At 35.8% G+C, this 144,179-nt stretch overlaps 4 protein-coding genes across 4 annotated transcripts in view; all 4 read left to right on the top strand.

The window, feature by feature from the left end:
- The window catches only part of boss (bride of sevenless), a 127,868-nt gene extending 100,885 nt beyond the window's left edge, over positions 1–26,983 (top strand). The window contains exons 5-8 of the mRNA XM_069823233.1: positions 17,118–17,216; positions 20,693–20,945; positions 23,256–23,434; positions 23,745–26,983. Of these exons, the coding sequence (XP_069679334.1) occupies positions 17,118–17,216; positions 20,693–20,945; positions 23,256–23,434; positions 23,745–25,462 (2,249 nt within the window). The 3' untranslated portion in view covers positions 25,463–26,983. The remainder of the gene's footprint in view (positions 1–17,117; positions 17,217–20,692; positions 20,946–23,255; positions 23,435–23,744) is intronic.
- Positions 26,984–29,786: 2,803 nt separating this feature from the next.
- Positions 29,787–42,310, top strand: LOC138697745 (uncharacterized). Its single transcript, XM_069823232.1, has 3 exons — positions 29,787–29,937; positions 36,317–36,490; positions 42,003–42,310. Exons 1-3 carry the CDS (start codon positions 29,913–29,915, stop codon positions 42,122–42,124), a joined length of 321 nt encoding a protein of 106 aa, XP_069679333.1. The 5' UTR covers positions 29,787–29,912; the 3' UTR covers positions 42,125–42,310.
- A 3,908-nt stretch (positions 42,311–46,218) lies between these two features.
- Positions 46,219–63,565, top strand: LOC138697744 (uncharacterized). The gene is made up of 3 exons (XM_069823231.1): positions 46,219–46,366; positions 54,391–54,564; positions 63,219–63,565. Exons 1-3 carry the CDS (start codon positions 46,342–46,344, stop codon positions 63,341–63,343), a joined length of 324 nt encoding a protein of 107 aa, XP_069679332.1. The 5' UTR covers positions 46,219–46,341; the 3' UTR covers positions 63,344–63,565.
- Positions 63,566–65,495: 1,930 nt separating this feature from the next.
- LOC138697743 (odorant receptor coreceptor-like) lies at positions 65,496–83,196 on the top strand. Its single transcript, XM_069823230.1, has 6 exons — positions 65,496–67,889; positions 71,766–71,940; positions 72,017–72,116; positions 78,751–78,852; positions 80,705–80,860; positions 83,098–83,196. The coding sequence occupies exons 1-6, from the start codon at positions 67,067–67,069 to the stop codon at positions 83,152–83,154; spliced, it is 1,413 nt and encodes a 470-aa protein (XP_069679331.1). The 5' UTR covers positions 65,496–67,066; the 3' UTR covers positions 83,155–83,196.
- The last annotated feature ends 60,983 nt before the right edge of the window (positions 83,197–144,179 follow it).

The following is a 144,179-nucleotide window of genomic DNA, read 5'->3' as shown; positions in this document are numbered from 1 at the left end:
TTTGTAGAAAAGAATTCCATCAGAATTTTTCGTAACTGAAGCCACACTGCTGAGGAAATTAAAAATGCTTTATTCTGAGAGTTTTGTTCCTAGAGAAATAAGCGGAGTGGAAGTGGAATTCATCAACGAGCGGAAATTCTTAAAATTCTTCAACTGAATTCTCTTCACAATAAAAGGTGACTTGTTACATTTCAATATAAAATTCGCCCAGTCATTGCATGTGAATATAGACATACCTGAAAGTCTCTTCTTTGACCTTCCAATCATACTGTGGTCTCCATCGACCTCCATGTGAGTATGACCTCCCATGAGAAATTTATGGTTAATTTCTTTTTGACTACTATTCTTGTTAAGGAGCCACATTTACATCATTACCATCATTAAATTTCTGTTTTGCCCTGCACAATTATCGGTCCAAACAGTTAAGACTTCTGTTTCATTATCTTTTATGCTTCCATTTGCCCAGACTAAGAAACAAGACCCATTTCATTTCCACCTCGCCCTCCAGTCACTTCATCCCATAGCATACACTAAGACTTACCTGAAATTGGGCCATGCACTGTGTAGTTTAGTGTCCATAGTTTTCTGAGGTAAAAACTTTGTGAATTTGTGAGGTATGGAGTGAGCAAGCACTTTTGCAGATCAGCCATTATAACTATGTGTTTGTCATTGTTTTTTGCAGTTTCCTTATCCACCTTTTTCAAGCAGTACCTCATATTTCCCTCTTCCATATGCATATCTTGTTTTTTCTTTTATGGATTTAATCTCTTCTTCTGTTGAAGCATCATGTAACTGTATACAGTAACGATTGCATGTATCAAATGTATCAACATCTGGTTGGTGGAAATCTAAATTGAAATCTTCATTAAAGATACGCCTAAATAGCCATTACTTCGCTTCTTTAACTCCTGAAGCTTTACATTCATCAAGTAAAGTGCATACATTTTAGATAACTTATGTTAAGATGACTGCCCAAATATTTTTTCTTTGTTCGTTCTCGACTATAATGGATTTCATAAGAGAGATATATTCTGATGTGGGCTTTTATTTGCTCAATAATGCAATCAGGGGTTTTACTAAATGAAGAGTGTCTGCCACGTTTATCAGGTTTCACCATTCTAACTTCCGAAGTTTTCACCAATGGTACTTTCATAAAGGATTCTGAGATGGCTAATGTATTCAGAAAGAATGTCTTACATACTGATTCTTTTGCAGTTTCTATTGTATCAAAATGGTACTTTCATAAAGGATTCTGAGATGGCTAATGTATTCAGAAAGAATGTCTTACATACTGATTCTTTTGCAGTTTCTATTGTAAAAGAATACACATTACTTTGTGTCCTCACATTTGCCCTTGGTGAGTCCCTTGGTCTGCTCCGTTGTACTGGTTTACTCGTGACATATGATGATATAAATTGATGTTTTGAATCCCAGGACCTGTTTTCACTCCAATATTCCTTATAAATTTGATTTCGCATAGTTTCAGTTATGCGTTATGTACATTTTACCCAAAATCTAAGAGCTAAAATAGCTTATGTGGATTTACATTTGCTCCCTATAAAAATTATTAGAGCTAAATAGTAGTAAGTGGACTTACTTCAATTTGGTTCTAAAGTGAGTTGGACTTGCATCATTGTAATCTTGTTTATTTCGTTTATTACTATTATTAGAGACTTGTTGTTTTGTGGCACTCATGCATCGCAATAAGAGCACTTCAAATGCGTAATAATATCATTTTCAAAAAAAGTGGACTTACGCCACTCTGGCTCTCAGGTACAGAAATTATAAATTGTTGTTTTCTAATGCCAGGCGTTTGACAATAAAGTCATTTGACCTCTTGCACTCCAATATTTTTCAAAGATGTTATCATGGCCAGCAACTGAAGCACAGATTTTGTGGTGTTCCGAATCCATTTCTTGGTTCGAGTTGCATAATTGGCAGTTAGGGGACTGATATATTCCAATTCTATGCAGGTGTTTGGCCAAACAATCATGGCCTGCTGCCAGTCTAAATGCAGCTACAGACGATTTGCGTGGTAAATCGGGAATTAACTGTGGATTATGATGCAGACAGTTCCATTTTTTCCCTTGGGATTGTGTTATCAAATTTTGTTTGTTGAAGTCTAAGTATGTAGATTTAATAAATATTTTCACAGAGTAATACGTAGATTTAGTAACAGGTCTGTAAGTAGCAGTGCTGCCCTTCTTTGCTAAAGCATCCGCATTCTCGTTTCCCAGGATTCCCCAATGGGATGGTATCCATTGGGATACAGTTCTTTTATTGAGTGATAATTGAGACAGCATTTTAGTTATTTCTGCTGTTTGGGATGAAGGTGTGTGTTTAGAGACTATTGATAGAATAGCTGCTTTGGAGTCTGACAATATAACTGCATTCTTAAATTTATTGATGTGGAATTATTAATTGTTTTCCATGACAACCAACACATTAGCAACCATGAAATCCATACATTCATTTATATCTTCTTCACAAGCAACACATTACAAGGAAAAAGCGTACAGTTTAAAATTAATTTATATACCAATAATGGATAAAATATTATATAGCACATGAGAGTAAACAGATTTTATGCGCTTGTGGAAATTATCAGCCTCAGTTTCGCCTCAAGCGCTGAACTTTCTACTCGAGCATAAAATGTTTTATCAAAAGGTAGGATTTTAAGTATATTACACATATAAAATATTTTATCAAAGATAACATTGGCCAAGTGTTACATCCACCCTTTTTCCACGGAGGTATACTACTCAATTGTACATGAAAATTTCGTAGTCAGTCCTAAGTCTGAAAAGTGAGAAGGAAATCTTGGTTATTTATGTGTGGGAAAGCTAACATTATCGAGATTGAGATTCCAGGTGGAGCTGACACTGTCTTTAATAAGTTATTAGTATAACCGTGGCGGGTGTTGTGTGTGGTTTTGAAAGACAACCGGCTTAGCTTAGATTAGCAAACAGAGGCTGCTCTCTTGCGTGGGTTAAATACCTGATCACACACACATATACTGTATATATGTATATATATATATATATATGCTGTGTGTACATATATATATATCATATTGGCCATTCTCATGTTATGAAATGGAAACATAAAAAGAGAATAACCACCAGAGCCTCCACTAATATAAAGTCATCTTTGGTAACGACCGATAGATGGAAGTACAGTTGCTCCATGCAATTCTATAAGGGTTATTTTACAGTCGCTAGATGGCAGCATAGTGAAATTGATAAAAGTTATTGTCTTGAAAGTCCATCAAGCTGATCAATCTGTTATATATGATTAAATTCCGCTAGGGTTTACTACCTGTTTGTGTTATTTCCGAGGTATTCCCTAAATATAAGTCAGCTAACCTCATAGCGAATTCTCAAATTCTTCTCGCCATATAACATCCATTTTGGTATCAATTTCACCGATGCCGTATTTTGTCACACTTAATACAGCATCATTAAATAACTATGAAGCCTTGGTTTTCCAGAACCGACGCATGCGAAGTGCGAGGCCTCTCGCTCCTTGCAGCTATAGAAACCACTCACTGTTTATCGTGTAGTTCGGATTTGTGCGAGGCGCATCTCGCACCTCGCATGCCTCGGTTCAGAAAAACCTAGGCAAATTTAGCACGTATGGGTGAATCTAGAAAATGCATATAGAGTGTTAGTTGGGTGACCTGAGGAAAAAATACCTTTGAGGAGGTGGAGACGTAGATAGAAGAATAATATTAAAATGGATTTGAGGGAGGTGGGATATGATGGTAGGGACTGGATTAATCTTGTTGAAGATAGGGAGCGATGGCGGCCTTATGTGAGGGCGGCACTGAACTTTCGGATTCTCTAAAAGCCATTTGTAAAGTAAGTAAGTAAGTAAGATGATTATAAGCAGAGACCGGAAGTTTAGGTATTATGAATCATTAAAATAGACAGGCAAAAAAGGCATCATAAATAGCTAAAATAGGCAGGAAAAAAGGCATTATAAATAGCTAAAATACGCAATAAAGGACAATTACAAAAATCTTGCACTAGATCCACAACCTTGCTCTTTCCACAAAGGGATTTCGGCAGGAAGAAAAGCTTTACATAATGTAAGTCGAATGCAAATTGAGATTTTCGACTCGATGTTGCAGTTACTGTTGGAAGCAAAGAAATCTTCCCAGTAGCTTTGGAAAGTGCATTTTTATGTTCGGTTGTACTGATATGTTGCGATATGAAATATTTAGCTATTTTTATAAACATCTCAATGAAAAATGAAAGAAAAATAACATTAGACCCGCACTCATTGTTGCCTTGTCAAAGAAACGCAAGCGATAATTAAAACGCTTACTGTTATACATTTTTGCACGGCAGTACTCATTGTTGCAAACAGAATATGAACTGACTGAAAGACAATAATATACATTCGGTGAAGTCACTTTCATTGTAGCGGTTATAGAAAAAAATTAAAATATATCTGTAGAATAAGAAAATAAGGTGCTTAGGAAAATATTTGGAGCTAAGAGGGATGAAGTTACAGGAGAATGGAGAAAGTTACACAACACAGAACTGCACGCATTGTATTCTTCACCTGACATAATTAGGAACATTAAATCCAGACGTTTGAAATGGGCAGGGCATGTAGCACGTATGGGGGAATCCAGAAATGCATATAGAGTGTTAGTTGGAAGGCCGGAGGGAAAAAGACCTTTAGGGAGGCCGGGACGGAGATGGGAAGATAATATTAAAATGGATTTGAGGGAGGTGGGATATGATGATAGAGAATGGATTAATCTTGCTCAGGATAGGGATCAATGGCGGGCTTATATGAGGGCGGCAATGAACCTCCAGGTTCCTTAAAAGCCAGTAAGTAAGTATACCTGTAGGCAATTTTTAATAATAAATCAATAAATAATAGATAAATAATCGAATAAAGGCAAAAAAGCATTAATTTAGTAAATTAGGCATTTATATTAAAAAAGACAGAAAAGGGCAACATAAAACTGTGACGTTTCAATCACAAAGATATAATTCGTACAGATTTACTTTCAAAATGAAGATAATTTAACACATAAAAAGGCATTCTGCCAAAGTTCCGGTCTCTGATGATAAGATACTACACAAAATCCGTTCCCTACTCATAACAGATAGCGACGACCACACTAGCGATGTTCAGTATTTCAAATCTCGTCTTAAATCGGGAATCCGTAGCGGATACATAATCTGAATTTTAAGCGTCGTTGAAGCGGCATGTCGTTACATGGCAAAATGAGTTCATATTGATCGCAGTCTGTGTGTTAGCAATTTTCAGGTCAAGAGCTGTAGTGACGCAGCCCGACTTCTCCGTCCAATGCAACAAGATCCCTCTTCATTGTAAAAGTTTTTATTTTTCTTCATAATTAGCTCATAGCAGCGCACCATGAGATGTCGCGGCTGTTTCGCTTGGCACGCTACACGCCAATTAAGCGGTGAAATCGTGTTATCGATTAGTGAAATACGTACTGTAGATGGATAGACGCTTGTAACCAGTGGCGGCTCGTGATAAAATATTATGTGTGTTCACAATTTTGTGGTTCAAAAATCGAAAAGAATTTGAAATTGTACGTTTAGTCTAATATGAAATGTCATGATTCCAATGTTTCACTATCGAAAAAAACCGTATATAAATTCAAAACGACATATAATAATAATAATAATAATAATAATAATAATAATAATAATAATAATAATAATAGTAATAATAATGAAACTCGGTCTTTCTATTTCCAATTTTTCCTGGTAAGCCAGTTTACCCAGTTGTTTACTTTTCCAAATTTCATTGAACAGAGTTCATTGTTTACGTGTGTTAATAATGAATACATATACCACAGTCCCGTTATTTACAAACGCGTGTGTTCAGTAATATATTTTGATTCACAACACACTGACACACTATAGCCTATACCAGTTCTGTAATCCCATTCGCATAGATTGATTACTGTAAATACATGCCAGTAAATATTATTCTTAAATATTATACACTACCATACAGATACTTAAATTCATACCACCACCACAGTCAGCCAGCACGTGTTTGAAAGCCAAACTATGCTATTATGCCGACACTGAAGTATAGTAATTCACAAACTACACTCTCGTAGCAGCACTGTACACACACATCTACGTAAAGTAAACGTTCCTACAGTCAGATGCTGACATCTACAGGCTTTTAAATTTCCTCCTCGAGATATAGCACGTGAACGATAGGCACCGATGCACCTGACATCTGTAGGATAGATACTCATCATGTTCACTTAACGCTTTGTGCTCTTGACGAGTCATAAGCGGCCAGCTAAAAACAATTTTCTTCCGCGCATGCGTGATATTCCTGTAACCATCTCGAAAAGAGCACGGCTTGTACGTGAACGAATGTTGCCAAGTTTACATAAGAAGTTTACGCAAGATGCGGGAAGTTTAAAATACTCGATTCTGATATTATACATCCCCACTACGTCAATACGGTATCAAATAATAAAACTAGTCGTTCATTAATGGAAACAAGGTGTTCACGTGCTCTTATTGACGCACCGCCACTGCTTGTAACCACTGCAAGTCTTTATGCACTACGGCGCGGATCATTCAGGGAAAACACAAACAGAAACCGCTTTGTTATTAGCCACATCCCACGACTATAGAACATTAATTTGAGAGTTTTTCTTGCCAATAAGTTACCGGTAATCCTATAACAATGTAAGCAACGTTGTAACACTTTCTAAGTTTGTTTAAAAGTATTTATTGATATTCATCGTTTTACAATATTTTTGTGCCAGAAAATCACATCATTGTACTATGAAACTATTGTAAACGTATGAAACACTATAGTGAATTCCAGCTTAAGAAAAAAGCATGGTCTTATGTGCCATGCCTAGCACACGGAGGATTGTAATGACAACGAAAGCTTTTAAAGAAAAGGGATATCTGTTGGCTTTTAAAAAAAAGAACTAAGGAAAATACTAGTCGCGACGCTGTTATTCCCGGCGTGACTCCTCCTCTTTGCTTACGTCTTAGGAAGTGAAGGCTCTATAAAATCTAGGTAGGTAGTATCGTTCGCCATTTTTGTTCTTTCGTTGCCGAGCTACCATACGAGGAATCTATTTGTCGCACCGTTAAACATTATCATGTTGTAGCTCCTATGATAATAAATCAAACGCACTGTAATTCAGCAAATAATTGAGCGGCAAATAACGTCTTCGTGTGCTTTCTGCGAACGCCAACGAAAGAGCCAAAATGGCGGGCGATTATATTAAGTATTTATCGAGCCTTAAGAAATGAATAACGTCTCAGCGAATCACAAGACGCAGACGTTTAAATGTAGCCGACCTGCAACGCGATTGGCTGCCGGAAATTAGAGCGATGGGATTTATTGTGTAGAGTGTGATATTATACAGGGCAGAAGACGACGACGTGAAAAGAAACGAATGGAAGCATTTGAAGTCTGGATATGAAGAAGAATGGAGCTTGTGAAATGAACAGACAAAATTAGAAATGAAGCCGTGTTAGATTGAGTGAAGAAAGAATAAAGCTGAAACTGATCAGGAAGAGAAAAATAAATTGGCTGGATCACTAGCTAAGAAGAAACTGCCTACTGTAGGATGCACTGGTGAACGAGAGAAAAATTCGGGACAGAATGAAAGTCATACCAGAGCTAGGAACTTCGTACCGATCGCTATCGCCCTATGCAGGTACGATCAAGCAGGTGCGACGGCATCAACACATCAAAACATAGGTAGGCCTACTCATAGAAATGGGAATATTGGTTTGACGAGTTTTTTTTTTTTTTTCCTTTCCACTGTACCTTCCTGTTTCCGGAAAATAAACACCTATGGGACATTCGTAAATGCACAGCTAGTTACATAATTATGTTTATGTACAACAATACAAATTGTTACATACATATAGATCGACATTGATACAATATTGCTCTTTACATATTTACATGAGAACATAATGCAAGAACTTCAAATAGAACCCATTATGCAGTTCATCAGCAAATATCAATTTCAGTGGAAGGGTCATCTCGAACGAATGGATCGATGCAGAATTCCAAAAGCACTGTTTCATTACCATCCGCATGGCAAAAAATCTCTAGGTCGTCCGAAGAAGAGATGGATTGAAAATTCTAGTTTGAGACCGTAACAGGCCACTCGGCCTAATACTTGTGAGGAAGACGACAACGACATATTTACATCATTTACACCTATAAAATATAACACAGGGTGTAACATTTACTGAAATGATGCAAAACAATAGGTTAATAATATAATAATACTTACTTACTTACTGGCTTTTAAGGAACCCAGAGGTTCATTGCCGCCCTCACATAAGCCCGCCATTGGTCCCTATCCAGAGCAAGATTAATCCACCTCCCTCAAATCCATTTTAATATTATCTTCCCATCTATGTCTCGGCCTCCCTAAAGATCTTTTTCCCTCCGGCCTCCCAAATAACACTCTATATGCATTTCTGGATTCGTCCAATAAAATAATACATTTCGTAAATATCTTGAAACGTTTACTAAGTAAAAACCGAAGAATGAAATAAACTGTACGTACGTACATACATACATACATACATACATACATACATACATACATACATACATACATACATACATACATACATACATACAGTCCACACCTGTGCAGTAACGGTCAGCGCGTCTGGCCGCGAAACCAGCTGGCCCGGGTTCGAATCCCGGTCGGTCCTAGTTACCTGGTTGAGGTTTTTTTCGGGGTTTTCCCTCAACCCAATACGAGCAAATGCTGGGCAACTTTCGGTGCTGGACCCCGGACTCATTTCACCGGCATTATCACCTTCATTTCATTCAGACGCTAAATAACCTAGATGTTGATACAGCGTCGTAAAATAACCCAATAAAATAAAAAATAATACATACATACATACTATATATACAGTGCTAGGAAATTTATTGTGTTTGTACGGGGAATGAATCTCGCTCACATTTGCAGTAGAACAGTATGTTGTTACTCAAACGTCTTCCATACTGCCGATGTGGCCCTGTTGCATGCAGTAAGGGTGTAAGGGTTGTTAACATGAACATGATGCATGCCAAGGCGGCCGTTGGTCGCAGAAATCGCCCGTTTTGTATGCCCAATTCCTGGCTGCTCGCACCCTGAATAACGAGATAGGTACGAAGTTCCTAGCTCTGGTCATGATAGACATTAAGATGTATGGATGTATGCGGAGACGAAAAGGAAGATGGTAAAAAGGAAACATTGGACAATGCTGGGTTTGCAGTGAATGACTAAATCTTGGACATAAAACTATGCACGAATAAATTAATGTATCTACTTCAAAGATTTATTTTTGAGAGGATATTGAACAAAAAGTAAACTAGCCCCAAGTATTAGGAGGTATATTTCGTGTTGTCAGCATGGCCCAGGATAATGTGCGACAAGTGACACACTTAGTTTCTACATATAGAGTAGGTCATGCATTTCTCCTTCGGAAATCGGAAGGAGCCGCTTGGTTTGTAATCGATAACGATATTATTTGATATACAGCGAATGACAGATTACGAATTAATCTACTAAATTGTAAATGGTTGTAACACAAAAGCTGACTAAAGCTAATTAACCCATTATTATTTGCGATTTATATGCCAGTGACTGACAGTCATTCTGAAGTCGCTCTTGTATTTGAAGCGGAATAAGTCTATTGGCCACCTGTGGCTCTATTCACACGTGCAAAGCTTTAACGAGATAATCAATTTGCAGAAAGTGGTGTTGAATGTACGCTTATCGTTAAAATAGCTGTCAAAGTACACGCGTTAAAGGCCGATAAAAATGTTAATAACTGCATACTGCAGGCTTATTCGTTCGAACACGAATACGGATTGTTCAGTATAAAAGTTAGGACTCTGAGTGACCCAAGGATCCTCACTCCATGCACAGTACAGTACATGAAGATTACAGCAATACAATTGCACTGCAATTAAGTTCGTAAGCACCCTACATGTATGAGTAATTACGCCTTCCGTCGATAATCAGATAATGACACTTAATAGTGGAATTGCCTATATTGACAATGTTAAATGATGTCTTACAAAAATAAATTTTTCTGAAACACTGTTGAAGCTAGACAGCTAATTTTTTCACAGCTCATGAACACATAACGTGACTTCATGCTGAAAAAGCAGTTTTTCTTTAATTTATTTACTCACTGAGAAATAATTTTTCCCCATTCGTATATTTTGCCAACGATTTTCGGTACATTATCCCATTGTGACATTTCCAAAAGTTAATAAATCTCAAAAATATTGTTTCAGAAGGCCTACACATAAAACATCTAAATAATTCCTAAAAAAAATAGCTTTCTAGAATAAATAGAAGTTGAGAAAAGATTCGATGTGTATGAAACAACTAAAATTACGGAAAATAGCGTTAAAATAAGGCTACTATATAGTCTACATATAATTTACTAAGTCCACTCCTCACAAAAACGAAAAGTTAACATTGATGTAATTTTAGCATAGTAATATGTGACATGTCATTTTTGAAGGGAAGAAACCAAAGATTAAATTGAAGAAATAAGAATATAAAATTTTACGCCCAAAACCCGTAAATTTATGAAGAATGAGGGTTAAACTTAAAAATTGTATACTCCTTCCCAAGAAATCGAAAAATGAATGGGATAAAAATTGAGTAGGCCTATTGTCATACATGATACATAATTTTAAATAGAGAAAATCAAATAACATACATGGAAAAATAGAGAATTAAATTACAATTTTCACCCAAAATCCAATTCCGTTGCCCCTTAATGTAGCCTAACTTATTTAGGCACTAGTTATTTCAAAGGAATGTTAAAAGAACGCATTAGGTTTAGAAGACGGAGAAAATTGTCTAAAGGCACTTTCTTTTTTCATGCCAATGCCTGTCCGCACTGCGTAAACATCGCAAAAGCTAAGGCTACCGGCGTAGCTCGGTCGGTTGAGGCGCTTGCTTGTCGATCTGGAGTTGCGTTCGGGTATGGGTTCGATTACCGCTTGGGATGAATTATCTGGTACTGTTTCTTCCGAGACTTTACCCAGTCGTAAGGTGAATATCAGGTAATCCAAGGCGAATCATCAATCTCATCTTGCCAAATATCATCGCGGTATCACCAATCCCATCGACGCTAAATAACCGTGTAGTTGATACAGCGTCGTTAAATAAACAAATAAAAAAATAATCACAAGAGCTAGGTCTACTCTGCTAGTAAGTTAAGCCACATTCTTCATATAGACCGGATTTATTCCCATCCAACTGTCACCTGGTTGAACCGCTGAAGAAAAGCTTAAGAGGCAGAAGATTTGCGGAAATCGCTACACTACCAACCAAAGGGGTTCTTTGAAGAAAGAAAGATCGATCCCTGGTCGCTGGCAGAATTGTATCGGTAAAGCTGGGTGACTGCTTTGAAAAATAATCAAGGTTTGAATTTGTGTTTTATGTAATGTTAAGAAATAAATTAGGTCTGAATCAAAATTGAATTAGGCCTACATATTTGTAACTACTATTTAAGTAAGAATAAGGTGCTAAGGAAAATATTTGGGGCTAAGCGGGATGAAGTTACAGGAGAATGGAGAAAGTTACACAACACAGAACTGCACGCATTGTATTCTTCACCTGACATAATTAGGAACATAAAATCGAGACGTTTGAGATGGGCAGGGCATGTAGCACGTATGGGCGAATCCAGAAATGCATATAGAGTGTTAGTTGGGAGACCGGAGGGAAAAAGACCTTTAGGGAGGCCGAGACGTAGATGGGAGGATAATATTAAAATGGATTTGAGGGAGGTGGGGTATGATGATAGAGACTGGATTAATCTTGCACAGGATAGGGACCACTGGCGGGCTTATGTGAGGGCGGCAATGAACCTTCGGGTTCCTTAAAAGCCATTTGTAAGTAAGTAAGTACTATTTAAGTAAGATTATTTTCGAATCCCTGACCTCCCTTATTTTTACCCCAAAATATTTAGCAACCCTAGGTTGGGTTTCCTATAGATTAGACACAGTGTCCAAGAATCTTTACCCTAATTACAGATAGCTATTACTTCTTTATTTTTGTATTTCTGTGTGGGTACCTCCTGTTAGGGAGTTAATTAACTCTGGAATTTTTCTATTTGAATTATTTCAGGTCTGAATCCATCACTAAGAACGCCACAATATCAACTGTCAATGCTAATGTGTACTGTACCTTGATATGTTCATAAATTATGATATACCCCAATTACAGGACATGCAGCCAATAATTTTTCAACAGGACACAGCACCACCACATTGGGCATGGGACGTGCGAGAGCAACTGGAACAAGATTTTCAGAACCGATGGATCGGGAGGGATGGTCCTATTAAATGACCTCCGAGATCACCAGACATAACTCCATTAGATTTCTTTATAAAGAACTTATATGCTACCCTATTCCAGATTTGCAGACATTGCATCAAAGCATGGCTCAAGCAATTGAATGAATAACACGTAAAATGCTGACAAATATATGGAATGAGTTAGAATGCCGTTTAGACATTTTGCGTGTGATTGCGGTGCCCACATTTAGTGCTTGAAATGGAAGGACCAGACAATGACTAAAAACGTCATAAGTTAGTGTATCTTTGTATTACATACTGTACCCATATCTATTTCCATTAAAGAACTATAAACATTTCTAATCTGGATAAACATTCTGGGACACTATATTTTCCTATTGATTTTTTTGTGATTTGTCTCACTTCCCACATTTTACGTCTATTAGCTTCCCAGCCTTTCGACATTCAATATCACCCTATAACCCGTTAACGAATGTTAACTGACTACTGTAGTTGATATCCAGCATTAAATGAAATCCAGAACGTAATATAAAATACGAGTAGAACCTCTCAGTGTTTCACTGTTTCCTCCTATCTCACTTTAAAATGGCACACCGAGTGTTGAATGTTGCTGATGTTGATTATGGACCAGATTTTCCAGTCGGCAGGCGCACAGCAGACGAAATGCTAAACACCAATCATCCGGCAGGAACAGGGTGATTGAACGTGAGGCAGAGTTCTACCTCGGCGCTTCGGCGTAATGCAGCGCTAACTGTGTCAGCCCGGTGAAGCTCAGCGTGGATTAGTGAACATGTCGCCGGCTCAATCGCATTACAGAGTTCATTTGTAGCGACATGCAAAGGGTCGTTAACCTGTGCTAATTTCCAATCAGCTTCATTTGCTGCGTTTGTTCCAAAACACAAACTACTTTACATCAGATATTTAATAGGCCTTCCATTTCATTTATGTAACAGAACTAATTACGTTTTTGTGAGTGAAATATATTGTAGAAATTAAGTTAAAAAACGAAGTTCATTTGTTCATTAATTTTTAATTTCTTTGTTAAATCATTCACTTGTTCATTTAGTCAATCTTTATTTCGTTCATTCACTGCTTCACTCATTTGTCCACTCAGTATTCGTTTTATTAATTTAATATTTTGTTTATTCATTCGATTATGCGTTAATTCCTTAATTTATTAATTTATTTACTCAGTAACTCATTAGTTAGTTAACTCATTCATTTGCTGGTTCATCAGTTCATTACATCTTTCTTCATTCACTCGTTCACTAATTCGTTCGATCATTAATTAGTCCGTTCATTCATTCATTCATTCATTCATTCATTCATTCATTCATTCATTCATTCATTCACTACTTTCTCCATTAATCCCTTCACTCTTTCACTCATTAGCTCTTTTATTGATTCGTTAGTCCATTCGTTCATTCTTTATTTAGTCCTTTAATTAATTAGTTCATGCGCTCGTTCACTCTTTTGTAGACTCTTTAACTTGCTTGTTCAACATTTCATTACTTCTTTTATTCACTAATTCACTAATTCGTTCATTCGTGCATTAGTTCAATTGAATCGCACTTTTTAGAAAGGAACTAAGTCAAAATTTGCTACTTTTCAGGAGAGCATAAAAACATTTTTTCATGTACATATAGCAGAATAAAATATTTAAGACTTTCATTATATAAAGGTAACATAGGATTTAATTTAATGATAACAGACTTTTGAAGAAAATTTTTTGCTTTTGTGATTACATGTATTTTTAAATTTGAGACTTAGTTCCTTTCTTCATTGGAAATCGTTTTTGAAAGAACAAAATAAATAGACTAAGTTAACAATATTTAGTCAACACAGATCTACATATATTTTGATTAAATTGACATATTAGAAATATTAAGATAATATTATGAATCAAAAAATTAATTCAAAATGGACGTGTTTCGTAAAAAATTAACACATGTGAAATGACGTAGCTCTCATTCATGGTGCACCAGGACCGGTAGTAGTAGAATATGAAAATATTTCTTCATCACTGACGTACTTCATTAGTTTCTTAAAGCATTCAATCTTTTGGGCATTGATGGAACCTTTTCCTTCTGGATATGCCTTTGTTAGTTGTAGTGTCAAACTCCATAAATTCCCCTTCCCAAGGTGAAACTTATTGCTTACATAACTCTCGATGTATGAGCGAGCTTCTACAACGCCAGGACTGTCTGAGCTGTATGTGAATTCCTTATATATATATATAGAGGCTATGAAATGAACCTTTCTCTCAGGAGGATTCTTTGAAGTTTCTTCCGATATGGTATCCTTTTTTAAAAATTTAGGCCACAACATATCAAAGTTACAGATCAGTTTTTTCAGAGTCCACAAGTTTAAACATTGTATTTTGCTTGCTTTATACGATTATTTCTATATATTATTTTATTGTATACACCTTATCAGCCCTTGTTATTCCTTTACAAAAACCCCAAAACCCCTATCACAAGGGAGAAAGGAGTGGCCTCGCTCAGGGCAGTTCTCCCTGAACTATTCACATGTTCATTTCCAGAAACTCTTACTTGCTTTGTACTGTAATATTATGCTGATAACGTTCATCATGTCTTTGTCTTTTAGGGGTCATTTTAGTGAAATTACTGGCTCATGCATTGACGCACACAACGTTCTGTTATGAAAATACTTTAAGAATAAAATAATAATTGTGTAAACAACTTATTACTTTATTATTACCTATACATTCATTGTTGTTTATATAAACACATGTTTCGTAAGCAAGTATAACACTATACCAAAAATTAATGTTCCATAGCAGAGTTATAAACGATATATTGTCATGTTTTCGATACCAAAACAGTGAAGAAACGCGCTAACATCTGACTTAGTTCGTTTCTTTACCGTAGTATAAACATCACGGTGATGTTAGAGACACATGGAAAGATCAGACGAAGTTCCTTTCTTCGCCAATCAATGCGTCTTGGAAGTAGTAATCATTTGGCTAATAAAAACAAAAATGGCAAATTTTGACTTAGTTCCTTTCTAAAAAGTGCGATTCAATTGTATATTCACTCATTCCTTAATTCCTTCCTTCATTTGTTAATTCCTTTATTAATTTGTCCATTCATTTACTCATTACTTAATTATCGAATTTATTACTTCTTTCAGTCATTTGTTCATTCATTATTTAATTTTATTATTCAATCGTTAATTCATAAATCTTTCCTCTCACTCATTGCTTTATTTGTCCATTCATTTGCTCATTATTTCATCCATTCTTCTATTCATCAGCTCATTAATTAATTCATTCATTCATTCGTTCATTCCTTTATTAATTTGTTAATTCCTTCATTCGCCCATTCACTCATTGGTTCATTCAATAGTTAATTCGTCCATTTATTACCTTTTTAGTTCTTTCGTGCATTCGCCATTCCATTGTTCATTCGTCCGTTCATTCACTCATTGGTTCATTCTTCCATTTACACGCTCTTTACTTCGTCCATTTACTCGTTAATTCCTTCATTCATTCTTCCATTCACTCCTTAATTCCCTTATGCATTCGTTAATTAATTCGTTCATTTGTTGGTTCATTTATTTGTTCATTCGCTCAGTCATTCACTCTTGAGTTCGTTCTTTATTCGTTAATTCGTTGATTCATTCGTCCAATCTTCCATTCATTCGCTCATTAGTTAATTCGTTCATTGGATCATTCAATCGTCCAGTCATTCCCTCTTCAGTTTGTTCTTTTACTCGTTAACTCGTTGATACATTTCCTTATTCTCTCATTTATTCGCACATTAGTTCGTTCATGTATTCCTTAATTCGTTTATTCATTTGTTCATTCTTCCATTCATTCGTTATTTTTTCATTCATTTGTTCATTTATCCATTCATTTGTTAAAGTCTTCATTATTTAGTTATATTTTTCATTCATTCATTAATTCGTTCGATCAGTCTTTTATTTATTTTTGTTCATTCGTTAGTCTATTCTTCCATTCATTCACTCACTCACTCACTCACTCACTCACTCACTCACTCACTCACTCTTTTGATTATTCCCATAAAATCACGAGTGAAAAAACTGATGTACAATATCCATTGCAATACACTTTGAATTCTATCTAAGATGTTATTACTTTTGTAAAATATCCATTTAAATATAACCTACTTACCCAAGCGAAAATTTACACTTATCAGTGCATTAAAATTGAAATTATCATAACCCTAAGCTTTATTTACGTAAGTAATTCATGGGTTTGACCCATACCTACCTCACGAAGTCTATGTGCATACAAAATAGTAGTAACTGAAGATATTTCAGTAATGTAAACTTAGTTCTGGAAAGCTCTTAGTGACAAATTAATTTCGATAGAAAATAGATATAAGTATCTATACAGGACAATTAAAAAATCAGAAAAATTATTAAATTTCTATAGCCCTGTTAAAATTAAAGCAGCACGTATTTTAATCCCCAAAAGAATGGGGTTTAAAGTCATTATACCCTTTTATACCCTATACGAGACTGGACCATAAAAAAGACCATTACAAATTCCTTGTATAACCGAAAAAATTCAACAATATCAGCAACAGTGGAAGAACAATGTACAAAGAAAGGAAAGGGAGAGACTTCCAAGATCAGCCTTGGTATATATAAAATAAAAAAAAAATCCCTAGTTCACTACCCCTTTGAGAATTGAAAGCGGGTAGACCTAAATGGGATATGAACTGAATCGCATCAAATAATTCCACGGATTTACAATAAGACTTAACTTTTATTTGTTTCAGGGTTATGGCTCTACGACTTCTGCTCCGTGTCACTTCCAGCTCAAAGGACGTTGGTGAAGACGCTGACGGAGAGAGAGTGTCACAAAACTTATTTTTCAGGTCAGCTTTTTGAATAAACCTTTTTTTTTTAATTTTCTTAATTACATACATTTTCTGAAGATGGATCTGACTAAGCTAGACCATTACCAGCTACTGCATTCTTCGCGTAATAGATCCTATTTATAAAAACACTGAGCGACAATAGGCCTATAGCAACACTATTAAGCTTCAACATGAATATAGTATAAATAATATTTTTTTTATATATTTTCATAATTAAGAGACAATAAAAATTACAAATATTCTATACAGTCCATATTTAATTAAACGAATCTCTTAGATGAGAATCTGTTGTGATTTAACTTACGAATTTTTTAGACGTTTCGTTGAATGTGACCCAATTATAACGATCAAATGATTGTATAAAGTTTTCGATTAATCGTTTAGAATAACCGTAACAATAATATTATAGTTAAATAGGTAATTAAAGGTAACAAAATATAACTGCGTACAAACGTTTAGGTAACATTAACTTCTGAAATTCATCTATAATAACGCTATTATAGGCTCCTATTATTATTATTATTATTATTATTATTATTATTATTATTATTATTATTATTATTATTATTACAATAACAACAATCCAGGTTGCCAGACGACGATAGAAAACAAAAGATGTAAGGAGAAATTAATGAGATGTATAAACAACTGAATACTATTTAAAATTTAATTAGTAATGGTTTTAAACTTTCCCCTCAATATGTAATTGACGTGTCTTTTGTGGAAATTAAATTCATTATTATTATTATTATTATTATTATTATTATTATTATTATTATTATTATTATTATTATTTGCATAAAGAACTGCGGCGCACATCGCATTGCAATTTTATTTGAAATGTAAAAATCATTGATTTCTTCGAGTAGGTAAAGCGTATAGGAATCGAACACATTAGACTCTTTGATGTACTCTAGAATTGACTAACCGAGCCACCAAAACTTACTAACGCTATTGCTTTTCCTCTTATAACATGTGAATCTATTTGAAAAAACCAAAATCAGCTTCGAGAAGTGTTTTTCAAATTAAGCGTTTGTATTGCAGCCCAAACGTTATCTAGGAGTTTCAAAAGCAATCACATAATAGTACAATCATGTCTAGTTAGTTTAAACAATCAGGAGGACGCATGGAAAGTATAATTTTATAACGAAACGGAACTAACAAATTTTAGGTACCAACTAAACCTCAAACCCATACATTTGACCATCAGAATCAGTAATTTTCTTTTTGGAAGTATACGTATGATAGAAGTCTCACGATACGAGAGAAACACAAGTCCAGTTTCCATACTGAAGACAAATGTACGCCGTATGTAAGTTACGAATCCGGTTAAAATGGTTGGCCGATCAATCAATGCAACCGTAACATTTGTAAAAAGCAGGAGTTTGATGAGGATAATTAAGTAACCGACATTTCCATTAACAGGTGATACGATGCAGACAGACCCTGGCGTGTTGTCTCCCTCGCCGCCGTCGAGTTCACTCGCTTGACAGATTGCACTTAATTTCCTGTCGTCGAAGCGCAGACACAATCGATTAGTGCCCTCAGTGATCTGTAACGACCTATCACAATGAGTCTGCAGGCACGGGACCTGGTGTATGTAAAGTCATCGGGTGATACTGATATGACATTTTCAGCGGAAACAATTGATAGGAGCAGGCGGGTGAATAGGGTATATAGGGAAGGTACAGTCACTGACGTTTTCCGTGACATCGTTAAACTGTGTGAGATTAGAAGAGGTATGAGTTAGATTTTTTCGACATGGGACTACGTCCTTCCCCGAGTTTGAGTCAGGGAGTAGGGATGGAGTTTTTCATATCCCAAAAGTGCAAAATTTGAAACATTTATTGCACGGAAACTACAAGAACTACTTCAATTATTTATTTACTGCATCTATTTCGCTTCTTAACAATAAGTACTATTTAACTTACGACGCTCTTTCTCTAGAGTTATCTTGTAGTGACAGGAGCTTTTTACATTGTGAGGCTCTGGGCAGTTAGTGCAGCATTTACATTTGACCAACGAACAAACATCTTGTTGCACTGAAAGTCTATATGAGCGTAAGTCAAGCTGACTTGTTTGTGACTCCCATTTTAATTCATAATCTCTTTGAAATTGTTCTGTCTAGTTTTTCAGTCCTTGATGTTAATCCATGACGAATTTTTTTTTTTAATATATGGCTGGTATAAGTTGGGTTTTAATGTTTATGCCTAATAATTAAAGTTTTGTAGCAGAGGGTTTGGATGATTTTTCAATGTATGTATAAATTTTTGCTTTAAATTTTCCAAAAACTCTTCAATAGAAGCTGTGTCCAAAAGTTCATGTAAAAACTTATTGAATGTTGTGTAATCAGCTTCAGCAATTTTGCGCAGAACTGTTCTCTGTACACCATGCAGTCTTCTCAGTAGAGACCAAGAGGAGTAGAATTTCTACTCCTCTTGGTAGAGACCCATTGAGATGATCAAGCTGGATATGCAAACAGGAAGCTAGCCCTGATTACAGTTATATAGAAAGTTTTCTTAGTCCACAAACTCAGTGATGGCGACTTGAATAAAGGATACAAATGTTGAAACATAGCATATCCTTTGGCAGCAATTTTACACGTATTTATGTGAGGCTTAAAAGGAAAACATTGAGATATATGGATCATATGCAGAGACTAAGAGGAAGGAAGAAATAGGAAAGATTTGAGAAGGATGGATTTGCAGTGAAAGACCTGCCCTTGGCCAGAACACTTATGTATATATGTATGTATGTATGTATGTATGTATGTAAAAGAAAGTGTATAGTCCAAAAGTATTCCCAAATAAGTTGTTTCTTTTTTACTTGGAATTACTAACTTAAAAAGTTTAAGTTCAAATGGTTCTTGCGGTCTTCTTTTAGTGAAAATTACTACAGCATATTAAGCGAAACGACAGTTTTTGTGGCGAGGGAAATCCGCTTTATAGATGCGATACGTATTAAACAGTGTAGGTGATAAAACTGCACTTTGAGGAACACCTGCATTTATTGCTTTTTGGAAGAGAATGTGTTATTGATTTTCACTTTGAAGGCTTTTTCTTACATTTAACAGCATGACACTAAGTAGGCCTACTCCCTCCATCTTACATTGACTGTATTAATTATTACGAATTTTTCTGACACTTGGAACCACATTTACGTTATAGTTCATCATTGAGCAAAAATATACATTTTTATTTTTTCGGCTCTTAGTACCCTTTTGTACTGCAAGTTTTTCAACTCTTTCTTGTTCTGAACAGAATATTAATATCTATTGAAATCACGTCATACAACGGGTGCCGATAGAAACAGAGTCACGTTGATTATCTGAGTAACTTATCTGTAATTTATTTCATATAAGAAATAAGAGCTCAGAATAGAGAAAACAATTCCAAGACATTATGTTCGAATTGCACATGACAACTCTTCCCAGGGTTGCTGATGTTAACTGATCACGTACTATTTATTTGCAGGTATGGTGACAACGCCTAACATAGCAGCTCATTTACAAGAGCAGACGACAGCGCCAGTTGTGGCACAGTCCGAGCATAGACACCCCTCGGTGGTTGCTAATCTCACCGCCACCCTGCTAGCTACCCTCAACTGGACCATTGTATCCGTGGTTCTCGCCCCTTCAAGTCAAATTCTTTCAATATTCGGTAAAGCGGCGGCTCAGAAGAATATCTGCATCCGCCAACAGATTTCTTACTCTCATTCAGAAAACAGGTACTTATGAAATTGCACAATATAACACGAAAATCTTGAATAAACGAACTCAAGCATTAAACAGCTGAAATAAAATAGGACAAAGGACAAGATTTGGTCAGCTAACATAATAAAAATGTAGGATCGGAGAATGGGAAAGAGAAGAGAGAGCAGACCGAAATTTCGCTAGTTAGACTTCTTCTAGGGAACAGCGATCATGAGCAACAAACAACAGGAGAACGTGGAAGCAAATGGAACACCTTCAACCCGATATGAAGTGTTGATAACGGGTGTGCGAATTAGGAGGAAATTTTCTGCCGATTTAGTCACGGTCTTGGTGGTGGAAAGCGTTGTACAGTTCCACGGTTAAGCAATTTCCGGTTCTGAGGACACAAAAATCTGCATCACTTATCTAAAATTAAAATAGTCCCCAAATTCTGTGCTAAGCTGCATGCCTCACATCGTTTTAAATTGTTGGTAGCAACACAGCGAATTTTTTGTTCTGTCACGTTGTTAATTTCTATACGAATTGTCTTCCATTTCATCTAACGTATCTGGATTATTGATATACACTCTCTCTCTCTCGGACTATCTCCTAAACAGGTACCTATCCCATTCAATTTGCATTTAGTTTTTTTTCTATTTAGAAGATAAACAAAGTTTTATACCAATCATAGACTATTAGATCTCTGGAAATTTGAAAATCTCTACGAAAGTGTCTTTGACATCTGGTAGAGGGGAAGAGAGGGCTTGTTGGCCTTATCTCTACTAGGTTAAATAAATAAAATAATACTAAATGCTAAATCTTCTCCTATTTTAAAGTTTAGCAAAAACATCATTATATAAATACACGCTGTTTAACCGAATGCATGTTATTACAACAGAGTCAGTGATGCTACTGAGCTACTGAGCGAGCACAAGTTGAGTTGTCAGCAGAATGAGAACTTGTTTGTATGCTTGAGTCATGGGACTCATGGGTTATAACTGCGCACTACCACACTTTCCCTTCACCCAGCTCCTTGTATGTCTGACTTCATTATAAACAAAAGCAAAAACTCATTTTTAATATGTAATCCCAGAGTTTTGAAACACCTAAAGCTTTATTCGTATCTTATGCAGTCTTACCCTTAGAAAGTACGCTATGCTTCTTTTGTATGAGACTTAGTCGACACAGGAACTGTTCTGGAATGCTATATACAAGTTCACAATAAATAGATAAGAGAGTATCTGCAAACTGTAAATTGTAACATGCTTTGTAAATATAGTCAGAAGCAATCCATTCTATTCCCCAGGTAGAAGAATGTACCCCCTTCATGTGTTTTTCCTATAGATCATTGTCTGACGAAATAGCCTCACTCTCCCTCGAACTCAAAATATTCATGATCGTAAGCATTATAACATATTACCTAATATTTACGCAATAGTGGAACAATAAAATTCTTTATAACAAAAATCTATATTTAATAGTTTAAGAGTCAATCGCTGTGGAGCAACGGCTAGCATGCCTGACCGTGAAATAAGAGTACCCGGGTTCAAATCCTGGTTGGGACTAGTTACCTGGTTGAGGCTCTTTCCGGGGTTTTCCCTCAACCCATTAAGAGCAAATGCTGGATAACTTTCGATGCTGACCACGGACTCATTTCGCTGGCATACTCACCTTCATTTCATTCAGAAGCTATATAACCATAGCAGTTGATAAAACGTCGTAAAATAGCTAATTAAAAATAGTTTATGAGCTTGTTCCGGAAATAAATGAAAAATAAAGCTTTCAGACGCTTCGTATAGGCCTAATTGGAAATAAGTCTCCCAACATCAACTTAATTCAGTTATTCAAGATAAATTTAAAAAAGACTTCTTCTATATACAATGAAAGACACTGCTTAAAATATATTGGAAAATAAACGTTCTACCCTATACTTTTGTATATACTGATTACATTTCTAAGCTGCCTATTCTATTCTCTTTATATTATTCCATGCAATATTTTCCATTTTAAAGTATTTCCTCCTCTACTCCATGACACTACAGCCATACAAGAAGACAGGACGATTCCTTTGAAAATAATATCGTGTATAGCCGGGAATCGAACACTGGATCTCTTGATCCTTAGTCAGTCAAGTTAGCCACGACACCAAGGACCTATTTCTCATTCCTAACAAATACACGCAATGAAACCTTGTTAGTTATTAAAAGTTTAGGCTGTACTTCAGAGTAATAGCCGTGATGCATGCTGTGAATCAATGTAGGTTATGAAAATATAACTTTATAATTTCGTATATTTCGACAGTAGTAAGAACGTATGTGTAAAATCTGCATTATTTCTGTTCCTAGGAGCTGGACTTCACTTTTTGAGACTTCTGAACTTTTGGAAGCCGGTCATATTACTGTGGTCTTCGGAACTACAGATCAGATCAAACACATCGTACAGTCGGCCCATCACGACAACATAAATTCTACTTTTCAGTGGCTGCTTGTGCCACTGGATATGCCGCAAGACTTTATATCATTCGGTATGTATACTTGACATTCATTTCAGACGAGAATTTTCATGATGTGAACTATGATAAAAAAGTAACAATATTTCTTTGACTCATATCATTAACTTCAATTCGAAAACATAATCGCCAAAATCGGTAATTCCAAGAGCGTGTTCTTCTCTTGTTAGCTTAAATTTATGAAATTAAAGCAAACAATGCTTTGCACAAAGTTTTTGTAGTTCAGTTTGCAGAAATAAAAAGAATTTAGAAAATCCAATACATTATTCGTTAACAGGTGATTAAGTTACAATTAATTAATGTATTATGTTAATTTTGTTCGTAGGAAGCCTTCCAACCGACTCCCTTGTAGTGACTCCACGAAAAGACGTCTTGAAAGAAATTGAGGAAAACAAGAAGAATTTAATAGATAGGAGCCGATCCAATAATGCTACGAAACACATGTTAAGACCGGCCATAACCAGCAGTCCTATTTTTCTTGAAGTGGCTCTACCGATCATAACCTTCTTTCAAAGATTGAAAGATGCCTTACCAAGATACTGTAATACAAAAAGCAAAAGCAATAATTCAGCTTTATGTCAGGATTTTCCACCATTCAGTGAGATACCGCCGTCAAATATTTACAATTTCAAAATTGCTCATGAGGTACTTGAAGCCGCCAACATCTGGAAAAATATAAGCTTCTACTCCGTTCAGCGTGTGAGAATAACTCCAAAGTATCTAGTAGAAGAAATAGGTATGTTTACAATGTTTGACAATGATACATCCACGTTCAACTTTTTAGATCACATTAACAAATCGAAGTTGAATCTTGAAGAATCTGCTGAAAGCCATCATTGCAAAAGTGATGATATGAACTCTTCTTGCAAGGACGTATGTATCAATATGGCAAAAGACGAAGTAAAAGAAGACAGAGATAATCCACAACATAAAACAGGTTTATCCAAAATCGAGCACATGTTTCTGTCCCCATTGTCTTTAAGGCAAGAGTTGTGGGTGGCGGCAGTTGCGTCAATATCCGCAGTTGGGGTTCTGTGTTCACTAGCAGTATCTGTCTTCATACTCGTCCGCGTCTGTAAAGGCGATGTTCTGGAGGGTAACCCCAGCTTCTCTTTTCTCCTGCTCATCGCCATTAACTGTACTTATTTCTCAATTCTTCCTTTTACCTTGAGCGCTGATGACGCATACCACAGAGGCCTCATCTGCGGATTGCGTATATTTGGCACAAGTGTCAGCTATGCTCTGCTCTTCTCCATTATGTTGTCTCGGAGCTTTATGTTAGCGTCGTGTGATCAAGACGGAGGCTTCATGAGCCATGTGAACGGATATCTTCAGACAGTTCTCTGCTTCTTCATCGCTGGAGTACAGCTGGCACTAAGCGTTCAATTCTGGGCGATCAACTCCACGCTGCTGGGATCCCAACAATGTTCTTCCATATACGAAGGCCACTTATTCCTGTTTCTCCTCAGTTACGACATGTTCTTACTACTACTTTTAGTCTGCACTAGCCCATTCATCGCACGTTCCAAACGGAATTACCGAGAAGGCATGTTCTTCACCGTCGCTTCAATTCTGTGCCTTCTCATCACAATTGGTTGGTCAGCTGCGTATTTGTTAGCTCCAAGTAAATGGCAAGACGCGGCAATAACAGGTGGGCTAACAGCCACAGCAACTGCTATCCTAGTCTCTATCTTCATTCCTAGAACTTATTTGATGATGACGGCGATAGTAAGGGATCACCTCGCAAGTGCATTGCCCTCTTTGGCGTACACAAGTACCACGAGCGTCCAGGACATCAACTACCGCTCAACACAAGTTCTCTACGACACTGTCGCACCACAACCACCGATCCATCCCCCCGACAGTACAGGACAAGTTAATCCAAATTTTTACTCTGACCAACCGCAGTCACCTGTTGACTCTGGTCCGGAAACGTCAGCAGCAAAACCAAGGGGATTTGGTGAGAGGAGAAATATTTCTCCGGAAAATACGTACGAGAGGTATGACACGCCTCCTTCCCCACACAAGGTGACAAGATTCTAGCGTGTGTTTCTTCGGAAGACAGCAATAAGAATAAACATTATCAAAAAGTAAATAGCACATCAATGCAAGAATAGGTTTCATTGACATTTTTATAATAATTCTTCTCATATCTAGTCATGTAGCTGTTAGAAGGTTTGTAAACTAATAACATTTGAGACTACAATATTGTGACCATTAATGTGTTCCTAATATGCCTTAATTGATGGATTATGCATAATTCCATCCCCTATATTGTGTAAGAAAGGTGTTCAAAATCGTTCATATTCCATTCCTATTAGAAAATTATTGCTCATAAAACTTACGCAATTAAAATTATATTGAGTAAAAGAGTAAAGAAAATGTTTTTAATTTAAATTGCACACATATATGACATATATTCCTTGTGAAACGAGCATTTTGTAGTAGCAAAACGTACGAGTGTTGTGTGTGCCTAAATAGGCCTATTTATAATTATAGTGATTTTGATAAGTAGACGTGTACTCACTAATATATCTCCTTTTTGGGAATGTATAGAATATTTCAAAAGTAAGATGCGTCAGCCTAATTTAAAGTGCTTACATCTTCGCTAACTTCATGTTATCTTGAGAAACCGGATACTGTCTCTGTACAGAAGAAATTGAAGAAATTATTACAAAAACAGCCCTAGTCATTTTTAATGAAATTGAGTTAAGGACACATTTTCTACTATTTCAAATGTTTATAGACTCCAAAAATGACACATGTCAGGTGCAATAGCCACAAGTATAACAACAGTTGTACAGAAACAGCTGACGTGTTGTTCTATTTATGTTTATTGTTCTCTTGAAAAATAACAATTTTTACAAGGGTTGTTTTTGTAATAATGTCTTCAATTATTTTCAATGAAAGAATACAGCTGCCATAGTAACGAACTGTATAAAACCACTTGGGTTCAGTGTCAATCTACTACTGGTAAAACGGTGTTTATCTGTTTCTTATTGTTAAAAAAAATCATTTTCTCAATATTGCATAAAATGAGCCAAGGTGTGAGCAATTTAAATTGCTCTATATACCTATTTAATTTTTAATGTGTGATTCCAAATAAATTATATTTTGTTGTATGTGAATTTGTGCCAGTATGATTTTACAATAAACTGTTAATAAGATATAAAATAATAATAATTTTAAATCTGTAATTCGACAAATAAATCTCGGCTGTTGTAAAAGTGTGCAATATAAAAAATATAACTTACCAATTTTGTCAAAGAAACTGTAATGCGGTATTGTTGCTTGATTTTCCAGTCATGTGATGTTAGTATCCTTGTGCTTGTGTTGTGTTGTGTAGAATTTCGAAATCAATTGAAAGATTTAGTGGCAGAGGGAGCTACTATATATTAACATGAAAAATTGTGATGTACTGCCGACTTCAGCTCGTCCTAACATCTCTTGTGTGCCAACGTGTATCACAACAATGTGTTAGCTTCTCAGCCGAATAATAACAGTCATTTCCCACATTTATTCTGCGTTTAATTTCCTCCCAAGTGTCATTTATATTTGTTATTGTTGCGCCAAGATATTAGAATTTTTCCAGCTCTTCAATGGATAAATTTCTAATTTGTATATTTCCATTTAGTACCATGTTCTGGCCACGAGACAATCATATGCTTTGTTTTTCCGGGATTTATTTACAAAATATCTCATTACTCGGTTCAAGTAAAATTCCTGTGTTTTCCCTAATAGTTTGTGGGCTTTTGCCTAACATATTCACGTCATCCGCATAAACAAGAAGCTGATGTAACTCGTTCAAAGTTAAAAAGTAAAGGTGATGGTGCATCTCCTAATATTTAGAGGACATTGCGGCTAAATGAATAACAGACACGTAAACAGATCAGGTAGCAGGGGGGAATGTATTGCCAGTGATTTTCAGTTTAGTGTTTAACCATTGCATTCATATGCATAATATGTTAATCCAAAAGTATGTGTATTGTGGTTAAGCATTTGATTTGAACAGAAAAATCACTGCGCGCTATAGCCAACCTTTGGAGAGTAATACGAAAAATACTACTACTACTACTACTACTACTACTACTACTACTACTACTACTACTACTACTACTACTACTACTACTACTACTACTACTAATAATAATAATAACAATAATAATAATCCATGTTGAATCTTTCGTACACTACTTTTAACACTTGAATATAAATAATTGATTAAATGGCGATCTTATTCGTGTTAATTGTGTAAGCATGTGTGGCTTACAACTGTTTCGGTGCTTCTTCACACCATCCTCAGAGCCTACTAGATCTCGGCGTCATCTCAAACTTCGCTGGTTGTATTTATTTGTTTGTGTTGTTTGTGTATTGAGATGTCTTTGTAGTTTGTTTTCTGTTCTGTATGCTATGTTATATTTCTGTTTTCTGAATACAATCACACAGGCGTACACAAACTCACATGCAATAATTGCGACAGTTTCTACATTGGACAGACAGGCAGATCATTCCAAACTCGATACAAAGAACACATTAAAGCAATAACCAGAGGACACAATACATCTACATATGCCGAACACATAACTATGCTAACCACACATACAATAACATAAATAAAGACATGGAAATCCTACACATACAACCCAAAAATCAAAAAACTCAACATACTAGAACAATATGTAATATACAGACACACTAAAACACACCCTGATCAAATTCTCAACACACAGATCAATTTCAGAACACACACACTATTTGACACCACATTTCAACACTTTTCAACAATCGAACGCACCCACACAACAGGCAGCGAAGTTCGAGATGACGCCGAGATCTAGGAGGCTCTGAGGATGGTGTGAAGAAGCACTGAAACAGCTGTAAGCCACACATGCTTACACAATTAACACGAGTAAGATCGCCATTTAATCAATTAATAATAATAATAATAATAATAATAATAATAATAATGCCTGGATAATGGATACCTGTAATTTAACAATCGGGCTGTGTAAAATGACATTTATTTCATTTTGCCACTTCTATTTTCAATAGTCTCTCGATTGTATATAGTGAGTTGGAGGTCTTCTAATGTATTTGTGTATAATAGGAATTTTTAGTAGTAATAATAATAGTAGCACTATTTTATCTAACGACGTTCTCAATTGCAGATACAGTAGAACCCCTATTATCCGTGGTAATGAAGGGGGTGAAGTGAACGGTTAATCGAAAAAATCGGATAATCCGTAGTATAAAACGGTTCATAAACTAAGTGGACAACACAGTTTCTTCATTTCCCCGTGATCTTTTCATTTAACACGCTAGGTAGGGATCATAAGTTCACACTATTTAAGCCTAGTTTTCACTGACGTGTTTTTAATGACCAAGCAAACTCCTTATGACAGCTGTCTGTGGAAAGATAGGAACAGGAGAGGTCTCATGTTGTAGATTTACGAATTTGATGCACTTTATGTTTTGTTTTTCATTAAATCGCGCACAGTTGTAATTCCTATCTCGTATTGTGATGAGACAGTTTTTCATTTCCCAAACCACTCAATTACTTGCGCTTTTTTATAGCAAACACACGTTTTCTTTTGACACCTGTGGAAGACATTTTGCATAGAAGTTAGACAGTATGACCACTCGAAGAGTAGATCATACTGCGTAAGGGTAAAGGTTTGTAAAAAATACTCTGTAGAAGAAAAATTCGTACTAATATTCCTTATGTACAGTACTCATATTTTTTCTGCAAAACGAAAGGAGCGAGAGAGAAAGACAGTCGGATAATCCACAAATCGGTTAATACGGTGACGGATAATAGGGGTTTTACTGTAGCTTATTATTTAGCATCACATAATTATACAATATGGCACACTTCGTCAGAGACAGGGCGTTTGATGTGCTATAAGCTTACACATGTAACATGGACCTTCCTGTTTCATTTCCCTTCCGGAAAAAGTCATGTTAAGAATATCTTAACTCTCTTAAAATGTTATCTTTGTTAACCCGGTTTGAATCTGCGAACCTCGAACCCAATGACAGGCATGGTAAGCGAATAATATTACTACGAAGCGTGTACACATCACTGATAATATTACAGGGTTGACGTGAAGTTCAATTTGTCTGCAGCTAAACTTAATAAAGGTTGATAACCTTGAATGCAAACACCAATGGAAGAGCGACGTATCCCCCACCAATGTGATTTTATGCAGAAGCATGGCGTCAAATAATTTGCGTCTATAAACAAAGATCTGGACCGGAGAGAAATTTCAAGGCAAATATATTTACACACATTGTTCCACGCCTTGAAGGAATACAGTGTTGCATGTCCTTCGCTGTCACTTACCCTCTCTCATTTTCATATGAAGCCAACCAAGTAACCGGATCTTTCCAATTTACGAATTGTAAATGAGACGGCATATAAATACACGTTAATAGATGCCGGTGTAAATACATTCGTTTCATTCCTTGAAACTTCGACGACACATCGACCACAATGAAGATCGCGTTTGCGCTGATGTGTAAGTAAAGTTGTTGTTTTGTATAATGACCCTAAACTTGAAATGTGTCTCTTTTTTTCTATTGCAAAACATTGCGCTCCATAATCCTTATGTAATGCAAGACATCATATCCGGATGACATATGTTTGCTTCTCTATATTATAGGCTAATTATATTTTAAGATAACAGTATCTCTGATTGAAGTTCTGGCTGATTTACAGTGTGTTCGTAGCTCGACCGGACCACTAAAACATTCAAATTTGAAAATTGTACTTTCAATAATTGTTCCTTTTAAAATTATTCATGTTTATTTTTTATTTCATCATCCTTAATTAAAAGTTTTCTTGTTTATTTCATCATCCCTAATTAAAACTTTTCTAACACTTGTTTATATTATTTAGGTTATGTTATAACGGTACGGCCGAGCTACGAACGCACTGTAACTTTGACACAGAAATTGGTCGCTCTCATTTAGCGTGAATTTGCGTAAAGTGTCGTTCGGGTTCACGCGAGATTCACATGAGAAAATATTAAGCATCGCGGTCCGAGGATGAAATCAAGTCGTAGCAGTGACGAATCTGTATGTCATGAAACGACATATTTCCTAGGAAGCTTTTATGGCTTACAAGCAAACATTCACAAGGGGCAGATAAAAAAAGTTATTTTTTTCTTCCATCATGTTAATGTCAAAACAAGTGCTTGTACAAATTTTGGCCACTTTTTCGTAATTACGAGGACCGTAAAAAATAAGTTTCCCTGGGGCCGTTTAATGAAAGAAAACACAATTTCTTTGGAAAATTTTATTGGAACAGATACAGCAATTGTTGAGTTATTTACATATTTCCCACTGAAATTGAGACATTTGTCATATTACGGGTTCGATTGAGGTGCAAACGGCTGTTACACACTGGTTCCGATCCCAGGCGGCAGACTTCGACGACACAGGGATACAAAAATTGATCCCACGGTAAGACATATGTCTAAATTCCCGTGGGGAATGTTGAAAAATAGCTCAACAATTGCTGTATCTGTTCCAATAAATTTTCCATGAAATTGTGTTTCATAACGGTCACAGGGAAACTTATTTTTTACGGCCCTCGTAATTGCACTCGAATGGCCAAAATTTGTATAAGCACTTTTTTTTTACATTACTAATATGGTGAAAAAAAACCTTTCTATCTGCCCCCAAGAGAATGTTTGTTTGTTGGCGATAGAGCTCTTTCTTCTCGTTACAAAGACCGGGCTTCGAATCCTATGAAAATCGCACGCGTGTAAACACGGCGCACACGAAGTATCCCGAGCTATTCCGAGGTAAGGCTTAGTCTTTGCACAGCGACCAATTTCCGTGTCAAAGAGTGTACAGTACATCTAATATTAGGCAGTACATCTCACTTGACGATATGTCAGAGGAAGAACAATAATTGTTTGTATACATCTCAAGTCTGATTAATGTAATATGTTACTAGTCAGCGATATATCCAATGAAGGGGGAAAGGAACTGACCACCCTACCCCATTATCTTCTGGCCTAGTTCCCTCGTGAGTGATGCCTTGTTGGTGTCCCTTATGAGGTTCAAACCTGTCTTCGGACAACACCAATATACTAACCGAAACAAATTTTTCTTCTTGCATGGCAGTACAGTACAGTCCATGATGGGTCTTTGCCTCGTCTATGGCTCTTCTCCATTCACTCCTTAAGGGGGGTGATGGGTGAAATTTCTATTTTATACATTTTTCAAGCTACGTCCTAGATTTTTTGTACATATAATCACGATATGATAGATAATAATGTGGTCAAATTTCATTTCTATGAGTCAATTAGTTTATTATCAAAATATATAATAAAAAATTTGCAATTTGAAAATGAAATGTGTCGCTCAATTTTTCAGTAAAATGTTTGATTTTTTTACAAGACCAGTGGCATATTTAGAAAAAACATCACGCATCAGTTTTCCTATACCTTTATTACAAAAGGGGGAAACATTTTATAACCACTGCATACCTAGAAATAAATTTTTCATTGCCACTATTAATATTTCATTTTTTATTTCAAAAAGTATTAATTTAATCATAAAATCCATGCAGTATTTTGTTAACTATCGTATATAGAACATGCAGTAAAATGTCATGTTCCTAGCATCCAAATTGTTAGAGTCTTTATGCTTCGAACCTGACGAAATGTGCTGAAAAAATGTGTGAGAAAACAACTTGTAAAATTTGCATGGAATTTAAATTCAAGAGTGCAGCCATTTATATATTGTGTAATTTTTATGCTTTCGAACGTCCCAGTGTATTTAAACTTGCTCAAAATATGAATAAGATAATTCCGATTCATTTTTTACAAGAAAACGACAATGCGATTTTTGACTAAAAATGACCAAAATTTCACGCGTCAACCCTCTTAATTCTATTGCTTCAAAGTGGCCCTTCACTTAAAATGTGTTCCTTTCTGTATTAATAGATTTATTCCATGTGTTCTGTAGTAAACTTTTTCAAAATTTTTAAATGGGGTATTAACAGGTATACAACTTTTGGATAATATAATTATTATATCATTTAATACGAGAAAAATTCGTACCGGCACCGGGAATCGAACCCAGGACCTCTCAGCTCTGCGCGCTAAGCGCTCTTTCCAACTGAGCTATGCCGGGACACGATCCACGGCGCCGGCCGAACCTCTCTCGTAATGTTTTTACGGCCTTACTACCTGCATTTGAGACGATACACGTCATGTATATGCAGGAGCGCATATATATATATATATATATATATATATATATATATATTTGTGGCCATATTATAGTTGTTCTATTCTTATGTACTATTATACGCGCTAAGCTAAAACGGACAACAGACGGAATTGGAAGGTAAGTAAGGAAATCACAGCTAATAACTCAGTAACATTTAGGCGTTATATAATTTCTATTTTTTCGACCTATTTGATTTTATAATTGAAGGGATCAAAACCATAGTGGGCCAAGCGCCATTTACTAAAATCGTAGAAAACAAGGATTAAAATTAAGTTATCACCATAATTCAATTGAAACATATAGCAAGTAATACAAAGTATACACATTCAAACTAAATGATACGTCAATCTTCATTAAATTATGGTATTCACTTAACTTTAATCCTTGCTTTCTCCGTTTTTAATAAATGGCGCTTGGCCCACTATGGGTCTGAACCCTTCAATTATACGTACAATAACTTCCACCAGAAACTGTCACCAAAATCCGGAAGTCGAGATCTCTCGTTGTTAGTTAAAAAGTGAAATGTAAAATAATTGACAGGATTTAATCTCTTGCATTCACTTCGAGCTTCTCTACCCGACGGCCATACGTGGCACGCATCAGTATGACGCATGCATTGAATATTCAATATCCTTAGCGGCATTGAAACGGGCAATTAGGGAATTCCACGCATGCATGCGGTATGCCTCGTTTTAATTTTAATTCATGAATGAGTAAAAGTATTGTTTACTTGGACGCATTTCACATTAACAATGCCTCACAGTGAAACTGTGTTCACATTTTTACAAAACCTGCCCTGCCACCTCCGCTCCACGCCTTCTCAGTCGGTTAATATACATATGTTATCTCGATAATCCAGTCCTTTACCGTGACCTTCTGGATTGCTGTCTTATAACGGCTCTTACTAAGGCCTTGATGCGTTTATTTTTGTCTGAATGTCGACCACTGCTTTGAGGCAATTATTTAATAAAGTCAGTCTTGAATAATATTCTCTAAACACTACAAAATTAAAAGCAAATCAAAGAATAATAAAAGCTTACGGTTGTTAGTATTACCACAGTCTAGTATATACAGTTACGAAGCTCAATATATAGGGAATATGCATCCATAGATAGTTGCTAACCACTAGGATCGCCACTATCGCCTCATCACAGACAATGTAAAATAGTACCAGCACAGTATATTGTTCCTAGTACTCTCATCACCTCAAGCTTCGTAAGTGTATATACTAGACTGTGGTATTACTTATCCCTTGGCCTCAGGTTATTTCCATGCAACTGAATTTTTTGAGTAGATTAAGACATGTTTGAATTTGACGCGATAAAATAAAAACGTATAATGAAGCTGTGCTGGAAAGAGTGGGTGAAGAAAAAATGATGCTGAAAATGATCAGGAAGAGGAAAAGGAATTGATTGGGTCACTGGTTGAGATGAAATTGCCTACTGAAGGATGCACTGGAAGGCATGGTAAACGGGAGAAGAGTTCGGGGCAGAAGAAGATATCAGATGAAAGACGACATTAATATCCTGCATATGGATCATATGAGGAGACAAAGAGGAAGACAGATAATAGGAAGGATTGGAGAAAGCTGAATTTGCAGCGAAAGACCTGCCCTCGGGCAGAACACTAAATGAACTAAATGAATTAATTTATTACAATTTTATTTGTAGCTCTATTACTTTTACATTACCGTACTTTATATGAAAAATTCTTAAAATCTTGCATGGTTTGCAGATCCGGGTTCGAATCCCGATAATGGCGGAGTCATATTTGTGGTGGACAAACCAAGATTTCTGAAGGTTCTCGGAATTCTACCGTTTCCTGGCATCATTCCACAGCTACTCTCCATTTCAATATTCATTAACAATAGCATTCACCAAACACGACGTCAGTGTGACGTAAGCCTAGTATTGTGATTGGTGTATGTGTGGTATAAGTCTCAGAAGCGTAGTAAGTTTTAGAGAGGGAAGAGTAGAAGAACACACTACTGGGTGTTCATTTCAAAGTGTGTCATGACGTCACTGTTGTTGAGTCACCGATTTGAAGCGAGTTTCACCTTATATGTCAGAGAAGTTGCCTATTATTCAAGGCGTTCAATCTGAACTTGAGAACGTGTACGGTATAACTTGAACGTCGCAGCAACATATGGCGGCCTGTACGGTCTGTGTGCTACCATAACCTCTTTCGAACTGTGTTTTGCGCGGGCAAGTCGTACGGAGGGTATTTGTTATCATCTGTTGCGTACGGCAACATTCCACAACACAAATCAAATGCTCCGTGTCCATGTTGACCGTCGAAATTAATGCCAACAAATACGTAAGTAATCGTCTTAACCCTCTCCCCATATAGTACGTGTTTCCAAACAGTTCACATTCCTACCACTACTGGCGTTACCGTACGTATCGGTACGTACTCTTCAGAATGAACGCCGTACTTGCTAGGCAACTTCTCTCGCTCATAGGTGATACGCCTCTGCGGAAGTGTAGGAAGATTGGATTCTCTAGGCTCATCGGCTAGCCACATGACGGCATACAGCGAGCCATGACACAATTTGAACTGAACACCCAGTAGTGGGACTCCATCGGATCCTTACGAATACGTGGCTGACTCGATAGATGGCATCACATACCTGAGTCAAGATATATACAAAGACAGCGGCTGTTCGGACTTCAACAATCATTACTAGGTAAAGGAATAGTAGGGCATAATAAACACATTTGAGGCGTCGATGCTAGCCTTCTAGTCCGTCCCCATATGAAGGAAAAAGGAACATACAAAATTAATTGGATTGAATATCCAAATCGAATGTCCAAATTAAGATGTCCAACATTAATAATAAAGCACGCAGCAAAACTGAAGAAGGGAGCAGAGTAGAGCAGTGAAGAAACTGACGGATCAATTCTAAGGCAGGAATGGATCAACATTCGCCTCCTACTTTAAGAGGACACACATGTGAGTTTCAAAACTTATACAATTTTCATCCGAAATCTATGAAATTTAAACTACATAAACATGCCTAAAATACTATCATCTGAACAAGATTTGGTGCCATTAGAGATAATAGTTTTGAAATTATGCTCGCTTCGTGCAATGTTTCGATTTAGGGGTTTTCAAAATTAAATTTACAAGAAAACCGTGTACGCTATTGAAATACGCCAGAGAGATAAATTATTCTCTATTAGATTCTCTATCGATATGGACAAAAATCACGGTCTTACTCGCAATAGTTACCGAATAAGAGATTGTTAAACATTTGAAAAAAAAACTATGAACTTTCCACCAATATGATATAGTTTTTTGTTACGTAAAACATGAGCTATTTGTTCTGGAAATCTGCAAGGCTATTTCACTTCCCATTCTGTATATTATTAATAATTCTTGTTATTCTTAAAATTTTTGAAACTTTGTTATGTACCTACATCTTTTTCATTTTCATAGCTTAGTAAGTATCCCAGATAATTAAATGTACTAGTTTGTTCAATAAATTTGTTTAATATTAGCCTATTTGCCACGGAGTCATTTTCATCAGCTTTTACACATAATATGAAGTGACGTATGTTTATTGCTTATTCTTCGGGTATTTCCTCCATTCTACGAATATAAATTGTAATATTTGTAAATTACAGCCTTGTTAATTCATTTTTGCTGTAGTCCTGATGGCGGTGGCGATGTGGTCGGTGTCTACAGCAGAAGATCCAGAGGAACCTCAATGTGATCACATTGGATATTCGCCATTCAGCCTGAGAGAAGAAATCTGCGGCTCTGATGGACAGACGTACAGCAACGAGAAGCACCTCCAGTTCGAGAACTGCCTCTACAGGCGAGGTACGAAGAAGTTTATAGGTGATAGGCTGACTTCAAATTCATAGCTGTCTTCGTCTTTGATATCATTCCTGCCAATATCATTCCTAGTATTTAAAAATCGTTTTTTTACACGCCAAAGTCTGTGTGTTCGTCTGACATTCTATATATCTATTTGTGTAAACTGTAAAGTAATTCTTATATTCATTTCTGTACCTGCGAGTGAACTCGGAAATTATATAATGAAATATAATCATTTTAAATTTGTTTAAATACGTAACACAAACTGACGACTTGCTAAAAACATTTTATTCAACGACTTTCCTCAGTGTCTTCTTTTTTATATGAGATAAACTGAAAAGGGTAAGAATATGGGCCTTATGTCGGTCTACAAAAACGATTCACAAATTAATTATCAGCTATAGAGTCATGCCATTCGCCTTGGTGGATCAATGGCAGTGGAAAGTCACGCAAACATTTGACAATCTAAAGTATAGAATGTGGTCTTGTGACTGAGCTGCTACCCTTTGGATAGGCCAAATTTACGGTTGAAACATTAAGAGGACGGTCGGCTTCTTTTGCAAATAGTAGGCCTATATGTATACAAGGTGAACCGTAAGTACATACATACATATATAATGTTCTGTCAAATGGTAGATCTTTCACTGCAAATCTAGTATTCTCCAATCTTTCCTATTTTCTGCCTTCCTCTTAGTCTACGCATATGATCAAATATACCTTAATGTCTTCTTCTGCCCCGAACTCTTTTAGTTAATTTACTAGAGCAGTGTATTATGATAATAATAAATGCTTGAAATAATTTTAGTTTTTTTCTTTAAATATGTAGATATTTGATCCGAACCAAATGTAACATTGAAAAATTCCTTTCCAGAATGAAAAGTTACATTTGTTCAGATCAGATCTGTGCATATTTAAAGGACAAAACTAGAATACTTTCAATTATTTATTATCATAATACATTAGGCCTACTCTCTTAAATAACTGAGTGAGCATATTGGGTATTAAATCAATGGCTTTCCCAAAACACGCTATGAAATGTTTCATATAAAACAATATTCATCTCGAAATGGAAGCAAAAACGAACAAATTTGTATTGAACTTTTGTTTGAAATATCTCAAAGAATAACCCCCGAAATTAATTATATTACTTACGATTCACCCTGTATTTATATTTAACCCGATCTTCCGATGCCGGAACATAGGTACCTCCTAACAGAGATTTCATTACCTACAAGGAATTTTATAGAATTCCACTTTAAGAAAAAAGCATTGAATATGTTTTCTTGAGAATTGGTAATTAATTAGTTCCTTTTAATTCATAGAACACAATTTCATTGAGAACTAGAGCGACTTCATGTGCTAAAATATTGTTACACCTCTAAAATTACCATATATTTAATTTGCGAATAACGGGGTAACAGCTAAATTGGTGAAATAGCCTTCCACATTCTTGCCAAACATCCCAGCTGTGGACTGTATCAGACAAGTAGGGGAGGTACAGTTGAAGCCAACCAAGATTTCACACTGTTAAAACACGTACAACATTATCTCCGATTATCACCTTTAATTCGAGATCCCATATTTAGAAATATATGTATACTCCATGTAATATGCTATAATTATACCTCGGATTTTAGGCTAAATGCCTATTTTTTCTGCAGGAATAAACTAACACTGCTGAAATAGCTGCTCGTTTTACATAAAATGTTAACATTTTGGTATGGGCTTTATGATGCGTGAAATATCCATTTTTCTCCATTATGAGTTATTTTAAAGTTTTAGAGTAAAAGAAGTCTGTTTTCATTTTGTTAAAACGTGTTGTTAATTTTTCGTGTAGCAATAATAACGTTTATTAAACATAAATGTGTACAACTATCAGCCATTTTGTATTTGTTTTGGAGGACTGGCTCGGGACTCTTAGAATGAGGGTGTTATGGAGTATTGGTGGAATGATGATGAAAGGAAACGGGAAAACCCGAGAAAAACTCCGCGCGCTCGCTTTGTCCACCACAAATTTTTTCTTGACTCAGATGGAATCGAACCTGGGTCGCCATGTTTGAAGGCAGAGAGGCTAATCACTCAGACACGGGCGAGGTATTTTAGTGCACCAATGAGAGAGAAAGTTTTGGTTCAAAGACATTGTAATAGTTCGATTGTAGGAATGAAAAAATTCCCGGAAAGTAACAGGTTTTTTGAGCACTTGAGAGGACAGTAGAAATAGAAAAGAGCAGTGTCGCGTGAAAAGATAGAACCATTTCACAAGAGCGAAACTAGCAAAAGATAAAGTCTCACAACAGAAAACTTAGGCCTATATGATCATTATGTCCTGCTAAGCCAATTATGAATAATGTGTTAGTAAAATATTAATTAGTTTATTGTAATATTAAGGCATATGTATCAGCAGTCATACAGAGCAATGAGGCCAATGAATTCATTAATAATAAGTTGATTATTTATAATTTAAGACATAATAAAATTAAGTTTCTAACTACAATAATATTTTTACTGTCTTTATCACTGTATAGCGTAATACTTTATATTCACCAATTATTTGCATCTTTATAGTTACCGTAGTTCGAGTGTGTAAAAAATATTTAGAACCTAAAATCCTATTTCTAGCTGCCTGAAATTGTATTTTTATATATCTAAACTGTATTTTAATGCTTATTTTTAATTATTTTTATAGTCTAGTTCAGGTGCCTAAAAGTTGGTTAATGACCTAAATGTCGTAGTTTAGTTATAATGTACTTACTTACTTATGGTTTTTAAGGAACCCGGAGGTCCATTGCCGCTCTCACATAAGTTCTCCATCGGTCCCTATCATGAGAAAGATTAATACAGTCTCTACAATCATATTTCATCTCCCTCAAATCCACTTTAATATTATCCTCCAATCTACGTCTCGGTCTCCCCAAAGGTCCTTTTTCGCTCCAGCCTCCCAACTAACACTCTATATGCATTTCTGGATTCACCTATACGTGCTACATGCCCTGCCCATCTCAAACGTCTGGATTTAATGTTCCTACTTATGTCCTGCGTTATGTAACTTTCTCCATTCTCCTGTAACTTCATCTCTCTTAGACCCAAATATTTTCCTGAGCACCTTTTAGTTATAATGTAGGCCTATGTTTTTTTTTTTCAGAAACAATTATGGCATTAAGAGGTTTTTTTATCATTTGAGCGGACTCCACGTGACTATCTTGTGCGATAAACTTACAAAAACACTGTACGGAGGCACCTTTCGGCAACAGTATACTAGGCAAGGCCCATAAGACCAATGTTTTTTTCTTAACGTGGAATCCTCTTATATGTATGAACCGTCCCGGGAATCTGTAGAGAAACTTCACGCATATGTGGGCGGAGTTTATCTGTGCTGGAGTGTATTGCAGGCAGTATCAGCTCGAAGCCCCTAAGGGGTAAGATGTTCGTGTTAGAAGGTAGAGTAGAGCTCAGATAGAAATGATCCAATCCCTGCAAGCGATTGCTCGCTTCGTTCAACCAACACCTCCTCCCAGAGCAAGCATTGGCCCTAGCCCTCCCACATACCACTTGCGCAAAACGGGCAAATCGCAATATAGCGAACGTAGAAGCTCCGCCCACGACCCCTTCCACTTTTCCCCTACTAGCTCAATAGACACTCTACGTGATAGGCGAGTGGTGTCGAATGCACATTTAATGTGGATGGAGATAACTTCCCCTACTGGCGTTCGCTATACTGCGATTTATCCCGCAAAGGTCTTGTTTCATCTTTCTACTCTACAGATACCTGGGACCGACCATAGTTACACTTGATTGTCGACAAGAGCAGATGGACAAATGGTAGGCCTAAGCACATCGCCTCAAACTTCACGTAGCATGCAACTCAAGTATTACTAGGACACAAGAGAGAAGAAATTTGGCCCAGAGGCTATAATTTAGACTTAGAGGTCTTTAACGTGCCCAAAAACTCCGACACGGGACACACGGCTTAAGGCTGGTTCACAATAAACCGGGAACGGAAACGATAACTACAACTAGAACGGAAATAATGTTAAAATAAATGCATTTAAATGTGAGCATTCACAATAGTTAATTGTGAATATTCACATTTAAATACATTTACTTTAATAATACTTATTTCCGTTCTCGTTCCCGTTGTCGTTTACGTTCCAGGTTTATTGTGAACCAGCCTTTAAGCTTTCTCCCGAAGCGCTTTATCCCTAGACCACTGCTAATAGTATAGCCACAGTCTAGTATATACAGTCACGAAGCTTGAGTTGTGAGGGTGCTAGGGACAATAGACTGTGCCGGTACTATTTCGCATTGTCTGTAATGACGCGATATTAGCGATCCTGGTGGTTAGCAACTATCTGTGGATGCATATTTACTACGTATCAACCTTCGTGACTGTATATACTAGACTGTGGTATAGCATTGACCAGTGGTATTCAATCTATGGTACGCGCACCTCCAGAGGTACGCGGGGTTGTCCCAAGGTGTACGCATCTCAATGACAACGTATGTAAAATTGTTAACATATTTATTTTATTATTATACTTGTTGATAATTATTGCAGTTTACATATTATTTACTTTTACAATATCAACTCTTGTTTTCCTCGCTTTAATAGCATTTTACGTAATTTATTACTATTATTATTGCATGAATAACTACTGTACTTATGATAATACCAATACTTACTTACTTAGTTACTGGCTTTTATGGGACCCGGAGGTTCATTGCCGCCCTCACATAAGCCCGCCACTGGTCCCTATCCTGAGCAAGATTAATCCATTCTCTATCATCATATCCCATCTCCCACAAACCCATCTACGTCTCGGCCTCTCTAAAGGTCTTTTTTCCCTCCGGCCTCCCAACTAACACTATATGCCCATACGTGCTATATGCCCTGTCCATCTCAAACGTCTGGATTTAATGTTCCTAATTATGTCAGGTGAAGAATACAATATAATAATACCAATAGTCATAATAATAATAATAATAATAATAATAATAATAATAATAATAATAATAATAATAAAAATAATAGTAGTAATAATAATAGGGTAAACTAGGGTCTGTTGGACAGTCGGGAATGTTGGACACCCCGTGGGCTACTTCCGTCATTGACATCTAGCTGAATGTGGTGCCCACAATTGGCGTGGCAACACGTTAAAGTACGGGGTGTCCAACATGTCCGACTGTCCAACAGACCCTAGTTTACCCTAATAATAATAATAATAATAATAATAATAATAATAATACATTTATTTTGTATTCATCAATCATAGACTTTTGTTATTTCTTGTACCGGTATAATTTTAATGCAGTTTGAGGGTACGAAGGTAAAAAAAAATGAATTTTGGGAGTACTCAATAGAAAACATTAAATACCACTGGCATAGAGGAATAGTGGAGTGGAAGTACTATAATACGGGCGAATTGTCATGTAGGTTATACAATATCCTTCTTTTGAGATATATATTGTAGGTTATAATAGCAAAAATGATTTACAACATTGTGCCTGTATGTTACAGAAATCAAAAAGGTGAAGAATGGTTGGTGCAAAGAAGAAGATGAGAAACGAGCTGAAGCAGAACGTAAAAAATTGCATGATGAATACATCAAGAAACTCACGGAGGCAGAGAAGAAAGGCTGAACAAGTTCAACGTTGCAAGTATTCTTCATTTCGGTTTTAAAAGTTAAACAAAACTGTATCAGCGACGAACGAAAATTAGTTTTGAAAGTGTGAGTGTAACACATAAGATTAAGTATTTTAAAAATTGTATGGCATAGGCTTCAAAACAATAAAGTGATATTCTTGTTGTATCTGTAAGAATATGAACTACTCATATTAATATTTAACTGCAATTGGAAAAGATAATCTCAGAACTCCATCACCACTATCATGAGCCCTCAAAAATTATACTTTACATAGTTCCTGTTGTCTGCCAATTCCTTTTCCCCTTTGGATTCTTGTTGCTAAATGTTGGGCAAATATCCTCCATTATTAGGCATAAAGAGTGTCTTAATTAACAGTTAGTTGTGTTCAGATATTTTTATACTTGTAATTATTATATTAGGCTATTTAACTTTGTGTTACGCAACAGTCCTATCTGTTAGATCTGTTACCAAGATAGCAATCTCAAGTAACTCTTAAATATCACAAAGACTGCGTGTCGAAACTTTCCTTGCTGTGTAAGCACCAATTAAAAAATATTAATATATCTAGTGGAGTACATCAGGGATGCTTCCTTTCTTCAAAACTTTGCATTATAATAATCAAGGACAAAATATTGTAAACAGCATAAGCAAAAGGAAAAGAGGAATACAAAGTTGTCTGCATGAAAAACTTGAGAACATAGATTATGCGGACAATGTATATCCACTGGCATATAGACATATTGATATAAAAGGTAAACTTTTTTTTAAATAATTTATTGATCGATCAGCGCATTTAGCGCTATACAGATTATCTCTAAATAAAATACAAATACAATACATGACACTGAATTGAGGGCAGCCTAGATTGGGGTCCTCAATGAACAAAAATAATTGTTAATAAATAATTATATACAGAGGTTGGTGTGATGATAAATTTTGATTATAATATGAGGTCCATTGGAAGTCGGCTCTTGATTCTGGTGGGAAATGTAGACTTCCTTCCGAGAGAGTAGTGGATGGCGCCTGGAACATATTCTAGGTTGTTATAGAACTTCTTAGCTTGTGAATGAATAAAGTGTTTGATTGTGTCAATACCAGTGTCTCTGTGTAGTTGGCTGTTACGGACAAACCAAGGAGAATTGAGTGAAATTCGTAGGACTTTATTTTGAAATGACTGGATGTGTTTAATTTCACTTATTGCAGCTCCTCCCTAGACAGGACAGGCGTAAAGCAGTAGAGATCTTAATAGAGATGTGTAAAGTAGCTTGCAATTTTGTAGCTTTAGAGATGATTTCTTGTTGAGGAGCGGATATAATTTAGTGCGTCTTGAGTAGGCCAATTTAAGTTTGTTGTTGATGTGATGTTTCCACGATAGACGGCGATCTAAGTGCACTCCAAGATATTTTACAGCTTCATCCTTTGGTTTCCACGGTATCACGTTGGTTGAAAGATTTACGCATGGAGGATTAGCAGGACGACACAAAGTAAATATCATTGCTTCGCATTTATTCTAGTTCAATGCGATGCGCCAATTTTCAAGCCAAGGGCATGCGATGTTTAAGGCTTCCTGAAAGTGATTTGAGGCTATGTCAATGTTGCGATGGGTTGCATAAATAGCTGTATCGGAAAGGTAAACTTAAGATCTAACAGTAGCTGCTCGTTCATAAGTATTACATGTAAATAGATGTAAAACTAAAGGAAGAATAAGAGTAAATACGAAGAACGATGAGGATATCTAACTGGCATATAAATGTATTGAAGATAATAGTTACTTACGTAACTAGGAGAGAAAGTGATACTTTTGTGTACGAGTGAGACGTTTTCTAAACGAGTGCGCGAAAGACACTTTCGTACTAGTTACACACAGTATTTTTTTAGCACAACTACATGGAAATTCTATGTGAATTAATTAACTCATTAAATCACAGGCTATTGAGATTTTCGTAAGCTAGGAGTCACGGCCTACTAATACTACATTGACTTTATAGTACCACAGTCTAGTATATACAGTCACGAGCTTGAGCTGTGAGGGTGCTAGGAACAAAAGACTGTGCCGGTACTATTTCGCATTGTCTGTAATGAGGCGATATTAGCGATCCTAGTGGTTAGCAACTATCCATGGATGCATATTTACTACGTATTGAGCTTCGTGACTGTATATACTAGACTGTGACAGTACTAACAGTATGTTACTATGACAACTTTGGGATATTTGTACGGAAAAGTTAATCGTAACAATGTTTTGCCGCAGCGTATAGCAAAGAAGAACTTCCTAACCAATAATGTGTTATGAAAAACAGCAGTTTCCAAGTAGACATGCCAAAAAAACATTTTAAAATGTCAAAACAAAAGTATGGACTCAAGTTAGGTAGGAATAATAAATAGACTCTACTCTTCGTTTCTAAATTTGTAAATCTAAAATGTATTAAATCGAAGCAATATCGGTCAGATAAGGATGTAAAAGCTAGAATCGGCAACGTCAGTGGCTCTAGCACTAGAGCGCTGATCTTTTATCCAAGCGGCCCGGGTTCAATTCCCGGCCAGGTTGTGATGGAATTTATGGTGGAGAAAGAAGACGTTATAGAGGGTTCTCAGGGTACTCGCATTTTCCTACAGGCCTATAGTTCGTTGGTCTTCGGGTAAAGGGGGTTAAGTTATCTTTTGTGCAAATGGAGTTTTGTTCCTCAGATGAATACACAAGTTAAATGTTACAAGTGGGTATGCAAAAACCAAAATAATACTCGTACTAGACGGAGTTACGCAATAAGAGACCAACCGCCAAAAATCTGTTTTCGAGATATTGACCACTGAAATAAATATGTTTTTTTATTAAACATTATCCAAAAAGTATTGTAACATTCATACTAGTACAAAAATAACAAAAATAATTCTAAAAAAAAAGGCTAACCGATTTTTAGTAGCAGACTAGCAGCTAACTTAACATTGCAAAGCAAAATAAATAAATCTTTTTTTTTTTTTCAATAAACGAATTTTACTTATACATAACAGCAAAATTATTACAATACGGATAACAAATTTAATTTTCATTTATTTCAAAACACCATACCATCGAATTTTACCAACATTTTCCACACTCCTCCTCATTTCATCTGTCACCTTCGATAGTTCAAAAGGAGTTGGGATGAAGTTTTTCTTATAGTATAAGTTTCCGAAGCTGATATAGGGAGGGCTTGGAGCTCCAGACCCTGGGGATTATCAGATATTCGTCTGAGAACGGGACCTGGCTGAGGCAGGATGTCCTACGTGAAGGCATCGGATTCACGAATGTCATCTGTCGGACAAGGACAATCACTGCATATATAGGGCGAGCAATGGGCCAAAGCAAGATTTAAGTACAAGAATCCATTCCGGATCAGGCCCTGAAAAATAGAAGCCAAGCCAAACAAGGAAGCTAGAATCAATAAACCTAAAGAATATGCAATTTTTTAAAATAAAATTACATATCACAGTTACGGCTTATCGGAAATCAAAATGGTTTTAAAAACCTAAAGAAGCTTTTTCGTAACACAGGTAACCTCCTTTTCATTGTGAATACCAATACAAAATTTATTTTATATATTGGGAATACCGTATACTATAATAATCATCAATATTTGGTTCACTGCGTCTAGAATCGTGCAAGATTCGTTATTCACACATGAAGTTTACAATATATAAGTTCAACATGACACAAGATCATCGCTTGAAATAAAAAAGACTAAGAATACACATTAAAGCCTTCATAAGGTGGAGAAAAAAATAACTTCCCTACAATGAACCAAACCCGATATAACCAGGAGGTTTGTAGTCACAAACAATACGCCATGACCTACAACGTAGGAGCTGATACATTATGTTTGTCTAAAATAAATTAGTAATGGCATCATAGACGGCCGAAGAGATTATGTAATATACCAGAAATAATTTTCATGCAATATAATTGCTAGTTATCGATGGATGAGAAAATTTATAGACGAAAATTGTAATGAAAATTTTCAAGGAGAATCATCTTTAGGATATCCGTTCGAACCTTGAGAGCTGTAACCTTGATCTTCACTAGATCCGTTCACAATGGAACAAAACGAAAAAACGGAAACCGGATTGCCCTCACTTCCAAAATGATTCGCGCGTATAAATACTCCCAAACAAAAGTACTCGTAGGAAAAATAGAAGGCTCAGTCTATCCTGGAGTGCGGCACCAAAGCAAACAAGATGAAGACATTAGTGTTATTAACATGTGAGTACACAGGGATATTTGTAACTTCTTAAGAGATAATACTTAAATTATACTTTTATGAGATTAAAATTAAGTTGGTTTGATGAAGTTTAGACCTACTGGTAAGTAGCAGTGATATTTATAGGAATAATCATGGCATTGCTAACTTTATAAATTTGTAAATTAAAATGGTATTTTCAGTAAACCATAATTTCAGAACTTTATATTGGAATGGCGTCCATTCCACACAAACACACGCATATGAAACTATAAAAAATACAGGATACTTCTTAAATCTCTGAAAACTTTATCGGAAATAAAAAAAATTGAATGTTAAGAAGATTGCATATACAGGTTTTACCAAAAGTTTAAGGACACCATTCATAAGTGATGTTTCACTCCTGTCATTATACTTATGTTTTTACAGGGAACAGATACCTGTGAAGAGTGAAGTGTTTACTACAAACCCAATCTGTCTATATTCCAAACTTGGATTTATGTAACAATTTTTCTGTTATGAAACTTATTGAAATATTACATATTTTGAAAAAAAATAATTACTCCAGAATGGGTTGACTTAGGTTAACAAATTTTGGAATGAAGTTAGATATTATCTCCAGTCATTCTTCCACATCCCAATAATCTGCGACTTCACGTCCACACTCACTGAATTTCGACCTATTTTTATTTTTTTCAAGGGACAAATCCAACCTTTCCACATTCGCAGCAAATTCCACAGCGGATTATTAAAAATGGAGAGAATAAGTTGATTGACCGATGTTACCAACTCCCACTGTTATAATGTAAATGGCAATGACGAATCCGGGTCCATTTACCACGAATTTCAAGCTCAAGAGAATTTTAGAAAATGACAATTATTTCCTAAAGGAAAACAATTAAGATATTTTCATAGAAATTTTAATAACTTTGAAATAATATAGATATAGAACTAAAAATATGAATTCTCTGCGTTTGTCTGAACCAAAATGTAAAACCAATGCAGCTTTTTATCATAGCATGAGTCAAGGTCCCAGATTATTAAACAAATTTTATTCCAATAAAATTTAAACTACAAATCCTCTCCAAATTAATAAAAAAATATAAAAAATTGTATCCAGATTATTAAACAAATTTTATTCCAATAATATTTCAACCACGAATCCTCTCCAAATTAATAAAAAAAAAATAAAAAAAATTGTACTGGATTTATAGTTTGTGTTTAAACATATTAAACACTATTTAATCTGTATTCACTCTCAATTTTAATTTTATTTTTGTCTGTATTGGAATCTCCTCCTGAGCACGAGTCTTACTCATTCAGGAGTGGGCTAGTTTATCTTTCATTGTATTTATTAATTTGTATTCATTTCAAACTTACTAGCAATAAAAATAAATAAATAAATAAATAAATCAATAAATAAATAAATAAATAAATAAATAAATAAATAAATAAATAAATAAATAAATAAATAAATGTAATTTTTCAATAAGTTTCATAACAGAAAAATAGTTATAATGCACAGTTTGGAAGATAGATTGGGTTTGCAGTAAAAACTTAATTTCTCCAGGCATCTAGTCCCTGTATAAACATTCGATGGTTTCACATAAGTATAAGGACAGGATTGAAACATCACTTATGGAGGAGTGTCCTTAAACTTTTGGTAGAACGTGTACTGTCTCACTATACTTTTAAGACGTTGCGCAACAATAAAATTCCTATACAATATTACAAACGAAATTCGTATATATTATTTCGAAAAATATTACTCTTATATGATTTGTTTTCTTGAACCATTATTCAAAACTCATTCATAAATGGAATAATTTAATATGCATCAAAATAAGAAGATGCGCTGTAATTTTCTTGATTGATTATTCTTCCAGTATTAAGTTATTTCACTTCATGTAGCCTATAGACAACATTAATAATACACAGACCTACATAAAATATCGATACATATAATGCTACAGTTTCAAATATTTCTTTGTAATAAGAAAATTATTTTAAAGTGATATAAATATTTATTAGGCTTTTCTTCAGTGACTCACTTACGCATAACAATTGCGTTTACAATTGAGACCGAAACTGTTATCTAATAGCGATGAGCTCTACTCTCCCCATTCACTACCTGTTTTGGTCGTCTGAGGGTTCAAGTATTTGAAAATAAATGTAAAAATAATTATATATTTAATCATTAATTGAAGGATTTCAAACCAGACGTGACTAATTCATATGAAACAGTTTCGGAGCTATTGAAGCTATAGGCTAAGTTCAACTACGAACAGTTAAATTCATATGCTGCCAAATTTAATCTCACAATTGCAGCAGCCATGTCAAAGCACAACTGAAGAGAATTATGTTTTCAAATATAAATTGCAACCTACCCCCCCCCCCGGATTATAATGAACTCTTCTAAGTAGATTATGTATATATCGTTGACTTACTTCAAAAACCTCGTAACTGCGTTTGAGGAAGTTGTACAGAAGAGCAAAATAACTTCTTATTCCTTTTACATTCCAACTAACAACTGCTGTGCATTTATTTATAAAATATAAAAAAACATTTATAGACTTACGAGGTTTTATCGTAAGACACACTTTGGAATTAATGTAAACAGGTATTAACATTCGGGAAAAAATTGTCGCAATTGCATGATATCGTTAAATGTCCACCAAACCGTATCAAAACATAAATTGGACGAAGTTACGCAAAAATAAACCAACCGACAATTTGAAAAAAAAATGAGATATTTGCACAAATCTGTTGATGGCAGGCTAATTTAACTCGAAGAAAATCAAGAATGCGATTTTGCTGTTATGTATAAGCAAAAATTCGTTTATTGCATAAAATTCATTTATTTATTTTGCTTTGAAATAATAATTCAACTGCTGGTCTCTTATTAAAAATCGGTTAATCTTTTTTTGGAATTATTTGTGATACTTTTTGTAATGGTATGAATGTTATAATACTTCTTGCATAACATATTTTATAAAAAAACAGGTTTATTTCAATGGCCAATATCTCGAAACAGGTTTTTGGCGCTCTTGGTCTCTTATTGCGTAACTCGTACAATTGTCAAGTTAAATAGTGTTATAACTTCTGTGATTTTTTAATTTTTTATTGAGGTATGTGGTTGTTTCACCTTCAATCATAGATTAAAACAAGATTTTATTTATCTTTCTACTACAAATAATTCGGAAAATACGCATTTTTGTCTCTCCTGGAAATTGTGTCTTATGTCACAATTTAGGCTTCGTTTTGATTAGTTGCTCTTCATATAGGAACGAACTCGTTCACATTGTTGAGTTTATCGCGTGTTAATCGAATATGACGTACGCATTTCCAAGGAGAGCGAAATCATATTCCATCAAATCCTTTCAAAAATATTTAAAGCGACTCATTAAAGCGACTGAAGCACTTTCTTCCTGATAAATTAAAATTAATCCTTGTACAAACACTCGTGATGCCACACTTCGACTACTGCGATATTATATTAAACCTAAATGCAAATTTGAGCAGCAGGCTACAACGTGTGCATAATGCGTGCGTCCGTTATATTTTTAATATTCGTATGATCATGTTTCCCCGTCTTTCAAATTCTGCGCACCGCTACCCCAATCTATTTGGTTTCTCGTTTCCAAAATTTATCCGCATATTATCAGCTAAGTACAAGATCTCATTATAACAATTTGCTCATTATACCCTACCACAAGACATCTTTATATTCTTCATCTTATACAATTTCAGTTGCTAGAAATTGGAACTCGCTACCGAATGATGTAAGGGGTTGTTGGACAATAACTTCATTTAGGTCAAAATTACATAAATTCTTACTTAACAAATTAATTGCTGATTAATATTTATTACACATAATGAAACTAACATCTGCAAATTCTTATTATCATTAATTTCTCTAAATATATTTACAAAACCTCTAATGGCAATTACATTAATATTCTCATTATAGAAATATATTTTAGATTTATATATTTTTTTTCTCCCTGTAACATAGTTCTAGAAAGCTTATATTAAATTAATTTTCATCATTTTACTAGCTATCTCAAATCTCAAATTAATTATAATTGATTGAATTAAATTAGCTCATAAATTAAGTTACTACTTTATCTTATAGGTTTATCTAAACTTAAATAAATATGTAGTCTACTAGTCGTTAAAACTTAACTGAAGAATATTGCTGGAGAACCTTTTTAAGTTTAGTGTAAATATTCGTAATTTAAATATGTATTTTATTGATTAAGGCTGGTTGAGTGGAAGAGAAGGCCTTATGGCCTTAACTCTGACAGCGAAAATAAAACATTATTATTATTATTATTATTATTATTATTATTATTATTATTATTATTATTATTATTATTATTATTTATTGTAGGTCGAATATAGATGATAGAGGTGAAAAATTAAGAAAGAGTCCAGTTGTTCATATGTGGTACTGTACTACCCAGACGAAGGAATGCGTACTTATTTTGCTCTGAATTATAGCGATAAACGCCGCAATTTAATTAATTATAAGGCATTTGCTTTCATATAGAGATAAATCAGCATGTGTAGAGACTAATTACAGCCATAATAAGGAACGCATTGATGTCTCTCATGGCACGTATTGACTCGAATGGCATCCGTAGCACGTGCAGCATCAGTATGCGGTGGAGTTCGTGCTCATTCACAACATTGCAGTCATTCATTCGCATACCAACGCGAAGACGGCAGAGGAATGCGTTTCCCACGCTGTACACAAACAAGGCGTGAAAGCAGACATTCAAACAGCACGAGCACACAGAGGAAAGTCGCTCACTTCTCTACAAACACCGTAAATAGTTATAAAATTACGTCAGCTGTACAACATGTCGCTCCCTGCATAATGATTGTCTATTGCCATGACCTTCTCTTGTATCCGATATAAGAGAGCAGTCCGCATGGCAACATGTGAATGTACACTTCGCCAAGGTTAGTCCAGTTTTATACCACAGGCGATCTAATAAACTGATGTAGCATAAACAAGGCAGGGATTGATTAGAAATTTTAAGTGCGGAGGTACAGCTTTCGTCAGCATAATTATTCTATATTTCAACATTGTTTTCTCAGTATCTATACGGCCTCAGGAAACAAAAATTGGCATTCTTAATATACACTATCTGTACATCAGTAAATAATTTTAATGTCAATACAATGTAAGGCATACTAAATCTAGTTTAGAGTTTTCCGTTGAGTCGGGAATACTGCTTTGTTTTATACTGATGACTAGTGCTTGTGCAGCAAATGCTGCAAACTAAGTTCTGTAGAGGTTCAAATAAAAATTTTTCAGATTTATTTTCAATGAAAAATACCAGACATTTTGAAAGTTATTTGCGTCTATAATAATGAAACATCCTCCCTCTGAATGTTTTTTTTATGTCAAATACTTTTTCTTGAACCTATCCACCTTCAGGTTTTGAGTTTCAACTCGAAAACGCAAGTAAAAATGTCAGGACGATCAGTGGGTTTTTCATGTGGGAGTGAAGCAATAGCTATTTCAGGTCATTGTGGGTTGTAGGTGAAAGTTAAAGGAAGTCAGGTTTGCTATACTTTCGTACTATAGACATAGCATCTTGGTATAGCTGCTGCATGTATACCTTGAAATGTAGAGGGTAAAATCATTTTATCCTGCTAAGAGATCTTGCTGAAATGATTGGGAGACTTCAAAATTTTCTAGGCCTCTTATTTTATCAGTACCGGTAAGTAATATCGCTTTTCCTTATGAATTATAATTATTGCGCTCCCTCGAGCCAATACTGAATCTACACCACATCGCCATTAAATATATGAAAAAGACCCAACCCCGTTTGATTAATAACTATAAAAATATTTGATTTTAATAACAATATTATTATCTTACGCAAGTATTATAGTTTATATACAGGGTGTTTCTAAATTGGTGTCAAATATTTCGGGGACGTGTTCCTAACACCAAAACATTACAAAAAGTTCATATGAACATTGATCTCAAAATAATTTATTTCAGAGTTACAAGACAAAATTTAATGTTACAAAAATTGCTCTAAGTGGCTTCCTCCTGCTTCGATGTGTCCCCTAAACCTACATTACATGCTCTGGCATACTCTGTTGAAAATTCCTGGAGTGTTTCGTATTTCGTGAAATCCAGTTTGGATACGCTCTCAGAATATCACATTAAGTACAGGAGTCGCATAAACCAGACGAAGAAATCCATTGGATTCAAATCAGACGATCGAGCAGGCCATGCAATGAATCCCCTTCGACCAATACATCTTTGGGGAAATCGATCATTAAAAAATTACGAACTATCAGACTGAAATGAGCTGGAGCAGCATCGTGTTAAAACACATTCGTTGGAAGACGTCCAGAAGCACATAATCAATTAAATGATGCAAATCATTTCGTTCTGTTCATTCACAGAATACATTTTCTTCTGATTTCTTTGCTCTACAAAATACAAACAAACAAAAAACCATCAAACAATCAGCGGTTAATGGAGGGACAAATCCTTTAATAACTCCCTAACGAATGGTTTTCAGACCCATGTTATTATTAACTTTTTAAATTGTTTTTATGTTAGGAACACGTCCGCGAAATATTTGACACCAATTTAGATACACCCTGTATTAACAACATGACATTAACTATAATAATAATTAATTTCTAATGGTAATAATGTCATCAAACCACCTCAAGTTTTGTAGATTTTAATATCCAATACACAGCTGCACTCAGAAAATTACACACCGCAGAATCAGACCTGTAGATTATTTTTAATAAGTCTTGAAGCTTTTAATAACCAATTGAATTTAAGCTCTAAATGTGTCAGCAATCCTGCAGGTCATGGCCTTCGTGTAATAGCCTATTGTTTATTGTAGTGTGTGTTTTGTTTTATTTTTAAATGCATTAGTTCTCAAAATTGACGAAAGATGGATTTTGGAAAATAAGAAAATTATGTAGGAAAACTGACATTTCACTGAAAACTACTATTTTTCTGAAAAACTTTGGGTTCCAAGCTTCAAAATGAGGGGTCATTTATTAAAATCCGTTCAGCCGTTGTCCCGTGATTTCCATTACCAGTTCAAATTATATATAGGGGAACATGGGGCAGGACGGGGAAGTGGGGCAGGACGGGGTATAGCTTCTATCTTCCCAACAAGTAGTGCAATCTATCGATTTTTTTTATAACTTCGTCAACTCATGTAAATATATCATCACACAACACTTACTGCCATTCCTTGCATCTGTTGTATGTTATTCGGTTGCTGCATTATATTGTATAATTCATTTGCAACTTTAAAATGTTCTCTTGTCACACGTAAGTAGAAATGAGATTTATTTAGATAATCTAGTTTAATGTCACATTATAGAGTGCTTACCTGGCTTTTAATTCCGAAACTTTCTTAAATTTCGTGCGTTATTTTTCCTGCCAATACCTCATAACTTAGAAACTGTGACTGTGGGGCAAAACGGGGTGGGGCATAACAGGGCAGTACGTCCTGCCCCACGTCATATTTAATTAAATTTCACCTCCTGTAATGGGTTGTTCGTTCTGTTGTTTGTCAGAAGAAGGTTGGATTAGATGCGTATCATGTCAGAAATGGGCTCAAAATTGTTGCGCAGGAGTAGACAGTGAAGACGAGGATGCCACGCACATTTGCGTATTTTGCGAATGACTTTTTCTCAAGTAAACTTGTAAAATGTTGTAGTATTCACACTTTCAGTCTATAATTTTTGTCACTTTTGCCATTTAATTATTAAAAAAAATAGATACCCCATTTTGCCCCATACGTGGGGCAGAACGGGGCAAAACATACATTTCGAAAAACTAATTTATTTTAAGGTTATAATGACCGGATTTCACTCGAAGTGCATATTTTTTTACTTGTTTACAGTGTAATAAAAGCATATATGTCACAAAACCTATACATTTACATTATTTGATACCAAATAAAAACATTTAAACATTAACTACCCCGTCCTGCCCCATGTTCCCCTACAGATGTGACAATGCATATGTCTGTGTGTGCAGTCCTTGTGGCGGTAGCGATGTGGTCGGTGTCCCAAGCGGCCGATCCCGAGGAGCCAGATTGCGACTACATTGGATATTCTCCATTCAGCCTGAAGCAAGAAATCTGCGGCTCTGACGGGCAGACCTACACCAATGATAAGCACCTCGAGTTCGAAAACTGTTTATACAGGCGACGTGAGTATGAAAGATGAATTTACAGCAAGAAATTACTTCTATTTCTTGCGCAGGGTGTGTATTGTATAGAAGCGTAATATACAGAGCTTTCATTTCAAAACTTCCCAGTCTAAATAACTATTTAAACTGAATTTAATTTAAACAAAAACACGCCAATTTAGATACTGAGGGGGAAGTTTGAAACCAGGCTTAATTGCATTTTAGATTTCACCCCTACCCCCAGCCACCCGTACTTTGAAATTTCGAATGACACCCCTATATTTTTATACTTAAACTAGTGGTTTGTGCAGCAAATGTTGCAAACTAAGTTCATTAGACGTCCAAATAAACATTTTTCAGATTTATTTTCAATGAAGAATACCAGACATTCTGAAAGTTATTTGCTTCCATAATAATGAAAGATACTCTCTCTCAAGCCAATACTGAAGAGAACTACGCATATAAATATCTACATCACACCGCCATTAAGTATATGAAAAAGACCCAACCCCACTTGATTTATAACTGTAAAAATATTTGATTTTAATAATATTATTATCTTACGTAAGTTTTATAGCTTTCAGTAACATATACTATATATACTATATAACCGCCACTCAGTAAAATATAGAAATCAAAAACTAATTTAAGTTATTCTCTACATCTACTTATATAACCCCAAAACGTTTCACTTTCATATAATCAATATAGCATTAATATGTATAATAATTAATGAAAAATAGTCACATCATGGCATTAACTACAATAATATTTCATTTCTGATGGTAATAACGTCATCAAACCACCTCAAGTTTTGTAGTTTTTAATATCCAATACACAGCTGTACCCAGAAAATGACACACCACAGAATCGAACCTGTAAATTATTTTTTAGTAAGTTAAGTTTTTAATAACCAATTTAATTTGAGCACTAAATATGTCAGCATTCTTGCAGATCATGGCCTTCGTGTAATATTGTTTACTGTAGTATGTATTTTGTTTTATTCTGAAATGCAACACGGCCGACTTGATGCTCGCTTCGCTTCTCCTTTACAAATAAGCGAAGGGAATATCAAGTCGGCCGTGAATGCTATTAGCTAGTTCTCAAAACTGACGACAGATGGATTTTGGAAAACAGGAAAATTATGTTTAAAAATTGACATTTCACTGAAAACTACTATTTTTCCGAAAAACTTTGAGTTCCAAGCTTCAAAATGAGGGGTCATTTATTAAAATCCGTCCAGCCGTTTTCCCGTAATTTCCATTACCAGTTCAAATTATATATATATATATATATATATATATATATATATATATATATATATATATATATATATAGAAGATAGATATGAAAGAGTATTCAATTGTCGATACACCTCATTCATTTGTTTTCGGATCTTTTGTTTTCTATCGTCGCCTGGCAACCTGGATTGTTGTTATTGTTGATTAGAGCTGAAGAGAATAAAGCTACAAAAACTTATTGAGCATTTCATGTAATAGTTGTGTTTATGTATTAAATTACTTTAAAATGGTGTATACCCTTCAAGAGAGAATATAAATTATAAACTTTATTGATTAAATTTAGGAAATTACACAAAATAGGCTGTGTTTTCATCCTACAATCAACTGATAATAACAAAAATACAGGTTGCCAGGCGAAGATAGAAAACATATGAATGAGGTGTATAAATAATTGAATACTCTTTCATATTTAGGGCTAAGTATAAAAATATGGTCGGCCTCGGTAGCGTACTTGGTATAGTGTTGGCCTTCTATGATTAAGGTTGCGGGTTCGATCCCGGCCCAGGTCAATGGCATTTAAGTGATTTTAAATGCGACAGGCTCATGTCAGTAGAACTACTGGCATGTAAAAGAACTCCTGCGGGACAAAATTCCGGCACACCGGCGAAGCTGATATAACCTCTGCAGTTGCGTCGTTAAATAAACCATAATTTATAATTTTATAAAAATATGGGGATGCCATTTGAAATTTCAAAGTGGGGGTGGCTGGAGTGGAGATGAAATCTAAAATGGAATTAAGCCTGGTTTCAGACTTCCTCCTCAATATTTAAATTGACGTGTTTTTTGTTTAAATTTAATTAAATTTAAATAATCGGTTATTTTGACTTATGTAGTATTATATAGAATATAAATACTTATTATTAAATAACCATTCATTCGTTCATTCATTGCTTTCTGCCCAAGGGCAGATCCTTCACTACAAATCCAGCGCCACCGGCGTAGCTCACTCGGCTAAGGCGCTTGCCTGCCGATCCGGAGTTGTGTTCGGGCGCGGGTTCAATTCCCGCTTGGACTAATTACCTGGTTGGTTTTTTCGAGGTTTTTCCCAATCATAAGGCAAATGTCAGGTGATCTATGGCGAATCTTCTGCCTCATCTCGTCAAATATCATCAGCTATCACCAATCCCATCGACGCTAAATAAACTCATAGTTGATAAAGCGTCGTTAAATAACCAAGTAAAAAAAAAAACAAACCCAGGAGTCTCCAATCTTTCCTATTTTCTGCCTTCCTCTTAGTCTCCGCATATGATCCATATATCTTAATGTCGTCTATCATCTGATATATTCTTCTGCTCCGAACTCTTCTCCCGCATACCATTCCATCCAGTGCATCCTTCCGTAGGCAGTTTCTTTTCAGCCAGTGACCCAATAAATTTATTTTTCTCTTCCTGATCAGTTTCAGCATCATTCTTTCTTCTCTCTCTCTCTCTCTCTCTCTCTCTCTCTTTTTACATTGGGGAATTTAATCGAAGTGAATTTTATTATGGCAGGCAGAGTAACTATCTCATGCCCCCATGTTATATTGCTACCAATGCACTTCATTAGAACCAGGTACCCAGCTTCGAAGCCGTTAGCCCTGTGAACTTACAGTATATTTATTTTCCCCTATTATCATATTATAGGATTATCTAAGAAATTAGCCATTTCTTTGTGATAGTAGAAAAGAAAAGAGTGGGGGAAAGGGAAGTGGTCTCTTTCCAATACAGCTTTATTTCCTATTCTGTCTGTCCATTTCACATGCTCCAGTCTTCTCCAATATCCACATTTCAAATGCTTCTAGTCATTTCTCTTCCCTTCGTCGTTATATCCATGTGTCTGCCCCATACAATGCCACATTCCACACAAAGCATTTCACTAGACTAGACGGCAATTTGGAAGGCGGATGCGCCGTAGCCTGTATGGCATGTGACGTCACAAGCTTGAACAGGGGAACCAATCACAATCAGTCAGTAACAAGTGCTTCTCGAGTTACTTTGCTCACGTGTGAGTGTTTTAAAGCATCGAATAAGTAAAACTAACATATACTGTGTGTGTAAGGTAAATAAATGGAAGGAGATACTATAAAAAGACAAGTATTGCACAGGCAGACGCGGGAAATAGTGTTTAAGGCGTATAATTATTTTTAAAACATTAACGAGCAGAACTCTGCCGGTCATCATGGTGCTGCCCGCAACGTTGCCAACGCGCAAGAGTTTGCGAACCGTGCAAAGAATTGTTAGTGAAGGAAACAAATCTTTTAATGTGAGAGGAACTGCCACGTTTCGTTCTTATGGAAAATATCCTTGTCGTGAAACAGTCTCTGAATTAGATGATTTTAATAAAAGTGTGCTGCGACGTACAGTATTAGATATGTACCTTCGAGATTCCGACTCTGAAAAATCTGACGGGACTGATGAGAGAATCAGCGACTTCGATTAAAACCAGGTACCGTACTGAATATTCATTAAATCCTAATTTATATTAAATGTAACCGAAATGTGACAATATAACATGGTACTCGTAGTTATTGTTTTAGGGTATTTAACTAGCTAAAATAATTTGCGCCTAGAAATAGGCTTAAATACAATTTCTACTTAGTGTATCATTTTTTTCTAGTAATACACTGTATACATTTCGTATTAAAACTGTGTGATAACATAATAATAATAATAATAATAATAATAATAATAATAATAATAATAATAATATTAATAATAATAATACCGCACATTAATTAATTAATAAGAAAGCCGCTCTAAATAAGGGTTCGAATAGATCGGCCTACCAATTAATTTCATAAAGAATAATCATGAAAACCAATTGCGTGACGATTTGAAAGGAAAAAGAAAACATTACGATAAATGATATGAAAACATAGGAAATCATTTACAATAAAAGCTTCTTGGGTACAAAACTTGGTATAAGCATTATTAATAGAACGTAAGATTTGATAATGTTCTGATAAAAGGTTTGTCATGCTTGCAGTAATCAACGGCTGAGGTCATTATTGTCTTTTTAAAATTGAAATTCTCTCCTCAGCTACTTGTATTGCGCGCGCGCGTGAAGTACGATGTGGCAATGCTATACATTGCCTTTCTCTCACTATCTGTCTCTCTCGACGCAAACGCTAACAGCCGACCGCCTTCCGAACTGGCGTCTATACTAGATGTGATATATCTTGTCTCACTGTGAAAAGAGAGAGAAAGGAGATATGTCTTACCTCGTCTGTATTGTTATGGTGATTGGGGCAATGGAGCGATGCGGTCCATACATCCAGTGGCGGAAGGGCCTGCTTCCATGAAAATAGAGATGTCGTCAGTCTCCTCACACTCATCTGTATCTGTACCTGTATCCGATTCTTCTAAATTTATCACAAAACTGTCCAAGAGCTCATCCTCGATACCATCTTTGCTCCTATAAAAATCTTCAATATACCGAACATGTTCACACGCACTATTCCAATTTTCAGGTGTTATTTTTTCCAACGCGGCTTCAAACAGTTCCTTAGTTTTGCTAATTTTGAAATCAGTGTTGTGTTTTGCTACGTAACATTTTACTTGCGCCCATATCAATTCTATTGGATTAAAGTCACAATGATATGGTGGCAAACGCATACGGTGTGTCCATGTTGAACAGCAACTGTGTCGATTTCGTATGTTCTGAATCTGTCTTTTGATCTTTTAACAATATCATATAAAACTGGTTTAGTATAACACGGATCGTACGGAATATTGTGATAGCGTAACCATGCTTGCATTTCTTTTTTTTTTAGTGGAAGAAACGGGAGCTTTATTTAGTTCAACTGAATGGTAAGATGCATTGTCCATTACTATCACTGAATTCTGTGGTATATTAGGGAGGAGAGTATTAATAAACCAGTTCTTAAAAACATTCCCGTCCATTTCTTCATGGTAGTCTCGTGTAGATTTGGATTTGAAACACAATAAACCATTAGGTACAAATCCAGTCTGCGATCCAGCGTGAAGCACGATAAATCGTTGGCCTTTGCCTATGGGGACTCGTAGTGGTGATTCTAGGTCGCCCTCAGAATTTTCACACATCCATATTTTATCTTTAGTGTGATTTACGTTGATCCAGGTCTCGTCCAAATAGATAATGGGGCGGTTAGAAGATCGATATTCTCTTATTTTCCTCAAAAAAATGAAATCTCTTTACTACAACATCACCCCTTTGCATTAGCATTTTCCGTCCTTGATTGTTTTTGACGTAGCGAAATTTCATTTTCTTCAATATCTGTCGAAGAGTCCATTTGCTACCATCAAACAATTTCGCCTCTTTTAGAGCCTCCCTCATATTATCTAAACTTGGCAAAAACTTTGATTGATACAAATTGTAAATTGTACGGCGAATAGCAGAACCGGTAAACGAATCTATAACAGTTTTATTTGGTGTTCTGTTGGGTCTCTTCTTTCCTGGTGTTGACAAAACGTTTCCACTTTTTTCCGCCTGTTGTTTTTGATTTAAAATACGAGAAACTGTTCGCCTAGATACACCAGTCGCAACCGCCGTTCTACCTAATACATTTGATACTGATATTGTTTCTCTTCCGTTTTTCAGTGCGTCTAATTCTTCTTCAAAGAACTTATGCACCAAACATACGATTTCCCTAGCGTCTGACTGTAACGGTTTCCCTTGTTTGCCTACACCAGCTAGGAGCACCAAAATCAAAAGCACAAATAACACAAATAAATTAAAAGGGATGTAAAAATCACTTACAAGTTGATACATTCTGTAGCACAAAATAGAATACTCAGTAACAAAATATCTCTCTTCGTACTGTGTAGTTCCGTCACTGAGCTTGTCTTTCAAGAAACTGAGTTCCGGTAGCCTGCACAATAACAAGGGTTTGAAAGGAATACTGAGAATTTACAACCCTCCTATAATCTCCACCCTCATTTGAAGGGACTTGGTTTTATTGCTACTGAGACAAGTTAAACCTCACCAGGTATAGCAATGGCAAAGGAAGCTTGTAATAGAAACAGGAGCATCTTTTGCGGACCTCTGAAAAAAGAACTAAGGAAGAGACTAGACTATACCTGGTGAGGTTTAACTTGTCTCAGTAGCAATAAAACCAAGTCCCTTCAAATGAGGGTGGAGATTATAGGAGGGTTGTAAATTCTCAGTATTCCTTTCAAACCCTTGTTATTGTGCAGGCTACCGGAACTCAGTTTCTTGAAAGACAAGCTCAGTGACGGAACTACACAGTACGAAGAGAGATATTTTGTTACTGAGTATTCTATTTTGTGCTACAGAATGTATCAACTTGTAAGTGATTTTTACATCCCTTTTAATTTATTTGTGTTATTTGTGCTTTTGATTTTGGTGCTCCTAGCTGGTGTAGGCAAACAAGGGAAACCGTTACAGTCAGACGCTAGGGAAATCGTATGTTTGGTGCATAAGTTCTTTGAAGAAGAATTAGACGCACTGAAAAACGGAAGAGAAACAATATCAGTATCAAATGTATTAGGTAGAACGGCGGTTGCGACTGGTGTATCTAGGCGAACAGTTTCTCGTATTTTAAATCAAAAACAACAGGCGGAAAAAAGTGGAAACGTTTTGTCAACACCAGGAAAGAAGAGACCCAACAGAACACCAAATAAAACTGTTATAGATTCGTTTACCGGTTCTGCTATTCGCCGTACAATTTACAATTTGTATCAATCAAAGTTTTTGCCAAGTTTAGATAATATGAGGGAGGCTCTAAAAGAGGCGAAATTGTTTGATGGTAGCAAATGGACTCTTCGACAGATATTGAAGAAAATGAAATTTCGCTACGTCAAAAACAATCAAGGACGGAAAATGCTAATGCAAAGAGGTGATGTTGTAGTAAAGAGATTTCATTTTTTTGAGGAAAATAAGAGAATATCGATCTTCTAACCGCCCCATTATCTATTTGGACGAGACCTGGATCAACGTAAATCACACTAAAGATAAAATATGGATGTGTGAAAATTCTGAGGGCGACCTAGAATCACCACTACGAGTCCCCATAGGCAAAGGCCAACGATTTATCGTGCTTCACGCTGGATCGCAGACTGGATTTGTACCTAATGGTTTATTGTGTTTCAAATCCAAATCTACACGAGACTACCATGAAGAAATGGACGGGAATGTTTTTAAGAACTGGTTTATTAATACTCTCCTCCCTAATATACCACAGAATTCAGTGATAGTAATGGACAATGCATCTTACCATTCAGTTGAACTAAATAAAGCTCCCGTTTCTTCCACTAAAAAAAAAAGAAATGCAAGCATGGTTACGCTATCACAATATTCCGTACGATCCGTGTTATACTAAACCAGTTTTATATGATATTGTTAAAAGGTCAAAAGACAGATTCAGAACATACGAAATCGACACAGTTGCTGTTCAACATGGACACACCGTATGCGTTTGCCACCATATCATTGTGACTTTAATCCAATAGAATTGATATGGGCGCAAGTAAAATGTTACGTAGCAAAACACAACACTGATTTCAAAATTAGCAAAACTAAGGAACTGTTTGAAGCCGCGTTGGAAAAAATAACACCTGAAAATTGGAATAGTGCGTGTGAACATGTTCGGTATATTGAAGATTTTTATAGGAGCAAAGATGGTATCGAGGATGAGCTCTTGGACAGTTTTGTGATAAATTTAGAAGAATCGGATACAGGTACAGATACAGATGAGTGTGAGGAGACTGACGACATCTCTATTTTCATGGAAGCAGGCCCTTCCGCCACTGGATGTATGGACCGCATCGCTCCATTGCCCCAATCACCATAACAATACAGACGAGGTAAGACATATCTCCTTTCTCTCTCTTTTCACAGTGAGACAAGATACATCACATCTAGTATATCCTTCTTTTGACTTCCTGGCAGCAACTCATGTTAGTGCTTGTAGCCTATTTAAAGCTGTCCACAATCTGTACAGATGAATACAGTGCAGAGTGTCTGGGCTTAAAGGAGCGCAGAAATACCAGCTCATTATAATGCGAGAAATAATCATGGTATTTTCTCAAGGTGAAGCTCAGTCGATAAAAAGTATCTCCTGGATTTGTTCTGTAACACTTTATGCCATTAAGTGCTGTTGATTAACCTGGTCACGCAAGCGCAGAAATATCATAGCAGGTTTTGCGCCAGTCCAGCTTCTTACCTTGTCAATCAAGATGTGGACCACATAGCGTAGAGTGCAATACAAATGCGTAATTAGTAAATAAAATAATAATAATATATTTAACAATTTTATTCATTACACATTATTAATTTAATTCACATATTATATTGGTTGTTAAATGTTTTCATAATCTATTAAGTTATATTGATGTCAGTGATCTTGACACTTGAAAACAAGAGTGTTAGTGAGCACAATTGTTATTCTGTTTTCAGATATTACCAAGGTGAAGAATGGATGGTGCAAAGAAGAGGATCAGAAACGCGCCGAAGCAACAAGAAAGAAATTTGCTGAAGAGCAGGCTAGGAGAATCCACCAAGCATCACAACAAGGAAAATAAACAGCTCGGTCAAGAACAGAATATTTTCTGAAGCCTTAAACCTGCGTCATTTTCATAAATAAGTCATATTTTTGTTACGCAATAATCAAAATTACACGATTCGCTTCAAGGAGACGAATCATTAAGTTTTAGCAAGTGATTGAAATGACTCTAAAAAAATACGTCCAATGTGTCTGTAACAGAGAATTTATGAAGTAAATCGCAATACATTGTCATCATAAATATTATTTTACATTACACCTTTTCATTTTAAGAACTTATTCACAGTTGTAACATATTTTGTTAGGATGAAATACAAGATTTTCACTACAATCAGCATTCTGCTATGTTAAAGATATTAAAAAGTTACGTAAGAACTTATTTAATTTAAGATACTGTTTTTACAGATTTTCAATGGCATTATTCAAATGCTCCGGTCATTTTGATATCTTCCTGACTGTACTATTGTTTTCCTTATCCGGAATCTGTAGAACCAGAAACAAGAACCTATACCCATAAATAACAACTTGAGCAGTACTGCCTTACAATCAAGGCCGTCTTACCAGACGGTTGTCCACCTTGAAAACTTACTTAAATGGTCTGTTTCACTGCTCATTAGATACACCTAGATAGGTAAGCAATATCTCAATTCTATTGTATACACGTTCCAAGAGTCGGATCTTTTATAAGAACTTTGATTTTAATCGGTTCAAACCTCTATATAATTATTATTTCTCATATCTTTCATTAAATCTATAATAATAATAATATTTTTTTTATTTCAAAGTATCAGTTTCGTGATGAGAGTAGTTGCTGTTTCCAGATAAATTCAAATTATGATAAATAACTCATCGTAAATACTATTTTAATTTACAGGGTACGCTTAAATTCTTATCAAATGACAATTATAATTTATGATAAAATAATATAAAAATGTTTATGCTCGACCATGCCGAAATGTAGTAATTATACACCTGGTAGCAGTCCTTTAATGCATGTCATTAAAGTACAGGTGTTCAGCCAATGACAAGTAAGCTTACAGGTGTTCAGCCAATGACAAGTCAGCTTTGTACCGTTATAAAACCGCAAGTATCGATTATTCTCGGATATGCAATCGAAAGAGAATTAGCGAAAAGTCACGGAGGCTGGAAATCCAATACTGTCGCAGAAGGTTATATTTTATTACTATAATAATTAGAGTTGATTGTAAAATAATATTCAAATAAATTCAATTTGTCATCTCGTTTTTCAATTCTAAATCAATTTTCAGGTTATACCAGAGTAATGTTCACCTTATTCTATGCCAAGGTCAATTAAATTCGGCCTCGGAAAAAATCATACAATCATACTTGCGTCTTAATTACTACCATTATAGGCTCGTTGCATAATGTACTATTAATTTAACATATTTAGGAAGTTTTAAATTAAAGTAAATATAATCAGCAACTTCAATATCATCACCACTAAAACCCTATCTTCACGGCCCCTGTCTTCCGTTAAAGCCTCGCACTTCGCAAGTCACATGCGTCGGTTCAGAAAAACCAAGGATTAAGTATGATCATTTGAGTGCTACTTGGGCGTCCTTCTCCCGGTTGCTTTTGACCAGAAGTTTATAGAATAGTCTATTCGTATTCGCTCTTTCTAAATGACTCCTTCTGTAGATAGTGAGGTTGTTAACATTTTATACTTTCAGTTTGTTAGACGTCCTCATTCTGTTTCGGTTCAATAATGTAAGTTCTGCCAATCAAAAACTGCCAAACGATCAATAATTTTTACGCTAGAGTCTCGTTTAACCGAATTTGAAATTTCTTGAAATTATTCAAGTCTGCTTCACAGAGAGCTTTACGTAAGCTAGATTTGTATAATATATAGGCACCGGTCCCATATACGCCGAAATTTCATGAGAAAATTTCTTCCTCCATGAGGACTCGAACCAGCGCGCATTCCGTAAGTGAATATAATTTCTTTGAAAAATTAATAATAATAATAATAATAATAATAATAATAATAATTACTTACTTACTGGCTTTTAAGGAACCCGAAGGTTCATTGCCGCCCTCACATAAGCCTGCCATTGGTCCCTATCCTGAGCAAGATTAATCCATTCTCTATCATCATATCCCACCTCCCTCAAATCCATTTTAATATTATCTTCCCATCTACGTCTCGGCCTCCCCAAAGGTCTTTTTCCCTCCGGCCTTCCAACTAACACTCTATATGCATTTCTGGATTCGCCCATACGTGCTACATGTCCTGCCCATCTCAAACGTCTGGATTTAATGTTCCTAATTATGTCAGGTGAAGAACACAATGCGTGCAGTTCTGTGTTGTGTAACTTTCTCCATTCTCCTGTAACTTCATCCCTCTTAGCCCCAAATATTTTCCTAAGCACCTTATTCTCAAACATCCTTAACCTATATTCCTCTCTCAAAGTGAGAGTCCAAGTTTCACAACCATAAAGAACAATCGGTAATATAACTCTTTTATAAATTCTAACTTTCAGATTTTTTGACAGCAGACTGGATAATAAAAGCTTCTCAACCGAATAATAACAGGCATTTCCCATATTTATTCTGTGTTTAACTTCCTCCCGAGTATCATTTGTATTTGTTACTGTTGCTCCAAGATATTTGAACTTCTCCACCTCTTCAAAATATAAATTTACAATTTTTATATTTCCATTTCGTACAATATTCCCGTCACGAGACATAATCATATACTTTGTCTTTTCGGGATTCACTTCCAAACCTATCTCTTTACTTGATTCCAGTAAAATTCCCGTGTTTTTCCTAATCGTTTGTGGATTTTCTCCTAACATATTCACGTCATCCGCATAGACAAGCAGCTGATGTAACCCGTTCAATTCCAAGCCTTCTCTGTTATCCTGGACTTTCCTAATGGCATACTCTAGAGCAAAGTTAAAAAGTAAAGGTGATATTGCATCTCCTTGCTTTAGCCCACAGTGAATCGGAAACGCATCTGACAGAAACTGACCTATACGAACTCTGCTGTACGTGTCACTGAGACACATTTTAATTAATCGAACTAGTTTCTTGGGAATACCAAATTCAATAAGAATACCATATAAAACTTCTCTCTAAACCGAGTCATATGCCTTTTTGAAATCTAGGAATAATAATAATAATAATAATAATAATAATAATAATAATAATAATAATAATAATAATAATAATAATAATAATGAGTCAGACCGTGTGATGACATACTTGTACATTTCGACTTTTCACTAGATATAAACACGACTTTATAAGACTGATTTTCACAGTGTTTAAATGACCAAATAATTCATATTTTGTAATGCTATTAGATATTGAGTCGTTTTCAGATAGCGCTTACATGGACCGGGAATTTATGCAGAAGTCCGTCTCATATCTTTTTTAGAGTCTATTGACTGAAGTAATTAAATGGTTTTTAGAGTTCTCTGACACTATTGAATATCATATGAATTCTTCAATAGCAATTTGCAAGGTAATGTGGAATAGCGGATGGAAGTAACTTTCCTGTTCACTCATAATTAAAACATAGCCCTACGTCAAATAACGGTACTTATACGTAATTACACACATTGTACGTCATTCGAATAGGCCGAGAAGCTCCTTGAATTGCTGTAATACTTTATATCGCTTTAAACAGCCCAAGGGTACATCCTGGATATTTTGATAAGATTTCAGAGTATCAAAATTCTTAAGAGACTCTGAAATACGCTCCAGAACAGGTTCCAAAATGAGTGACAAAGAGGTGAATATTGAAGGATGTATGAAATTAGCGCTAACATTACTTAAAATTTCAGGAATTCTGCCTTTTGGTCACACATCAAAAGCAAGCGCTGTGGTTTCGAAGTCATATTATTTCATTTCGAAATTAGGAATATGGTATTTCACATTCGGAATTCCAATCAAGATATACAAATCTCTGGACCAACTCGAGAATATGGTAGAAATGGGTATACTACTTCTTGTACATTTAAATATTCTAATGAAACGTTATACGTTAATGATTAGAAAGGACGATCTTGCACGCTTGATTGATATGGTCAAGAGTAATTTCTTCATTCACCGAGAGGTACTCACTTCTGAGAAAATAACAGTCATTAAATCCTCTCTGAAATACGCCAAATATTTCAATACAACTCTTGCAATAATGATCGGCATTGGATTTATATTCTACACGGATCTTGGTCCTATTATAACAGCTGGCTATGAAGAGGTAGAGAATACATCGAATTCCTCACTAAGTAATCAGACATCATATCTGTACAAAATGCGACTGCCAGTCGAAACGTGGTTCCCATTTGATACGTCGCAGTCCCCAGGCTTTGAAATAGCTTACTTCTCGTTAACGGTGATGTGCCAAATCGAGGGCGTGAACATGATAGCGACGGATGTGATGTTCATTACAATAATCATCTACATTACGGGACAATTTGAGTTGCTGTCTGATGCACTCACCAACATGTCCAGGAATGTGAAACTCAGAATGAAGGAGGAAGGACGCCTGTACTACGAAGAAGGGACGAAGGGAGCCGCACATCAGGAGGACGTTGAAGGTAGAATCTGAAATCGAAAGAATAGTATAGTTTTAACATTACTATAAAATTGTATTATAAAACTTTATCTTATTATTATTATTATTATTATTATTATTATTATTATTATTATTATTATTATTATAGTATTCACTTCAAAGACGATTTATAGTGATTTGGAGTAACTTTGTACCAATTCCCAATTTTACTAGAAGATTTAATTTCACATTTCCTAAGTGTGATATCTTTGGACTGACAAGGGAAGTATCACACCCCACATGCCGAAACTTACCTCGAAACTTTGGTGACATAACCGAAGTGCTACGAGAAGATCACGTGCAAAACATTAGCTGCCTGTTTCCATTGCAAGGCCCCGAAATCGAAGCTGGAATCCTTCTGTGGCCAGACGCAGCTGGACATCCCTGCCTCACTGGCGAGCGGAGTGGAGTGCTTGTGTGAAATGGAGTAAACTCTCTCGCGTCCCATCTTCTCAATGAAGTATAAACAAGAGACAGAAGTGATGGTATCGATTGAATATCATTAAAGTAATCTCGTGATCTTTCCTGTCGCCCGCTCTTCCTTATCGCATTGTTTGATTCGCATTCCTTCCGTCGGTATTCTGTCCTTGCGAGACCCTGTAGTCGTCCGCTTGTATTACTGACCTTGACTCACGTACTGTAAGTCTGTTCGCTGCTGATTGTCACCCACCGCTCCACTGGCTTGCACACAGGAAGGGCTGTCCATTCCAACTAGTAGCGACTAGTATCCACTTCTCTATTACTTACATGCAAAATTCCAGGGTTTATTTCGGGGCCTTGCAGTGGAAACAGGCAACTAATATTTTTCACGTGACCTTCTCATAGTACATCGGTTGTGTCACCAAAGTTTCGAGGCAAGTTTCGGCATGCTGGGTGTGATACTTCCTTTGTGAGGTCACCTCCATAACCTACGACCTCTATGCTTTGCTTTCCATGAATTATCTCCGGTCCCTGAAGAACATTTAAGACTCCACGTGGTTAAATGAGCCGTTCAGAGCAGAAGTGGTGTAAGTAAAAAATGGGTAATGAGGGTTAAAGTAAACATTCTGTAAAAAACAGCGCAAAGTAACAATGTATTATTTATTTATTATTTTGCTAATTATAGTAACATAAAATATAAAATGTACAGAAAAACTTTAGCTCGCCCCTGAAAGAGTAGAACTCGTGCTCAGGGGCGGATTCCTGAATTGAAATTAATAATTATACAATACAATTTGTCTTATGTCTATTGTGCAATTAATTATAGTACATAAATTTAAATTCACAATTTTTCAATTTTTATAAAATCCATACATAACTTTTTAAATTTAATACTAGAACTATTAGAATTGACAAGATTAGGATATTTATATATAAATTTGTTATATATTCTTGGGCCTAAATTACTACTATGATTAAATACTGTAACAGTGTTGCATTTTGATTCAAACAATCTTAAAGAATTCATAGCTTTTGTTTTATAACTATGAGAATACAATTCAAAATTATTTCGATTTTTATTTATGAATTTTATTAATACAATATAATAAATATGTCTTACGTTAAGTACATTAAAGACTAGAAACAAATTTTGAGATGGAAAATCAATAGGTTTATGAAGACATATTTTAATTATTTTCTTCTGTAATAAATAAAGTGGATTAAAATTGGATTTAAATGAGCTACCCCACCCTATAATTCCATACATAATTACCGATTGGAATAAAGTTAAATAAAATTGATATTCAATTTATTTAAACTATTAGTAGTCAGTGGATAGCACGAAGGACATATTAATTATTACTTTGCGCTGTATTTTACAGAATTTTTACTTTAAACCTCATTACCCGATTTTGACTTACACCACTTCTGCTCTGAACGGCTCAAATATTGCATTCTGTTTATAGTAGCTGGTTTAAGAACGATTTTCAACTTTATATTGTAAGTATAAAGGTGATTCAAAAGGTAAGGTCAACCAGTGAGGAGATGATTCAGGACGACATTTAGAGCAGGAAAGTCCTTCGTCAGTATTATTTATTTGCAACCGTATCAGGGTTACAACAGGTCAAACAGTTAATTCACATCTCATGATACTTACGTAGATTAATTTACCGTCATTTGGTTTGATATAGGTTTATTTACAAAGCATGATTTTCACCATTGATGGAATGACATTGGAACACACGCCGTGAAATGTTGTGATTGGACATCACGGTCCCCTGTCTTAACGCTTGTGGATTTCTTTGTATGGGGCTTTATGAAAGAAAAGGTGTACACTACGGAGAATAGAGACAGGGATCATTTGCTCCAACGAATTAATCCACCTGTAACAGACATCAGACTACGAAACGGGCTGTTAGATCTTGTGCACTGCGCAGTAAGAGAACGCGCTCAGGCATGTTCAACGTGCAAACGGAAGACATTTTGAACAGCTGCTCCAATGAAGTACTGTAAATTAGTAATTATTGTAAATAACTCAACATAGTTGTGAATAATTGACCTGTTGCAATTCTGAAACGGTTACAAATAAATAGAAGTGACAAAGAACTTTCCTGCTCCAAATGTTGTCCTGAATCATTTCCTCACCGGTTGACCTTACCTTCTGAATCACTCTATATAATTTTATCTTACAGCTATAATTATTATAAATTTTAATGCTCATCCTCTCTTTTTTAAAAATACAATAATAATCTCGTGATAACATTGATTCTATTATAAACATTTAAATTTGATTATAAATAAACATAATTAATTTTTCATTAAATAACACGAGACAATTATTACATAAAATTAATATAACACATAACTACTAGATCTACTACAGAAACATTTTGGGCCCTATTCATAGACATTCTTAGCGCGAGCTTTCGGTGGATGATCAGCGAACTAACGTTTTTCGTATTCATAAACCAGTGTTAGCGATATGATATGATATGAATCCTGTTTAGCACGCTCGTAGCGCGGGCTAGCGAAATGTCTATGAATAGCACCCATAAAGTTTATATTGAAGAATTAATTTTTTTACTAAGTCCCGCTTAGTTTGCTTATTAATTAAGTTTCTTTGACCTTGTTTATTCAACTACTGTTCTAGTTTTTACACTCTTCTCAGATTTCCATAATGCGTTGAAATTTTTAGATGGAAAGAGGTTAAAAAGATTCTCCATTGAGCTGATTATGTTAAGACTGTAAGGAATTTTATTATAGAAATGGAAAATAACATATATCAAACAAAAATGTAGGTAATAAACACATAACATTTGTGTTTATACTTTCTGTTATAGTGCTAGTATACTTTATTGTTACAGTAAATATTCTACGTTTTCAATAAACTTTTTTGTGACTTCATATGAAATAAAACTTCATATATTTTCTTATTGTACGGTCAAAAGTTGCCTTGAATATGAAGGGGAATATAGAGAATTTAATAGGAAAACATATGTGGTACAAAGGTACCCCAATTAGCACTTTAACTTTCTACCACCACTGAATATCAAATTTCACCAATTTAAAACATGATTTTTTTAAACATCAATTTCAATGGATACTATTTTAGGTAAGTATAAAAATTTGATAGAAGTTGTACAAAGTTACCCCAAATGACTTTATCTAATGTTTTAACTGTGTTATTAACAATTCTCAAAGAAAAAAATTAAAAGTAATATAGGCCTAACTCTATTAGAGTAATGCTAAATAACTCTCTGTATTTTCTGACCAATTTCACCCCAGTTGATTGTTGTATTTGAGACTGTTTTCCAGTCTTTGTTAGGAATGACCGTCTAAAATCAGCTTATAATTAATTGTTCCAGATCGAAAATATCACTTTACATTTATGTACGGCAATTTACCTTGTAAAAATATGGTTTGAATTCGTTTCCCATAGAAACTGCAGCGGACGAAACGCCACCACCTTCACTTCAAACAGATCATTTGGAGTTAATATCAAAGGAGAAATGGGAACAAAGCATCGAAATTCCATCAAACTTAAAAACAAATATTTTCAGAGAAGAAGAGATTTACATAATGGAGTGCATAAGACATCACCAGTCCCTTATTGAGTAAGTACCATTCTTACTTTATATAAAAACTTCAAACATTTCTGCATCAATATAAATTAATATCTTACATTTACAGGAGTTCTAGAAGACTGAGTGAACTATGGAAAACGATTTTTTTTGTCCAGTGTATAACTGCGTCCATTTTGATTTGCTTCATTGGGTTCGAGGCTATGATGGTGAGTAACAGTACTAATTGACATAGAGAACGTGTTTGCACAGGTTTCGTTGATGTACATCTTCATTTAAACATGTGCAGTCTCTTTAAACTAAAGCAGTTAAATGAGATGATGATGATGATGATGATGATGATGATGATGACGATGATGATGATGATGATGATAATGACGACAATAATGACGATGATTATGGGACTATGATGATGATGATGATGTGCTGAATATGGAGATCTGGTGGATTGAGAGTACTACAAGAAACTAGTAGGATATCAGCCCAATGCGTGTTCTATACACCAAAATTCTGACACAATATCCTAAGTAGGCATTGAATCTCGATTATATGTTTTAGAAGTAGCAAACTAAGTTAAAGCTGAGCCACTTTGCGATGCCATTCACTGGCATTTCGAATCATAATTATTACTGAATATGTTGTATGTTATTTTGTGCTTTAAATAGAGTGCAGGAGCTTTAAATGAATGAATTAGGAAAACTTGGAGTAAATGGAAAATTATAACAGATTTTTTTGTAAACATACAAAATAGCAAAATAGTCGGCGTCAAGAAGTGACGCGTATTTTCCATTACATATTCTAATCGTTTTGCAACAATTCATGTATGTATGTATGTATGTATGTATGTATGTATGTATGTATGTATGTATGTATGTATGTATGTATGTATGTATGTATGTATGTATGTATGTATTCCTTTTTTGAGCAGCATGTTCCATTACAAATGGAAAGTAATACTACATGCCTAGGTTTACCTTCAAGTACATAATCCATTTACATTATATATTATTATGTTGCCATTCTAGATTAAATATGGATTAGTGTAGTTCATCTACTATGTGTAACTGCCAAGATAATATTGGTACTTCTTAATCTAACTTATTTTCCTATTCCTAACCTATGAAGTACAAGAATCTATTTACATATTCTAGCATTAAAATATTTACAGTATTTACATATTTACTATCTCTTGATCAGCCTATTTTCAGATAAATTATACCCTCTAATATTGTAGCTTATTTACAGAATGTAAGTAACCTATTTTTTACCCTTATCACTTAATTCTGACTTTTAACCTATGTATGTACGTATGTATGTATGTATGTATGTATGTATGTATGTATGTATGTATGTATGTATGTATGTATGTATGTATGTATGTATGTATGTATGTATGTATGTATGTATGTATGTATGTGTATGTATGTGTATGTATGTATGTGTATGTATGTATATATGTATGTTTGTTTGTACAGCAGTGGCGGCTGGTGGTTTGAAAATATAGTGGTGCACAATGGATATTGAAGAGGAGTTAAACATACTTTTCTTTAAACTTTAAAGCCGTGTATACCTGAGGGCGTATAAATATAAAGCTAATTTATATGCAATTAATAAGTAAAATGACTAAATACAAGCATACCTATTTATACAGAAAGTCCATCCGTCTTTCCTTGCTGCTTGCAAACTTCTCAATGACCCTCTGATTGAAGTCTGGAATAGCCATGATGAAGTCGCGTTCAATGGACAACATCGCCAAAGCAGATAGTCTTTCTTGAGACATGGTGTTCCTAAGGAATGTCTTAATCTTCTTCAGGGTAGAAAAACACCTTTCTGCTTCTGATGTTGTCATGGGCATTGTTACTAGCATACTTAACAGTTTGAAGCATTCACTTAGTGTATCACAAAGATTGTTTTGTCTTATGAAATCTAAGAGACCTAAAGCACTGGACATAATCCTGAATTGTTCCATTCCATAGAGCACTGAAAGTTCTGTTTTTAGTTTCTTTGCATCTAGAAATGTGTAGCATTCACTAGAAAATTGAAATAGTTTTTCTGGGAAATTTAAATAATAATCCGAGAATCTCTCTGGCAGAAACAAAGATGTTGCTGTCAGATGTCCTGTAAATTTAAATCGTTCTTTCACTTCACATATAATTATATCACAAACTTCTTTTTCTTCCCTCTGTCTTACGGATTTTTCACTTTCTTCATGTCTCATCCTTTTATTTTCATGTGCCGAAAGAGTCTGGAATAGCTCATCTACTGATTCTCTAATTTTCACAATTTCACTTTCGAAACATTCAATTTGAACTTTTACCCATGCTGGATCAATTTCACGCTTTTGTAGCTGGTTATATAGAATGTCTATAAAAGGCATTATTTTATGAAAAAATGTCAGCCAAAAAACAAAATTCTGATTGCTCAACATTTCAACATATCCAAAGGCTTGCTGAATGGTACTATTGCTGCTGACTTCGTCACTTTCAAGAAGGGTCTTCATACATTCAATGAGCTCTTCTCTGTATTCAAAAACAGTGTTCACAGACCTCGATTGAAAATTCCATCTAGCCTGAACTGAACGAGGCAAACGTTTTTTCACGATTTCATCAAGAACTGCTGTTCTTTGTGTCGAGTTCGAAAAGAAAGAACATATCCCTTGTATTACAATGTCAGTTTTTATTTCCACCTTTGCTTATCTCATATGTATATAAGATAAGCAAAGGTGGAAATAAAAACTGACACTGTAAAACATTAAGCTTATCGGCATCCCCAAAATGAAACTAATATCCCTTGTAGATTCGCAAAGAATATTTTCACATTCCTGTTTACTGACGAAGCATGCAACATAATAAGGTTCAGTTGATGTGCGTGGCAGTGAATGTAAGAAGCCTTTGGAAAAGTTTCTTTGACAATCGCTTGTACTCCATTAGAAGAGCCTCTCATGACGTTTGCCCCATCATATGTCTGTGCTATGAGCTTATTGGGATCCCCTTCAAGATGGCGATTAATCTCAGTAACAATGCAAGATGCCAGAGATTTAGCATCATGATTACGTGGAGTTAGAAAATTCCAAAACCTTTCAACCGGTTTCCCATTAACTATATATCGGAAAATAATTGACATTTGAAATGTGCAAGATATATCAGTTGTCTCATCTGCAATTACAGATACATAATCTGCATTTTTTATCTCCACGGAAATTTCATCCTGACATACTTCTAAAATACACTGCAACAGTTCGTTTTGTATTGTCTTTGATGTCCCTTTAAATACTGTAGCTTTTTCAAGGTGCGATTTCAAAGCTCCATCCAGTTCAGCACTAAAGTTAATTAAAGCACGAAATACTCCTGGGTTGGAAGATGTTTCACTTTCATCATGCCCCTGAGGGCTAATTCTAAAGAACCACAAAATCGAATACAATTTATTATAATATTCAAAATATACCTATTATTCGTTACTTTTTGATTGTGTAGTTCAATTGTTCTTCAGTAACTAGAATCCAATTGAGCAGCAATATTAGTATTTACAAGAATAATGAGATTCAGAACGTTTGTAATGTGAATGGAAGAATTTTCATGTTTTTTTATCCTGTCATGGAGATGATTTATATCAGTCACGCCCTTCTTAACCCAAGCTTCTTCCCTGCCACCTCCGAATAACAAACACGGGAAACAAAACAGAGCATTTCTTTCACTGCAGCCACATATCCAGTCATTTTTATTATATATATCAGGGTTAAATTTTCTCACGAAGTTCCTACTCTTGCTCTTAATTTCCTGGCATATGTTTAATGAAGGTGTAGGCCTTCCCAATCTTTTTATCTCTAATTTTTCCTCCAATCTTAATGAGGTAAAACTCGTTGAAATCAGGGATGCTACGTTGTTCATATTTAGTTTAACCTATTGAAATGAAAATACGCTAAAATTACATACCAGTCTACAGTATTGCCATTTAAAAAACCGTCATGCGTTCATAATGTTATATTTACTAATGCCACAACACAAAATAATTTCAACACATTTAAAGAAAATCACACATATTCACTCCACAAGTACGATCATGAAAAACAATTGAGTATAGAATCGTCATCAGAATGCTACAAAGTACCATGTGCAAAGTTTTCGTTCATAAAATTCAAATGCAGCTTTCGTAGGCTGTCGGGAGATAGCAGCACCTATTGTCAGAACGACAACTCTTAGAACTTTAAAGCAAAATACAAGCTCCTTTATGTATTGTGCCGTTTATGTGCATGTAGATTGAGAAAGTAATATGCGAAATATGCGACTGTTCATTGTACAAGCCGAATGAATAAATTTTTCATGCTTATTACTTCGGGCAAATGTCTAGTTGAAACAGATACTTTTCCAGTGAATTTAGTTTCTTCTGCACTGACGTTGGTGTCCATGTCTGGTGGTGCGACAAACCGTTCTCAAGAGGAAAGCAGTAGATCACGCCTCTAACCCCCCTGTCCCCGCACTAGCCGAACATCTCTATAAACTGCCTTACATAGGTTTTCAACATCTCTGCAAACCAAGAGGCTCGGAGGCTCCTGCAGACGTACAAAACAAGACGCCAGCTGCAGATAATCATGAATGAAAATTGTAAAATAAAATTATATTTTTAATAGCAACAAAGCTGAGAGATTAGCAACATTACTGGGGGGTGTACAAACCTGCAACCCCCTTGAGAAGCCGCCACTGTTGTACAGTATTAATGCATACATGCATTTAAACTAGAGACGTAATATAGACCAATTAGACCTAGGCCTTGAAGAATAGTGAGGAATAGATGTTTACCATTATAATATAGTAAGGTTAGTTAAAATGTTAGTAAAAGTTATGAATTTGGTTTAGTAGTATTAAAATCCTGTATCATGAAATAAAGCGGTACTGCAGTTTACTTTCAGACGTTTTACTGTGTCATATTGCTGTTTAAATTCAGACTCACTGAATTATGAACTCTGCAGTGCTTGGGAAAAGTGGCATAAGTCAGTTTCCACAAACATGTTTTATTAATTCATTGACAACTTACGGAACATCTGCTCGCTTGGGAAAAGAGACGTAAGTATTTCTCCCATTACAATAATTCATACAAAAGAAAATCAAATCGACATAAATCAGTGTGAAGACAGTTTTTTTCCTTCTCCTGTAAAATTAACATTTTTGACTTGTGCCACTTTTCCCGAGCACTACAGAATTGATCTATTAGTTTATATCAGGCCTGGACGTTAATACCTCAGTTGAGGTACTGCAGACTATCCCTTAACTCCCCATTCCACATTCCCAGGCAGAGACAGTTATGTATCGGACCAATACGAGTAGACCTAAAGGCAAGCATTGCTGAGTGACGGATTGTATAAGGCTTGCATCACAGCTTTCGGCTCTCGCTAATCGTCTAAAATCCACCACTGATGCAGAGTGCTTTACTATGTGTTCGTTTCTAAAGCTGTGAAGCGGAAAGGACATGGGCGGGGGTATTTTATTTCATTTTCCCTTCCCTTCTACTGCGAGGACTGGTTTATACTATAACGGCATAAATATACTACTGAACAAAAAGTTTCTTTTTTACATTATACGTATGTTAAAACAGAATCTGTAAGATAATACAATAAGAACACTGTTTTCCATATGAGATGTCTATGTGAAGCATAGACAAACTATAAAAAATGTTTGCAAAAAGTTTAAAGAGCCTGAAGATCAACTTAATGAGACTAGTACTAAGCAAGAAAATGCGCATAATTGCCCTGTATTATCCTCATATAACAGAAGAATTGTACGTAATATATACGGTATGTTGAATGTTGAAGAGAGTTTGTTTCAAACTTTGAGAAGTAATAAATGTGTCAAGTGCACTAATGAACTGAACCTAGCGGCGCACCAGTACGACGTTATGCAGTTAGGAACGTCATATACGCCTGACTGTTAGACAACCGCACTTGCTCGCTTGTATTGTGGGAAGGGAGGAGTTAGCTGCTAATTTCCATTAAGACAAAGCACTTAATTTCTCGGTGTGTGTGTTTTAGTATGGTTCAGAGGAGATTCTAAAAGTGGCGCCCAATCTCGAGGTCGAAGATATTGCAACGTCGCTCTTCTGACTCAAATTCTATCAAAGATACTTAGTTTCGTTTCCATGGCATCACAAGCGGCTAAGATTTTCGATAAAAATTCCCCTTCGCTGTTCCCTGGTAGGGCAAATCGCAATATAGCGAACGTAGAAGCTCCGCCCACGACCCCTTCCACTTTTCCCCTACTGGTTCATCAGACACTCAACGTGATAGGCTAGTGTTGTGTCGAATGCACATTTCATGTGGGTGGGGATAACTTCCCCTACTGGCGTTCGCTTTATTACGATTTATCCCACTGGTATTTTATAGACAGGATATTTACAATCGACGTCTGGAGAACGTGGTAGCCAATCAATCGATTCATTTTTCAGGAAAGCAATTACCAAGGTGAGGCGATTTAAAACGAAATTTAGCACCATGTATCGACGACAAATCTTGTTCTTTTTACATCTATAACTTCTCAGAGCTTGTAAGCAAATTACTTATCCAACATCCAGTATGCGCAGAAAATGCAAATATTCCTATTTAAAAATTTACAATCGTTAGTGACAATAGTCTGAAGCGACGCGAAGGACGGATGGGTAACATTTATAACATATGCTGCAATCAATGATGATGTCTATATTAAATAATTTAGTTTCTATGCCTTTGTTGTTGTTTAGTCAACTGTTCGAAGACAGGTCTGAACCTCACAAGTGATACCAACATGACTCAAGAATAAACGCTGACGCTTTACAATCACTTCAAATAACCTCACTGTACAATATCTTGCTTTATAGGTTCCGCTGGACTCTACCTTTGTCACCACGATGATCTTCTTGACGTGCTGCGTTTTCCAGTTAGCATTATATTGCATGTTTGGATCAAACCTGATGACGCAGGTAGGACAGCTGCGATGTATTTTAAAACCTAATTGAAGAAAAAAAGTTACAAAACCTCCCCCCACGAAGACAGATGTGAGCTTCCCGTCCTAAAACTCTAGTCTTATCTGCAGGAGATTTTAAGTAAATTACAAATTTCTTCTACAGTGCGTTCATAAAGTCTCCATAGCCTACTCAAAGTCTGAAAAGTTTTTACGTCAAATGCAAGGTAAGCCAATGAAATGGGCGATGTTCAGATTCGTGTTTTTTTTTTTTTTTTTTTTTTTTTTTTTGGCTCTTGTCGGGTATTCAAATTGTTACATGCAACAATCTAGTCTTCATTCGTAAGCATTTGCTTATAATGGATCGTTGGACGGGTGAAAAACGTTCTTTTCTTCTTGAAAAAAAAAAGTACATAACTTATATATACTGGGTGTTCATTTCAAAGTGTGTCATGACGTCACTGTTGATGAGTCAGCGATTTGAAGCGAGTTTCAGCTTTTGTGTCAGAGAAGTTGCCTATTAATCAAGGCGTTCAATCTGAACTTGAGAACGTGTACGGTATAACTTGAACGTCGTAGCAACAGATGGCGGTCTGTACGGTCTGTGTGCTACCACAACCTCTTTCGAACTGTGTTTTGCGCGGGCAAATCGTACTTCGGTTACGTACGGCAACATTCCACAATACAAATCAGATGCTCCGTGTCCATGTTGACCGTCGAAGTTAATGTCAACAAATTCGTAAGTAATCGTCTTAACCCTCTCCACATATCCCGACAGTAAGAAAAAACTCACCTCAGTAGATGTTTCGAAACAGTTCACATTCCTGCCAATACCGGCGTTACCGTACGTATCCGTAAGTACTCTTCTGAATGAACGCCGTACTTACTAGGCAACTTCTCTGGCACATAAGTAATACACCTCTGCGGAAGTGTAGGAAGATTGAATTCTCTAGGCTCAACGACTAGCCACATGACGGCATACAGCGAGCCATGACACACTTTGAACTGAACACCCGGTATGTAATTAATTTCCTTGCGAATAAAGTAAATTTGTATTCTATTAGGTATATCTCTTCAAGCGCTTTAAAATGACACCAAAACACGAGTATGTTACACAATAGGCTCCCGTGATAGATTTAGTGGAATGCTGTAACGTGGACTAAAATGACGTTACCTTCGAGCGTCGCCAGGGGAATAAATGGAGTGTGCGACTTCGTTTCCTTGCTTTATGACAATACAGTATCATCGTTGTAAGTCTGCTTTTAAATAATTACAGTAGAGTCCCGATTATCCGATCTAAACTGTATCTGGAAGAGATCGGATAAGGAAAAATTTTGGAAAATGCAGAGTAGCAATGAAATATGTTTTAAAAAGGTGTTTTAATAAAATATTTTACTTGCTGAATAAAAAAGTAGAACAAAACCTTAATTAACAATGAGAACACAGTATCCCACAGTAATTATAAACCTTTACAATACAGTTTTTAAGAAAAATGTGTCATTAATTCTTGCTTGACTGGTGATTGAAGTTTTTTTGCTGCGAGATCTACCACGAACGTGACGAATAATACGGAATATCGGATAACCGAAGGTCGGATAATCGAGACTACTCTACAGTGGTTTTCGCTACTATTATTTTCCTTTATCGCATAGAACCATAGACCGAAGTGCAGCCTCTATAATGATCCGAGCTCATAGATATAGTCCTACTTAAAAACACAGAAATTGGTTTGAACGTCATTAATATAGCCTATCTCGTTTTTCATTTACGACCTCATCTTATAAAAGGCGAAATATTAATTTATTTCTTAGTTGAGGATAGAATGTCTTTCAGCAACCAAGATAACACAGAATCGATTTTTCTCTTGTTAGAGCGAGGAAGTTCACAACGCTGCATACAACAGCGACTGGTACGGCTACTCAGACAGCGTCAAGATCTCGATCAAGATGATCATCATGCGAGCACAGCGACCCATGCAGATCACAGCGGGCAAATTTGGGACTGTATCCTGGCCGCTATTTGCATCCGTAAGTAAAACAATTCAGACTTCAATCAAAATATTCAAGTAACAAATAAAAAGTAAGATTACCAACTTTTTAAAAGAAAATACGGGAGACTAAGGAATCGATAAAATTTCACATACAAAATAGACAAATTATTCGGTTGAGTTACTAAAAAACAACTTTATTCTACACATCGGCAGCTGGGCTTCAAATAAGAATATTTTGAGACAGATTTTGTCTCGCGTAGAAGACGGCTGCAGTTTTTAGCTCTGAATGTGCCGTGCTCATGTTTCGAACATCTGTCTAACTATCGCCATTGTATGAGCATTACTATGCTATGCTTAGAGAAAAACTAGCCAGTTTTCCAAATGCATAACACTAACACTGTTTGATCTTAAACGGGTGAGCACCAAAACACATTCTTGGCAAGCATTAAGTTCTATAGCTAAAGACTGCACATTTTAATGCATCTCTTGAACAACAAAATTCATCATATAAAACAATCATCATTCACAGCAAAATAAAATTTTTAGAATTAAAATTTTTACATCACGCAAAAATAGGGGAGAAAATTGTTCGAAGAGAAGAAAAATACGAGAGCAGGGATATTGTTAAAAATTAGGGGGAGAGCAAGGAGATTGTTAAAAATTAGGGGGGAAATACGGGATATCCCGGGAAATACGGGAGGGTTGGATACCCTAAATACAAGATGAGCCAATGAAACGGGCGATTTTCACATTCGTGTCTTTTCGGCTGTTGTCGCCAGGTATATTCATTGTTACATGCAACAATCTATTCTTCATTCAATAGCATTTGTGTATAATGGATCTTTGGACGGGTGAACAACGTGCTTTTGCTATTAAGGCATATTACAAAAATAATTATAGTTTCATTGCTGCTATGCTGATGACCGCTGCTCTATGACATATACCTGCACAGCTACTACAGAGAACTCACTTTAGTAGTATCACTAAAACTAATATAGTAAGCAAACACTTAAACATAACATATTCATTATAATAATATCTAAACAAATCACTATCCTGTATCTTAACACTCATACACCATACAATATTATAATAACAAGAAAACAAGAACAAACGCACAAAACAAGATCAGATAAATGAATCATTATGTATTAATCTTTTCTTCCCATTCAGTCTTCACTAACAGTAAGCATTTGCCTATTTTTTTCAAACTCGCTTGTATTAATGGCACTAAATATTTCATATATATAGTTTATAAAAAAAAAGTAGGCCTATATAGACTATATATACAGTATATTAATACTAAAAATTTGTTGTTTATCCAAATTCTTCTATGTTTCTTCACATGCTAATATTATAACAAACGCATCTTTTTCCATGACGCAAAAGAGAAAATATAAATGGGTTGCAATAAATATGCTGTATTGTCTATTCGAATACATTTAATGCATTTTAAAAACTGCGCAATTCTTCTCGCGATCAATGTCATGTTGGTAAAAATAATTTATTTGTATTTTGACATGTGACATTTCCCAATACCAATAAATCGGGCAAAAGAAGATTTTAGAGATCTCTTCCCTGATTAATTTATCTTCAATCATAGGGACCTGTTGCGCTTTTAAAATGTTTGGGGCAAGGAAAGAGATTGGAGAGAAAGAAGGAAAAGAGCTCTTCTTAAAATATAAAGTGGATCTTTAAAAGTTTCTCTCCTTGTTCACTTATAAGAAAGCCACCGTTTTTGGCGCACGAAATAATTAGTGGGAACTTTATGAGTGAGTATCTTACCTTTGCCTCAGTTTGTGGATGAGAAAGCCGACAATTGTGATTGGCAGATTGCTGAGGTGACTTGTGTTTAGGAGATGGTACCACTCTCAACCGAACTGACAACAGATGCCACTGACTGGACACTGTACTCAAGGACACACGCCAGAAACGCAAAGTGCGAGTTGGACAATAAGACTGACAACTGTGATTGGCAAATTGCTGACGTGACGTGCCTTTTGGTGGTACCATTCTCAGCTGCACTAGCAACAAATGCTCGCTGACCGGGTTTGTATTCAAGAGCAGCCGCCAAAAATGCTGGCGCTGGCTGTACATTCCTTTTTCTTCGCCTTATTTCCGCAATGGAAAGGGATACAGTGGTTTTTTGAAAATTAATTCGTACAAGTTTGAACTTAAGCAGGGTTTCTGGCAGACCAAAAGATACCTTCGACTCTTTCTAAGCTACCAATGTATAGTATGGTCCCTAAAATTTGTTCACTCAATTTTTTTCAGATGATGAAGACGTCATATTCCTATTTGGCTCTTCTGAAGCAACTCCAAGAAGAGTAGAGATCTACACATCTTATACTAAGAACTCAGTTTATTATAATTGAGGGCCGTTTTTGCAAAATTTGCTAACTGAATAAAAACTAAATTTTACAGGAGAGACAAAACACTATAGTAAGCACGTTTTGCTGTAACTCTCAATTACAGCAGAAAGCTAGTTTTGAAAAAAACGATCACACTTTGACGCACTACAATGAAGAGAAATAACACAATTTTACTAAGACGCTTTGAACAGCATGTAGAGGCCTGCCTTATGTTAACGAATCCATCAAAATCTCAATTTTGCAAATCTTGCAGTTAGCAAGTTTTGCAAAAACGGTCCTCAATTGAAGTGCTATATCTTATTCCAATTTTTAACACCTTAACGCTATTTACTACTGCAGACTCTAAAATAAATATTGCAACATCTTCTTGTAAATAGTTCTCGTAGTTTAGTTTGATTTATCGCAGCGATAGAACAAACTTTTATTTCACAAATTCTAAGTGATGTGCTTAATGGCATTCAAAGATTAAATGTAATTTGTTTGTATCTAGCTACATTTAAGGCTATAGGTCTATGTTGAAGCATATAAAGCTGTCAACTTACACATTAAACGATATATAATATGGGAGCACTCTTAACTCAGATATACTAAAATTTATGAGATGACAAGTCCCGTTTTTAATCTCAGCGCTTCAGTTTTAGATGACAAGAAAAGGGACATGAATTTCAGGATAAGCTATAAAACAGAGCTCTCTCTAATATACAAAACATAAGATCACCTGAGCCATTCTGTATAAAAACACCAGTGAAAAAAAAAAAAATTAAGTTGGTTTTATACATGGTTGCAGAACCTAGAAACTTCATCGTAATGTGTCGTAATATCTTGCAATAAATTATTTAAACTTCATTTTCTGACTCCTGTTTTATTTGTTAGATTTTACGTATACACTACGAAGGCCTTTTAAATTTATTCGTTGATTACGTATTCACAAAGAGCAGCATTATTTTCGTGTCCTCTAAAACTCAGAAACTTTACACGTATATACGTTAAATAATTAGTGAACTGAGCGTTGAATAATTAAGATACATGAAGCCATAGGAAAATTTTAATTCTTTGTCGTACAAACATAACATTAGACATAACAATACACAGTCTTTTTTTCACGATTTCGTGACTTCAATTGTTTTCCCTTCCATTACTCTTCTGCATGCATACACAATTAAGTTTTTGGACTTCTTTCATAATACCGTATAAGAGCGATTAAAAATTTATGTTCCAGCTAAACAGCACTTAACACTATTAAGTGTCATGGCAAGCACGAATCTTCAATTATTAAAACAGAAGAATATAAAACAATAATGACTGCAGCGCCGCTTTATCCAGAACGTGTAATTCTAAGGTTTAAATAGGCATAGTTAGTAAGTTACTTGAAGAATAATAATTTCTTTTATACAAAATCTTGCAGTGGAATCTCATTATTCAGTTATAAAATATATTACAGGGTTTTAACCCTTTCAGCATTCGCGTAGTTTTTGTAACCTATTCAGTCGCGTGGGGTACAGCTGTCACACAAGTTATATTCTTACTTTAGAGACTGAATTTGAACATTTTGTTTTTCAATTCGAATGATTACATAAATATCGTATTACGGAGTATATACAGTTTATTTATAAGTAAATATAAAAATAGTTTTTTAGATAAATATTTATGTGTAAACTAGCCGTACCCGTGCGCTCCGCTGCACCCATTACAAATAAATATAAAGTAAATACATAATTAAAATAGGACATTTGAACCAGGGAACATTAGTGTTTGATAGAAGGATAAATCGTTTAATATGTTACTTAATTTAAATTATATTTTAAAAAATTAAAATGCGATCATTTTGATCCAGAGACCATTCATTTGGTGCAATGACAATTCCTTTAACATGTTTCTTAATTGTTATTACATGCAACCATAGTTTAATGAAGATTGACATATCATTTAGTTTTAATGTGTATATTTTATATTACTTGCTAAATGTTTCCATTGAATTATGGTAATAACTTAATTTTAACCCTTGTTTTGTACGTCTTCAGTAAATGGCGCTTGGTCCAGTATGGTTCTGAACCCTTCAAATAACTTAAATTGTGATATAGCATAATTATATTATAGTGATATATAATTATCTTTCATTCTTTCGAAAATGTAAGAATTCACGATCTCGTATGTACCATTGCCATGGAATGAATAAATGTGTTTTTTCTTCCTACTCAAAAATTTTATATTTTGCACTTAGGAGTTAATGCAGGATAACAACGCTATAATCTGAGGTGGCGGTGAAAATGTATTGTATTGTTATTTTAAAAGTCTTGTATATAATTAGCTTTCGATATTACTTCATACAAACACAGAAAGATTCTCTGTAGGCTATGTGTAATAGCTTTCGATTGCTGTTGTCCAAGGCCCTTTATAGACGAAGTCATTTGTTTCCATTTCATTACAGGCCAATTGGTGGCATCGTTATTTTAATTTTAAAACTCATTTATCTCATTAAATATCAGTCCTATCAAAATGTTTCTTAGGATAAAACTTATCGGAAATCATTTTTAAAGAAACTTTTGTTATGTAACATTTTTCACGAAAATCAATAATAAGGGAGATATTTCGATTTATTTAATTCAAGCTTCCTTATAACCCCCCTTTTATATAACGTATTTTGAATGCCATATAGCCTAAAATCTAAGTTACAACGAACTTAATTTATATTCCAATTTTCATATAAATCGGTTCAGCCATTATCGCGTGAAAAGGTAACAAACATCCAGACGGACAGACAGACAGACAGACATACAAACAAAAAGTTCAAAAAAGCGATTTTCGGTTTCAGGATAGTTAATTATACATGTTAGGACCAATTATTTTTGGAAAAGCGAAAATTACCAGAAAAATTTCGGCTACAGATTTATTATTAGTATGGATTTCAAATAGATTCTACATTTACCTACAAAATTAACATTGGAGACACTTTATAATCCATGCTTTGTTGTGAAACTCATTCTATACAGTAATAACTGAATAGCTTGTGTCCTATTGTCCTATTTTCCTTGGATTATCCTCCAAGTTTTCTGCAGACATGTTTTTAAAACACGTAATTATTTACATGCAATTTACACAGATATCCCCCAAATGATCGGCACATGTCCATTTTTAACATTTCACATACCATTCTAGTCGTTTTGTCTCGAGACCTACCAAATTAGTAAGCACGACCCCTGGATCCATTCCTTTGTTCTGGAGCTGGCTTAGCGAATTCTTGAATTCCAAGTAATACTTGAGAACGCCTTCTAATCTCTGAAGGAATTTGATAAACGTAGATCTACAATCCTTCGAAGTTCAATAGAATAAATTGTCGCTAAAGATATAGTATATAACTCACCAACTAATAATGAATACTTACCGAAACTTTGCAAAAACCGTAACGTAATAAGTCGCGTGGTTGACAATTGTCACCCAGAAGAATAAAACCTTAGCTACGAGCAACTTCAAGATGGAACTAAATAATATCATTATGTGACCTTGGTTTTGAAGGTATCTAAAGCCTCACGGTTGTAAATCCTTTCTAGGAAATACAACAATGAAAACAAACACGCTGGTTGACAGGGTGCCCCCACGCGAGTACTGAAGGGTTAAATGAACTCTTCATTACTGTTATTAATAAATACTCGTATATTAACAGTTAAAAGAATAGTGAAGAAACCTTCAAGCTGACAAAAAGCGGGAACGTATGTACGTGGTTTCAGGGGTACTGCTTCGAGACGCATGGATTCGGAGAGTTTAAAGTAAACAATAACAATAAAACACACAGTGTTGTATAGTCTGTTCAAGAAACGTAAGGGTGGAAATAAGCACCAGCGCTGTCAGATGGAGGGAAATCACCAGAAAAAAGGGAAATTCAGATTTCTAGAGGGAAAGCGGTATCTTTATTGAAAAACGGGATAAGGGTGTATCTATTATTTCACATTTTAAACATTTTAATAACAAAGTATGAAAACATTTTAACTTACTCTTTTCCCTTCACTGTGTTATGCTAGATGGAATGTACAAGTGGTTATGGGATGTGATATTTAGAAGTACGGCATTTCGTAATACGGATTATAAATATTGCGACATTAATAAACTGTCACTAAACGAATGACAGATGTATATACCTGGCAGAATATAGCCTAAGAACAGTTTTATGTGCTTATATTAAGACTTCAGAGGTTCATGAAACTTGGTCATTTCTTCATGTCACTTATCGAAAATTTTAAAAACTCATACTATTTCCTTAGACGTGAAACTTTACAAAAAAAATTGCCTGAAGAATTAAAAATTGTACTAACATGAATAATTTTAGACGTGTTGTGAAGGATATTTTAAAACAGAATAATTGTTATACTACTGATGATTTTTTTAAGACTGTAATGCTATGTTTGGTCATTATCTTTAAAGAAACCTATTTATTGCATTATATACTTAACGGTGACTAAAATAAGTTATTAAGCTTATTATTATTATTATTATTATTATTATTATTATTATTATTATTATTATTATTATTATTATTGTAAGTGTAAAACAGAAGGCCTACCTGTTTAGGCCTCTGACGTTGTTTAGTTTAGAATTCTGACTTCGAAAAAAAAAAAAAAAAAAAAAAAAGTAATGATAAAAGTTTGTATATACAGTATGTATACAAATAAATATATATCAGTGATGCTAAAACAAAGTTCACATACATTCAAATTATGAACGTCCTCCTTCTTTTCTTGATGTACCTATAGATCTATACGAAAATTATGTTTTTAGGTCATTTTCAGTATCTTCTACTTTCGTTTTGATTTATTAAGATGAGTTTAACATTCTTTAATTTAAATTTTTGTTTGATTAGATAGGTTTCAATTTCTTTATGTTAGTTTCTTTCGTTCAGTAAATATTAATTTGTTTCAATTTTCTAGTTGTACATCACTTCGGCGAGCCACGCTGTATATGATGTGTATCTGTGTTCCATAACAGTTATGTTGCATAAAAATATTCCTTTATATACAGGGTGGCATACGAAATGTCATACAATTTATTTTACACGTAACACCTATTGATTTGTATTAAAACTTTACAAAATTATACAGAAATAATACTTAGGGTTTGGAATTTTATCTCTAATGCAGAACATGTTCCATATGACCGCCGTTTTGCCTCACAACCCCTTGCAAACGAACCCTTACATTCGTCACCACTTTTCGACACAAGTCTTCAGATAGCGCACGGTACAACTCCACTCTGAGCTGCACCACATTTTCTAGCCTCCTTTGGTACACTTTCTCTTTTAGGAATCACCATAAAAAGAAATTGCACGGATTAATGTCCGGCCTATGAGGCGGCCACATTTTGCCGCATCCATGTCGATGTGACATCACACGAAGATCAAACATCTCTTGCAGGTAATCCAGAACGGTGTTTGCAGTGTATGGACGGGCTCCATCCTGCATGAACCACTGAGTTTCCATAGGGAGACCTTTTGCCATGAGATGGGGGATAAAACTGCTTTCCAGCATGGTTTTGTATCGAACTTGGTTGAAGTTTCATCGAAGAAAATTGGACCGATGATTCCGTGAATCGAAATTGCGACCCATACAGAATATTTTGCCCCAAACATTTCTTTTTCATGCAGCATGCGAGGAGGTTCCCTAGCCCATAATCGAATGTTTTGTTTACTCACAACACAGAATAACTTTCACCTTGTGTTCAACAGTCAATCGCCCGTTGTCCGCCATTTCACAAATTGATGTTTGTGCTCGTAACTATGGTTACATCCAAACTGTGATGCTACCTATCGGATTTTTCATGAATTTTGACATTCACTAGCGCAGTTTGAATCATCGAATCAACAATATTAAAATTTTTATGTGATAATTAAATGGTATGACATTTCGTGTACCACCCTGTGTAGGTCCTATACAAGGTTTGACGTATTTCAAATTTTTCTCGAAAACCCATTCATTCAATTTTAATTGCAATTTTGGGTTACTTTTGAAAAACCCTGTCTATTGCTGTGATTAATACGATAGATTTAAAAGCTATTAATTAGTAATTACAAAATGTAGAGATTTAATAAGACCACCCTGCAGCTTCGTAAGAGCTACGGGATCTATCGCGACGATATTTTACGGTTCGGAGGTTTACATAAGTATATTTAATTATGTAACTATATTAATGAAAATAAAATTATTTTTTTCCTTACTTGATTCTTCTATTTCTTTATTTTTACATATCGTAGTTAACTCTATTTCCAGACAACTTCAAGGAACTACATGAAAATTTGAAAAGGAAAATATAATATTTATCACGACTATAATGTACTTGGACGTCAATATTTCCCTACAAGTTATGTATGGGCTCTTGCTTACAATACCTGATGTTTCAGATTAACATGGTCAAATTCATACAGATGTTACAGTAGTCCAACATCAGTATTTTGAGAGAGAGAGAACCAATCGTCGGAGAAGCCAACTTATTGCTCCACGAACTCTTAAACTCTCAGATGAATAAAGTAATAAGTATGCAGAACGTTTCTTTAAACTGCCTTATATTCAATAATGTAACATTCTCCAACTTGATTAACATTAACTCTCAAGTGACAATCTTCCACAGTCACGCCATGAGTTATATTAAATACGTAAGTCATTTCAGCGACGATATTGTCATAAACTCATCTCATCAAACAGAAACTTATAGCTCTAACGAAGAAAGGCATTATATCATTAGGCAATTAAGTAGTAGGCGCGTAAGAAAATTCAAAAATGTCCAAAGACATAAGCGCAAAATCTAGAAAATGTATCAATCTTGTTGTAATTATTCTCACAATGGCAGGTTTCTGGGATATTAATAGTTCGTCTACCATAAAAACTAATGCATACAAACTGTATAAAATATTTGTTCATTTCTGTTTAATATCCCACATGATTAGTGCAGCAATGAGGGTTGTTGTAGATCGAGATAAGTTTGAAGACGTATTAGAATGCATCATAGTTACAATTGCGTTCATAGTTTACATCCCGAAGTATTATTCAGTTGTAACGGAAACAAAAACTATCCAAAGTCTCGTAAGTTCACTTCCAGAGAATTTCTTCATCCACGGAGAGCACTTAACTACAGAAAATAAATCCATTATCATGTCGACATTGAAACTTGCAAAAATTATTAGTATACTTTACATATGCCTATTTAACATGTGTAGTGTATTTCTTACAGATGTAGTTCCGCTAGTAACATATCTCAGTTCTTTCAAGCGTTCTGAAGACATATTTGTTAACGTAACGGCAAATTCTGATTTTATAAGAGAACTCCAAGTCAATCTCTGGCTTCCTTACGATTATTCCCCTACGCCAATATTTGAGTTGACATTCTTCTTTCTTGTGATCAACATGCACATTACAGGAATCTGTATAACAAGTGTCGACATACTGATTCTGAATCTGTTCATCTGTACCACCGGCCAATTTGAGTTACTCTGTTATGCTTTGAGGAGCATGGAAGAGAATGTGATGAGCAGAATTCGAAGAAAGGGTTCAAGTCGTGAAGCAGAAGACGTCGATATTTTACCACTGCAGCGTGAGATATACCGGTTACAGACTGGCAAGAGTCCTTATCTCCATGATACAACAGGTAACGTACGAAATATAACTTATTTTAAATCTAACGCTATGCTAAATTTGAGTTAACGTTTCAACACGCAGTATTCTGATTATGTCTTCATTAAATTAAACTGGGACTACACCAAGAGGGCTATAAAATAAAGCCATCTTGGACTATATTAAACTTCTGCCGATACTTTGAAATGCAAGAGCTAACTTGTAAGGGTAACTTATGGTTTCTATGCATGCGACCACTGAGAAAACAGATCGAATATCTAAATAAGAGTCATTATTTTTAATATTACTGATTATTTTACGAGACGCTTCATCAACTGCTAAGGTTATCTAGCGTCTCAATGAGATGAGGGTGATAATGTCAACAAAATGAGTTCCAGGGTGCAGCGTCGAAAGTTACCCAGCATTTCCTCTTAATGGGTTGATGGAAAACTCCGGAAAAATCCTCCCAGTTAACTTATCCCAACCAAAATTTGAACTCCGCTCGTTTCACGATCAGGCATGCTAACCGTTACTCCACAGCGGTGAATTAAAAGAGGATCACTAGGATTCAGATGATGACGCAAACCACGTCGAAACTAGTCAACCAGGTACTTTACCACCAAAAATTACAATATTAATGCAGTGAAGTAGTTATTACTTGTTCAATAACGTTCATCAGTGATTATATATATGTTAAAAGAGTGTATTCAAGAATGAAGAAATATATTTTACTATCCGAAACCTGTGTCTGGCGTAACCTAGAAAACAGTTGGACACAAAAGAGAAAACAACCTGGAACAAATGCCTTAAAGAGGTTGTCTGAGAATTTGGCATCATCTTCGAAGAAAAGAGATTCTGAACTTCTGAGACTTAGGAGATCTGAACTTAGAATGACTGTAGCACCACTTTCGAGACAATTTATCTAGTAGAGTAAGGGAGGGTATTGTCGGATACCATTTTGATGTTTCAAAATAAAGGTAATTGAAAAAAGTTAGAACTGGAATTACTTAGTATTATAATATCCTCTTGGGGTTCCTGCAGATTGTACATAAGTATTACCTAATTTACATAATATGTATTTGCTGTATAACGTGCGAAGACAAAACAGAAATAATATCATCACTGACAGAATGGGAAGCTAATGTCGGATACATTATACATTATTATGTAAGAGGTATGATAATGCATTTAAAATAATATATTGCATATCAGAAACTATTACAATAGTGTTCTGTTTAGCCAACTGATATGCAAGCCTTTTAACATAATTTCTGGTTCATCCAAAATATTTTCTCTCCATCATTAACACATTAGTCAACTAGCTTCTCTTCAAGTGAAGCTGGGAGTATTGGTTTTCGTCCAAGTTTCGATTTAACGGCTTTGGTGGGCTTAGAGTTGGACCGTACATAATCAAATAATGTTGATCGAGGTACATTGAATCTTTTGGAAGCAGTAAGATAGCCCATTCTTTTCTCCCGTACTGCGACAATGGCATTTACCATATCTTCAGACTTCCATTTTTTTTAGACTGGATCTCTTTTTTCTTTTACTTTAGGCATCTAAAAATATCAGAAGAAGAAACAATCCGTTACTTCATAATATTCGATTAATTAGAAAATTAATTACTTACATTAATTAATAATACCAATGAATAAAAATGTAGTGGTTTGTTATAGAAAACATATAAATGGGTTTAAGGCAGCTTTTATGTAGCGAGCAGCATTGAAAGACAGCCGACAATGCCCTCAGCTAGTATCCGACATTGCCCTCAGCTAGTATCCGACATTCGCAGACTCTTCACAAACAGTAAAACAAGCCAGCTGCATGAAACATGTTGTCGATAGCATTTCTGCAATTAGAGAATTAAGAAGCCTTATCTATGGTATATCAAACAGTGCATACCATGTTGTGTAAATATAAGAATAACTTGTAACGTATTCATGCAGATGTTCGTCTACTTGTAGAGAACGTAATGCATTATTTTCACATCAGATTGCACCATTCGATGGAAAAGAAATATGTTATCCGAGATTATCCGACACTACCAGACCTATCCGACAATCCCCTCCCTTACTCTATTTAATTATTTATTAAACCTGGTAGAGATAAGGCCGTCAAGTCTTCTCTGCCCCTCTACCAGGAGATTCCAACTATAATATGAAGAATAAAATTACAATTAGTATTAGATTTAGAGTTACAATTACAAATAAAATTACAATATTAAATTTACAATTACAATTACAATAAAAATCAGAGTACGAAAAGATTACCTGACTAATGAAAGCTAGATTATTTATCTTAGAAAAACAAAGAATATTTTATATTTACTGAATTACAAATTAAACCCAGAATAACAAAATCGTATAGTGATGAAATTATCGGATATTGAAATATTTTGTGATAGATTATGGAAACTATTTACAAGAAATCAATTACTGCCCAAGTGCATAGAGACAATGCTACTTAAAACGGTGTACAAACTATCAGTGCACACAGAGTGTACTGAAAATGCTGTCTAAGGACGTACTGCGAAATATATTCATTGTCGAAATCAAACTAGAGTGACTTACAACAGACAAATTTTGCATAGAGCCATCTGTTGGGGACAGCGATCTAATCCAAACCGCTTCGGATACTGTCGAGGGAAGTTTTTTTTTTAAATTAATTATGCAGGTTAATTTTGTTTATCATCACTCTCTTTTACTGTACGATTTATAAATATCCATCTACAGTACTATTAACCCTAGCAATACCAAGTTATTTTAACAACATACCAACGGCGGGGGGGGGGGGTATATTTTGTAACCGTGAAAAAAAAATGTTTAATTTGAAACAATTTCTTGACATTTGTAATCAGCAAATAGTTTGTACTACAGGGTGTCCCAAAAGTCTCCATAAATAGAAAATATAAGTTCAAAATAAAAATGTCACATAATGTGCTCAATGTGTCCATCCAACCAGCTCTTCAGATCTCACACCCTTTGATTTTTACTTCTGGGCTCACCTTAAGTCGTAGGTATACCAGGAGAAAATCCGAGAGGCATAATCAGTAAAAATTTCAACTCTCTAGCCAAACAATTGTGGATTTTAGAAATTACAGTAACTCGTCGCCTTAAGAATAGATCAAATTTGATCTCATCATTTCAAAATGTCTTTCGAGTTACAACAATCGAAGGAGCCACCGGCGTAGCTCAGTCGCCTAAGGCGTTTGTCTGCCAATTCGGAGTTGCATTCGAGCGCGGATTCGATTACCTGGTTGAGATTTCTTCCGAACTATTCCCCATTCGCAAGGCAAATTTCAGGTAATCTATGCGAATCCTCGGTCTGATCTTGTCAAATACCATCTCGCTATCGCCAATCCCATCGACGCTAAATAATCCAGTATTTCATACAGCCTCGTTAAATAACAAATTAAAATGAACACAGGCACTAAAATGAAATTTAGTAACTACCAAAGTGATCTCGTATGTACCAGGGCTTTCGAGCACTGAGTATGCGCAATGCGTGGACTCTGAAATTTAGAAAATTCAAAGAGCCAATTCTTTTACTGGATCTGTACACGGTTCGCTTTTTTTTATCCACAACTAGGAATTACTTGGAAATTTTGTAGTTAAAAATATAACATTCATCATCATTATAATTCATATGTAGCCTACGACAATATTTCTCTATTAAAGGATTGCTGATTACTAAATACATTATATAAATTGCAGACCATCATGAAATTAAAGAAATCCGTTTTCCGTCTTTTCAAAGGAGTGCTTTGCATCTATTGTGAGTTAATGACAGTTTATCTGAATCATGTAACACTTTTTGACTACATTAATAATTACTTCCAAGTGACAAACTTCCACACTCACGCCACGAATTATAGAAAGTAAAACATCTCAGCGTCTGCATTTTAACAATCTTTTTTTAGAATATTCTTACACCTTTAACCAAGAAAGACAGTCTATTATTAGGCAACCAAGTGATAGTTGTGTAAACAATTTTTAAAATGTCTAAAGACACAACCGTAAAAGCTAGAGAATGTATGAATCTCGTGGTGATAATGCTCACATTAGCAGGTTTCTGGAATATAAACAGTTCATCTGTCATAAAAATTAATTCATATAAGGTCTATAAAGTATTTGTTCATTTCTGTATAATATCCTACATCATTGCTAATACAATGAGGGTCATTGTAGATCGAGATAAGTTTGATGAGATAATAGAAGGCATCATAGTTACAATTGCGATGATAGTTTTCATCCCCAAGTATTATACTGTTGTCGTGGAAGCAAAAGCTGTCCAAAGTCTCGTATCTTCAGTTCAAGAGAATTTCTTCATACATAGAGAGCACTTCACTACAGAAAACAAATCCATCATTATATCGACATTGAAACTTGCAAAAATTATTAGTATACTTTACACATGCCTCTTTAATTCTTGTTTTGTATTATATGCTGAAATAGTTCCACTTGTAACGTATCTTGCATCTTTAGAGCAGTCTACAAACACATTTAATAACATAACATCTGATTCTGTGAGAAATCTTCAAGTCAGTATTTGGCTTCCTTACGATCATTCCCCTACGCCAGCATTTCAATTTACATTCTCTTATCTTTTGATCACCTTACACATTTTAGGGATCTGTATAATAAGTATAGACATACTGATTGTGACTCTGTTAATCTACATCTCCGGCCAATTCGAGCTGCTCTGTTACGCTTTGAAGAGCATAGAAGAGAATGTGATACACAGAATTCGAAGAAAACTTGCAAACGGTGAAGAAGAAGACATCGATATTTTATCATTGGAACGTAAGATATACAAATTATTACGGATTCCCAAGAGATCTTATCTTCATGACACAACAGGTAACTTACAAAATACTCGTATATCTTGAACCTTCAGTCCTATATATAATACACTAGTTCCTTCAATATATCAATCTGATTATGTGTTTCATAAACTGATGTGCGAAGACTACATTCTACTTATACGAGTAGTGAGTTTCACGAATAGAGAGGGTTGACCTCAATAGCCTTAGAGGCTACTTGACTTTTTTCCTGGAAAATCTGCACGTTACTCTTTCCTTTCTCTCTTCGCCACCTTCATAATCAATCTCATCCATTCCCTACACTACACTTACACTAACTCTTACACATACACTCACCCCAGTACACGACGTAACTCTTTACAAATACACATCGTGCATACCGTGGCCCGCCGAAATGGTATGCAACTTGAAAATGGGTCACAGTTCTGCCATCTATCCGCAGTATGCGGAACCCGAATCACGCAAGTGAAGCGGGTAGGCATTAGATACACATACACAGGGGCGGCTCGTCCTTAAGGGCTGCGGAACTGTAGCACTCCCTGCTTTGACAGGAAAATAAAAATAATATTTATTTTAATTTGTAGAAGAATTGTTACAGCATTTATTGGTAAATTGCTTTATATTTCATCTGGCCGGGAATATGTACTATTATCTTATGCATAATCTTTCTGCGCGTCGACTGTATTGGAACTGACACTGCATTTAAAGTCGTCCTGGGATCTGCAGGGTGGGACAGCTCATAGTGAGTATCTCTTGCAGGGTCAGGGGGTAGAGAGGTGAAGGCAAGCAGAGGGAAACTGCCGCTGTTTAAAGCCCGTATCTCGCTGCAGTGACTTGCAGAGCCAGGCCACAAGGGTCTTTCCTCCCCTCCCACACCGCTATTGTAATGCTGCGTCAAATGGATTCTCTATTCCCTTGAAACTTAATGACAAAATTTTTATTTTCTTTTCACATACTTATTGTTGTAGAATCTTATCGAGTTAATATAACGAAATTAGGCCTAATATTCTCTTTTGTCTTATTATTACCAGAAAACCTAATATTTGCCTTAACTCAAAATGATTGCACGAGTAGATTCCTCTTGATATAGCACGTAAAATACGAAAGAGACTTCTTTTCCAATTTTAGAAAATTGTTGACCATCAGTATATCTGAGTGTTGCTTTGGTGTGACGTCTTGGTACCGTAACGTAACCAGTGCAAATTTGCAAGCATGAGTGTGTGTGAATTACAGAATATTAATTTTATTTTTCTCAACTTTCCCTTGCGGAGTAGATTGATGTAATGAAGTGACATTAAATGGTCGTCCGTTACCCGACTTAAATCTTACTCAAGCTTCATCCAGCCGAAATAGTGCATATATGTAAGGAAGTATAACAATGAAATTTACGCTAAGCATTTGTGGTTACGTGGATGTGAACAAAAAAAAATCTGTATTTTGTTTTTTTCTTGCCTCCTCTTCGGTGGTGATGCTGCATGGACTAGGAGTGGTGTGACACATTTAGGACATTTGCCCCTAAAAAGCAAAATGCACGAATCTTCGCAGTCTCACCTGAAAATGTTGTTTCATTGGCTATGTTAGGCAAAACTAATATTACAGTGCAATTAAGTGAAACGAACAGAACAAACATTATCAAACATAATCAAGAAGTGAGAAAAAATCGTGAAATTATTTTTAAAAAATATTGATTGTAATTATCAAATTTTGTTGCCAATATAAACTTCCCCTTAGGGGACATGATGATAAAACGATTCGAAGAACCCTGATGTGTTTCGTGGGTTGCTACAGTTCGCGAGTAATCTAAATGATCCTCTCAAAAATCATTTGGAACATGCCACTGTTGAAAGGAAATTCTAAGACAATTCAGATTGCACTGGTAGATTGCAAGTTGAGTGTCTGCCGATCTGAAATTCAGACTGAAATCGATGGTATTAGTTTTTTTTTAGCGATTAGCAAATGATGCCACAGACATCTCCCAACTAAGTTAGGAAGTTTTGGCTTTTCGATATGTAGTGCATTTATTTTTGTCCTATACTTATTAGTAATGGTATCAAGAAGTGAAATTTGTATGTACCACAATCTACTGCAGCTCTCCCAATCCACAAGTTCACGAGCCGCCACTGCACATACACACACACATACACACACTCTTTCTGATGCAGGTATATTAAGGGTTGAAATAAAGTCGCCGGTGTTTCTGTAGTTCCTATTCCATATAGATGCTACAGTCATAACCAGTTTGCTATTTCAAACAGTTTGATGTTAAACGTGGTCTTGTGAACAATGGCAATCTTAATTATAAGTTTTACCTTATGCTTTATTATTATAGAGTGTTATTTAATTGGTGGAAGAGGGAATCATATTCGTTTCGAAAATAAAGAGCTTACATGCCGGGTTCACAAGTATTTTCAGAAAGAATATGACAATGCGAGATGCGGTAAAGGTACGATATCCATCTGTAAGTGTATGAAAGAACTATCAAAGCGACTGGAATTAGTGAAAAGTACAATTCTTAAGGAGAAACAAACAGGCAAATTGAATGAAAAGTCCTACGAAAAAACGGCCGCGGGATTGTTCTGAAAATAATATAATTAATTTCAACAGTGATGCACTAAGAAGAAATATTTTAAGTTTGTGTGGAGAAGGGTACATTCCAAGTTTGAATGATATACTAAAAAGAACTATTTTGGTTGCTGCGTTGTTCAAAGAAAAGATGTGATCATTCTAGTCAACGACAGTGAAATTTAGTGAACTATTTGACAGATTTAATTCGTACACAGTAACTACGAATCAATTTAGCAGGAAACGACGTACAGTAGTGGCAAAAATACCGGACCGACCCTTGTAGCTGATTTCAGAGCCTTGTTCACTCCAGAGCACGATAGACTGGTAATTAAGACTTTCGTGGTTCGAATCCTGCCAAGGAAGGAAACTTTTTTTGTTCCTTATTCAAATTTATTCCCAATACTTTTCGATTGCAGCGATATTTTACTACTTAATTAACTTATTATTCCCAGAGCATCAATTTTACCAGCTTATTTACTAATGGCTTTCGAAATGGGCTACATCAGCAGTCGAAACTACAACAATTTCAATAGATTACTTGCTATCTTGTGAATGCGGGCGTGGCATGCGCATTGACTCATTTCAGGGACTTCGATTATTCCGTCGGTCCGGTTTTTTTTTTGCCACTACTGTACATGGGATATAATAATTTCTAATAAAATTTGAATGAAAACTGTTCGGCTGTAGTAAACTGCTTTTGACACCATTACAAATAAAAATGTTATACTATTTCATAATGAGATGAATAATATGTGGACATGCTGTACTTCTAACCATGTAAACTTTTGATGAATCATTACCAATATCTTCCATGATTTATAGCTATTGATAATAGTAGCCTATATTAAACTTTTCATTAACAAATATTTATTGGCGATTTCTTAATTAAAAGTTTTGCTTCAATTTATAATCAATCCAAGTCATTTCTGATATCGTGATATGCTAAATATTATCAATTCAAATTTTGCATTTCATTCTCTTACAATGTTTAATTATTTATTTACTGAAGATTTTACTTGGTCATGCCTCATCTTAAACAACACAGTCCACTATTCGTTAATTAAGATTTTCATGAATTTCTTTTAGGCCTCTGTCATTTTTGCCACGAAGGACTTTGTAATCCAAGCTTGCTTCTCCAATACATTTGAATCGATTATTTTTATTTACTTAATTCAGAGAAGAAAAAGTGTTATAAAATATTAATTCTCGCTGTAGTTATCATTAATCTTCCTGGCTGTTAAGGTATTGTGTCATTTTCTTTTTATTTTGAAGATTTATATCTGTCAGATATCTGCTTTGTTATTATTATTGGTCCACACCTATGGAGTAACGGTCAGAGCGTCTGGCTCCGAAACCAGGTGGCCCGGGTTCGAATCCCGGTAGGGGCAAGTTACCTGGTTGAGGTTTTTTTCCGGCGTTTTCCCTCAACCCAATACGAGCAAATGCTGGGTAACTTTCGGTGCTGGACCCCGGACTCATTTCACCGGCATTATCACCTTCATATCATTCATACGCTAAATAACCTAGATGTTGATACAGCGTCATAAAATAACCCAATAAAAAATAAATAGTTATTATTATTGTCTTATTTTTATTGTTAATTTAGAGAATGAAGATTTGATGCCACACCACGCTGAAACGAGTGAAGTGCGGGAAGACGAAGACAACCCGCATGAACCTGAACATCTTATGCCTGAAGATTTTCACATCTACGAACAGGGGAACACTCTCACTTCTCGTTCACATATATTTCAAAGAGAGGCTGAGCACTATTTAGTCGAGTGTATCCAACATCACCAAACTCTCATTCAGTAAGTGTCACCTTAAAGAACTTCTTGTATAGTACGTAGCTGGACTATTATAGGAACCAATGACGCTAACTTAGAAAAAACAGAAAATTCAAACTACAACGAGAAAACACATATTTGGGGTCATCAATGTTGATCATTTTGACTCGGATGGAGTGAAATTAGACACGCAAAAAAGAAATACAGTACAGTCAAATTGTACAACTAACAAAGGTTTCTGAGATAATGACAGTAAAAATAGAGATCTTCAAACACTCCCGCTAATCCATCTAAAATCTTTGGAGTTTAACAGGAGTTCTAACGTCACTTAACAGTTGACCATTACTCCGTTAATGTATCTGAAATCTTTGGTGTTTAACAGGAGCTGTAGCATCACTTAACAGTTGAGCATTGTATGACTTGAGGCTTTCCCGGCGTTTGATGTAGAATAACTCTTCTTGGGTTCTCAGCCAGGTGAGTTGGAGATTTGCTTCCAAACTTTCGACGGCTAGCTCTGCCATCGTCTTCAGGGAATGAAGTGATGTGGGAATATGTCTAGCCGGTATATATGCAATGGTAGGGCTTCCCGCTGCGGGCCAATCAGGAGCTAGCGCCTGGGGGTCGGGACTAGGAACTAGCTCCTGATTGGCCCGCATCGGGAAGCCCTACCATTGCATATATACCGGTTAGACATGGTCCCACATCACAGCCATCTCCTCCTCGTCCCGTCCCGTGAGCATTTTGATCACATTTCCGTCCCCCTCGCGTATGTGGTACCTAAGAGGTTACGTCCATTTTCGGTTTTCCCCTTCAAAATTTTCTAGAGCTCCTTCAGTGGAGCAGCGTAACCCGGAGTGCGACTAGTGGCCAACAGGCTTGGAGCTCACATATTTAGTTTCTTGCAGCCCCGAACCTCTTGTAAGGACGCGTTTTGCGTACCTTTTAAATTTTTCCTCCCAATTCACCTCTTTCAATTCAATTCAATTGAGTCCCACATCACTTCATTCCCTGAAGAAGATGGCAGAGCTAGTCGTCGAAGGCTTGGAAGCAAATCTCCAACTCACCTGGCTGAGAACCCGAGAAGAGTTATTCTCTAGTTGAGCATTGCTCTACTAGAATAGCCTTTTGCCATGATGAACATGTTGTCAGAATTAGAAATGTTTTTATGCACAAGATTCCTGTTTACCTAGATATACTTGCAATACCAGATAATGGTACAGTTATTTTATGCATTGATGTTGCGAAATTAAAGTATGTGTTACTGATAACTGATAAATTGACTTGTGAAATATAAATGAAGGCGCAATGGGAACGTAGAGATACATGGAGACAGGGGTCAAGATATGTATGTGCATGTTTTACTAAATTTGTACACGTTTCTCTAATTCTTTGCAGATTCTGTGAGAGAATGGATAGAGTGTGGAGTACAGCGTTCTTCGTGGAGTTCGTTACAGCTTCACTCTGGCTTTGTTTTCTTGGATATCAGGCTCTGGTGGTAAATATGTTGTGAAATTCACGTTATTTCAAAGTCGTATGCTCTAATTTCATACACTAGAAATCGGATTTTCCGTTTAGACCTATATTTTAGTATCCTTTGACCTATGCTCTAGCCGGCTGGTCGGTCTTGGCCCTTCATGGGCTGTAGCGCCTTGGACTTTTTTTGGCCTATGCTCTATGGAATTTTGTTCAAGTAATCTCTGCAATTAAGTTTATAAAATTTCACTTTCTCATTACCTATAGTACTAATCTTGACGTGTTTCAAAGCTACTCAAACCCTCGTCACTCACAATGAGCTACAAGCAAATAAATTTGTTTTAAAAATAAGATTAAAAAGTGACAATGGAATTGAAAGACTAACGTCTTCACATAATAGATCAAAATACTAATATCTATTCTGTATTTTCTCTACTACATAGATCCCGATCGACATAAACTTCGTCAAGATGCTGTTCTTTCTGATGTGCGTTCTCTGCCAAGTGGCCCTGTTTTCAATTTTCGGAACAAATATTATGACGCAGGTAACAGAATATTGGATTTAATTAATTTCAGTTTGATAAACTTGTTCTCGTTTAATTTCAATGTGAAACAGGAATAATTGAAAAACGAAAGGCTGGAAAGAGAAAGGAAAACAACAAAGGTAAAAAGAATTGAAAGATAAAATAGAAAAGAAGAACTGAAGATAAAGTGTTGCGATAAAAGAGCGGTAAGTATGCATTTATAGATCTAACAGAAACATAGGAGAGGAGAGGAGAGGAAAGGAGAGGAGAGGAGAGGAGAGGAGAGGAGAGGAGAGGAGAGGAGAGGAGAGGAGAGGAGAGGAGAGGAGAGGAGAGGAGAGGAGAGGAGAGGAGAGGAGAGGTATACTTATAGTTGAAAATAATATACAGATGGACGAAATTACGCATTCTTCAAGAACGCGTATTACGGACAAAGTTTAACTGCAAAAGCATATACGTACAGTTACCCTTAAAAAGAATGAGACGATTCTTGGTTGTCGGAAGTTAAAGTTCTACAGCGCGGTTCACTCGATATCGACGTATAACGATAAGTAACATGACAAATAGAACAAGAATTGTTACAAGGACCACAACAAGGACAGGGATCAGAATAAGGATCACGAAGAAGACAGCCATTTAAAGCCACGATTTCACAACATAGCTCGGGTAACAAAATATCATTGCTTCTCTGTACCGAATGGCAAATGCCTGCTATCGGATCTACATTCTGGACTGCTGCTGTCACTGTCTTGTCTCGGTAGCTCATATAGTAGCGTGTCGGTTCCACCGTATGAACGAAACGTTTCGTGTTCGATCCCAGGTAAAACTCATTTTTTTTTATTGAGGTGTAATTAATTTGTTCAGAGTTCCTCGACTGTATAATTTGTCGAAAAATATGGAATAATTTATGCACAATTTTTTGGTCTATAAGTGGGCTGAACCTCGTCGAAAAATAAATAAATCTTACTTGGAAGTTAAAAGTATTCTTCCTGAAACAAAAATCATAAAAAACAAAAAGAGACCCGTTAACTTAAAATCTTGTCCGCATACCATCATACATTTCTCCAATCGAAATCCACTCGATTGGTAGCGATGGCAAGATGGTTGACAGCTTGTGCTTCCCCCAATATTTCCATTTGCGCAGCCCTCCGGCTCCTAATACCGCGGTTCCTCAACCTGCTGATCACAGTATGTGAAGAACCGGGAAAGTTAGATGCTGCTCTTATTTCGTTAGCAGTCCGAAAGGGTCCAGTCGAACTGTCTCGAATAAGAGAGCATCCTCTTCCAATGAAGAAATCCGCAGACGCCCATGGAATAGGGCGATTTTCGACCTCCCCTGAATTTTGTAACGATGAACCCCCTCGTTGCTGTACTTCCAGGGACACCGACCAAACGGCCAGCAGATCTAGCCCCATATCCAGCCTCAACTAGAGCTATAACTCGCTGTCTCATGTCACGTCGGTTCGCCATTACGATGAGAAATGAGGGATGACGATAATACTTTAGTGTAGACAATGACTATTTAGCGTGATATATAATTATTGAAGTAATGGGCATCTTGCACAGTAAGAGTTAATAAGTCAACCCTAAATTAAATATTTAAATAACAGGATATAACAGGAAGTCCAATTATTGTTGCGAAACTAATCAAATTAAATCTAATTACGTTTAGTAAACAAATCCCAAGTTATGACACCACATTGCTACAGCTAAATTCTAGGTTATTAACATAATTCATTTTAATTGTTAGTTTTTAATATATATGCATTTACATTGTATGTGTGTATGTATAAATGCATTCATTAGATTAACGTTTACAATATTATAACTTGTAATTTTGTATTGTCTGTGATCATTAACACAATCTGAGGAATTTGTAAAACAGATGGGAAATATATAAAAATAATCACTACTCATATTGGATAAATTCAGAAGTCCAGCTGTGAATGAAAACCTGACTGCTTGTAAATGCTGAAATATGAATTAATTTCCGCTCCGAAAACCATTTAATTCATTTTTGTGGTATGAAAACCACTAAACGTGTTGTAAATTTCTTGGATGAAGAATCGAAAGATTTTCTAACCGCAGTTCGCTTGTTAACATGGTTGTTAAAGTGACGCAGTCAGCTGTTAACGAATCAATCTCAAAACAATTGCCGGCAGCTGCGCGTAACCGCAGTCAGGTGTTTCTCTAGTCAAGTGTAATGGCAGAAACTCCATCACACTTCCCACCATTTTGCACTGCGGATATTCTGACAAGGAAGAAAAATTGATTGAATTGATTGTTATTTCAACATTATTTAGCTATTTCAAAGTTATTTAGACAAAAAAAATCGTTGTATAGACTAGGAATCGAACTCGCACTCTTCTACACGAGACGCAGAAGTCTTAGCGTCTGAGCTATTGAATCAACACGAAAGCTTTCCTTTCTGTGTGGAGTGTCGATCTAGTCATGAAGGTCCATTGTCGATTTAACTACACGATTTATGTATATATTTATCTTTTATTTACGTAATATTATCATATTTTTTGCAGTTTTTGAAGTGAATTTCGAAACGATGCTCATAACAAACCAAATAGCCTGAATTTAAGTAACTCAATATTCGTTATCTTGTGTATCAGTGCTCTGGTCTCCGACTTGAGACTTAAGAATATTCAATCGTCTCATCCTTTTCTAGGGAGACTGTACAGAGCGTATTCCGAATCTCAGCGCTAAGCAATCCGATGGCATCACGGTGTTCCGAATTTCACCGATAGCGTCACTGATGCTCCACCGGTGTCGCTCCGGTGCCCACAGCTTGGAGAGGTGGTGGCAGCGGTTATTTATTTTATTTTATTGGGTTATTTTACGACGCTGTATCAACATCTAGGTTAATTAGCGTCTGAATGAAATGAAGGTGATAATGCCAGTGAAATGAGTCCGGGGTCCAGCACCGAGCATTTGCTCGTACTGATTTGAGGAAAAACCCCGGAAAAAACCTCAACCAGGTAACTTGCCCCGACCGGGATTCGAACCCGGGCCACCTGGTTTCGCGGCCAGACGCGCTGACCGTTACTCCACAGGTGTGGACAGCGGTTATTTAGTAAGTCCATGGTCTCCATCAGCCGCCATCAGTGAATCTGATTGGTCCTTGTATAGGGCGGAGATTAGCAGACGAATGACATTGTGTACTGTTGTGTCATGGCGATGTGTTCTGCTTTAGTTCTGCTGTATTGTTTGTAATGAGCACAACGTAAAAACAATATGTTAATGGCTTATGAGCGAACATGTCAACGGATCCGTTATTATACTGGTTCAAGAAATAAATTGTTTATGCTCTCTTTTCTCTGAACGAGATGGCAGTACGGAAATTTCGCAAAATTTTGCTAGCGTAGCACAGACAACAACTTATACTGTCGCCATGACAGCCATCGAGTCTTCCAGCAGTTTTGTTCCTATTTCGCTGCAGCGTGACGTCATTGTTGTCCACCGGTCCGGTGAGATTCGGAATACGCTGACAGTGCAGTGCATTCTGACTGTTGTGGGAAATCCAAGGTAACTTTTAATAAATTAATCTTTAAGAAGTGCAGTACATAATTTTTCAAACTTCAATAAATTGTTGAAAATAAATATGTGAAAAATTATTATTTATTAAACTTAATATTAAAAAAAATACACAAGTAATTTTATTTAGCTTCACATTACAAAACTTTATTATCAGTTGCTGCAGAAAATAAGACTTTACAACGAATCCAAGTTTTAGTGTGGTCTGTGGAACAATAATTTCGCTTCAAAGAAATTTCCGACAAATTTCAGAGGAGTTGCACCTGATTGAGAAACAATAACGGGTCCTATTAAGGAATAGTTGAAGAAGTTTCTTGCGACCGGAATTGTTCTGAACTAACCTGGTGGAGCACATAAAAGAGTTGCTGAAGACAAAGTACCAGCAACAGAGGATGAGCTTTGGAGTCCAGATATATCCAGTAGCCAAGCATCATGACACTATACATAACACACTACTAGCAACATTTCTCCAAGCGCTGCATAAGCATCTTCATCTACATCTAATTAAAGTTCAAATTATCCAAGAATTGAAGCCAGACAACAACAAACGTTGACAAGAATTTGCTACGGAAATACTGCGTCATATCGATGCCTTTTTTAAAACATATTGTTTTCCGGTAAGGCCACATTCCACTTGTCAGAATCAGTCCAATATTGGAATTTCGGACTGGCAAAATTTATGCATCCGACATGAACACATTCCAGAAAAACCAAAATTGAATATCTGGTGTGATCTTACGAGGAACAGAATAATCGAGTCATTCTTCTTTTATGAAGCAACAGTAACTGGCGTCGCTTACCATGACATGCTGAAACTGATCGTGTGTTACCAGATAGTTGATCTCTGGTCCAACGTCATATTTCTATAGGATAGAATTATGTCACATTGGTGTCTATATATTATAATGCTTGTCAATAACACATTTCCAGACCGATAGATCGGACGCAATGGACCCACTTCGTGGCCACCACGTTCACCCGACATCACTCTATAGGTCTATTTTTGTAAATAACCGTGACGTGCATGTACTCCCAAACTTATCAGCCTTCATCTCTGACACTAGACATGTAAAAAACAGGGCAAGAAATCGACTTCAGGCTGGATGTTATGATGTCACTCATATATGATAATATATTATTTATAATGTTGTTGAGAGATCCAGTTTTTCTAGTTGATCTTGCATTCCGTGCAATTTAAATTCCGATTTTTTTTTATTTTAGACCTACGCTTTATGAAAGAAGGGTTAAACAGAACACATTGCAGTTTCATATAGTAGAACGCATTCAAAGTGTTCATAAACGCATAATATGTAAGCGTTTAGTGTTAGTTCGCTTTAGATATTGGAATACTTACTATTAAATACGAAATTCGCGACAGTAAGACTCGGCCGTGGTTCATAGATTTTAGATGCTATGAGCGATAGAAATCTTTATCATATCCTCTGTTGAAGGAAAAGTAGAAATGAGAGATTCATGTAGCAAATTTATGGCACTTTGAGACAGAGATCTCTAAAATGAAAGGTTTATGGTAAAATTAATCGTCATTTTTTGTTCATCTCAAAATCCTACATCCTTTACCACTATAGCATTTCCTGTCATCTGGGTTAATGAATTTAGTCTCACGGGTGTGCACCTTATATCACGAAAATAAGAGCTTAGAAATGACTTCGTGAGATATATTTGGTGTATTAGTAATCAATAAACAAATTAGTAAGTATAATAAATTGTTGTTTGTGGCAGAGTGAAGCAGTATACAACGCTGTGTATGAGAGCGAGTGGTACACCAAGTCCGAGCGGTACAAGCAATGCACCAGGATGATCATCATGCGAGCACAGAAACCAGTAAGGATCACTGCAGGCAGATTCGGAACGCTCTCCTTACCTCTGTTTGCTTCGGTGAGTGCTTCCTAATGCAATGCCAACATTTTTCATTCTTTCATTCTTAATTTCCATATTATTTTATAGCGTTCATTTTTTCTCTGACTTTATTTTCTTTCCTCTCGTCCTTCTGCTGATGTTTTCCTCCTTTTTTATGTATTATTACCAGGGAACGGATTTATATGGACTAAAAATATATGAAATATGTAAATATATATGTAGTTATTTTTACCAAAATATGGAATTAAATATGGATTTTTACCAAAATATGGAATTAAATATGGACTTAAAATTATAAAAAAATGACTATGTACGTTAAATATTGGTACATTTTAATCAAACTAAACAAAAAATATAATGGACGTACCTTATCTTCCAATGTAGTTTCAACAAAACACAATTTTTATTGTCTGTTACCATAACAATAGGTTACAAACATTTCTTTCAAGTGCTGAAAAGTGAATCTTCTTCTATTGTCTCTGAGGATAGATTTATACTGACTAAAAGAGCGTTCGACGTCACAAGAAGTAACTGGTACATAATTCAATTTCACAATGTCTGCTGGGGATAAGTCCAAGTTAATCTTCACTGTTGATTCACCACTCATCACAGCAACAACCTTTTGTAGTTCTTCATATCCAGGGTTTTTTGAAAGTACAGTGTCCACCTTAGCTCTTACTGCATCTGCAACTTTACCTCTACCACGATTCAGTTGTTCCACAGTACTATTTATAATTTCAAAACTTTCAGATAGTGAAAGGTGCCTATTTTGGAGACTTTTGAGCGTTTTTATGATGCATGAAAATGTATGCTGAATGTGAGCTAAGTCATTCTTCACACTTATGTCACAGGTAACTGTTTTCGCAGTATCAATTGAGACTGCATCTTCAGAGTCCAATGCAAGGAGAACATTGTTAATAGAGTCTATATGTTCGGCATAATATTCAACTGCTTCTAGCCATGTACCCCATCTAGTTAAAATTGGCTTTGGTGGCAATGGAATTTCAGGGTACATTTCTTTCAACACGTTAACTCTACTGGGAGCTTTGAGAAATACTTTTTTCACTGATGAAATCAACAAATCTACTTTAGGGAAATTGTCTCTGACCACTTCTGCCACACGATGAAATGCATGCGCCACACAAGTAAAATGAGTCAATTTAGGATATACAACAGATAATGCTTGTCCAGCTTTGACCATATAAGGGGCAGCATCGCTAATAAAGAATAACACATTATCGTACATAATACCCTTTGGCCACAGGATACCCATAGCTTCGTTGAACAGTTTAACTATAGTTTTGTTATTGCACTTTTCTAGAACATCACAATGTAAAAGAATTCGTTCAGAATATTGTTCACTTAACAAACCGATAACTACATTACCAACAAGTCTACCTTCTTTGTCGGGAGTCTCATCAATGGAAACCCAAATTGAACTATCTTTAATTTCATCTCTTATCTTCTGTATTGTCTCATCGTAGATGGATGGAGCATACGTCTTCCTAAGTGTTGACTCATCCGGGATTGTATGTTGAGTATATTTTTCAAGGAATTCCCTGAAGACCTTATTCTTTAGTTTGTAGAGAGGAATATCAGCAGAGATGAGAGAACGGCACAGGTCGATGTTAAACTCAGATCTTACATTCGATGTTGTTGGTTGTGTTAAAAACAATTGTCTCTGCTTGGAATTTAGTTGTTTGTTGGCCTGATGTTTACTAGTTGTAATGTGTTGTTGCACCAGGAACTTTTGTGTAGATGATACTGCACACTGACACAAATTACAAAATAATATTTTATTGTCAGTTGATAAACCATCTTCTTTAAATTCTGAAATGTAACTTGTTAGTTTTGATTTTAAATTGACTGAATGACGTACTTTTGGCATATTTACCGTCTTTATAGTATGATTTACAAAACTGAACCTATGTGTACTCTGACTGGCATTTAACTGTTGAGCTGCACAACTGAAGTCTGTTAAAAATTTTAAATTAAATTAATACAGTTTTGTAACTTACTTTCCCATTGTTGATAGGACTGCTAATTTTCAAATAACTCTGATGTTAAAGGGATTACTGAACATGTGTTTAAATCTCTATTGTTGAAATGTATTTTTAAAAGTTAATGGAATTTTGTTTTGTTTTATTGTTAAACCTAATATAATATGGACTGTTTTATATGAAATATGGAAAATATATGGAAATTAACGAAAATATGTACTAAACTCTAAAATATGGAAAAATATGGAAAATAAAAGTAGGATTTTTCAACCCTACACATTGTGAAACATAAAGATAATGCAAAATATAAATTATATTAGCTTTATAAGTAAATATGTATTTACATATAAATCCTTTCCCTGATTATTACTTTATTGCTTTCTTTAATTTTGTTATTCTTGTTTCCTTCTATCCTTAATTCCACCTTAATTTTTCTTTACTTTCTTCCTTTCTCTACCTTCTTTTGACGTAGAACTACGTCTTTCATCTCACTAGTTACGTAACTTGAGAATTGACCGTCACATAAAAGTACAACTTGCTCTTTGCTACTATTCGCAAATAAAAAGACACAGAGATATATAGCATAGCCTACACCATTGGTTAGGGGAAGGAACACAGTACTAAACGAGATAGGAACAACCGCTGTCGGTTGAATCTGAGCGAGCTGACGTCGCAAAAATGTCCCACATTTGACTCGTTATCGAGTTCCCGTGCCTGTGCTAGATGTCGCCACTTTAAATAACATGTCTAGACATCGGATTTTTAGGCACTAAAAATTGCAGTTTTAGGCGCCTAAAATAAGCTCAAAATTTGTAAAATTAGGCTCTATTTTAATGAAAAGAGGCATTTTAGGCATATCAAGGTATCATACTTATTTCTTTCACTGAAATTTTTAGTTATACACTAAAATACGCACAAAAAAGTATGTTTAAACATTAAAAAAGAATACTATATTATATTTATAAACAGAGCTGCACAAATTTAATATATTGAAACTAATGAAATAATGATTATTGATATCAAGATTACTCATTTTAAGTTATTGAAATTCAGTTCCATGCTCAGACTTTATTATAATTATCTGCACAGTACACCACCAGAATTTTTTTCTAAATTCTCCACAGTTAACCTTTGCCTTTTGTCACGGAGAATCATTTTGAAAGCAGAAAAACTTCTTTCAACCGAAACTGATGTGAGAGGCGCAAATTTTAAATTAGGTACAATAGAAACATCAATACTTACTGGAACATTTACATTTTCCCCGATATCACTCTTGATACTCTTTCCAACAATGAAAATCCTACATTCTTATTTAATACGTTGTCCCATTTATTTTTAACTTTTTTCCCAGTTTCGCCCAAAGCAGAATGTATGTTCACTTGAGCTCCCTTTACCATTGCTATTTGGCTACAAAGAGATTGTTTTTCACGTTCTAATTGTTCAATGCTTGCAGGTATGAAAGAAAAGTTTAATGTTATGTAGGCAATATCGTTTTTCACTCGTGAGTCATTCAGACAATCTTTCACTGCTTTCACACACGCTGCACTATCAGTTTCAGGTAATTTATCAATAACTGTGACCACTTCTTTAAAATACTTAGAATAATACACCACTGACTGAATCCAGGTTCCCCATTGTGTAACAACCGGCTGAGGTGGGAGTGGGATATCTGGAAAGTTCTCTCTGAATATTGAAATCCTGGATGAGGCTTTACAAAAACATTTTTTTTGTGTTAGAAATAAACGAATTGACAAGAGGAAATTCATTCCGGATTGTTTCAGAAACCCTGTGAAGGCCATGTGGTAGACAGGTTACATGCGTGAGGTTAGGATAAAATGTTTTAAGAAGTGGAGCTGCAGCAACCATGTATGAGGCAGCATCAGTACAAAACAACAGAACTTTAGAATCGTCTAACTTATATTACCTGAGTATAAAGATTGTAGGCCTTTATTTACAAAATAAGCAATGGCTTGGCTATTCACTTTCGAAAGTTCCTTAACACATACGAGGTGTGGAATTGGATGTCCATCAGGACTAAGTTTTCCTACTACCATATTTGCTATATACCTATTCATAGGATCTGAGGTTTCATCCCCAGAGACCCATATGTAAGAATCACCCATATCCTCCAGAATGGAAGCTAAAGTTTCATTGTATGTTCTGTCTAAGTAATTTTTTCTTAGGGTCCACTCAGATGGGATATTTTGTTTGCAGTATTTTTGTAAAAACTGTCTTAAAACCGGATTTTCAATTGCATTCCAGGGAATGTTAGCAGCAACAAACGCTCTGGTTAAATCAGCATAGAAATTGCTGCTGAGATTGGATGAAGTAGGCTGTGTTAGTAAAGTTTGTTGCAGTTGATTTTTCTGCTGAGCTTTAGCCTTATGAGCCGCTCCTTGCACATGCTGCTTTAGGTGGCACTTCTTTTCTTGCGAAATCTAAAAATGTAAAGTAAACTGAATTAAAATAAAATCCTAATTGTTGTATTGCCGTATTTCTATCACAAAGTTAGTGGGCTCGAACAATCAAAATTTTAATGACCTGCAAATACTTTAACTATCGGAATTTAAAAGGTTAAAGTGTAGTGGTTTTAAAAGGAATTATACCTCAGGATAGCTCAGTCAATGTATAAATATTACAGGCCTACTCATTAAAATTAATAGAATTTATATATTTCAACTATTGTTACATACCTGTTTGCTACAAATCTTGCAGAATATTATTTTTCCATCATAAGTGAATTCTGAATATTCTGTTAGCCATTGCCGGATCAATGTAGATTTTGCACTTATATTTTTCGGCATTATCGCGTTAAACTTCACAGGAAAACGTCCTACCGCTCAAAACTTCTCAACACAAATAAGGTGAGGGAAAGAGCAACGAGCATTCAAATGAACCGTTGTTATTGAGATTCAATTGGACAAAAATACAAAGTTCCACTTATTGTTGCATTTCCTGGTAGTGTTAACACTAGGAGGGCCATTTAAATATTTTGTAACGGTTTACCCTACTAATTCGCAGTTTTACGACTTTTCATAAATATTTCAAAAACACTCTTTCTCCAAAAATTGTGATTTTATGACACTCTGAAGGGCAGTACAGCTAATCGGTTTCAGACCGAAAACAGTCATTTTTATAGTATAGTATATCTCTGAATCGGTAGCAGCACATGTTGTGATTGTTGCCTGCTTCAAAACTAAGGTTGGTTCTTTGTCGGCATTTATGCCTCCAAACATGTTAAATTCGGTGAAATCTATTGCGAGTGTCGTGAGATTCAAAACATTTTGTTTCCTTTATCAATGGTTTCATGGCCGATGTGAAGCAAACTTTCCACTTTTTAAATGCCTTAAATTTCGCAGTGAATGCATGTATAAATTATAAAAAGTAAGAGTAAAATGCGAAACTTTACAGTGAGTTAGGCATTTTTAGGCGAATATTAACAAATTAGGCTCTAATAACCGTTTTAGGGCATTTTAGGGCACTATAAAACTTTTTGAATACCTTTCAATTTCCATGAAACACAAATATTAATAATTATTTTTACTTTTCTCCTAAAGAAACAAAATAGGCATTTGCCCTAGAATCCGATGTCTGATTACATGTCATAGCGTTGACGTCAGCATCTCATTTCGTAGCTAGAGAGCCGCGCTATTCCCTTGTCTTTCTCGTTTATTTTCTCTTCCTTCTTTCTTTAATTGTTTCTACCTTCTTTTTGTCTTTATTGTTTTGCTTGTTTCTCCTTTTTTCTTTATTTCTTTCTTCCTTCCTTTCAGTGCTTCTGCGGTCCAACGTTTTATCTATAGCACAGAGTTACGTCATATTGGAGTCTAAATATTCTAATGTTTCTCAATAACACATTTCCAGGCCGATAGATCGGACACAACGGACCCATTTTGAGGCCACAACGTTCACCCGACATCACGCTGAAAGGTTTTTGTCTTGTCACTAGTAGCGAGCATAGTCGGCGCTGCTGTACAACATTAAATAAAATACTCTTTACTTGTAAAGGCATATTTTGTTTTTTTATCATATTTACTTTAAATAGGCCTAGTTGTCGGAACTGACTAGTTTTGAAATTAAAGGGCTGCATGCTCCATAAACTTAATGTACGCCTACGTATTTTTTCAGTTAATTAATACACTACTTGAAGGAAAATAAAAATAACTGGAACATTTTCCTTTTTTTCAGATGCTACGAACTTCTTATTCATATTTGGCTCTTCTAAGACAAATGCAAGAAGATTAGAATTTAAGTCAACATTTGCTTAACAATCATCGCACAGAATATATTACCAAAACATGTTGTTTAGCCCAAAATGTCTATGAAAGAATGTGAATACAAATCCTGTTGGTATAAAACTACAAAGTTATTGATAGCAAATAATGAAATATATATCGAGAGAAAAGCTAGTAGGCAATGGAAAGAAGTAACGTTTGATATTCATAGAGAGTTAATTTTCATGTATTTTATAGTTTCCTGAATAGTGGTTTCAAAACTTATATTTCTGATTTCGACTATATTGTGCCTGGAACCTCTGAAGTGTTTTTACTAAGTATTGAAGCATTATATTACTTTTTTGTGTGTGTTTTAATAGTAATATGCGTTACAAGAGCGGTATGTTGAAGTTTTCATGTTCGAGGAAAACTTTGAAAAAGCGAAACGTAGTTGAGCTTTTTTAATTTCCGAGAATTGAAAGAAAACATACCGCTCGTGCATCGTACATTATTTTGTGCGAAGATCGTTTATTACATACCTGAAAGAGGAATTTCTAATTAGTTGCAATGAAATCTCCATCTTGGTTTCTGTTCAATGACGGCAAATTTGCAAAACAAAAATATCTTTCTTCAACATTGTTGCTTTAAAGTGTTTTCTGTGTTTACTATACTTCAGCAGGCCGTGATATACGTCTGTCTTTTTTTTTCCCCCAGTCCATGATGAGTCTGGAATCTTGTTGATTTTTTCACGGCTTCCTTAATGTTACTTGCATCACGAATGCAGTAACTTTAGTGGAGTTGTAGAGTTTACTTAATTTTTGCAAATATTTAAAAACAATAATTAACAGTGCAATTTAGGTGAAATTGCAGTGGTAAGTTTCCAATTTATAATTATTATTATAATGAACGTCTCTAAAGCAGTAAAATCAATGTCACTTAAGCGGTAAGAAGAGGGAAATTGTTATGTGTGTTAGGTTGGGAATGCTGAATGTGGAATTTTAGACTTTCCGCGGATTGGTTTTGTGCGGAAACCAAGCAAATACGCACGATCTCGCACACAACTACATTACTATTGTGTCAACGAATATTATGGTTGCTACGGACAGTTTATCAACAGAAATGTTATTACATATGGAAAATTACGTATGTGTATGATTTTGAAAGTAATTTTAGTACCAGTTTTGAAGTCTATGCTTGTATGAACCTAATTATGTATCATGCCAGATGTGAATGTGCAAAATAACCATGCACTGCAGTGTCCAGTTTGCAAAAAACTTTGTTAATCAAGTTTCGGTGTTAATAATTATATTGGCAAAGCCAGCTGGTACGGATTACTCCGAGAAAAACTGTCATCAACGTCTATCTTATCTACAACAAATTCTATCTCGACGTCGCTGTGAAATCTCCAGGTGGACTACACAAGTTCGTCTTTATCGGTTGAAACTTGAGAGCCCCACATACGTACACTTCAGAATGCACTCCTGGAGTATACATTCTTGAGTGTTAGGAGTGTGCACTTCACTCACTCCCGATTTGACCACAGACGACTCAATTGTGAGTACACTCCCAAGTGAGCGAAATGCCTTTTTTTGTTATAAAATTAGCGGAGGCTATCATAGTTATAGAAAGCGTGGAATCAAAGGTGAAAAGAAAAAAACAGATACGATACTGGACTAAGAACTGGAACTGGCTTCTGAAAAGAATTACACTTGACCACATTTCACAGCATTGTCCTCCTGGCAGTATTTAATGAAAACTATGCTAAAGTTGGGAAAATTTGACGGATTTCTGATGATGAAACGATTCACAAACAATCCAGCCCGTCGCGCGAACAACCTGTGAATGACCGTCGGCTGTTGGTCCTGTTGGCCTGACATCCACACGCGTCAGCAGAAGTGAACGATCATCCAAGCAGAACGGTAGTACCGTGTTTTCAGTACCACTAGTCTTTATAGCTGGTTTTCGAAACCGGATTTCGCTACCTAGTGTAGCCCCTCAAATTCATGACGGTGCTGGGTGGGCACCGATCCCATAACTGGCCGAAATTTCATGTCAAAATTCCTTCCTCATCAGTGATAGACATGATGCCTCGACCACGACGCTACTGCACGGGATGATAAGGAAAACAAATTTTTATAACATTTTAACTAGAAATAGGCCTAAATTAAATTTACCAGAAAACAAAGACACTTTTGATAACTTGAATTTTGTATTTATTGGTGACTGGACATTTCCTTTGCATAAGAATTTCATTAAACCATATCCTCAACGCGAATTATTGAAAGAGAAACAGTATTTATTATAGAATGTCTAAAACTCTAGAGCAAGAAAAGTGTCTGAAAATGCCTTTGGTATCTTAGCATCTACATTTAGGATCTACCATACTCCAATAGTAATTTCACTATAAAAACTTCGATTATATTTTTCTAGCAAACATATGCACCACATAACTTTCTTAGACGCCATTCTAAACGTACATACATGCATTTGCCATGATACATTGTGAAGATGTGAATGAATTTGGAGTAGTTCCGTGAGAATGGAGGCAAACTGCTCCACCTCTAGCTGACATCAAAGAAATCGCCTCATTACAAGCAACAATGAGGAAGCAAATCAAAGTAGAAATAGCTAGCAATATTTTACCAATAGCGGTGCTGTTCTATGGTAAGAAAAAATTATCACTATGTGTAGAAATATGAATAAAATGTGTTGATAAGCCTAAGACTTATATACATAGTTTGTATCTTGTGGTAGTAGATTAACACTGGCAATCAATATGTATTCAATATCTGAATAGTTATGGAATGGAATGGAATTTAGCTGAAGGGAGCACGGATGGCCCAGCACTGCGACCTGTAGAGATCTATTGTGCTAACCCTCGATATGGAATCAGTTGCGTCCCACAGATCCCCTACGAGCACCGCCCTAACCACATGACATCCTTAGGGTGCTATTCATAGACATTTCGCAGCACGCGCTACGAGCGTACTAAGCTAGCCCCGGTTATCCACTGGTTACTAGTACAGAATTCAAATCATATCCTATCGCTAACACTGGTTTACGAATACGAAAAACGCTGATAATCCACCGAAAGCCCGCGCTAAAAACGTCTATGAATACGGCCCTTAACGACCGGTCCCTATAGACGACAGAATCCATATACCATTCCTGCTTCGGCAAATTCCCCCAATTCCCTCGGTCCGAGGCGAAACTCCTTCCCCGAATATGTCTGCTTCGGGTGCCATTGTAGAAGCCATCCAACGTCGCTTAACTACATTCCACGGAGGCCGGTAGACAGAGTCAGCAGCTTCGGGAGGCCGCCTGTATCTGAGTAGTTAAATATGTGATATTGGCCGATTTTCTGCCATGTTCACTCCTGGAGTGTGCACTCAAGAATCCTAATTGGTCGAAACTCCACACGTCACTCCACGCTGTGAAATGAAGAAACTTCTACGTGGTGTCAGATTCTCTGACAATAACGACTTGCAAGCAGCTGCCAGAGACTGATATTTTACTTTAATTTTTTTAACACTTGCGACGGAGGGTCGAGGTTCTACCGTTTTCCTATGATAAGCATCCATATTGTTCCGGCCGTTCTGGATTCCATTATAATTTTCATAGCATTTCTCCAGTCATCAATTGGCGAAGTGGGTAGTAAGGAGGAGGCTAGACTAGAGACATATCGGATTGCCTGTATAAAACCTGGATACACAGTGAACCTTAGCATGGTCAACTGTTGCAGGTAAGAACGCGCCTAGTTGGAGCTGAGTGAAAAGTTCACTGAGACAAACATGGAGCTAAGATTCGTCATACCCCTCCAGGATAACACAGTAATACCGTGCCTTGCAGTTCGTAGATACAATTTTGTATCTATTCCTTATATAATATTTCACGTCAGTCGAGGGCACTTCGAATTTTATCTATCGTATAAAATAAACTCAATGAACAAATTACTGCACAACACATTATAAAAAATTTCAGCAAGTTCGCCGTTTCTTTATTTACACTCTATGTAGAAAACGCAACAAAAATGAACACGTGTTCTAATGACTTGAGAATAGAACGAACAAAATAAAATCGGCACTTTCCAGTCGCAGAGACGGCTAACTCGGATGACTCATGGACCTTATAAGGTAACATCAGCAGACTCGGAACATGTGACGTAATGTGACAGGTTTAAGATAATGTGGGTGTACCACACAGCACCTCTGCTTCTATAATACTTATATTCATGGGCATATCTGAAGTGAAATCTATCAGTCTATACGAGTATTAACTACGTAAGTCATTTGGCATTTCTTAAGAATGTTTATGTGTTAGTCAACATTACTGTGAAATAAATATTTCGTGTAGTAAAGAAAGTATCTAGCTACTAGATAAATAATTAATATTCGAAAATAATAAATATGAAACTAAAAAAAATGTAAATGCCCATCTTCTTCTTGGTCTTCCGCGTGATCTCTTGCCAAGGCGGGGATCCCATAGTGTGACATTCTGCGTCCATCTTCCATCTCTAAATCGTGCAACATGGCCTCCCCACTTCCATTTGGTGTCGGTGGCTTGCAGTGCTGGATCTTTAATTGCTGACATCTTTTGTAGCACTTCGTTTCGAACTCTGTCCCTCAGTGATAAGCCTAGTATCCTTCTCAGCATTTTATATTTATTTACTATATTATATTTAAAATAAAAATTAATTTATATTACTAAAGTGATTATATTCATATGTATATTTTTATGTAGGCCTAATTACTGACTCATCAAATTGAATATGAACTAAATCCACCAGATAGCTTAGGAGACATCACTACAGACAGATAAACAGACAGACAAGCTGGCGGATAGGCAAACAGGCACAAACATTACACTAAACCACTTTTTCGGTTTCAAGAATACTGAAGATTCATATTTCCATGAAGGTATCGATTTATTTTCAGTATCACAGTTACTATCTGTTTATACTCCAGGTATGAGAACCAATGACTAATGAAATAAGTAAGCTTATAAACAAGCTGAAAGCACATAGAATTGAACTTCAAAACAAAAGATGAATCCATGCACAATGAAACATAAATTAAAAGGGTTTCTGATCTGATCTGTTGAAGTTCATCATCAGGACTCAGATTTTGACATTTCATTTTTTTATGACCCCTGTGATAGCCTAAACTCTATTCAATGTGCAATTATCTGTAACATTATGCATGAAACTGGCAACAGGTGAAAAATTTACCGTACAACAACATAGGCTATCAGGTGGGAAAATTTGTTTGCTACAATAATAAAACAAAATTTGTAAGATATTACTTGCATAATATGATCTACTAGTACAGATTCAGAATGTAAATCATTAGCATTGTAATGCATAAATAGATAGGCTATTTCGTTCAAATTACTGGGCAATTCATTTTATTAAATTTTAAGTCAGGGGTTATAGTGTCGTTCTCTAGGTCTATTAAAATATTAGTTTGTCAAAATCTGGACTCCGTTGATGGTAGAGGTTGATATAAGGTAAAAAATATACAAACATACAGTATATAAAAGCGAACTTCTCATTGCAATTCATTACCACCAGAGCTTGATATCCGAGAAAACAGAGCCAGAGCGATGCTGTGGCGAACTTGACGAAGAAAGTTGTACTCCACAGTAAGTCAGTTCTCTTACAAAATCTGCGAAGAATAAGAATTACATGTACTGTATAACTGTATTACCACATTACTAATTCTTGAACATCAAGATTTTTGATCACGAATGATAAAACGAATGCCGTATCTATAGGTCTTCAATTCAGGCGGCCCAGGTTCGATTCCCGGCTAGGTCGTGACGGAATTTATGGTGGAGAAAGGAGACGTTACAGAGAATTTTTCTCGGGATACTTCCGTATTGTCTTTACCATTCAACTAACACGCTCCACCTTTCTCTCATTTTATTTATCATCTGTAATAGTTTAAAAAAAGCTGACTTGAAGTCTTGAGGGTAATATGGGTTTCCAATACTGATACAGGAAGGGTTTGGGGCTACCGGTATACGTCCGAGAATGGGACCTGGCTCTGGCTGGGCTGGGGAAAGATGGCTCGCCCGTCAGCGTCGGACTCAGGAATACTATTCAGACCATCTGTCGGACTTCGACAATCATCGCATTGGGGCCAATGTAAGCCTAAGTACAAATCCACATTTCACGAGAAGATCCGAGCAAGAAATGCGAGTTTTTCTCCCACTCTAATAGCCTATTCCCGACACATAACCAGCCAGCCATTGACTGAGTCTTGTTTGTCCCAGTCGGCCAATGACATCACTCCCAGCCACCTGCTTCTTCAAGAACGCCGAATTACTGGCTTACTCTCTCCTATTACCCCACAAGAACCATACTCCCGTCCACACCTGTGGAGTAACGGTCAGCGAGTCTGGCTGCGAAAACAGGTGGCCCGGGTTCGAATCCCGGTCGGGGCAAGTTATCTGGTTGAGGTTTTTTCCGTAGTTTTCCCTCAACCCAATACGAGCAAATGCTGGGTAACTTTCGGTGCTGGACCCCGGACTCATTTCACCCCTACCCATGGATCCATTCCTTTGTTCTGGTGCTGGCGTAGCGAATTCTTGAATTCCAAGTAATACTTCAGAACGGCTTCTAATCTCTGAAGGAATTTGATAAACGTAGATCTACAATCCTTCGAAGTTCAATAGAATAAATTATCGCTAAATATATAGTATATAACTCACTAAGTAATAATGAATACTTACCGAAACTTTGCAAAAACCGTAACGTAATAAGTCGCGTGGTTGACAATTGTCACCCAGAAGAATAAAACCTTAGCTACACAAGTTATACGAGCAACTTCAAGATTGAAATTAAATAATATCGTTATGTGACCTTGGTTTTGAAGGTATCTAAAGCCTCACGGTTGTAAATCCTTTCTAGGAAATACAACAATGAAAACAAACATGCTGGTTGACAGGTGTCCCCCACGCGATGCTGAAGGGTTAAATCAACTCTTCATTACTATTATTAATAAATATTGGTACATTAATAGTTAAAAGAATAGTGAAGGAACCCTCAAGCTGTAAAACTGTACGTATGTACCTAACTAAACTCATGGATTCAGGGATACTGCTTCGAGAGGCATGGATTCGGAGAGTTTAAAGTAAACAATAACAATAAAACACACAGTGTTGTATAGTCTGTTCAAGAAACGTAAGAGTGGAAATAAGCACCAGCGCTATCAGATGGAAGGAAATCACCAGAAAAAAAACGGAATTCAGATTCCTAGAGAGAAAGAGGAATCTTTATTGAAAAACGGGATAAGCGTGTATCTATTATTTTACATTTTAACAATTTTAATAACAAAATATGAAACGATTTTTCTAACTTAATCTTGTCACTTCACTATGCTGTGCTGGATGCAATGTACAGAAGGTTAAACGTACCAACGTACCAATTAACTTCACAGGGAGTTATACCTGAAAGCTTAATTTGCATAATACACGTCACTGTACGTAACAGAAAACCACAATTTAAGTCACACAGAGTTAGTGTGCACTCAATGTTGGTTGCTTGACAAATGTCAGCCCACTTTGAGGTCTGTGGATATAGAAGGAAAAATTGGATCGGTGTCGGATAGAGTTCCCGGGTAGCTCAGTTTTGAGAGCGTTGGTACGTTTAACCAAAGGTCCCGGGTTCGATACCCGGCCCCGGAACAATTTTTTCTCGAAATTATTCAAATTAACTTTACAGGGAGTTATACCTGAAAGCTTAATTTGCAGAATAGTGGGATGTTCTATGGGGAGGAATTGCTAGGATTTGGCTGTCTTGTGACCTGGTGTTTAGATTGTGATTGCAGGATAAGTAGTTAAACCGGGAACGAAGATAATTTGGAGTAGAAGTGTGGAGAACTCGAAACAGAAGAGAAAGCGAATGAAGTGATCTACGGTTATTGAGTCGCAGCCTGGCAGAATATAAGAACAGTTTAAGACTTATAGAGGTTCATGAAACTTGGTAATTTCTTCATGTCACTTATCGAAAATTTTAAAAACTCATACTATTTCCTCAGATGTGAAACTTTACAAAAAAATTGCCTGAAGAACTAAAAATTTAACGTGAATAATTTTAGACGTGTTGTGAAGAATATTTTAAAATAGAATAATTTATACTACTGATAATTTTTTTAAGAATATAATGCTATGTTTAGCCATTATCTTTAAAGAAACCTATTTATTGCATTATTATATACTTAACGGTGAATAAAGTGAGTTATTACTATTATTATTATTTTATTACTATTATTATTATTATTATTATTATTATTATTATTATTAGGCCTATTATTATTGTTGTTGTAGGTGTAAAACAGAAGGTCTACCTGTTTAGGCCTCTGACGTTGTTTAGTTTAGAATTCTGACTTCGAAAATTAGAAAAAAAATAAAAGTATTGATAAAAGTTTGTATATATGTATACAAATAAATATAATCAGTGATGCCAAAACAAAGTTCACATACATTCAAATTATGAACGTCCTCCTTCTTTTGTAGACGTACCTATAAGTCTATGCGAGAATTATGTTTTTAGGTCATTTTCAGTATCTTCTACTTTCGTTTTGATTTATTAAGATGAGTGTAACATTCTTTAATTTAAATTTTTGTTTGCTTAGATAGGTTTCAATTTCTTTAGGTTAGGTTTCGTTCGTTCAGTAAATATTAATTTGTTCAGAGTTTACTTTCAATTTTCTAGTTGTACATCACTTCGGCGAGCCACGCTGTATATGATGTGCATCTGTGTTCCATAACAGTTACGTTGCATAAAAATATTCCTTTATATAGGTCCTATACAAGGTTTGACGTATTTGAAATTTTTCTCCAAAATCCATTCATTCAATTTTAATTGCAATTTTGGGTTACTTTTAAAAAAACCCTGTCTATTTCTGTGACTAATACGATAGATTTAAAAGCTATTAATTAGTAATTACTAAATGCAGAGATTTAATAAGACCACCCTGCAGCTTCGTAAGAGCTACGGGATCTATCGCGACGATATTTTGCGGTTCGGAGGTTTACGTAAGTTTAGTAGATTTAATTATGTAACTATATTAATAAAAAGAAAATTATTTGCTTCCTTAGTTGATTCTTCTTACCAATTACCTTGGATTGCTCTGAACGTATTTATTCTCAAAAACTACGAAAAGCATTGCGTGAAGATTCTTTTCATCAATGCAATGGATCAAATTGAAAAGTAAAGGTTTGGGAGTTGTTTTCTATTCTCACTGGAAGAAAGCTAATTCGTGGATCTCAACCAAAAAGGGAGTTTCGAGAAGTCAGTGGACGCAAGCCATTAAGATGAATTGAAATACAGTACCTGTACGTACTCTCCCTGGTAGAACTCTTGACTCAACCCGTTGCAGAAAATGCGACGAGCAAGAAACGCTTTCTCACGTTTTGGGTTTCTGCCATCATTGAGAATTGCTCCGAATCAACAGACATAATACGAGGTTTATGAGGAGGTTGGTTGCATCTCTTCTGATGGCTTTACTAGACGTGCTGATATCATCATAATTGATCAGCAGAAGGATAAGGGTGTCATTCTTGATGCCACAATCCGTTTCGAGATGCATGAGCAACAGCCACAAGAGGTGTGTCGTGAAAAACAAGTCATATATAAGCCTTGTTGTCAGCATCTTGGAGCACAATACCACATCACACATTTGACAGTTTTTGGGTTCATGTTCGGTGCCCGTGGCACGATTCCACGAGAAACTTTAAATCAACTTAAACAATTTAAAATTTCTGATGCAACGATTGATGCCATAGGATCTCATGTGTTAAATCATCTTTAGCTATAATTAGTAATCGTTTGTACCCAACAAACTTTTATTGTAAATGATTTCCTATGTTTTCGTATCATTTCTCTTAATGTATTTTTTTTCCTTTCAAATTGTCACACAATTGTCTTTAATAATAATTCTTTATGAATTGATTAGTAGGCCGATCTATTCGAACCCTTATTTAGGGCGGCTTTTGTTAATAAAAATTATCTATCTTCTACCTATCGTGGTTAACTCTATTTCCAGACAATTTCTAGGAACTACATGAAAATTTGAAAATGAAAATATAATATTTATCACGACTATAATGTACTTGGACATCAATATTTCCTTATAAGTTATGTATGGACTTTTCTTACAATACCGGATGTTCCAGATTAAGACGGTCAAAATCATACAGATGTTAGAGTAGTCCAACATGAGTATTTTGAGAGAGAGAGAACCAATCGTCGGATGTGCCAACTTATTGCTCCACGAACTCTTGAACTCTCAGGTGAATAAAGTAATAAGTGTGCAGAACGTTTCTTTAAACTGCCTTATATTCAATAATGTAACACTATCCAACTTCATTAATATTTACTCTCAAGTGACAATCTTCCACAGTCACGCCATGAGTTATATTAAATACGTAAATCATTTCAGCGCCGATATTGTGACAAACTCAACTCTTCAAAGAGAAATTTACACCTCTAACGAAGCAAGGCATTATATCATTAGGCAATTAAGTAGTAGGCGCGTAAGAAAATTCAAAAATGTCCAAAGACATAAGCGCAAAATCTAGAAAATGTATCAATCTTGTGGTAGTTATTCTTACAATGGCAGGTTTCTGGGATATTAATAGTTCGTCTACCATGAAAACTAATGCATACAAACTGTATAAAATATTCGTTCATTTCTGTTTAATATCCCACATGATTAGTGCAGCAATGAGGGTTGTTGTAGATCGAGATAAGTTTGAAGACGTATTAGAATGCATCATAGTTACAATTGCGTTCATAGTTTACATCCCGAAGTATTATTCAGTTGTAACGGAGACAAAAACTATCCAAAGTCTCGTAAGTTCACTTCCAGAGAATTTCTTCATCCACGGAGAGCACTTAACTACAGAAAATAAATCCATTATCATGTCGACATTGAAACTTGCAAAAATTATTAGTATACTTTACATATGCCTATTTAACATGTGTAGTGTATTTCTTACAGATGTAGTTCCGCTAGTAACATATCTCAGTTCTTTCAAGCGTTCTACAGACACATTTGTTAACGTAACGACAAATTCTGATTTTATAAGAGAACTCCAAGTCAATCTCTGGCTTCCTTACGATTATTCCCCTACGCCAATATTTGAGTTGACATTCTTCTTTCTTGTGATCAACATGCACATTACAGGAATCTGTATAACAAGTGTCGACATACTGATTCTGAATCTGTTCATCTGTATCACCGGCCAATTTGAGTTACTCTGTTATGCTTTGAGGAGCATGGAAGAGAATGTGATGAGCAGAATTCGAAGAAAGGGTTCAAGTCGTGAAGCAGAAGACGTCGATATTATACCACTGCAGCGTGAGATATACCGGTTACAGACTGGCAAGAGTCCTTATCTCCATGATACAACAGGTAACGTACGAAATATAACTTATTTTAAATCTAACGCTATGCTAAATTTGAGTTAGTGTTTCAACACGCAATATTCTGATTATGTCTTCATTAAATTAAACTGGGACTACACCAAGAGGGCTATAAAATAAAGCCATCTTGGACTATATTAAACTTCTGCCGATACTTTGAAATGCAAGAGCTAACTTGTAAGGGTAACTTATGGTTTCTATGCATGTGACCACTGAGAAAACAGATCGAATATCTAAATAAGAGTCATTATTTTTAATATTACTGATTATTTTACGAGACGCTTCATCAACTGCTAAGGTTATCTAGCGTCTCAATGAGATGAGGGTGATAATGTCAACGAAATGAGTCCAGGGTCCAGTGCCGAAAGTTACCCAGCATTTCCTCTTAATGGATTGAGGGAAAACCCCGGAAAAAACCCCCCCAGTTAACTTATCCCAACCAGGATTTGAACCGGGGTCCGCTCGCTTCACGATCAGGCATGCTAACCGTTACTCCACAGCGGTGAACTAAGAGAGGATCACTAGGATTCAGATGATGACGCAAACCACGTCGAAACTAGTCAACCAGGTAATTTAGCACAAAAAATTACAATATTAATGCAGTGAAGTAGTTATTACTTGTTCAATAACGTTCATCAGTGATTATATACACGTTAAAAGAGTGTACTCAAGAATGAAGAAATATATTTTACTATCCGAAACCTGTGTCTGGCGTAACCTAGAAGACAGTTGGACACAAAAGAGAAAACAACCTGGAACAAATGCCTTAAAGAGGTTGTCTGAGAATTTGGCATCATCTTCGAAGAAAAGAGATTCTGAACTTCTGAGACTTAGGAGATCTGAACTTAGAGTGACTATAGCACCACTTTCGAGACAATTTATTTAGTATTTATTTATTTTATTATTTATTTAACCTGGTAGAGATAAGGCCGTCAGGCCTTCTCTGCCCATCTTTCAGGAGATTCCAACTATAATATGAAGAATAAAATTACAATTGAGGCATTCAGAAGCAAAGTAATATAAGTGACATTTTTTTAAAAAGTGAGATAAGTATATAGGCTATTCTAAATCTTTAACGTCACTTCTGTTCAGAGAAAAAGTAATATAAGTGCAGTTCCAGTCATTGCTGCGCCATGTTGGCCTTACACTTATATTATAATGCATACAGAGTTTTGACTGAGAGGCAAACTAATACAAGTGCGTTGTTTGCATATTGTTGTTGCGTTTCTTCTGTGTATGACTAATTCATTTGCCATAATGGAGAGAGGTAATAAATTACATATTCGAAACATCTACGTGGAAGGCCTGCACACATTGAGCTGGACCAACTATACAGTGATCCAATAAGAATAACGCAAATATGGGAAATTATTGGTCACGAGACGGCGCCAAACTTGCTACACTTACTGCTCCGTGTGGCCGCTTCCATTTAACTCAATGCGGTCTATAATTCCAGCTACATTTGTCGCAGAAAGTTGCTACAAATGTCGCTACGTGTGGCATGTCATGTGGCCACACGTAGCGACATTTAACGCAGAAACTGGCAGTAATTGTAGCGCCGTGTGGCCACCCATTTTGCGACAATTACGGCAGCTTCATTTGTAGCAGAAAACCTGCGACAAATGTAGCTCGTGTGGCCGAATGGGCCTATAATAAGGACTGTAGGACGTGGAAAAGTGCGTGGAAGAGGAAGTTGAAGGAATATTCGCGGTAGGAGCACTACAGATGCACTTCATGACAGAAACATAGATGTTTCAGCAGAGAGAGATATGACTTCATTAGATGAGCCTAGTGACGTAATGAACAGCGACTAAGTCTGAATTTCATCTAAAATTTGATATTTTCTTAGCCCTCTTTTTTCGGAGTACCAAAAACCACATCAACTGTTGTCCTAGAAATTGAATATAATATTCAACCAATAAGACACTATGTATTAAAAAAGGATCTAAAAATACATTTAAAATTGCAAGCCTCGTCCAGATCTCAGATGTTCTTCAAACTGTCAGATAATATCCTATGTAATTTCTACAAAATAAACAAAGAAGAAATACCAGTCTATATCACAGACACACTCATTGCTAAAACTACAGTTGTAAATGAAATTCCTCTATGAAAATGGATAATTCCAAAACTTTGCCTACAAATTCCACGAAATCATTTAAAAAATGATCCTTCATACATTCTTAAATTAAATGCCTGGAACTACTCTGCAGCTCATATAAGGATTACCTTCAAATTTATACAGATGAATCTCTAAACGTTGATGATGGAACATCAGGAGCAGGGTATTATATTCCCAAATATCAAGAAAAGTACTTCATACCACGTTCAGCCTCCTCCAGTCTTGACACTGAATTGCTAGCTATTGATGCTGCTCTTTAGTGTGTTACTCAAATTTCTGAAAGATCTATTTGAATACTTACCGACTCCAAGGGGGCTATATTTAATATAATTAAATATGTACCACACCTATACGCACATAGAATTATTCCAATTCAGAAACAATTAAGTGAACTAAAAAAATCCAAAAGAAAAGAAAATTTCAATGGATACTTAGTCATTGTGGTCTACCTGGAAACGAGAAAATCGATAACGTTACGAAACAGGCAACATATTTGCAACCAAGACCTCTTCAAGTGATATCTCTATTCAATGCCTTTACTTCAGTAAAGTTTCATTTTATAAACTTATGGATCAACAATTGGCTTTCTTCTGACAAAGGAAAAATTTTACAGTCCGTTAAAAAGAAACCTAATGAGCTGTAAATTTACAAAAACTTGCCCAGACATGTTCAAACATTTTTAACAAGAGTCAGAACAGATCACATTGTCACATAATTGTACCTACACCAATTTCACCTTTCTGATACTCCTACTTGTATGTGGTGTAATAATCATGATGAAGATCTGGAACACATTCTTCTATACTGTCCATCCATAAACCACAAAAGAAGTCAATTAAAATCATCAGTATCAGTTGCAGAAGACACATCTCTGCAGTATATATTGACTAAACCCTACCTCTGGCTAGTAGCAACAGGTGTCTATAATGAACATCGATCAAAATACCCATAATTTACTATGAAAAAGAAGAACTGAAAATACTACAGTGGACTATAGTTGACTTTATGTTATCTGCAAACAACTGGACACATTAAGAAGATTGATTGATTGATTCTCTCGGTTATACAGACACATGTTTTGTTATAATATGATAATAAGAAAGCTCAAGTGCTGTTAAGACAGAAATGTTTCAATGTTGTAAGTAATGTCCTTGTTCTTGTTTTAAATAATATAAAAATACCGAAAACCCATGCACTTATATTACATTTCCACAAAAATATTTTCGTGGCAAAATAATACAAGTGACTTTAGGACCCTATTTTACCTAAACAGTTTTAGAATAGATAATTTATATTTCGCAGTTAAAAAATGTAGGTACCAACATATACAACTGTCAATTTACAGCAACATAGTCCTGTAACAGATTTTTTAATTTCCGTTACAACTTCAAAGTCACTTATCTCAAAACTTACTAAATGTCACTTGTATCACTTTGCTTCTGAGTGCCTCAATTAGTATTAGATTTAGAGTTACAATTACAAATAAAATTACAATATTAAATATACAATTACAATTACAATAAAAATAAAAGTACGAAAAGATTACCTGACTAATGAAAGCTAGATAATTTATCTTAGAAAAACAAAGAATATTTTATATTTACTGAATTACAAATTAAACCTAGAATAACAAAATCGTATAGTGATGAAATTATCGGATATTGAAATATTTCGTGATATATTAAGGAAACTATTTACAAGAAATCAATTACTGACCAAGTGCCTAGAGACAATGCTACTTAAAAGGGTGTACAAACTATCGGTGCACACAGAGTATACTGAAAATGCTGTCTAAGGACGTACTGCGAAATATATTCATTGTCGAAATCAAACTAGAGTGACTTGCAGCAGACAAATTTTGTATAGAGCCATCTGTTGGGGACAGCGATCTAATCCAAACCGCTTCGGATACTGTCGAGGGAAGTTTTTTTTTTTTTTTTCAAATTAATTATGCAAGTTAATTTCGTTTATCATCACTCTATTTTACTGTACGATTTATAAATATACATCTACTATTAACCCTAGCAATACCAAGTTATTTTAACAACATATACCAACGGGGGGGATATTTTGTGACCATGAAAAAAAATGTTTAATTTTAAACAATTTCTTGACATTTGTAATCAGCAAATAGTTTGTACTACAGAATGTTCCAAAAGTTTCCATAAATAGAAAATGTAAGTTCAAAATAAAAATGTCACATAAAGTGCTCAATGTGTCCAACCTGCTCTCCAGATCTCACACCCCTTGATTTTTACTTCTGGGCTCACCTTAAGTCGTAGGTCTACCAGGAGAAAACCCGACAGGTATAATCAATAAAAATTTCAACTCTCTAGCCAAACAATTGTGGATTTTAGAAATTCCAGTAGCTCTTTGCCTTAAGAATAGATTAATTTTGATCGCACCATTTTAAATGTCTTTCGAGTTTCAACAATCGAGGGAGCCACCGGCGTAGCTCAGTCGGCTAAGGCGCTTGTCTGCCAATCCGGAGTTGCGCTTGAGCGCGGATTCGATTATCTGGTTGAGGTTTTATTCGAACTATTCCCCAATCGTAAGGAAAATTTCAGGTAATCTATGCGAATCCTCGGTCTCATCTTGTCAAATACCATCTCGCTATCGCCAATCCCATCGACGCTAAATAATCCAGTATTTGATACAGCCCCATTAAATAACAAATTAAAAAGAACACTGAAACTAAAATGAATTTTAATAACTGCGAAAGCGGTCTCGCGTGTACCAGTGCTTTGGAGCAATGAGTATGCGCAATGCGTTGATTGAAATTTAGAAAATTCAGGAGAGCCAATTTTTTACTGGACCTGTACATTTAATCATGTAAATTATATACAAAGAAAATTCATTATCACATTTATCACCTTCTTTCCTTCCCCATCACTGTTCGCTTTTTTTATCCACAACGTTCCTAGGAATTACTTGGAAATTTTTTAGTTAAAAATATAACATTCATCATCATTATTATAATTCACTTGTAGCCTACGACACTATTTCTCTATAAAGGATTGCTGATTACTAAATACATTATATAAATTGCAGACCATCATGAAATTAAAGAAATCCGTTTCCCTTCTTTTCAAAGGAGTGATTTGCATCTATTGTGAGATAATGACAGTTTATCTGAATTATGTAATACTTTTTGACTACATTAATAATTACTTCCAAGTGACAAACTTCCACACTCACGCCACGAATTATAGAAAGTAAAACATCTCAGCGTCTGCATTTTAACAATCTTTTTTTAGAATATTCTTACACCTTTAACCAAGAAAGACAGTCTATTATTAGGCAACCAAGTGATAGTTGTGTAAACAATTTTTAAAATGTCTAAAGACACAACCGTAAAAGCTAGAGAATGTATGAGTCTCGTGGTGATAATGCTCACACTAGCAGGTTTCTGGAATATAAACAGTTCATCTGTCATAAAAATTAATTCATATAAACTCTATAAAGTATTTGTTCATTTCTGTATAATATCCTACATCATTGCTAATACAATGAGGGTCATTGTAGATCGAGATAAGTTTGATGAGATAATAGAATGCATCATAGTTACAATTGCGATGATAGTTTTCATTCCCAAGTATTATACTGTTGTCGTGGAAACAAAAGCTGTCCAAAGTCTCGTATCTTCAATTCAAGAGAATTTCTTCATACACAGAGAGCACTTCACTACAGAAAACAAATCCATCATTATATCGACATTGAAACTTGCAAAAATTATTAGTATACTTTACATATGCCTCTTAAATTCTTGTTTTGTATTATATGCTGAAATAGTTCCACTTGTAACGTATCTTACATCTTTAGAGCAGTCTACAAACACATTTGATAACATAACAACATCTGATTTTGTGAGAAATCTTCAAATCAATATTTGGCTTCCTTACGATCATTCCCCTACGCCAGCATTTCAATTTACATTCTCTTATCTTTTGATCACCTTACACATTTTAGGGATCTGTATAATAAGTATAGACATACTGATTGTGACTCTGTTAATCTTCATCTCCGGCCAATTCGAGCTGCTCTGTTACGCTTTGAAGAGCATAGAAGAGAATGTGATACACAGAATTCGAAGAAAGCTTGCAAACGGTGAAGCAGAAGACATCGATATTTTATCATTGGAACGTAAGATATACAAATTATTACGGATTCCCAAGAGATCTTATCTTCACGATACAACAGGTAACTTACAAAATATATCTTGAACCTTCAGTCCTATATTTAATACACTAGTTCTTTCAATATATCAATCTGATTATGTATTTCATTAAACTGATGTGCGAAGACTACATTCTGCTTATACGAGTAGTGAGTTTCACGAATAGAGAGGGTTGACCTCAATAGCCTTAGAGCAGCGGTGACCAAAGCGGGTGTCGTGATTACATCGTGTAATCACAGACATTCAAACGGGTACGAGGAGTTTCCTGTATATTGCTGTGTGTTTCATTCACGTACTGAAGGCAAGCACTGGCGGTATCATGTCGCTCTACAATCTGTCTCTACAAGCAGTAAGAGGTGGTTTCGTAAAGAATGAGAAGGAGAACTTTATTGTTGTTCTGTCGGACAAAATGTAATATGTTTAGGCTACTTTGCTAAACGGTTCAATTAGGAGTACCGGTATATAGAAACATTAATTGCCACGCTGAATAATGTACTATTATTATTATTATTATTATTATTATTATTATTACTACTATTACTGACCGCTAAGTATGTGTTTCTATAATTCTTCTGTACGTGCATGAATATTGATATTTTTAGATATTCTCCATAGAAGGATACAATTATTAGTTTTTATCTCAGTTTTAATCTTCTTAATCTTTAGATGGGGGTAACTATTTATTAGTTATTTATTTAATAATAATATTGTAGAAAAACTGATTCAATATTATGTGCCAACGAACTGTTAAACGCCAGGAATTGACATGTCTTAACCTAATGGGGTTTGAAATATCTCGTGTTCTAAAGCCTTTTAATAGAACAGAATTTCTCAAAAGAGTAATGATTAAAATAGCTTAAATAACTTGTCCATAAGAAGTTTTTAATTATGAAAAACTACGAATTTCTCGACCAAGTATCGAGAGAAGAATTTACAAAAATTCCTGATTATATTCAAGAGGAAGATTAAAAAAAGAAGCAAAAAATTGTATGTTATTAACTGGCTCTTGATGACAGCAGTGAAAGTACAGCAAAACTTGACATTTTTATTCGCGGGATTGATCAAGATGTTAGTACAGGAACCACCACTGGTTGTAGTTTTCATTCCAACTACCTTGTCTCCGTCTCCTTACTTCAAAGGTTGTATGTCGCATGTAATCACTGCACCTCGAGTTTTTGTCGCCGCTGCCTTAGAGGCTACTTGACTTTTTGCATGGAAAATCTGCACGTTACTGTTCCCTTTCTCCCTTCGTCACCTTCATCATCATTCTCATCCATTCCATACACTACACTTACACGAACTCTTACACATACACTCACCCCAGTACACGACGTAACTCTTCACAAATACACATCGTGCATAACGTGGCCCGCCGAAGTGGTGTGCAACTTGAAAATGGGTCACAATCCTGCCATTTATTCGCAGCATGCGGAACCCGAATCACGCAAGTGAAGCTGGTAGGCATTAGATACACACACACACACACACACACACACTGTTTCTGATGCAGGTATAATGAGGGTTGAAATAAAGTCGCCGGTGTTTCTGTAGTTCCTATTGCATACAGATGCTACAGTCATAACCAGTTTGCTATTTCAAACAGTTTGATGTTAAACGTGGTCTTGTGATCTTGTGAACAATGGCAATCTTAATTTATTATAAGTTTTATCTTATGCTTTATTATTATAGTGTCTTATTTAATTGGTGGAAGAGGGAATCATATTCGTTTCGAAAATAAAGAGCTTACATGTCGGGTTCACGAGTATTTTCAGAAAGAATATGACAATGCGAGATGCGGTAAAGGTACGATATCCATCTGTAAGTGTATGAAAGAATTATCAAAGCGACTGGAATTAGTGAAAAGTATAATTCTTAAGGAGAAACGAACAGGCAAATTGAATGAAAAGTCCTACGAAAAAACGGCCGCGAGATTGTTCTGAAAATAATATAGTTAATTTCAACAGTGATGCACTAAGAAGAAATATTTCAAGTTTGTGTGGAGAAGGGTACATTCCAAGTTTGAATGATATACTAAAAATAACTATTTTGGTTCCTGCGTTGTTCAAAGAAAAGATGTGATCATTCTAGTCAACGACAGTGAAATTTAGTGAACTATTTGACAGATTTAATTCGTACACAGTAACTACGAATCAATTTAGCAGGAAACGACGTACAGTAGTGGCAAAAATACCGGACCGACCCTTGTAGCTGATTTCAGAGCCTTGTTCACTCCAGAGCACGATAGACTGGTAATTAAGACTTTCGTGGTTCGAATCCTGCCTAGGAAGGAAACTTTTTTTTTATACCTTATTGAAATTTATTCCCAATACTTTTCGATTGCAGCGATATTTTACTACTTAATTAACTTATTATTCCCAGAACATCAATTTTACCAGCTTATTTTCTAATGGCTTTCGAAATGGGTTACATCAGCAGTCGAAACTACAACAATTTCAATAGATTACTCCCCATCTTGTGAATGCGGGCGTGGCATGCGCATTGACTCATTTCAGGGACTTCGATTATTCCGTTGGTCCGGTTTTTTTTTTGCCACTACTCTACATGGGATATAATAATTTCTGATAAAATTTGAATGAAAACTGTTTGGCTGTAGTAAACTGCTTTTGACACCATTACAAATAAAAATGTTATACTATTTCATAATGAGATGAATAATATGTAGACATGCTGTACTTCTAACCATGTAAACTTTTGATGAATCATTACCAATATCTTCCATGATTTATAGCTATTGATAATAGTAGCCTATATTAAACTTTTAATTAACAAATATTTATTGGCGATTTCTTAATTAAAAGTTTTGCTTCAATTTATAATCAATCCAAGTCATTTCTGACATCGCGATATATGCTAAATATTATCAATTCAAATTTTGCATATCATTCTCTGTACTATATTTCATTATTTATTTACTGAAGATTTTATTTGATCATGCCTCATCTTAAACAACACAGTCCGCGTTTCGTTAATTAAGATTTTCATTAATTTCTTTTAGGCCTCTGTCATTTTTTCCACGAAGGATTTTTTAATCCAAGCTTGCTTCTCCAATACATTTGAATCGATTATTTTTATTTACTTAATTCAGAGATGAATACGTGTTATCATAAAATATTAATTCTCGCTGTAGTTATCATTAATCTTCCTGGCTGTTAAGGTATTGTGTCATTTTCTTTTTATTTTGAAGATTTATATCTGTCAGATATCTGCTTTGTTATTATTATTGTCTTATTTTTATTGCTAATTTAGAGAATGAAGATTTGATGCCACACCAGGTTGAAACGAATGAAATGCGGAAAGACGAAGACAACCCGCATGAATCTGAACATCTTATGCCTGAAGATTTTCACACCTACGAACAGGGGAATGCTCTCACTTCTCGTTCACATATATTTCAAAGAGAGGCTGAGCACTATTTAGTCGAGTGTATCCAACATCACCAAACTCTCATTCAGTAAGTGTCACCTTGGATAACCTCTTGTATAGTACGTAGCTGGACTATTATAGGAACCAGTGACGCTAACTTAGAAAGAACAGAAAATTCAAATTACAACGAGAAAACACACATTTGGGGTCATCAATGTTGATCATTCTGTCTCGGATGGAGTGAAATTAGACATGCAAAAGGAAATACAGTACAGTCAAATTGTACAACTAACAAAGGTTTCTGAGATAATGGCAGTAAAAATAGAGATCTTCAAACACTTCCGCTAATCCACCTAAAATCTTTGGAGTTTAACAGGAGTTCTAGCGTCACTTAACAGTTGACCATTACTCCGTTAATGTATCTAAAATCTTTGGTGTTAACAGGAGTTGTAGCATCACTTAACAGTTGAGCATTGTATGACTTGAGGCTTTCCCGGCGTTTGATGTAGAATAACTCTTCTCGGGTTCTCAGCCACGTGAGTTGGAGATTTTCTTCCAAGCTTTCGACGGCTAGCTCTGCCATCGTCTTCAGGGAATGAAGTGATGTGGGACGAAATCGAAATCGAAAAATCGAAAGAGAATTGGGAGGACAAATTTAAAAGGTACGCAAAACGCGTCCTTGCAAGGGGTTGGGGGCTGTACAAACTAAATATGTGAGCTCCAAGCCTGTTGGCCACTAGTCTCACTCCGGGTTACGCTGCTCCACTGAAGGAGATCCAGAAAATTTTGAAGGGGAAGCCGAAATTGGACGTAACCTCTTAGGTACCACATACGCGAGGGGGACTGAGATTTGATCAAGTGATCACGGAACGGAGCGAGGAGGAGATGGCTGGTGTTTGTCGTTAGGATGGCAAGACGCTGTCATCTGTTGTTCGATGACAAGGCATGTGAAGGCTGTCGGAAGATGCGCCGCGAAATCTAAATCTGCAATTTGAGAGGTCCCTGTCCCTTCAAATTGCGACTAATTGAGTGACCTCGTATATTTAATAGACAATTTATAGGTTCTGAACTAGGGCATACGTCGTTTACAAGAAAAGGGGAACATATATGGGGAAGGACATATAGGTCTGTGGCCCATTTCTTATAGCGCTCATCCCGACATTTGTTTTACACCTTAGGAAAACCACGGAATACCTTAGGCAGGATGAGTTGTCTCATATATAAGAGAGTAGCCAATTTGGCTTTATGTAGGAGGTGAATTGTCATGAGCCTTGTTGAATCGTCTCAATTTAGAGACCAGCCATTTGGCTTTATGGTGGCTCAATTACGAAGAGAGGGGAGAGATGTAATTATTAATTAATTTAGAGTAATTAGGGAGATTCATGGGGATATGAGTGCAGGTCCGTGGCCCATTTCTTTTAGGGCTCATCCCGACATTTGTCTTAGCGCCTTAGGAAAACCACGGAAAAACCTTAGGCATGATGTGGGACTATGTCTAGCCGGTAGGGCTTCCCGCAGAGGCCAATCAGAAGCTAGCGCCTGGCGGTCGGGACTAGGAACTAGCTCCTGATTGGCCCGTAGCGGGAAGCCCTACCATTGCATGTATACCGGCTAGATATGGTCCCACATCACAGCCATCTCCTCCTCGTCCCGTCCCGTGATCATTTTGATCACATTTCCGTCCCCCTCGCGTATGTGGTACCTAAGAGGTTACGTCCATTTTCGGTTTTCCCCTTCAAAATTTTCTAGAGCTCTTTCAGTGGAGCAGCGTAATCCGGAGTGAGACTAGTGGCCAACAGGCTTGGAGCTCACATATTTTGTTTTGTACAGCCCCCAACCCCTTGCAAGGACGCGTTTTGCGTACCTTTTAAATTTGTCCTCCCAATTCACCTCTTTCAATTCAATTCAATTCCCACATCACTTCATTCCCTGAAGAAGATGGCAGAGCTAGTCGTCGAAAGCTTGGAAGCAAATCTCCAACTCACCTGGCTGAGAACCCGAGAAGAGTTATTCTCCAGTTGAGCATTGCTCTACTAGAATAGCCTCTTGCCATGATGAACATGTTGTCAGAATTAGAGATGTTTTGTCCACACCTGTGCAGTAACGGTCAGCGCGTCTGGCTGCGAAACCGGGTGGCCCGGGTTCGAATCCCGGTCGGGGCAAGTTACCTGGTTGCGGTTTTTTCCGGGGTTTTCCCTCAACCCAATGCGAGAAAATACTGGGTAACTTTCGGTGCTGGACCCCGGACTCATTTCACCGGCATTATCACCTTCATATCATTCAGACGCTAAATAACCTAGATGTTGATACAGCGTCGTAAAATAACCAAATAAAAAAAATTGAGATGTTTTTATGCACAAGATTCCTGTTTACCTAGATATACTTGCAACACCAGATAATAGTACAGTTATTTTATGCATTGATGTTGTAAAATTCAAATATGTGTTACTGCTAACTGATAAATTGACTTGTAAAATGTAAATGAAGGCGAAATGGGAACGTAGGGATACATGGAGATAGAGGTCAAGATATGTATGTGCATGTTTTACTAAATTTGTACACGTTTCTCTAATTCTTTGCAGATTCTGTGAGAGAATGGATAGAGTGTGGAGTACAGCGTTCTTCGTGGAGTTCGTTACAGCTTCACTCTGGCTTTGTTTTCTTGGATATCAGGCTCTGGTGGTAAATATGTTGTGAAATTCACGTTATTTCAAAGTCATATGCTCTAATTTCATACACTAGAAATCGGATTTTCCGTTTGGACCTATATTTTAGTATCCTTTGACCTATGCTCTAGCCGACTGATCGGTCTTGGCCCTTCATGGGCTGTAGCGCCATGGATTTTTTTTTTTGGCCTATGCTCTATGGAATTTTGTTTAAGTAATCTCTGCAACTAAGTTTATAAAATTTCACTTTCTCATTAGGTACCTATAGTAATAATCTTGGCGTGTTTCCGTGATTAAAGCTACTCAAACCCTCGTCACTCACAACAATGAGCTGCAAGCAAATAAATTTGTTTTAAAAATAAGGTTTAAAAGTGACAATGGAATTGAAAGACTAACGTCTTCACTTTCTTGTACTGTATAATTATAGCCTACATAATATATCAAAATACTAATATCTATTTTGTATTTTCTCTACTACATAGATCCCGGTCGACATAAACTTCGTCAAGATGCTGTTCTTTCTTATGTGCGTTCTCTGCCAAGTGGCCCTGTTCTCAATTTTCGGAACAAATATTATGACGCAGGTAACATAATATTGGATTTAATTAATTTCAGTTTGATAAACTCGTTCTCGTTTAATTACAAGGTGAAACAGAAATAACTGAAAAACGAAAGGCTAGAAAGAGAAAGGAAAACAACAAAGGTAAAAACAAATGAAAGATAAAAAAGAAAAGAAGATCTGAAGATAAAGTCTTGTGATACAAGAGTGGTAAGTATACATTTATCGATCTAACAGAATCATAGGAGAGGAGAGGAGAGGAGAGCTGTTTATATTAGGTTGGATGTTATGATGTCACTCATAAATGAAGAGTCCACTGCAAGAATGATGGATGTCATTTGGAATACATTTTGCAGGAGAAGCAATTGAAAGTTTGAAATGCTTAGCGCTCAAAGCTTAACTGTGATTTTCCGATCATTACTGGACAATGACTATCAGTGTTAATGCCATAATAACTCTCTATGTACATTCTATATGTCTTAAGCTATGCATTGACAGTCTTGGTTTATTTTCGACAAGAAAGTGACATCCATCATTCTTGCAGTGGACTCTTCAAATGTTAATATATTATTTACAAGGTTGTTGAGAGATTCAATTTTTTGAGTTGACCTTGCATTCCGTGTAATTTAAATTCCCAAATTTTTTACTTTACCCCTACGCTTTATTGCAATTTCATAGAGTAGAACACATTTAAAGTGTTCATAAACGCATAATATGTAAGCGTTTAGTGTTAGTTCGGTTTAGATATTCGAATACTTACTATTAAATCCGAAATTCGCGACATTAAGACTCGGCCGTGGTTCATAGATTTTAGATGCTATGAGCGATAGAAATCTTTATCATGTCCTCCATTCAAGGAAAAGTAGAAATGAGATATCCATGTAGCAAATTTATGGCAGTTTGAGACAGATATCTTTAAAATGAAAGGTTTATGGTAAAATTAATCGTCATTTTTTGTTCACCTCAAACTCCAACATCCTTTACCACTATATCCTTTCCTGTCATCTGGGTTAATGAATTTAATCTCACGGGTGTGCACCTCATATCATGAAAATAAGAGCTTACAAATGACTTCGTGAAATATATTTGGTGTATTAGTAATCAATCAACAAATTAGTAAGTATAATAGATTTTTGTTTGCCTGCAGAGTGAAGCAGTATACAACGCGGTGTATGAGAGCGAATGGTACACCAAGTCCGAGCGGTTCAAGCAATGCACCAGGATGATCATCATGCGAGCACAGAAACCAGTAAGGATCACTGCAGGCAGATTCGGAACGCTCTCCTTACCTCTGTTTGCTTCGGTGAGTGCTTCCTAATGCAATGCCAACATTTTTCATTCTTTCATTCTTAATTTCCATATTATTTTATAGCGTACATTTTTTCTCTGACTTTATTTTCTTTCCTCTCGTCCTTCTGCTGATGTTTTCCTCCTTTTTATTTATTATTACTTTATAGCTTTCTTTAATTTTGCTATTCTTGTTTCCTTCTATCCTTAATTCCACCTTAATTTTCTCTTTAATTTCTTCCTTTCTCTACCTTCTTTTCACGTAGAACTACGTCTTTCATCTCACTAGTTACGTAACTCGAGAATTGACTGTCACACAAAAATACAACTTGCTCTTTGTTACTATTCTCAAGTAAAAAGACACAGAGATATATTGCATGCACCGTTAGGAACACAGTACCAAACGAGATAGGAACAACCGCTGTCGGTTGAATCTGAGCGAGCTGACAACGTCGCAAAAAGTCCCACATTTGACTCGTTATCGAGTTGCCGTGCCTTGTGTTAGATGTCATCACGTTTGAACCACATGTCATAGCGTTGACGTCAGCATCATTTCGTAGTTAGAGAGCCGCGCTATTCCCTTCCTTTTCTCGTTCATTTTCTCTTCCTTCTTTCTTTCCTTGTTTCTACCTTCTTTTTGTCTTTATTGTTTTGCTTGTTTTTCCTTTTTTCTTTATTTCTTTCTTCCTTCCTTTTAGTGCTGCTGCGGTCCATCGTTTTATCTATAGCATAGAGCTACGTCATATTGGAGTCCAAATATTCTAATGTTTCTCAATAACACATTTCCAGGCCGATAGATCGGACACAACGGACCCATTTTGAGGCCACAACGTTAACCCGACATCACTCTAAAGGGTTTCTGTCTTGTCACTAGTAGCGAGCATAGTCGGCGATGCTGTACAACATTAAATAAAATACTCTTTAATTGTAGAGGCTTGTTTTATTTTTTTAATCATATTTACTTTAAATAGTTGTTGGAACTAGTTAGTTTTGAAATTAAAGAGTTGCAGGCTCTATAAACTTACTGTACGCCTACACATTTTGTCAGGTAATTAATACTTGAAGGAAAATAAAAATAACTGGAAAATTTTCCTTTTTTTTTTTCAGATGCTACGAACTTCTTATTCATATTTGGCTCTTCTAAGACAAATGCAAGAAGATTAGAATTTAAGTTAACATTTGCTTAACAATCATCGCACAGAATATATTACTAAAATATGTTGTTTAGTCCAAAATGTCTATTGAAGAATGTGAATACAAATTCTATTGGTATAAAACTACAAAGTTATTGATAGCAAATAATGAAATATATATCGAGATAAAAACTAGTAGGCAATGGAAAGAAGTATCGTTTGATATTCATAGTGAGTTAATTTTCATGTATTTTATAGTTTCCTGAATAGTGGTTTCAAAATTTATATCTCTGATTTTGACTATATTGTACCTGGAACCTCTGCAGTGTTTTTAGTAAGCATTGAAGCATTATATTACTTTTTGTGTGTATTTTAAAACTTCATTACTATTGTGTCAACGAATATTATGGTTGCTATGGACAGTTTATCAACAGAAATTTTATTACATATGAAAAATTACGTATGTTTATGATTTTGAAAGTAATTTTAGTACCAGTTTTGAAGTCTATGTTTGTATGAATCTAATTATGTATCGTGCCAGATGTGAATGTGCAAAATAACCATGCACTGCAGTGTCCAGTGTGCAAAAAAAAATTTTGAAAATCAAGTTTGTTTGTTAATAACTATGTTGGCAAAGCGAGCTGGTACGGAATACCCCGAGAAAAACTGTCGTCAACGTCTATCTTATCTACAACAAATTCTATCGACGTAGCTGTGAACTCTCCAGGTGGACTACACAAGTTCGTCTTTATTGGTTCAAACTTGAGAGCCCCACATACGTACACTTTAGAATACATTCCTGGAGTGTACATTCTTGAGTGTTAGGAGTGTGCACTTCACTCACTCCCCGATTTGATAAGAGACATTCAATTGTGAATAAACTCCCAAGTGAGCGAAATCTTTTTTTTTTTTTGTTAGACAATTAGGGGAGGCTATAATAGTTATAGAGAGCGTGGAATCTAAAGGTGAAAAGAAAAAACAGATACGATACTGGGCTAAGAACTGGAACTGGCTTCTGCAAAGAATTACACTTGACCACATTTCACAGCAATGCCCTCCTGGCAAAATTTAATGAAAACTACGAGTTTATTTACGCTAATGTTGGGAGAAATTGACGAATTTCTGATAGTGGAACGATTGAGAAACAATATAGTCCGTGGCGCGAACAACCTATGAATGACCAAGACAAGTCGGCTGTTGGTCTAACGTCCACACGCATCAGCAGAAGTGAACGATCATCCAAGCAGAACGGTGGTATCGTTCTTTCAGTACCACGAACCCTAGTCTTTATAGCTGTTTTCGAAACCGGATTTCGCTACCTAGCGTAGCTCCTCAAATTCATCACGGTGCTGGGTGGGCACCGATCCCATAACTGGCCGAAATTTCATGTCAAAATTCCTTCCTCATCAGTCATAGGCATGATGCCTAGACCACGACGCTACAGCACGGGATGATAATGAAAACAAATTTTTATAACAGTTTAACTAGAAATTGGCCTAAATTAAATTTACCAGAAAACAAAGACACTTTTGATAACTTGAATTTTGTATTTATTGGTGACTGGACATTTCCCTTGAATAAGAATTTCATTAAACCATATCCTCAACGCGATTTATTATAGAATGTCTAAAACTCTGCAGCAAGAAAAGTGTCTGAAAATGCCTTTGGTATCTCAGCATCTACATTTAGGATCTACCACACTCCAATAGTAATTTCACTATAAAAACTTCGATTATATTTTTCTAGCAAACATATGCACCACATAACTTTCTTAGACGCCATTCTAAACGTACATTCATGCATTTGCCATGATACATTGTGAAGATGTGAATGAATTTGGAGTAGTTCCGTGAGAATGGAGGCAAACTGCTCCACCTCTAGCTGACATCAAAGAAATCGCTACATTACAAGCAACAATGAGGAAGCAAAACAAAGTAGAAATAGCTAGCAATATTTTATCAATAGAGGTGCTGTTCTATGGTAAGAAAAAAGTATCACTATATGTAGAAATATGAATAAAATATGTATATGCGTATATACTTAGATTGTATCTTGCGGTAGTAGATTAACAAGGGCAATAAATATTTATTCAATATCTGAATAGTTACGGAATGGAATGGAATTTAGCTGAGGGGAGCACGGATGGCCCAGCACTGCGACCTGTTGAGATCTATTGCGCTAACCCTCGATATGGAATGAGTTGAGTGCCACAGATCCCCTACGCGCACCGCCCTAGCCACATGACTCCCTTAACGACAGGTCCCTACAGACGACGGAATCCCTATACCATTCCTGCTTCGGCAAATTCCCCCAAGGCCCCCCCCCCGTCGGTCCGAGGCGAAACTCCTTCCCCGAATAGGTCCGCCTCGTGTGCCATTGTAGAAGCCATCCAACGTAGCTTAACTACATTCCACGGAGGCCGGTAAACAGAGTCAGCAGCTTCGGAAGGCCGCCTGTATCTGAGTAGTTAAATATGTGATATTTGCCGATTTTCTGCCATGTTCACTCCTGGAGTGTGCACTCAAGAATTCTGATAGGTTGAAACTCCACACTTCACTCCACGCTGTGAAATGAAGAAACTTCTACGTGGTGTTAGATTCTCTGACAATAACGCCCTGCAAGCAGCTGCCAGAAACTGATATTTTATTTTTATTTTTTTTAACACTTGCGACGGAGGGTCGCATTTGGAGTTTACCTCGGGATTCTACCGTTTGCCTATGATAAGCATCCATAGTGTTCCGGCCGTTCTGGATTCCATTATAATTTTCATAGCATTTCTCCAGTCATCAATTGGCGAAGTGGGTAGTAAAGGAGGAGGCTAGACTAGAGACATATCGGATTGTCTGTATAAAACCTAGATACACAGTGAACCGTAGCACGGTCAACTGTTGCAGGTAAGAACGCGCCTAGTTGGAGCTGAGTGAAAAGTTCACTGAGACAAACATGGAGCTAAGATTCGTCATCCCCTTCCAGGATAACAGAGTAATACCGTGCCCTGCAGTTCGTAGATACAATTTTGTATCTATTCCTTATATAATGTTTCACGTCAGTCGAGGGCACTTCGAATTTTATCTATCGTATAAAATAAACTCAATGAAGAAATTACTGCAGAACATATTATAATATTTTCAGCAAGTTCGCCGTTTCTTTATTTACACTCTATGTAGAAAACGCAACAAAAATGAACACGTGCTCTACTGACTTGAGAATAGAACGAACAAAATAAAATTGGCACTTTCCAGTCGCAGAGACGGCCAATTCGGATGACTCACTGACCTTATAAGGTAACATCAGCAGACTCGGAACATGTGACGTAATGTGACAGGTTTAAGATAATGTAGGTGTACCACACAGCATCTCTGCTTCTATAATACTCATATTCATGGGCATATCTGAACGTAAAATCTATCAGTCTATAAGAGTATTAACTAAGTAAGTCATTTGGCATTTCTTTAGAATGTTTATGTTTCAGACAACATTAATGTGAAATAAATATTTCGTGTAGTAAAGAAAGTATCTAGCTACTAGATAAATAATTAATATTCGAAAATAATAAATATGAAACTATGTCAGTCACAAGACCACAGACCACTTCAGAAAATTCGGATAGACAACACTGAAACTTCCGCCTTACAGTCCTGAACTGGATCCATGCGATTACCATATTTTTGGTAAAATGAAGGATCCTTTCGCATAACGAGGTTAGAAGATGACTCCCTTCTGCACCTGCAAAAGAGTGGCTCAGACGTATTGGTCCAGACTTTTACCGTGCTGGTCTACAGGCCCTCGTTCCTAGATTACGTAAGGCAGTTGGAAGGGACGGGGAT

Source organism: Periplaneta americana, chromosome 4 (genome assembly GCF_040183065.1).
Source record: "Periplaneta americana isolate PAMFEO1 chromosome 4, P.americana_PAMFEO1_priV1, whole genome shotgun sequence".
Classification (NCBI taxonomy): Eukaryota; Metazoa; Arthropoda; class Insecta; order Blattodea; family Blattidae; genus Periplaneta; species Periplaneta americana.
This window is presented reverse-complemented; position numbering and strand designations above follow the sequence as displayed.

Bases quoted from the DNA above. Each gene is read 5' to 3' on its own strand.
- LOC138697745 (XM_069823232.1), top strand. From the start codon at position 29,913: ATGAAGATCGCGTTTGCGCTGATGT. The intron at 29,938-36,316 runs GTAAGTAAAGTT...TTTTTGCTGTAG, and splicing joins GATCGCGTTTGCGCTGATGT to TCCTGATGGCGGTGGCGATG. The intron at 36,491-42,002 runs GTACGAAGAAGT...TGTATGTTACAG, and splicing joins GAACTGCCTCTACAGGCGAG to AAATCAAAAAGGTGAAGAAT.
- LOC138697744 (XM_069823231.1), top strand. From the start codon at position 46,342: ATGAAGACATTAGTGTTATTAACAT. The intron at 46,367-54,390 runs GTGAGTACACAG...CTGTGTGTGCAG, and splicing joins GACATTAGTGTTATTAACAT to TCCTTGTGGCGGTAGCGATG. The intron at 54,565-63,218 runs GTGAGTATGAAA...TTCTGTTTTCAG, and splicing joins AAACTGTTTATACAGGCGAC to ATATTACCAAGGTGAAGAAT.
- LOC138697743 (XM_069823230.1), top strand. From the start codon at position 67,067: ATGAGTGACAAAGAGGTGAATATTGAAGGATGTATGAAATTAGCGCTA. The intron at 71,941-72,016 runs GTAAGTACCATT...TTACATTTACAG, and splicing joins CATCACCAGTCCCTTATTGA to GAGTTCTAGAAGACTGAGTG. The intron at 78,853-80,704 runs GTAGGACAGCTG...TTCTCTTGTTAG, and splicing joins GATCAAACCTGATGACGCAG to AGCGAGGAAGTTCACAACGC.